A 135,032-nucleotide genomic window follows, 5' to 3' on the forward strand; every position below is an offset into this window, starting at 1 on the left:
ACATTTCCTATCATTTAGAGCAGCATTTCCCTCAAGCACACTGGGAAAGGAAAGCTTAGCAAAATCTGGTGACTCACAGTCATTAGTAAATCTGTTTTGTTTTGACTGTCAAGATTTTGGGGAGGTTCCTGGCTTACCATATCTCCCTGGAGTTTGGCATAATGACACTTATGAAGGGACAGAGTTTCTGATAATAGGAACACTTCCTGTCTTGGTGGACAAACAAACAATGCATTGTCCGGTTTTATTTGGGGAGGAGGAATAAAAAGACTAACAAAACAAAACGAAGTATTTTTCCGTTATTCCAGGGCCTGGTTGGGATGGGTGTAGACTAGTGAGGATTATGAGGGAAAAGGAGGGGGACCAAATAATGGAAAGAATAAGTCAGTTTGTTTGAGAAACAGACTATGGTGAAGTATTTATTTGCAAAATTCCAGTTGCTATAGCAATTGGATGCTGCTCTTTCCTCTTTCCTTTTATCCTTTGCACAAACTTTAACTTTTTAAAATTTGTTTCTTTATGTTTGGTTTTTTGGTCACACCTGACAGTGCTCAGGGGCTACTCCTATCTCAGTGTTCAGGGGACCAGGCAGTGCCAGAGATAGAACCTGAGCCTCCTACATACAAAGCAAAGCACGCATACAACCCATTGTGCTCTCTCTCCAGCCTCCTAGATGGCCTTCATCATCATTATTATTATTTTGGCTTGGGAACCACACCCAGAAGTACTCGGGTCTCATTCCTGGCTCTGTGCTCAGGGATTACTCCTGCTGGGCTTGGGGGACCATCTGCAGTGCCAGGATTTGATCCTAGGCTGGATGCGGGTTAGGCAAGCACCCTACCCACTATATTATTAGTCTGGCTCCTACATGGCCTTTAAAAAAGTAGTACCCTCAGCAGCTGTAGTTTATTCTATTTATCTTTAAAATTTTTTTTTTTTTACAAAAGGCTTTGATACTGCCAACATATATGGCCCCCTGTGCACTGTCATAGTTCTCCCTGTACAGAGATGGGAGTAAGCCCTGAGCACAGCTGGGTGTGGCTTCCAAATCAAAATACAAATAAAAACTCTTTTTGTTTTTGAAACATTTTCTTTACCACTGCTTTTTTGCCTTTTTTTTTTTTTGAGGGGGGTCACACCCGGCAATGCACAGGGGTTACTCCTGGCTCTGTACTCAGGAATTACTCCTGGCAATGCTCAGGGGATCATATGGGATGCTGGGAATCGAATCCAGGTCAGCCTCGTGCAAGGCAAACGCCCTTCCCAATGTGCTATTGCTCCAGCCCCTCCCACTGTTTTTTTGTTTGTTTGTTTGTTTTAGTTCAGATTCAGCCACTGATCTGGGAAGAACAGATGGGTTGGTCCTTTCAGGTACAGGAACTTTGGAGCACAAGTAAGTCAGATCCAGGTGGAAATGTTATCCAGCTGTTATCCTCTGTGATATCTCAGGATATAAATAAGTGGCAACTGTAGAATTAAACAAGATGTAAAGTGAATTTTATTTAAAGAAAAAAAAACTAGCTTATGAGGTACAAGCAAAATTCTCTAAAATATGCAGTGAGGATGACCCCTATTGGAAGAGAGTAACAACGATTATGAGTATACACCATGTAATAATCCTACTGTATCCTCACAACAACCCCACGAGTCAATTATAACAAATGTTTATTGAATGCTTACTTTGTGCCAGATACTTTATTTTTTTTTTCTTTTTGGGTCACACCTGGAGATACATAGGGGTTAGTCCTGGCTCTGCACTTAGAAATTACTTCTGGTGGTACTCAGGGGACCATATGGGATGCTGGGAATCGAACCCCATTCGGCTGCGTGCAAGGCAAACGTCCTACCCACTGTGCTATTGCTCCAGCCCCTGTACCAGACATTTTTTAGAACCTGTGTCCATCCCTCCTTCCTTTCTTTCTCCTTTCCTTCTTCCCTTCTGCCCTTCCTCCCCACTGCTGGGGAGCAACACCTAGCAATGCTCAGGGATTACTCCCACTTCTGTGCTAAGAGGCCACACCTGATAGTGGCACTGGTAGTGGTGATGGAAGACTATGTGGTATTGAGGTATCAAACCAAACCCTTCCACATGCAAAGCACGACCTCAGTCCTTTGAGCTCTCTCTTCAGTCTTCCAGTGTATCTAATCTATGTACTTGTAACACACTTTGCCACAGATAATTATCCTTATTTCAAAAGTGGGTAAAGGACAGTTATCAATTATTGAAGATATAATATGTACTGAGGCACTGTGCTAAGCATTTGACATGCATTTTTCCCATGATAAACTTCTGACATGGACCTGTATTTGACTGAAGATTGAAGACATTTAATAGCTTAATGGAGTCTACATAGTTAAAAGGAGTCGGATAAGTGAGATAGAAAAGCTAGGCTTGGGGCTAGAGCAAGAGTGCAGCAGGCAAGGCGTTTGACTTGCATGTAGCCACCGATCCTGGTTTGATCCCAGGCGCCTGGAGCCTGCCAGGAGTGATCCCTGAGCCCAGAGCCAGGAGTAAGCCCTAAGTTCTACCAGGTGTGACCCAACAAACAAAGAAAAAAGTTAGGCTTTCTTATTCCAAAATTCATGGGCTTAACTACTCCAAAAGTAGGAATAAAACATCAGAGTTAAAGAGACTTGCCCATATTTACAAAACCAGCAAGTTGGATCAGGTTTGTCTGATACCTGAATTGAAATGCTGACATGTTGCAGTAAGAAAAATAATGGAAATCTTTTTATTCTCTCATTTAAGTCTGACTAAAGAAAGAGCGATATAACTGGGTTATGTTTCATTGTACACTTTAAAGATAGTTCCTTCAGAAGTGAGATGATCACTAGCCAGCCATTTTGGTATCTGTCTACTAAACTATAAAACATATGGGGCAAGTGGTTCCTATTCTAAAGTTGTTTACCAGTTACTTAGGGAAACTAAACATTTAAAAAGGAGAGAAGGAGTGGGGTGAATTATAATAGGGTACATACAGCCCTCCTGAGTTCAAGTCCCAATACCATGTACAGTCCCCTGAGCCCTACCAGGAATGATCCCTCAATGCAGAGCCAGGAGTAAGTCCTGAGCATCATGAGGTGTAACCTGCCTCTACCCACACACACACAAAAAAAAGCAAATAAGAAAGTTAGACAATAATAAATAGTAGTGTATAAAGAGATTTAAGAATATATATGGGAGCTGGAGTTAGCACAGCAGGTAGGGCATTTGCCTTGCATGCACTCAACTGGGGTTCAATTCCCAGCATCCCATATGGTCCCCCAAGCACCGCCAGGAATAATTCCTGAGTATAAAGCCAGGAGTAACCCCTGTGCATCGCTGGGTGTGACCCAAATGGGTGTGACCCAAAAAGCAAAACAAAAAAAAACACAAAAAAACCCACAAAAAAATATATGTATATATGTTAATAATTAATAATATTAATACACCATGGGGACCTTGCGAGGCTCTCCCATGTGGGCAGGAAACTCCCAGTAGTTTGCCAGAGCCTCCAGTATGTCATCGTTGGAAGGACGAGTGGAGAGAGGCTTCTAAAATCTCAGGGCTTGGACGAATGGAGATGTTACTGAGACCACTCGAGAAATTCAACGATCAATGGGATGATGATGATGATGATGATGATGTATATATTCTTGGACTGGAGCTATAGCACAACAGGTAGGGTGTTTGCCTTGCACGTGGTTTACCAGATTTGATTCCTCCATCCCTCTTGGAGAGCCCGGCAAGCTACCGAGAGTATCCTGCCCGCAAGGCAGAGCCTGGCAAGCTATCCATGGCGTATTCAGTATGCCAAAAACGCCTTTCACAATGGAGACATTACTGGTGCCCCCTCGAGCAAATCGATGAACAATGGGATGACAGTGTTACAGTGGTACAGTGCTATATATATTCTTAAATATACATACACACCACTAGGGAAGGGAGTTGGGTGGTATGGGGGCCACTTCCTGGCTATCTGGGCTTCTTGGTTTTGTGACCAGGATATGCAGTACTCAGGGCCATGGAGAACACAACCCAGTTGGCTCTGAAGTCCACCAGGACCACACCTAGTAGTGCTGGGTGGAGGGGGCAATCACACCAGGAAACAAAATTAGGAGTATGTTGCTTTACCACTTGAGACCCCCAGGAATATTCTTTTTTTTCTTGTGTGTTCACTTTTATCTTCAACTTCTGGGGCTAAAAAGGCTGGTCTTCTATTTGTTTTGGGGGTCACATCTGATGGCGCTCAGGGTTCATTTCCTAGTTCTGTGCTCAGGGATCATCTCTGGCAGTTCTGGGGGGTCATATGTGACACTGTACCTGGTGATTGAACCTGGGTTGGTTGGGTGTAAGGCAAGTACCTCACTCTCTGTACTCTTCTCTGGCTCCAAGAGTCTGGTGGAGATGGTAGGGGGTCTTAGGTCACATCCTGTGGGATTTTGCTCCCAGCTTTGTAATTCTGGTGGAAAGCACTTTTAGGAATGAACCTGGGTCTGCCGTTCAAGGAAGTGCCTTAACCCCTCTACTATCTCCCTGGCCCTAAACGAGATGAATTTCTTTTTCTGTTTTTCTTTTTGGATTTTTGGGTCATACCCAGTGATGCTCAGGGCTTACTCCTGGCTCTGCACTCAGGAATCACTCCTGGGAGTGCTTGGGGGACCATATGAGATGCTGGGGATCAAACCTGCATGCAAGGCAGACGTCCTACCTGGTGTACTATTGCACCAGAAGGGGATGAATTTTTAACACCAACAACTTATAGGTAAAACCAGGATAGGGGTGGGGCTAGAGCAATAGCACAGCGGGTAGGGCGTTTGCCTTGCATGTGACTGACCAGGCTTCGATTCCCAGCATCCCATATGGTTCCCTGAGCACCACCAGGGGTAATTCCTGAGTGCAGAGCTAGGAGCAACCCCTGTGCATCGCCAGGTGTGACCCAAAAAGCAAACATGCAAACAAACAAACCAAAAAAACAGGATAGGGGCTAGAACAATGGCTCAGCAGATTGGACAGCATGTTTGAGCACAGTGCCAGAGCATTACTGGATTGACCTGGACACAGAGCCAGGAATAGCCACCAACACCACTAGGTGAGGCCTCAAGGGCTTTTACCGGTGAAAGTTCAAATTTGGTGTTTTTAAAACTTCAACGTCCTTCCCCAACCCCATCACCACCAAAAGAAAGAAAAAGAAAAAACCCTTCAATGTGCAGATGAATCACCTGGGGGATCCTGTTAAAATGCAAGTTCTGATTCAGTACTTCTAAGGTAGGAACAGAAATGCTTTCCTTCTAACAGAATCCCAGATATTGGTTCTGCTGGTTGTGCAACACACTTTTAATATCAGTGCTCTTGGTTTGAGTAGTGTGATTTATTTTATGCTACTTAATAAATTTTTTTGTTTGTTTTTGGATCACACCCTATAATGCTTTGGAGTTACTCCTGCTCTGCTCTCAGGAGTTACTCCTGGCTGTCTCCGGGGACAATATGGGATGCAAGGGATTGAACCTGGGTTGGCCATATGCAAAGCAAATGCCCTACACGCTGTACTGTACTATCACACTAGCCCCTGTGGTTTAATATTAAGTTATCAATTTTAATATTTAGAAGAAAAATATAATTCACATAAACTAAGTATATTTAACTTACTATTATTTTAAGATTGTCATAAGGATCTACATGCTACAAAATATAACCTCTAGGAACTGGAGAGATGGTGTAGGAGTTAAGGTGCTTGCCTTGCATCTGGCTGGCCCTGGTTTGATCCCCGGCATGATATGGCCCACAGAGCACAGAGATGGGTACTGCAAGTGTGACCCAACACAAATAGCAAAATAACCTTCAAATAAAAAAAAAAACACTCATAGTGTATCTCCACTGATCTGTCACAGCACTCAACATTTTCTCTTCTTTTGATTTTTGGGACACACCTGGTGCTGCTCAGGGCTTACTTCAGGCTCTGTGTTCAGGGATCACTCCTGATAAGACTTAGGGAACCATTTGGGATGGGGTGGGGGAATTGAATCCAGGCTGGCTGCTTGCAAGGCCAATGCCCTATTCACTGTACTATCTTTCCAGCCCAACATTTCACTTCTTAAATTCTCCTTTAGGTTCAAATATTCTCTCCTAAAAAGTTTCATTCCAAGGGCCTGAGAGATAGCTCTACAAACAAGGGGCCCAGATTTGTGCCCTTGGAAACAACACCAAGCCAGGAGTAGCTCTGAGCACTACTGGGCTTGGCCCCAAAACAACAATAACTGCAGGAGTTTTATTCCAAGGGCCTTCCTTCCTGCCTTCTTGACTGCCTTCTTGATTGCCTTCTTGCCCTCCTGACCTTTCTCTTCTGGAATAGTACAGTGCAAAAGTCATTAGGTGGAGCCAAAGAAGGTACATAACCACAGAGGAGGCACATGAGGAGCAGGTTAACTAGGTGCAGGTTGGGGGGGAGAATATTTATTTTGAGAAGGAACATCATGGATAATGGGGAGTTCATCGCTTTGGGGAATATGAAAGGAATTGATTAATTAAAAAATTGCAAGGCTATGCCATTAGGGGGTTACAGATATGGACAGGGGAAAAAACTAGAATAGCCCTCTGATATTTTATTACAATTAGAATGATCACAGTGAATTCATTTAAAATATACAGATATCTCCTGAACAGAACTGGGTATGGCACTGAGGTTCTAAGAAAAGCTAGCCCAAACTCTGCTGGGTCACTTCCTATAAAATAAGTTAATAGGGCTTGAGAGATAGTACAGTGGGCAGGGGACTTGCCTTGCACATGGCCTACCTGATCCTCAGCATCCCGTATGGTCCATCTAGCATAGTCAGGAATAATTCTTAAGTACAGAGCCAGGGTAACCTGACCATTGCTAGGTGTGCCCCTAAAAATAATTGAATAAATATTAAATGAAATATGTAGGATAGAGGCCCGAGACATAGTATAACAGGTAAAACACTTGCCTTGCACACAGCCAACCTGGGCTCAATCTCTAGCACCACATAAGGTTCCTCCAAGTCATCTCAAGAGTCATTAAGTGCAGAACCAGGAATAAGCCATGAGCACATCTGGATTTGGCTCCAAAACAAGATAAATAAAGATAGGAATAGGTAGACATAAAAACATATACAGATGCGTATTTACATATGTATGTGTGTACATGTTATATATATGTTAGTTTATGTATATACACAAATATACACATACATATATGAATACAAAATCATATTTTGTATGCACACGCATTTATGTAGGGCTCCTAAAGGATCTGGGATTAGCAATGAATACAACAAGTGCACATATCTTGATTTTGAAACTGTAATCTCTGTTAAGAGATTTCAGGGATGTTTGGGAGAAAAAATTTTGTCTATGTTGTGGAATAGGGAAGTAGAAAACAATCTTTTTATTTTTTTTCTTTTTGGGTCACACCTCGCGATGCACAGGAGTTACTCCTGGCTCTGCACTCAGGAATTACTCCTGGTGGTGCTCAGGAGACCATATGGGATGCTGGGAATTGAACCCAGGTCGGTCTTGTGCAAGGCAAATGCCTTATCTGCTGTGCTATCACTCCAGCCCCAAAAATAATCTTTTTAAATGATTTATTTTTGTCTTAAGAATAGGACCAGAATTATTGTTTTATACATGCAATGCTGCCTTATCATCAGAATGCTTGGGTTTCTCCACTTTCATTGCAAAACTCCCTGCCCTCACCTCACAGTTCTATTAACTATATCTCGGGGTTTTTTTCCACTAGGAATTTTTAGTCCCTTACTTTGTTTCCTTACAGTCTACAAATGACATCACATGGTGTTTATCTTCTTTTTAACTCACTTCACTTATCATGACTCCTAATTCCATTCAAATTATAGCAAACTGCATGATTTCATCTTTGCTGATAGTTGAGTAGTATTCCATGGTATATATATATATATATATATATGCATATATACATATACATATATATTACTCTTTCATTAACCATTCATCTATTGTTGGGTATTTGAATTAATTCCGGATCTTGGCTATTGAAAATAATGCTGCAATGAACACAGGAGTGCAACCTTAATTTTAGGTGAATGCTTTTGTGTTTGAGAGGTAGATGCCCAAGAGAGGAATTGGAGTCAAAAAAACTCTATCCTTTTTTTTTTTTTTTTTGTATTTGTATTGTATATCTTACACTGGAGCCTGGCAAGCTACCCGTGGCGTATTCGATATGCCAAAAACAGTAACAAGTCTCACAATGGAGACATTACTGGTGCTTGCTCAAGCAAATCGATGAGCAACAGGATGACAGTGATACAGTGATACAGTGATCTTACACCAGGGTGCTCAGGACTTACTCCTAGTTCTGCACTCAGGGGTTGCTCCTGGTAGGCTAGGGGGACTATAAGAGAGAGACTGACGATGGAATGCTGTGTGCAAGGCAAACATCCTACCCGCTGGACTATCACTCTGGTCCCCAAAATATTCTATTCTTAAGTTTTTGTTTTTGAGCCACACCCAGCAGTACTCAGGACTTAACTCCTTACTTTTTGCTCAGAGATCACTCTTGGCAGACTAGGGGTACCTTGTGGGATGCCAATGCTTGAACCCCAGGTGGTTGCATCCTACCCATTGTACTAACACTCTGGTCCTTATCCTTAATCTTTGAGGAGTCTTCAAACCATTTTCCAAAGAATGAACTAAGCAAAAGTCACAGCAACAGGGCTGGAACAATAGTATAGCGGGTAAGGGGTTTGCCTCGTCTATGACCTACCCGGGTTCAATGGCCAATTAGAGTTCAACCTTCAGCATCCCATGTGCTTCACCAAGCATCTCCAGGAATTACCCTTGAGCATGGCTGGGTGTGGCCCAAAAACCAAAACAAAGCCCCAAGAGCAGTAAGAATTCCTTTTGTGTTACATCCCGCCAGTATTTATTTTTTCTGGACTTTCAGTTACTGCTAGGTCTACACTCAGGAATTACATCTGGCGTTGCTCAGGGGAATGAAATGTGGGTCGGCCATCTAAACTGAACAGCCGCATGCAAGACAAGTTCCCTGCTTGCTATTCTATCACTCCAGCCCTATTTACAAACATTTAAAACAGGACATTTTTGGGTTTTTTTTTTGAAGGTTAAAATAACCTATTTGGAGCTAGAGAAATAATACAGCAGGTAAGGCCCTTGCCTTGCACATGGTCTGCCGCGGTTCAACTTCTGAAGCTCCATATGATCTTCCCAGCCGGTCTGGAGTAAACTTTGAGTGCAGACTAGGATTAATCCCTGAGCACTGTCAGGTGTGGCCACCAAAACAAAACAAAATTTTAAAAAATGATAAAAGTGAAAAGAGGGGCTGGAACGATAGCACAGCGGGTAGGGCGTTTGCCTTGTGCGCGGTTGACCCGGGTTCGATTCCCAGCATCCCATATGGTCCCCTGAGCACCTCCAGGAGTAATTCCTGAGTGCATTAGCCTGGAGTAAACCCTGTGCATCTTGGAGTGTGACCCAAAAAGCAAAAAAAAAAAAAAAAAAAAAAAAAGTAAAAAAGAAACAGGCCATTCACACTGTTTGAGTTAACTCACTCATTATTGTTTTGATTTACAGTTTCCTAATAATCAGTGATGAGCATTTTTTTCATTTGCTTGTTAATAATTTTTAAGTCATATTTGAGAAATTGTCTTTTCATATCCTCTGCTCATTTAAAATAAAATTTTTCGGGTTGAGCAATAGTATGGTGGGTAGAGTGCTTACCTTGCACATGGCCAACCCAGGTACAATCCCAGACACCACACATGTTCCTCAAACCCTGCCAAAAGTGATCCTTGAGCAGAGCCAGTCCTGAGCACAGCTGGATGTAACCCAACTAAAAAAAAAAAAATTCACACATCTTGGCTACTAAGCCATTGATGTATAATGTGAGGATGTATTCTCCCACTCCTAGGGTGTCTATTTAGATTACAGTACAGAGCATTTCAATTTGCTGCAGTTCCATTTTTTTGGGGGGAAAGGGGGCACATTTGGCAATGCTCAGGGGTTACTCCTGACTTTGCACAGAGGAATCAGTCCTGCCAGTTCTCGGGGAACCAGATGGGATGCTGGGGATTGAACCTGGGTCAGCCTCTTGCAAGACAAATGCCCTATCCCCTGTACTATGGCTCCAGCCCCCATTTGTTTATTTCTAGTTTTGTTTTCTTTACCAGTGGGGTCATACCATTGAAATCTCCAGAAGTTAAGATCCTATAGTCTTGCCTATATTTTCCTCAACATAATTGATATTCAAGTATTTATATTCAATACTTTTGATATTCAATACTATTGATATTCAAGTATTTAATTAATTTAGAATTAACCTTTATGAGAGGTGTGAGGTAAGCATCTAATTGTTTGGTCATGTGTCTGTCTAGTTCCCCAACAGATTTGTTAAGTTCTCCTTACTCCACTTCATGCTCCTGGCCTCTGTTGAATATTAACTCCCCATACATCTGAAAACTTGTCTTTGGAATCTGAATCCTGTTCTATTGATCTGATGGTCTGTCTTTATTCCAATACCATCAAGTTTTGGTTTGGTTTTGTTTTTTGCTTCTTGAGTCACACCTGATGATGCACAGGGGTCACTCCTGGCTCTGCATTCAGAAATTATCCCTGGCGGTGCTCAGGGGACCATATGGGATGCTGGGAATCGAACCCAGGTCGGCCATGTGCAAGGCAAATGCCCTACCCGCTATGCTACCTTTCCAGCCCCCTTCAAGTTTTAATTACTATACATTTGTTGTAAAGCCTAATGTCTGGGATTGAACGCCTTTCATCATATGTTTTCTGACACCTGCTTTGGTTTGACACTCAGTAAGCTTTGAGCACTGCTGGGTGTTCAGTGCCCTGCCCTCCTCCTCACTCCTCCCCACAAAATGTGCATTGCCAGAATGTAATCATTAGGAAATAATTCACAACCCCAAACTGAAGGATAGTGTATCGGTACCCTGATCTGAAAGGATATAAAGATTCTCATTCAAAAGGTTATTTGCAGGGGCTGGAGCGATAGCACAGTGGGTAGGGCGTTTGCCTTGCATGGGGCCAACCCGGATTCGATTCCCAGTAACCCATATGGTCCCCCAGCACTGCCAGGAGTAATTCCTGAGTGCAGAGCCAGGAGTAACCCCTGTGCATCGCCGGGTGTGACCCAAAAAGCAAAAAAAAAAAAAAAATGGCTATTTACACCACTATGCTCATAGCAGCATTATTCACATTAACCAATATACTGTCACTGTCATCCCATTGCTCATCGATTTGCTCGAGCGGGCACCAGTAATGTCTTCATTGAAAGACTTGTTACTGTTTTTGGCATATTGAATACACCATGGGTAGCTTGCCAGGCTCTGCCATGCAGGCAAGATACTCTCGGTAGCTCTCCGAGAGGGGTGGAGGAACCTGGGTTGGCTGCGTGCAAGGCAAATGCCCTACCCACTAAGCTATCACTCTAACCCATAGCCAATATATGAAATTAATAATCTAAGTGCCTATTGACAGAAAATTCAATACTATATGCCTGCCACTTAAGAGGATGCAAATTTGCCTTTCACAGACAGATGAGATTTTGTTTGTTTGTTTGTTTGTATTTATGGGAGCCACACCTGGACTCAGGGGAGGAGGAAGATATAGTGCTTCACACCTCACCCACTAGTGCTCAGATAATTACCTGGCTTGGACCAGGACTGGGAATGTCAGTTAAAAGCACCTACAGGGCATGGAGGCTCATATCCGGCCCTAGGAGTAAGCATTAAGATGTGAAGTCCACTTGTTCTGAAAACAGACAGGGTCCCTGCCATCCAAAATATAGGGAGGCCTGGACTTGGGCTGGAATGAGACACTGCTCATTGCAGGAAAGGAGCCAGAGGATAGTGCAGTGGGTAGGATATTTGTTCTACACGGACCTGACCTGGGTTCTATTCCCGGCATACTATGTTGTTCCTGGAGCACCGCCAGGAGTAATTCCTGCGAAAGAGGCAGGAGTAACCACAGAGCATCACTGGATATAAACCAAAAAATTAAAAAGTCAAAAAATAAAAAACTTTAAAAAGTGAGCCCTCCCTCAGCACAATGTCTGGGTCTGAGCTTTGCCTCCCAGAAAAGAATTATTTCAGGAGGTGAAATAGTGAAGCAAGATAGCTTTTATTGAGCAAAACTTACAGTTGCCAGTATAGGAATCAGATGATTAGAAGGCACAAGTTTTTGCTCTGTTTTTGTGTTTATTGGAGTGTGTGTATGTCTTTTAACAAATACAAACTAAACATGAAAAACTACTTAACAGGAACCTAACAGTTTAAGGAAAGCACATCACTTGCTTTCTAAACAACCAGGTGACAATTCAAATTTCAATGATAGAGACAAGGCTGTAGATATCACATATCAAAATAAACTCCAGGGCCACAGCAGGTAGGGTAGGGCATAGGTTTAATCCCTGGTAGCCCACATGGTCCTCCCCACCCCCAACTCCAAACTGGCCAGGAATGCAGAGCCAGGAGTAAGCCTTGAGGACTGCCCGGTGTGGCCCCCAAACAAAAAATGAACAAACGAAAAAGAAACTCCAAGGACTCTTTTATTCAGCTAATGGCCACTCTGGCAAGAAAACAGGATCTTTTTTTTTTTCCTTAAGGATCCCTGTTTACAAAGACACAATATGGGCTATTCTTACCTTCAAACTGTTGATCAAATCCTGCCTTTCTCACAGGCTTTGAAAACACAGAAAATAAGGAATATTCCAGTGAATGAAGTACTCCAGGATTAACAAGCTCTTTGGGAAAAGAACGGAAGAAATGAAATTAAGTCTGTAAACGCAAAATCAACAAGATTCCACCTTGATTTTGTCTAAAAATCCGTTTTGCGGCCGCGCAATAGTACAAAAGGTAGGGCCTTTGCCTTGCACAAGGCCACACTTGTTCAATCCCTGACATCCCATATGGTCCCCAGAGCAACCCTAGAAGAAACCCTGAGCAACGCAGGGTGTGACCCGAAAGGAAAGAAATCAGTTTTCCCCAAAACATGTCCTGTAATATCAGAAGTGAGGGGTCCAAGGCTGTGGCGAGGGTGGTGGGCAAATGCTAGCGCCAGGCCTGCTGCCATCTGCAAGGCAGATTTCCCCATTCACTGCCCAGGGGATAGGTCCCCGTCCACCTCCGAGCCCGGCTGCTGCGCCAGGACCTCTCGAGGCGGCCCTCGCTGGCCGAACCCTTGACCCTCAAGAGGAAAGTCAGGGCCCCTGAGGCGATTGTCACGCCGCTTCCCTTCCCGGGCAGCTCGGGGCTTCTTCTCCTGGACGTTCAGGCGCAGGGCCCCGCGCAACATGATGGGCCTTTTGCTAAGCACCTTCTGAACGGGCTCAGGGCTGTCGAAAGCAACAAACCCAAAATTGGGCAACTCCCCGCCGCTGTGGATGCGCAGCTCCACCACGCTCCCGAAAGTCTGGAACAAAGCCCGGAGCTCGGGCTTGTCCACGTCGTGCGGCAGGTTGCCGAGGAAGAGCTGGTGGCTGTCGGGGTGCCTGGCGGCGCTTCGGGGCTCCCTGGGGCCTTGCCTGTTGGCCCCGCGGGGACTTGGCTTGACCTGCTTCTCCCTCCTGTCCTGCTGCCGCCTCTGAGGTGGAATCGGCGACTCAGGCTTGGTCTTGGGCCGTGGCTCGGCGGCCGGCTCTCTCACCACGTGGGGCGGGATCCCGGTCACCGGCCCAAGTTTCTTGCAGATCACAGACGCCCATGACACAGGCCGCACGTCCTCCTGTGCCTCGGAGGCCAGGTCCGTGGGGGCTGGATCCACGGGGTCCGGGTCCGCTGGGGCCGGCGAGGGGCTCTCCTGTGTGGCCTCGGGGGCAGCTTCTTCTACGGTGGCCTCAGGCTTCTCTTCCCGGGGTTCCGGCAAGGGCTCCTCCTGCTTTGCTTCACAATCCTCCTCTACTTCTTTCTTAGATAGTTCCTGAGTGTCGAAGCCATCGAAGACCTCATCCAGGTACCTTAAGATGTCGTTGTGCACGTAGAACTGCCCTTCAGCGGAGCCTTGGGGCGCCAGCACGAAGGTCTGCAGGAAGCGCCTCCCCTCCTGGTTGTTGTTGGACAACAGGCCCAGCACCTGCACCATGACTCCTTCGCTCAGGGTGGCCTGGGCGTCCACGTGGAGGATCTTCACGTGACAGTCCATGAAGTTGTGAGACATCACCTTTCTGTGGATTTCCGCTTGGCCGTAGACCGCAGCTGCAGGTTTCCCGTGGGAATCCACTCCGCCATGGACGTATGAGGAATTCTCACCGTAAAACTTTTGCAGTGTTTCCGGGGCGTGCTTCAGTACCGTGTAATACTGGCTCACAAACTCCTGCCCGAACTGCAGGGCACTCAGCTTCTCCGAAACCATCCTTTTGATCAGGTCAACCTGCGCTGCTGAACTGGGTAGCAACGAGCAGGGTTCCTGGGCGAAGTGAAGGGAGAAGGAGACTCTCGCAAATTGGGAAGCCACCACTCCCAAGGGAGGAGCTTTTATACAATTCTTTCAAATGGATTTTTTTCCCCCTGGGGTTTTGCATACAGTAACCTGGGCGTTGTCACTGAAAAGCCTTGCACAGCCGGCAAAGGTTTCTCCTAATCGAGTCCCTTGCAATTTGTAATCTGATTCTTTTGAAGCTTCTCCTTTTCTAGGGGGTTCCACCATATTCTGGGTGGGGGCCTTAGATTTCTGCATCTGGGTGTGTCTCAGTCTCTGCTCTTCAGAGAGCTCAGAATTTATAAATCCAAGGGACGTGGTTTTGAGAGCTGGAGTGGTAGTACAGTGGGTAGGGCCAACCTGAGTTCAATCACTGGCATCCCAAATGGTCCCCCAAACACCACCAGGAGTAATTCCGGAGTGCAGAGCCAGGAGTAATCCCTGAGCATTACTGGTGTGACCTGCCTCCCCCCCAAAAAAAAAACACCAAAGGGACATGGTCTTCATGCCTTTGGGCTATGTCAAGGCTAAGAAATCTAAACTTTTATTTTTATTTGCCAAAAGCATAGGTTCTGTAGGAACTACCCCACCTGTACCTGCAACATTGGGATCAAATCCGGCCCCAGAATGCAAAGCATGTGCTTGAGCCCATTGAGCCATCTCTCCATCCCTGAAAGATGAAAACTGATGTGATTGTTCTAGGTGTACTAAGAAGTGAAAAAACTAAAAAACAATTGCTAAATGGTTTCCATTGTCATTATAAATTAAGTAAAGAAACAATGACTAGGGCTGGAAGGATGGTTCAGAGAGCTTGACTTGCTTGTGACTGACTGTGGTTCTATTCCCAGAACTACATATGATGTAGCACAAAAATACCCCAAGATGAAAGAAAGAAAATAGTCAGCAAACCCAGGAAACTAGTTCAGTGAAAAATATGAGGGCTACCAGAATGTAAGGGGAGGTAAAAAGGAGAGATTTGTAGAGGAAGTTTTTGTGGCAGAAAGGCATTAAAACTTTGGTGATGGATGTGTTGATATCTATGAAGGTGGAAGTAAGAAGATGGCTCCAAAGACTGGAGTACATGCTTTGCATGCATGTGGTAGGCTTTAGTTCAGTGCCTGGCTCCTCACTGGCTATTGAGCACTACCAAGAGTTATACAGATCACTGAGTTGGGGGTAGCCCCTGAGCACTACCAGGTGTGATCTCCCTACACCACCAAAATAGTGTAAGGTGTTGACAGGAAAAAGTTGAGGGGATGGAGTACATGAGGTAGGTCAAAAGTCTTGCTTGTTACGAATCTGGGTTTGAGCCCTGCTGTCACATATGGTCCCCTACTGGCCAGGAGGAATTCCTGATTGTAGAACCAGAGGTGACTCTTGAGTATTGCTGGCGTAACCCAAAATTTAAAACAAAACCCTAGAAGTCCAAAATTTACAAAAAGAAAAGAAAGAAAGAAAAAATTGAGGAGATACTCATTATTCCATATTGAAGGATATAGTAAGTGTAATACATGACCTTATATTGAATCCTATAACTATGAAGAACACTATTTAGAATATTGAATGAAATATAAGTAGATTGAGGAGTAGATGGCAATTAGAAATATATATTAATTTACTTATTTTGATGCTTCTATTGTGGTTCTGTAGGAAAATTACCACATTTGTAGGAATCACACTCCAAAGTATTTGTAGATAATAGGACATCATGTTTGAAATTTTCTTCCAAAAGGTCAGAGTGGGAGAAGAATTACTCATTTTTTTTGTTTGTTTTTTAAGCCACACCTATCTTTTCTCAGAGTTTACTCTTGGCTCTGTGCTCAGGGATCACTCCTTCAGGGTTGGGAACCATGTGGAGTGCTGTGGATCAAACCTGGGTCAGCTACATGCAAGGCATGCACCCTACCTGCTGTGCTATCAATCTGGCCCTCTGAAATTACTCTTCTTCTTCCCCTAAAAGCTAAGCCTCTGCAGTTCAAGAGATTACTCACTGATGAGCATCATTATCAATCAGCAGTTTTTAATATATGTACAGGTGATTTTATTCACGCAGTACATTTTCTGGCTTCAGCCTATTGGCATTGAGGACATCAAAGAATCACTATTTGCTTTGATGTCCTCTATTTGCATTGATGCTGTGTTGCAAGCACAGGAAGTGCATGCACTTTCTTGTATCAGTTGGACTGCTGGCTGGGTTCCCACAGCTGGTTGTGGTGCTCACACACAGGGTCACAATGCTTGCCAGTAGTTGCCTCATTTAGCTGTGGTGCTTGCACACATTCTGGGTATATTATGTGCAAAACTTTTTTTTTTTTTTTAATCTGCAGGTTCTTGCCAGGAGTCACCTCTCTGTTCTCCTGTTTGCATTTAACTAGCTGCAGTAGGCCTGAAATAGCTTGTGGGGCTGGGACCAGAGACAGCAGAGCTGCTTGGAGGGTGTTCAGCACCTCAAAATTGTGTCTTACACTTGCCAGGGAAGTACTGTAACCCACGTGTCATCTCCTGGCACCCCAAACTATCATGATTCAACAGTGTGGTGAGACCCCACTTGTTGTCCACTCAATTTTTGTCTTCTCTATTATTCTTTCTTGCTAACCAAAAAAAGCAGAGTTTATACAGAATTTATCTAGAACTTCCCAATCTCCAAAAGGAAAATTTTTACTGATCTAAGTCAAAGGTCACCAAACTCTTTCAGCTACTACCTTTTTTTTTTCATGAGAAAAACATCACTAAACATTCATCTCATTTCAAACTATGCTTGGTAACTGCCCACCTGTATCATTCCAGTGCCTTCTACAGGTCAGTATCACCCATTTTGGTAAACACTGGTCCCTAGGCCTGTCATGATGTAGGCATGGGCATGTAGTATAATTCTAGCTGATGATTTATGAAAGCAGGTTTGTTGGACTAAACTTTTTTTGGAAAGGCATTTCCTTGCTAATAATAAAATGCCCACAGTATCAAATGTTATCATGTCTACAGATGAGATCTACATCTGCATCAGCTTCCTTGCAACCATGAGAGATAAATCTGAGGATGAATGCCAAGACACTGGGCTAGAGAGAGAGTTCAATGTGCTGCATGTATGCTTTGCATGTGGGAGGCCTGGGTTTGATTCCCAGCACCATGTAGTTCCCTGAGCAATATAATATGTGACCCCATAGTACAGAGCTGGCAGTAGTCCCCAAGCACAACTAGTATGACCCCAAAACAGAACAAAAAAACCCACAAGAGACAGAAAGTAGGGAAAAAAATTCCAAATCCCAGAAGAAGAGAGAGAGAGGAGAGAGAGAGAGAGAGAGAGAGAGAGAGAGAGAGAGAGAGAGAGAGAGAGAGAGAGAGAGAGAGAGAGAGAGAGAGAGAGAGAGAGAGAGAGAGAGGTGTCTACCACGGTAGGGGGGTAGAGGGTAGGGGGCATTGGCAGGAGAGAAACTGGGGACATTGGTGACAAAAATGTATACTGGTGAAGGAACCAGTGTTGGGACATTTTATGTTATAAACCTAATCATGAACCACTTTATAACTGTGTCTTGTGGTGATTCAATTAAACAATTTGTTAAAAAAATTATATATATATTTTCTTTTTTGGGTCATATGCGGCAATGCTCAGGGATACTCCTGGCACTGCACTCTAGAATTACTCCTGGCAGTGCTTGGGGGACCATATAGGATGCTGGGGATTGAACACAGGTTGAACACAAGTCGGATGCATGCAAGCAAATGCCCTACTTGCTATACTATCAGTCCAGCCCCTAAGCAATTTTTTTTTTCTTTTTGGGTCACACCCAGTGATGCACAGGGTCACTCCTGGTTCTGCACTCAGGAATTACCCCTGGCGGTGCTCAGGGGACCATATGGGAGGCTGGGAATCGAACCCAAGTCGGCCGTGTGCAAGGCAAATGCCCTACCTGCTGTGCTATCACTCCAGCCCCGCAATTTTTTAAAAAAAGTTAAAAAACATTCTAAATCCGGGGCTGGAGCGATACCACAGCGGGTAGGGCATTTGCTTTGCACACAGTTGACCCGGGTTTGATTCCCAGCCTCCCATATGGTCCCCTGAGCACCGCCAGGGGTAATTCCTGAGTGCAGAGCCAGGAGTGACCCTGTGCATCACTGGGTGTGACCCAAAAAAGAAAAAAAAATTCTAAATCATTAGGTTTTGGGAAATATCTTAAGTGGTAGAACAGATGCCTAGCATGTGTCAGGCCCTGAGTTTGATCCCTGGCATTGAATACTTTCCTCTCCCCAACAGTGTAATAGAGTATATAACCCTGGTGGTCCCCTAGCACCACAGCATGTGGGTCATATATTTATTTTTATTATTAATTTTATAGTTTTTGAGTCACACTTGGCTCTGCACTCAAAATCACTCCTGGTGATCCACAGGGCACCATATGGCACATTGGGGAATGAACCTGGGTCAGCCATGTTCAGGGGAAGCACCTTACCTGCTACAATCACTCCAGCCTATGGCTCGTATTTTCAAAAAGTGAAAAATCCCATTAGGGTCAGAGAGATAGCACAGAGATAAGGCGTGTGTCTTGATGCAACCAACCATATTTTGATCGCTGATATCATATGGTCACCTAAACATTGCTAGAGGCAGCCCTAGAGGTAATTGAGCATTTCCAGGTGTGGCCCTAGGGACCCTGAGCATTGCTGGTCTGGCCCAGGTCATCCCTGGCACCATAGGCCTGAGCAGCACCACCTCCCCAGGAACTAGTATTGAACTGCCAGCCGGATTGGCTGAGAAACATCAAGAGGGGCCTGAGGGCCACCTACTTAGAAATCCCCCCTGGCCAATTTCCTCGATAACATCCTTTCTTGCTAAATGAACTTCCTCATCATTAATTGCCCTATATCTTGCCTGCAATATGATACAAGACATTTTATTTAACTAAATTTGATTTGGAGTTTTCATAACTTGCAACCTAAAGCGTGTAACATTGAGAGAAAGAAATTTTTGGTCCACATATTTACTTTTAGTTTTGAGGTATACCAGGCAATGACCAGGGCTAAGTCCTGGCTTTGCACTCAGGGATCACTTCTGTCAGTGCTCGAGTGGACCATATCGGATGGCAGGGATTGAACCTACGTTGGCTGCATGCAAAGTAAGCACCCTTTCCACTCTTTTTTTTTTTCTTTTTGGGTCACACCCAGCAATGCTCAGGGGTTACTCCTGGCTCTGCACTCAGGAATTACTCCTGATTGTGCGTGGGGGACCATATGGGGATGCCAGGGATTGAACTCGGGTAGGCTGCATGCAAGGCAAAAGCCCTACCCACTGTACTATCACTCCAGCCCCATTCCACAGATTCATTATGCTAGTTGAATTTCTCCTGAAAGAGCTAGTATTTTGTCCAGGTGAAATAGCAAGCTGGGCTGGAAAGAAAATACAACAGCTTGGGTGTTTGCCTTCTGATTCCTAGTGCTCATGAGCTCTTCCAGGATTGGTCCCTGAGCCCAGAGTCAGAATTTATATACAGTAATAGTAATAATAATAATCAATACTATTACAATCACAATATCCCGTTAATCTCGATTTCTTGGGCGGGCTCAATAACATCTCATTTCATCCTTTCCCTGAGATCTTAGGAGTCTATTTTGACTTGGCCCTCCTAAAGATATTGCACTGGGGGCTCTGCAGGGTCAGGGGAATGAGATCCAGCTTGTTACTGGATTTTGCATATGAATACACCATAGGGAGCTTGCAAGGCTGTCCCATGGGGGCAGGAAACTCTCAGAAGATTGCCAGTTTTTCCTAGAGGGAGAAGTAGGGCAAAGATATCGCAAGTAGCCTCGCACTTCTGAGAGCTTGCTTTTAAGTCTCTGGATGTTGTTGACCGTTGATGGGATTACACTCACCTGGGTTCCTCTGCTGGTACCTTCATGCATGAGGCCTGTCCGAACGTGTAGAGAGGAGCCTCCATCATGGCTGTAGTTCCGGTGGTCTTCGGCCGCCAGGAGCTCTGCTTGGGGTGGGGAGGGAAGCTGGAGTCCATCCCCTCCTAGGGGCCCCGGGGAAGACAGCCAGGCATGCGGGCAAGAGACTCTCTGCTAATCAATACTAAATAAATTAAAATTAGCTCTTTGACCTCATTTTTAGTAATCTTCACTTGTTTTAATCAGATTTTCCTATATTTTGTATCTTTGGTCACATGTCCATTCTTTATTCTAGAATAAAATTATTCCAGTTTTTTTCTCTAAAAGCTTAGTGCTGGAGAGATAGTACAGCTGGTAGGGTATTTGCTTTGCATGCAGTCAACTAGAGTTCTATCCATGCCCCCACATATGTTCTCTGGAGCCCTGCCAGGAGTAAGCCCTGAGCACCACCATGTGTGACCCCAAAATAAAAGGGAAAAAGTTAAAGACTGAAATGGACTTAATTTTTTTCTTATTTTGGAATTTTGGGGCTACACCTGAAGGTGCTCAGGAACTAATCCTGGCTCTGTGCTCAGGAGTGAACTTTGGCAGTGCTCAATGGACCATATGTGGTACAGGGCAGTCAAACCAGGGTTGTGGCTGTTGCAAGCACAATGCCTTAGTCTATGTCTCTGGTCTGAAACTGGACATACTTCTTTCCTCTCCATTCCTTCTCTTGTCTATAATTCTCTGCTCCCTCCCTCCCCCCTCCCCCCCTCCCTCCCTCCCTCCTTTCTTTCCTTTCTTTCTTTCTTTCTTTCTTTCCTTCTTTCTTTCTTTCTTTCTTTCTTTCTTTCTTTCTTTCTTTCTTTCTTTCTTTCTTTCTTTCTTTCTTTCTTTCTTTCTTTCTTTCTTCTCTCTCTCTTTCTTTCTTTCTTTCTTTCTTTCTTTCTTTCTTTCTTTCTTTCTTTCTTTCTTTCTTTCTTTCTTTCTTTCTTTCTTTCTTTCTCTTTCTCTCTTTCTTTCCTTCCTTCCTTTTATTTTGTTTTTGGGCACACCCTGCAGTTCTCAGGGCAAACTCCTGGCTATGCACTCAGGGATCATTACTAGTAGTGGTTAGGAGATCATATCTATTGACAGAGATTGAACCTAAGTTGACCATGTGCAATAGCACCTTGCCTGCTGTACTATCTCTTCAGCCTTTCATCTAGTTTCTTGAGATGTGATATTAAGTTCTGTATTTGTCCCTGTTCTTTCCTGATGAAAGCCTGAGGTGCTATGAACTTCCCTCTTAGTCTTATTTTGCTGTGTTTCATAAGTTCTGGTAGCTCTTGTCTTCATCCATATTTTGTATCATGGAACCCTTTTATTTCTTTTACAGTATCCTCTTTAACCCAGTGGTTGTTCAATAGTGTGTTCAGCTTTCTAATATCTGAGCTTTCCCCCTGCTTTCTGTGTGTGGTTTATTTCCAACTTCAGAGCATTATGATCAAAGAGGGTACTTGATATGATTTCTATTCTCTTTGATTTTTTGGAGACTTTGATTGATTTCTTAGGAGACATTTTTTGTGTTCCAGCTTGTGTTCTATTCCTGATCCATGAGGACTAGGAAAGAATATGGACTCAACTTTTGAAGGGTAGAACTCCCTAAATAGTCTGTTTAATCTATTTTTTCTCTTCCTTCCTTTAAGGCTATTGTTTCCTTATTCATTTTGTCTGGCTGATCTATCTAGTGGTGACAGTGTGGCATTAAAATGTCCTACTACTGTTGTGTTATTGTCTTTATTTTCCCTCAGACCATCAGTTATTGTTTTAATGCATTTTGATGATTCTTTTGTGCATATGCTAATTAATGTTAGGTTTCTTTGATACATATAGATCCTTTAATCATTATATAATGTCCACCTCTATCCTTTTTTTACCTTTTCATTTATTTATTTATTTATTTATTTATTTATTTATTATTTGGAGGAGGCACACCTGGCTTTGCTCATAGCTAAGTCCCAGCTTTATGCTCAGGGACCACTCCTGGTGGTGCTCTGGGAGATTATATGGTGCTAGGATCAAACTGGCTTAGTTGCATGCAAGGCAATTGCCTTTCTTGACATACTATCCATACTATCTCTCTGATCCCTACTATCTTTTTCTTCTTTCTTTCTTTCTTTCTTTCTTTCTTTCTTTCTTTCTTTCTTTCTTTCTTTCTTTCTTTCTTTCTTTCTTTCTTCCTTTCTTTCTTTTCTCTCTCTCTTTCTTTCTTTCTTTCTTTCCTTCTTTTTTTTCTTTTTGTAAAGCAAGGTAGTTTTTATCAATGAAATTTACTTAGAAAGATTGAGAAGTGATAAAGAGGAAAACATGTGTTCAAGAGAGACCACTGGCTTCTCCAGAATGAACAAGCAAAGATACATATAGACAAGCAAGCAATAAATATATAAATAAATAAATGCTTAAGGAATAACATGGACTTGACAACAAGTCTATTGTCCTTATTTTTTCCACATTAAAGTTTATTTTGGGGCTGGAATGATAGCACAGTGGGTAGGGCATTTGCCTTGCACGCGGCCGAACTGGGTTCAATTCCCAGCATCTCATATGGTCCCATGAGCACCGCCAGAGGTAATTCCTGAGTGCAGAGCCAGGAGTGACCCCTGTGCATCGCCGGGTGTGACCCAAAAAGCAAAAAAAAAAAAAAAAAAATATTTCGTGGCCACATTTGCAGCCACACAACATCTCATTCTCTACTCCATTGTTTCATCAGGTGTAGCATACCACATTTGATGGGGTGTATAGTAGAAAGCAAATGATTTCTGTTAAAAAAAATTAACACACAAGGTTTACCTATAACAACATGTTAGTAATCTCTTTCACAAGGGCTTAATGGATCCAGGGTGAGACACAACAATCTTCACACATTTTCCTCTAAAGAAACTTTTAAAAATTATTTTTAGTGAACTATTCATAACAAGTAATACAAAATAAATTATTTATGACCTGTTTTGGGACAGGCTTGTGTGGTGGTGTTAAAATTTAAAATAATGGTGGTGGGAAGGTATAATGATGGTGGGATTGGTGTTGGAATATTGAGTGTAATAAATTATTGTGAACAATTTTATAACAACTTTATAAAATTTTTTTAAAACAAAGCTTTTTATGTTTGATTTAAGTATGGCTATTGTTCTTTGCCTACTGTTGGCCTATATAATTGTTTTCCAGCCTTTTACTTTGAGTCTGTGTTTATCATGACAGTACAACAGAAGATTGGGTTTAGATTTCTGGCACATTCAACCACGTACCTTTTGATTGGTAGGTTCAGATCATTGATGTTTTAAAAAATTATTGAAATGGAGGAATTTCATGCTCTTGGTGTCTGGTCCACACATGGAAGTGTTCAGGGATTACTCCAGATAGGGACCAGGGAACTGTAGGGATGCTGGGGGTGGAACTAGCTCAGTCTCCTGAAAGCTAATGTCCTACCTGCTGTACCATATATTCAATCTGAAATGAAGGAATTTAATCCCATCTTTTGATATTGGTTCTGAATTTTTTTCTGGGGCGGGGTTTAGTTATCCTTTGTTCTCTATCCTTTTGTATGAGGCATATTTAATATATCTTGTAGTGCTGGTTAATGGCCAAGATCTTTATTAGCTGTTGTATATTAGAATGTTTTATTGTGCCAAAAATTAAGGTGTAAGTTAAGTAATAATGGGTATATCACAAGATGACACAGATATCAGGTCTAAGAAATTAAATAGGGCAATTAAGCATCAAAATAAGTAATAATTTCATGGAATATAAAAAATGTTAGTTCATAAGTTCATATTGGCTTAAATTTTTTTTTTGTTTTGTTTTGTTTTGGGGCCATACCCAGTGATGCTCAGGGATTACTCCTGACTCTGCACTCAGGAGTTACTCCTGGCAGTGCTTGGAGGACCATATGGGATGCCAGAGATCAAACCCAGATCAGCTGCGTGCAAGGCAAGTGTACTGTACTATTGCTCCAACCCGGGTTTAAAAATTAATAATCAAATAGAATGACATGATTTTTCTTATACATGAATGCAAGTAAATGTGAAAAGAACACTGAAATTAAAGGGTCCAGAGTGATAGTATGATGTGTAGGGGATTTACTTGCACACAGCTAACCTGAATTTGACCCAGGAGTGATTCCTAGTGCAGAACTAGGAATAACTTCAAATATTACCAGGTGTGGCCAAAAACCAAGAAAACAAAATTAATTTTTAGACTGAGTGAAAATATGGTTGTTAATGAAGGGAAAGGAGAGATATGGCAGGAACAGTTAAAGAGGTCTTTTTCTTTTTTCTTCCTTTTTTTTTCTTTTAGCCATACCCAGCAGTGTTTGGGGCTTACTCAAAGCTTTTTGCTCAGGGGTCATTCTTAGTTGTGCTAGTAAGACAATATGGTGCCAGTAATCAAACCTAGGCCTCCTGTTTGCAAAGCATATGCTTTGTCCTTTGAGCTATCTCTCTGGCCCAATAGGGGTCTTTTTGGTGATGGATTGACTTTGAAACTTGCCATGTGGGTATTATTAATCCTAAACACATACAGAGTTGCTAATTAAACCCCTGAAATTCACTTAAAATAATCTGGGGCCACAGCTGACGGTGCTGAGTTGGGGATATGTGGTACTGGGGGATCAAATTAAGGGTCATGGGGACAGAGTAATAATATAGCAGGTAAAGTGCTTGCTTTATACATGGCTGACCCAGTTTCAATACCTTGCAGCCCATAGGGCCCCAGCCTGACAAAACCCTAAGCACAGAGCTAGAAGTAAACCCTAAGGACTATTGGGTGTGGCCTCAAAACAAACCCAGGGTCTTGCACATGTGAATAATGTACTTTATGACTTCATATATAGGTACTACTCTAAAAATTCTATATCGTTGCAACTAATAAGTTAATTTTTAAAATGAGTTGGGAAGATAGCTGCTTTAAGAACTTGAGTTCTTCATCTTCCAACATGTTGGCTTCTTGTCAATAAAGTTTTTTCTTAAACCCTTCCCCCCAAATAAATATATAATGAGTTGTGGGGTCAGAAAGTAGTATGGTGGATAGGGCTCTTGTCTTACATGTGGTTGACTTAGGTTTAATCCCTGTTACCCAATATGATCTCCCAAGCACTGCCAGGAGTGATACTTGGGTGCAGAGCCAGAAATAACTCATAAACATTGCTGGGTGTGGCCCCAAAACTTTTTTTTTAAAGTTTGTTGGTAAAGGGGCCGGAGCGATAGCACAGCGGGTAGGGCGTTTGCCTTGCACGCAGCCGACCCGGGTTCGATCCCCGGCATCCCATATGGTCCCCCAAGCACCGCCAGGAGTAATTCCTGAGTGCAAAGCCAGGAGTAACCCAGGAGCATCGCTGGGTGTGACCCAAAAAGCAAAAAAAAAAAAGTTTGTTGGTAAAATTTGGTGAGGAATAATATATATTCATAGTCTTAAATTACCTTACCACAAAACACTTATTTACAAAGTTTATAGTTAGCCTTAAAGTGAATAAACCTAGAAAATACCATACCAATCAAATGGGCAAAGTTAACATCCCCAGTAAAGGGACAAGCTAAAATTGTGCTTCACCTGATAAAATGCAAAGAGTGAAACATAGCATCACTTCTGTAATAAGCCTGTACATAGAAGCAGGCTGGGTCAAAGAGATGGTAAGTGGTTAAGGCTCCTTCCTTCATGCAGCTTATCCAGGTTGAATTTCTGGCACCCCTGAGTATGCCCGGGAGCAATCCATGAGTACAGAGCCAGGAAGAAGCCCTGAACATCTCTGTGTTTTCCCCAACCCCAAAACAAAGTGCCTTGCCAGAATGTAATAATTAGCAAATATCTCATAAACCCAAACTGAGGGATAGTGTAAAGTACTGGTATTCTGATCTGAAAGAGAATATGAAAATGCTCATTCAAAGGATTACTAGCACCCCCATATTCATAGCAGCCTTATTCACAGTAGCCAAAACATAAAATTGATAATATAATTGCCCATTGATAGACAATTTGAATTTGTTAGTTTTGTGGGTGAGACCAGCTGTTCTCAGGCCTTACTCCTGACTCTGTGCTCAGGGATCACTCCTAGAGGAGATTGGATATGAGGTGCCATAGATCAATACCTGGATTGGTTGTGTTCAAGTCAAGAGGCTTTCCTGCTATACTATTAATCCAGACCCAAATAATTTGATAAAGAAATTGTGGTATTTATACTATATGAAATATTAGCCTGCCATTTAAAAAGATGGAAATTTGCCTTTCATAATGGTGGAATTTCATAGTCTTCTTTTTTTTTTTCATTTTCGGTCACACCCGGCGATGTTCAGGAATTACTCCTGGCTTATGCACTCAGGAATTACTCTTGGCGGTGCTTGGGGGACCATATGGGATGCTGGGAATCGAACTCAGGTCAGCCGCATGCAAGGCAAACGCTGTACCCACTGTGCTATCGCTCCAGCCCCAGTTTTGTTTTTCTTGAGGGGGGTGGATGTCAGTGCCACACCTTACCAGTGCTCAGGGGAGCAAGAGAGTAGACATAGGGAAAAAAAGCTTCCACCTCTCTGCTGGACCCACCTCATCCACCAGTGCTCAGAGAAAAGCCTGGCTTGGATCAGGACTGGGAAAAAGCAGGTACAAGCACCTACAGGGCACAGATGCTCACGTCCTTCCGGTCCCACAGGTACAGTGTCAAGAAGTGACTGAAGCCCACTTGTTCTGGAGTCATGGGAGATGATCCCTGACACCTCAATTCTCGAAGATCTGTGAACTCAGGTTGGAATGAGGAATTGCTCTTGCAGGAAAGAAATGTCAGTTTTAACCTCAGCACATTCTGGATCTGTGCTTTCCCTCACAGGTAAGAATTTCAGGAACATGGTATGACTGAACTCCAATCATGAACAACTCTGGCACTGTGTATCTCACCATGATTCAATACAAAAACAAAAATTAAAATAAAATATTTTATTTAGGGGCTGGAGCCATAGCACAGCGGGTAGGGTGTTTGCCTTGCACACGTCTGACCCACGTTCGAATCTCAGCATCCCATATGGTCCCCTGAGCACCGCCAGGGATAATTCCTGAGTAAAGATCCAGGAGTAACCCCTGTGCATCGCTGGGTGTGACCCAAAAAGCAAAAAAAAAAAAAAAAAAAAAAATTATTAAAAAAAAATTCAGGAGAAGGCAAATAATAGTGAAGCAAGACTATTTGAATTGAACAAAATTTATAATTGCCAAGACTGGAATAAGATAAATAGAAGGCACACAACAGTTGATACTCAGGCTTTGTCTTCCGGATCTTAAGTAATACAAACTAAACATGAAAAACTACTTAACAGGAACCTAACAGATGAAGGAGAGCATATCACTTGCATTCTAGACATTTCAACCATGTGACAAACAATTGAAGTTTCAATGGTAGAAACAAGGCTGTAGAATCATTCTGTGATCCCATATCAAAAGAAACTCCATGGACTCTTTAATTCACTCTTGGCCACCCCAGGAAGAGAACTGGGCGCTTTTTCCCCCAAGGTTAATTCTCTACTCTCGAAGATGGCCTTGACTTGCAAAGAAACAATTTGGGTTATTCCTGCCTTGAAAACTGTTAATCAAATCCAGTCTTTGTCACTATTTTTGAAAACGTAGAAAACAAGAAATATTTCAATGAATGAAGCACACCAGGAGTCAGAACCCAGAGATATACACACTCCTTTGGGGGAAAGACGGTTAAAAAGAAATCTGGTCTGTACACGCAAACTGAGCAAGGAGAGTCTGTCTTGTTTCCTTTAAATTTTACAAATTTTACAAATTTTCCTTGTAAAAATCCTTGCCTCCTCCCTCCCCCCAACCAAAATGTGTCCCAGAGATCAGAAGTCAGGAGTCCAGGGCGGTGGCTGGGGTGACACGGAGTCATGGGGGCCACAAGCCACAGTCCCTCCCCTCCCCCGACACCTGCAAAAAGGGACCCTCTGCTCACTGCCCTGGAGACAGGCCCTTATCCACCTCCAGGCACTCTCTGGCCGAACCCTTGACCCTCAAGAGGAAAGTCAGGGCCCCTGAGGCGATTGTCACGCCGCTTCCCTTCCCGGGCAGCTCGGGGCTTCTTCTCCTGGACGTTCAGGCGCAGGGCCCCGCGCAACATGATGGGCCTTTTGCTAAGCACCTTCTGAACGGGCTCAGGGCTGTCGAAAGCAACAAACCCAAAATTGGGCAACTCCCCGCCGCTGTGGATGCGCAGCTCCACCACGCTCCCGAAAGTCTGGAACAAAGCCCGGAGCTCGGGCTTGTCCACGTCGTGCGGCAGGTTGCCGAGGAAGAGCTGGTGGCTGTCGGGGTGCCTGGCGGCGCTTCGGGGCTCCCTGGGGCCTTGCCTGTTGGCCCCGCGGGGACTTGGCTTGACCTGCTTCTCCCTCCTGTCCTGCTGCCGCCGCTGAGGTAGAATCGGCGACTCAGGGCTGGACACTGGACGAGATGGGATCCCGGTCACCGGCCCAAGATTCTTGCAGACAACAGATGCCCATGAGACTGGCAACCCGTCCTCCTCCGACTCGGGGGACGGATCCGCGGGGGCCAGCCAGGGGCTCTTCTGTGTTGCGGGGTCTGCGGGGGCTGGCAAGGAGCCTTATGTGGGGCAGCTTCCTCGACGACTGCCTCAAGCTTCTCTTCACGTGGCTCCCGCACAAGCTCCTGCTTCGCTTCTGGCTCACCCTCTCTACTTCTCCCTTCAGATTTCTCTTGAGGGTAAGTAGGGAAGCCTTCATAGACCTCATCCTGGTACCTAAAGATGTCCTTATGCACATAGAACTTCCTTTCAGCGGAGCCCTGGGGCACCAGCACGAAGGTCTGCAGTAAGCGTCTCAGTTCCAGGTTGTTGTTGGACCGCAGGCCCAGCACCTGCACCACGATGCCTTCACTTCAGGATGGCCTGGGCGTCCACGCGGAGGCTCTCCGTGTGGCAGTCGGTGAAGTGAGACATCACCTTTCTGTGGATTTCCGCTTGGCTGTAGCCACGGGTTTGCCATGGGAATCCAGTTCCCCATGGATGTATGAGGAATTCTTGCCATAAAGTATGTGCAGTATTTCTGGGGCGCGCTTCAGTACCGTGTAATACTGTCTGGCAAACTCCCGGCCAATCTGCAGGGGGCTGGGCTTCTCCACAGTCATGGCTTTGATCAAGGCAACCTGTGAGGCTGAACCCGGTAGCAAAGAGCAGGGCTACCTGCTACGAAAGAGCCTCTCAAAACTGCATCTGCACTGCTTCAAAGGGAAGAAGTGCTTTTATACAATTCTTCCAAACGAATTTTTTTCCCTTGGGTTTTGCATACATAAACAGTAATCTGGGTGTTGTCACAGGAAAGGCTGGCACACCCTTGATGGGCTTCTTCTAATCTCTCTTACACTGTGGATGATAACTTCATAATCTCACAGATTTTTCTTTAGTTGTTTTTCCTTTTCAAAGAAATCCACCCAATTCTGGGTGGGGCCTTGGAGTTCTGCATCTGCATAATGCCTCAGTTTCTGCTCTTCAGAGAGCTGCAGATTTGTATGTCAAAGAGATATGGTCTTCATGTCTTGGGGCTACTTCAGGGGTAGAAAATCTCCTTTTAAGTTTTATGATTATTTCCCGAAAGTCTATCACTGCGACTCCCCTACCTTTACTTGCAAACTGGGGATCCAACCCTGGTCTCCCACATGCAAGGCCCAAGCCATGTGCTTAAGCCCATAGAGCTATCTCCCCATTCCTGATAGATGAAATGTGAGGTGATCATAATAGGAGAACTAAGTACAGAAGGAAAAGACAAATTGCTGGATGGTTTCCATTGTGAATAAAATTTAGTAGAGAAAACAATGAGGGGCTGGAGCAATAGCACAGTGGGTAGAGTGTTTGCCTTGCACGGGGCCAACCCGGGTTCAATTCCCAGTATCCCATATGGTCCCCTGAGCACTACTAGGAGTAATTCCTGAGTGCAGGAATTACTCAGTTATTCCTGAGCCAGGAATAACCCCTGTGCATCACCGGGTGTGACCCAAAAAGCAAAAAAAAAAAGAAAAGAAAAGAAAGGAAAGAAAACAATGAACAGGGCTGGAGAGATGGTACCAGGGTTTGCCTTGTAGGCAGCTGATCCTTGTTCTACTCCCACCCCATCTCAGCCCCCAGTAATGCCTGGAGTGACCCCTGAGCAAAGCCAAACAAGCCCCCAAAGGAAAGAAAAGAAACAATGGCAAAACCAACAAAATATTTCAGTTAAAAGTATGGTGGTGAGCAGAGCATAAGGGGATGTGGGTAGGAGAAATGTATAAAGGAGTATTTGGTGGTGGAAAGGCACTAGAACTTTGGTGATGGATGTACTGAGCCTTATTATCTATAGAGGTGGTAAGCTATGGAGATGGTTCCAAAGACTGGAGTGTATAGTATTCAAATATGTGGAAGGCCTAGTTCAGTCCCCAGATCTGCATGGTCCATTGAGCCCTACCAAGGGTGACTCCAGAGTACTGATTTGGGAGTAGTCCATGTGCACTGCCAGGTATAATATTTACTGTCACTGTCACTGTCAATCTGTTGCTCATCGATTTGCTCCAGCGGGCACCAGTAATGTCTCCATTGTGAGACTTGTTACTGTTTTTGGCATATCAAATATGCCACAGGGAGCTTGCCAGGCTCTGCCGTGTGGGTGAGATACTCTCGGTAGCTTTCCGGGCTCTCTGAGGGGACGGAGGAATCGAACCCTGGTTGGCCGCGTGCAAGGCAAACGCTCTACCCACTGTGCTATTGCTCCAGCCCCATAATATCCACATCCCACCCAAATAGTGTAACATAGTGAAAGTTAAGAAATAATTGAGGGCCCCCCTCCATCCCTCCATCCCTCCATCCCTCCATCCATGAATAAGTAAACAAATCAATCAATCAATTAATCAATAAAACAAAAATCAAATAAAAACAAAAAAAAGAAAAAAATAAAGAAATAATTGAGGGACTGGGTTTAATTGTCAGTATAATACATGGTTAGTGCACTAACATATGCCTCAGAGACCTGGACCCTATGAAGACAGGATGAAAACAGTATTCGGGTATCCCAAAGAGGAATCGAAAGAGCTATGCTTGGAATATCACATTTCACTCAAGTGAGAGAATGAATCCAGAGTTCTGACTTCCGTCGACAATCATGAATCAGGGACGCTGTCTTGTTTGCCAAGGCATCGAAAATCAGATGGGCTGGACACATAATGCGATTTAGAGATGACCACTGGACTAGAGCTGTTATTCCCACTGGATTCCATGGGAAGTCAAAAGAACGTGTGGCTGCCTACCTACGAGATGGTCGGACTTCTTTATCAAGACCCTAAATGAATGGTTTGAGGCTCTTCGTGTTCCTGGAGTGAGCAGACACCATTGGGATACACTAGCACACGAAAGGGACAAATGGAGACGTTTTACTGGCACCCGTTAGAGCAAATCGATGAACAATGGGATGACAAGTGATACAAGTGATCCTAGATGATCCCACATGCATTACCAGAAATGATTCCTGAGCATAAAACCAGGAGTTACCCTTGAGCATGACCAGGTGTGCTGTCCCTGCCCAAAAAACAAACAACAAGAAATATTTGAGAGGTTAAAGAGTGCAATGGGTAAGACACTAGCAGGGAACCCAGGTTCAAAACCTGCCATCCCATATGATGAGCATCATAGGGAGTCATTTCTGACTGCAGAGCCTTGGGTGACCCCTGAGCATTTTGGATGTGCCTCAAAATCCAAAAGAAAAAGAAAGGAAGAAACAATTGAGGAACCACTTGCGTTCCCATATTTTATGGGAACAATTGAGGAACCACTTCCTTTCCCATGATTTATTAAAAATAATATGTGAGAGGGTAGAGGGATAGTACAGTTGATCAGGCACTTGCTTTGCAACAGCTGACCTTGGTTTGATCCCCAGCATGTTATATGTTTTCTGACCACTGCCAGGAGTGATTCCTGAGCAGAGAGCCAAGAGTAACCCTTGAGCACTGCCAGGTGGCCCCAAAAAACAAAAGAAAAAAATGTGATCTTATACTGAATCCTCTAAATCTGAAGAACATGATTAAGACAGGGAATAAAGTATAAATAAATTGATGAGTAGATAGTTATAAATTCCTGTTAAGGGACCAGAGAGATAGTACAGTGGGTAGGGCATTTTCCTTGTAGCCAGCTAACTTGTATTCGATCCCTGGCACCTATATAATTCCCCTAGCACTGCACCAGGAGTAATTCCTGAGTGCAAAGCCATGAGTAACCCCTGAGCATCGCCGAGTGTGACCCAAAAAGACCAATAAATAAAAAATAAATCCCTGTTAACTTCCTTATTTTGATGGTTCTATTGTGGTTCTATAGGAAAATCCCCACTTACATAGGAATTGTACTCCAAATAATTAGTAGATAATAGGGTGCCATGTGACAATTTTTATCCAAATGGATCAGAATGGGGAGGAATTACTCATTTTTGGTTCATTCTAGCTAATGATTTATAGAAGCAGTTCCATTGGACTGGGCTTTTTGGGGAAAGGCATTTCCTTGCTAATAATATGACGTGCACAATATAAAATGTGATCAAGTCTATTCATGATACCTAGATCCACAGCAGATTCTTTGCAGCCATGAGAGATAAATCTGATGACAAATGTTAACACAAATGAGCTGGAGAAGTAGTTCAATATGCTGAGTTCAATTTGCATGCGGGAGGCTGAATTTGACTCCCAGCACTGAATGGTCCCCTGTAACACAAGACTAGGGGTAGCTCACTTGCATCATTAGCTATGGCCAAAGCAAAAAACAAAACAAAAAAAGCAACATATTGAAGATGATAGAACAGAAAGAGGGAAAATTCCTCTATATCATTGAATTTGGGGAAGTAACTCATGTGGCAGAACACATGCCTAGTCCCTGAGTCAGTCCCTGAGTTTGACCTCTGGCATTGAAAGCTTTTCCCTTCTCCAGAACCACAGGAAATATAGCCCTGGTGGTCCCCTAGCACTTTTGATGAAAAATCCTTTGATAAAGCCAGAGAGATAGCACAGGGGTAAAACACATAGCTTACATGCAATGGTCCAAACACAATTTGATCCCTGACACCACATGGTTCCCTAAACAATGCTGAGCAAAGCCTTAGAGGTCATTGAAAACCACCAGGTGTGGCTTACCCAGGTCATTCCTGGCACCACAGGGCCTGAGCAGCACCACCTCCTAAGGAACTTGCATTGAATTGCCAGCCTGATTGGCAGAGAATCACCAGGTGGGGCCCCAGAGCCACCTGCCTAGAAGTCCCCTCATTAAATCTCTCAAGGGGCTGGAGAAATAGCACAGTGGGTAGGGCGTTTACCTTGCACTTGGCCAACCCGGGTTCAAATCCCAGCATCCCATATGGTCCCCCGAGCACAGCCAGGAGTGATTCCTGAGTGCATGAGCCGGGAATAGCCCCTGTGCATCGCTGGGTGTGACCCAAAAACCAAAAAAGTAAAAAAATAAATAAATCTCTCAATAATGTCAATTCTTGCTAAATCAACTCTCTCGTAACTGCCTATTGTCCCACCTTTTAGTAAAACAATATATTTTCCAGGGCTGGAGCAATAGCACAGGGGGTAGGGTGTTTGCCTTGCACGCGGCCGACCTGGGTTCAATTCCCAGCATTTCATATGGTCCCCTGAGCACTGCCAGGGGTAATTCCTGAGTGCAGAGCCAGGAATAACCCCTGTGCATTGGGTGTGACCCAAAAAGAAAAAAATATATATTTTTTCCTTATTTCACTAAATTTGGACTACAGTTTTTGTTACTTGCACTCAAAAGCAAGTAATCACTGTCCTCCCGTTGCTCATTGATTTGCTCGAGCGGGCACAAGTAACGCCTCCATTGTGAGACTTGTTATTACTGTTTTTGGCATATCAAATATGCCACAGGTAGCTTGCCAGGCTCTGCTGCGCGGGCGGGATACTCTCAGTAACTTGCGAGACTCTCTGAGAGGGGCGGAGAAATCAAACTCCGGTGGGTTGCGTGCAAGGCAAACGCCCTGCCGCTGTGCTATTGCTCCAGCCCTGAGAACAAAATCCAGATAAATTTTTGGTCCACAGACTTTCCATGCTAGATAAAGTTTCCATAATAGAGATAGTCTTTTGCCTAGTTAAAATGGCTTGTTGAATTGGAATAATATTGCAACAGGTCAGGCATTTGCCTTGTGTGCGGTCAAACTGGGTTCAATTCCAGTTCTGAATATGGTCCCCTGAGCTCCACCAGGAATGATCCCTGAGCCTGAAGCCAGGAGTAAGCCCTGAGTGCCCAAAAATAATAATTAAAAGATGAATCGGGCTGGAGCGATAGCACAGTGGGTAGGGCTACCCGGGTTCGATTCCCAGCATCCCATATGGTCCCCTGAGCACCGCCAGGGCTGATTCCTGAATGCAGAGCCAGGAGTAACCCTTGTGCATCGCCAGGTATGACCCAAAAAGCAAAAAAAAAGAAAGATGAATCAAAATTACCATTTGCCTTATTTTTAATAATCTTCACTTGTTTTAATCAGATTTTCCCTCAGTATTCAGTATCTTTTTTCTTCTTTTGATAACATGCCAATTCTTGAATCTAGAATAACATTCTCATTAGATTGATAAAAATTTTGGGATGGAGAGATTGTACAGCAGGTAGAGCCTTTGCTTGCACACAACTACCTGGGTTCTATCCCCACTCAGTAGTATATGATCTCTGAGTCTTTCTAGGAGTAAGCCCCAAGCAGCACCAGCTGTGTCCCCAAAACACAAGAAAAAAAAAAGTTAAAAGCTTGAAATTAAATTTTATTTCTTTCTTATTTTGGAATATGGGAACACACCTGAAGGTTCCCAGGGACTATTCCTGGTTCTGTGCTCAGGAGTGACCATTGGTGGTGCTCAGGGGACCATATGTGGAGCTGGGCACCTCAAACCAGGGTTGTGTCCATTGCAGTCACAATGCCTTAGCTCCTATGTCTCTGCCCTGAAACTGGGCTTCTTTTTTATTATCCTCCCCTCCATTTCCCCTCCCCTTTGCTCCCCTCCCCTTCTCTGCCTTCTCCTTTTCTATCATCTCCTGTCCTCTCCTGTCTAGTCCTGTCCTGTCTTATTCTCTCATCTCCTCTCTGTCCCCCTCGCTCTGTTCCATATCTGGAAATGCTCAAAGCTTACTACTTGCTTGGCACTCATGGATCACTAATATTGGTGGTAGTCAGGAATCCATATGTAGTGTCAGGGATTGAATGCAAGTTGGTCACGTGCAAGGCAAGCACCCTGCCCTTTGTGCCATCTCTCTGCCACTTCATCCAGTTTCTTGAGGTGTGAGGTTCTGTTGTGTATTTGTGCCTATTCTTTCCTGATGAAAGCCTGTGATGTTTTGAACTTTCTTCTTAGTAGGGCTTTACTGTGTCTCAGAAGTTCTGATAACTCCCGTCTTCATCCATGTTTATATCATGCAATCCTTTTATTTTATTTTTTCTGTTTCTTCTAAGTCAGTGGTTTTTCAGTGATGTGTTCAGCTTCCTAGTGTTTCAGCAGTTCCCTGATGTGTTTGATGAGTCTTTGATGCATATGCTAATAGTTGTAAGTCTTTTATTTTGGCTTATTTGGGAGCCACCCATCATTGCTCACTGATTACTCCCGGCTCTACCTACACTCAGAGTCACTCCCAGTGGTGCTCTGTGAACCTTATTGGATGCGGATCCAGCCCAGGTTGGCCGCAGGCGAGGGAAGTATGCTGCCAGTTGTACTATCTCTTTGGCCTCAAGTCTTCTGGACTTATAAATCCTTTAATCATTATATAATGTTCTTCTTTAGCCTTTATACTCCTGGATTTGTGGTTAGGGATCACTCCTGGTGGTATCTGGAGAGTATATGGGGCACTTGAAATCGACCTGTGTGACTCTCAATTGCAAGGCCAATGTGCTACCCATTGTACTCTCACTCTGGCCGAATTATGACATTTTTTATTTGTTTATTTTATTTTTATTTAGAGGGGGCACATCTGGCTATGCTCAGAGTTTACTACCAGCTTTGTGTGTTTGTGTGTATGTTGTATGTTTGGGCCACACTTGGAGATGCTCAGAGGTTACTCCTGGGCCGGGACTCAGGAATCACTCCTGTCAGTACTCAGGGGACCATAAGGGATGCTGTAAATTGAACCCTGATTTGCCATTGCAAGGTTTTCTTTCTGGCCTCCTTTACTCCTACTCTATGCTCAGGGATTACCCCTGGTGGTCTCAGGGAGATCACATGTAGTGCCAAGACCAAATTGGGTCAGTCACATGCAAGGCATCACACCCACTGTACCATCTCTCTGGTCCATCTTCTAAATTAAAGTCTATTTTGTCTGGGCCAGAGCAATAGTATAGTGGGTAGGGTGCTTGCCTTGCACATGACTGATCCAGGTTCCATCCCCAACATCCCACATGGTCACCTGAGCACTTTCAGGAATGATCCCTGAGCATAAAACCAGGAGTAAACCCTGAGCACCATCAGGTGTGTTTCCAGAACAGAAACTAAACTAAAAAACTCAAGTTATTGCACATGCTAAGAATGTGCTTTATCTCTTCATCTATATAGGCTCTACACTCAAAATTCCATATTGCTGCAACTGATAAGTTAATTTTAAAATGAGTTGGTGAAAACTTGTTAGCAATAGTGTGTAAATTCCCCTCTCACTCAGGTTGTGTAAGCCCTTCACATGTGGGAATTACACATTAACAGATGTTTGTGGGCTTTCCGGGTGGCTCTCTCTTGCCACCCATGTTCAGTGTTCTCGAGCCGCTTCTCCACTCAGGATGGCTGTTGCCTTGGACGGATGAAGGAAGAAAAATGGCCAAGCTGGTTGCTGATTAGTTGCCGTTTATTCAATCTCTCATCTCTCCCAGCTATTTTCAACCCTCTCTCTCTCTCTCTCTCTCTCTCTCTCTCTCTCTCTCTATCTATCTATCTATCTATCTATCTCCCCCCCATCTCTCTAACTGTGCAATTCTTTCTTCCCGCTCTGTCTCCTCTCTCTCTCTCTCTCTCTCTCTGCAGTCTCTCTGCTGTCTCCATAACCATCTCTCCTTCAGTGCCCTCTCTCCTTCAATCCCCCCTTTCTCATGGAAGCCGCTTTTTTATCCTCTCACCACACCTCCCCAACCATGCCTCCCCGTGGGAAGCATGATCAAAAATGTTTTTCCAGACTTCCCGACCACCTGCAGCCCACAAGAGCAAAAGAGCCCTTAAGGTGTGTTTCTCCTCTCCTTAGACCAGCAACTTAATTAGCATCTTTAATTTTACTTCCTAATATTTACCATTCTGTATGGGCACAGTAATACACACTAAAAGTGTGTAGGCTTGTAGGGTGACTGTCCTGGGGACATCTCACTACTGACTCAGACTATAGTGCTCTGTATCACTGTATCACTGTCATCCCGTTGTTCATTGATTTGTTCGAGCAGGCACCAGTAATGTCTCCATTGTGAGACTTGTTGTTACTGTATTTGGCATATCGAATATGCCATGGGTAGCTTGCCAGGCTCCACTGTGCAGGTGAGATACTCTTGGTAGCTTGTCGGGCTCTTCGAGAGGAAAGGGAAGTAGTGCATACTACAATCTTCAGGGGACTCAACTTCTCTATAGTCATGTGTTTGATCAAGTCAAGCTGCAAGAGTGAGCAAGGTAGCAAAAAGCAGGGCTGCTGGGTGAGGAGAAAGCCACAAGAGTCTCTCACAACTGCATCTGCAGTGCTCCAGATGGAAACACTTTTATACAATTCTTCCAAATGGATTTTTCTGGGGTTTTGCATACATAAACAGTAATATGGGTTGTCATGGGAAAGCCTCACACACCCTTGATGGATTTCTCTTAATTTCATCCTCTGCAGTTGGGAGGGTCTCTTCATGATCTCATAGATTCTTTGCTGTTTCTCCTTTTCAAAGAGATCCACCCTATTGGGGAGGGAAGAAGGGGGCAAAGCACTGGACTTCTGCATCTTTGTGGTGCCTCAGTTTCTCCTCTTGAGACAGTTTAGGATTTGTATGTTCAAGGGATATAGTCTTGAGTTTTATGATTATTTCCCCAAAATCTATCACTGGGACTCCCCTACTTGTACTTGCAAACTGGGGGCCTAACCCACCATGGAGAGATCCCTGATGAAACTTGAGGTGATTATGCTAGCAGAACTAAGTAAAGAAGCAAATGACAATAATGGGGTTATTTCTATTGCAATTTTAACAAATTCAGTAAATTAAACAATGAACGGGGCTGGAGACGTTATACTGGGCACTGGCCTTACATGCAGCTGACCCTTTTCTATTTTCAGTACTGCAAATAGTTCCCCAACCCAGTGCTGCCAGGAGTGACCATGAGAGGTAAGTCTGAGGATGAATACAAATACACATTGGGCTGGAGAAACCCATTGTGTATTGCTTTGCATGCAGAGGCCCAGGCTTAACCCCCAGCACTGCATGATCCCCTGAGCACTGTAAGGTATTACCCCAGAGCACAGAGCTGACAGCAGGCTCCAAGCACCCCTGGTATGTCCCAAAACAAAACAAACTATCAAAACAAAACAAAAAAGCAGTACACAGACATGACAAAACAAAAAAGGGGGAGGGAAAGCTCTGAATCCTTGGGACTTCAGAAAAAAACTGAAGTTGTAAAACACATGCACAGCATTTATCATTCCCTGGCTCTGATCTCTGGCATTGAAAGCTTTCCCCTCCCTCTAGAATCACAGAAAATATAGTTCTGGTGGTCCTCTAGCATCAGAGTCTGGTTCACTTTAAAAAGATGAAAATTACCTTAGTGGAGCCAGAAAGATAGCTCAAGGTAAGGCCTACGCCTTGCATACAACAGATAATTGTTCAGTCCCTGATATCACACTGTCCCCTAAGTATTGCCGGGGTGTAGCCCTCGATGTCACTGAGCACCATCAAGTGTGGCCCCGGAGGCCGTAAGCACTGCTGGGCTAGGACCTGGGCAGCACTTCCTTGAGAATTGCACTGAAGTGACAGCAGTTTGGCATCTGATCAACAGAAAAAAATCAGGATGTGCCTGAGGACCACCTGCCTAGAAGTCCCCCCACCAAATCCCTAGATAACATCACTTCTTGCTAAATTAACTCCCTTGCAATTTCCCTATGTTCTGCTTGTAAAATAAAATTATACATTTATTTTCCTTATTTAAATAAATTTGGACTAGAGTTTTTGTTACTTGCAGTCAAAAGCAAGTAACATTGAGAATGAAGGCCAGAGGAATTTTTCACCCACAGATTCTCTATGCTAGATAAAATTCCCCTAAAAGGAGGTAGTCCTTTGCAGGGAAAATAACCTGTTGGGCTGGAGAGATAGCACAACAGATTTGTGTGCCATCAACCTGAGTCTGATTTCCGGTACTGAATATGGTCCCCTGAGCTCCACCAGGAATGAACTCTGAGCCCTGAGTGATCAAAATCACTAAATACATATATAGCATAATAATATGTAGCATTTGGGGCCTTATTTTTAATAATCTTCACTTGTTCCAATCAGATTTTTCCCTCAGTGTTCAGTATCTTTTATTTCTCTTTAGTCACATGTCTACTTTTGAATCTAGAAAAATTATTGTAGTTAATTTATTAAAAGTTTTGGGCCAGAGATATAGTACATCAGGTAAGGCATTTGCCTTGCACACAGCTGACCCAGGTTCTATCCTTGCCACCACATATGGTCTCCATGTGTAAACCCTGATCACTGCTATGTGTGTTCCAAAAACAAACAAGCAAACAAAAAAGCTAAAAGCTTAAAGCTTAACTTTATTTATCTATTTGGATTTTGGGGGCCAGGAACTGTTCCTGGCTTTGTACTCAGGAGTGACCCTTGGTGGTGCTCAGGGGATCATATGTGGTGCTGAGGACTCAAACCATAGTTGTAGCTGTTGCAGCCACAATGTCTTAGCTCCTATGCTATGGCCTGAAACTGGTTTTCTTTTTCTTCTTCTCCTTCTCTTTATTCTTCTTCTTCTCCTTCTTCCTCTTCCTCCTCTTTGCCTCTTCCTTCTCCTCCCCCGCTTCCTTCTTCTTCCTCCTCTCCTCCTCCTCCTCCTCCTCTTTCTTCTTCTTCCTCTTCCTCTTCCTCCATCTTCCTCCTCCTCCTCCTCCCTCTCTTCCTCCTCATTCTCTTGTTTTGTTTTTGGGCAGAATGTCTGGGACTCCAGTCACCCACATACAAGGCAAGCTCTTCTAGCTCTCTTCTCTCTCTCCCCTCCCCTTCCCCTCCCCTCCCCTCTCCTACCTCCCCTCCCCTATCTTCTTTTCCTTTCCTTCCCTTCCCTTCCCTTCCCTTCCCTTTCCTTCCCTTTCCTTTTTTTCCTACTCAGCAGTTCTCAGGACTTACTTCTGATTCTGTGTTCAGGGATCACTCCTGGTAGAATTTGTGTGGAGGGGGAGGGAAGGGAGGAATATATGTGATGCCAGAATTGAACATAGGTCAGCTGTATGCAAAGCAAATGCCCTACTTGCTATATTATCTCCCTGGCCCTGAGACTTTTATTCTCCAGCCCGCCCCCACCCCATCTCATCCCTTTCAGCATAGCCACTGGGACAGCACTGGGTGCATCTCTGAGGCACCAGAGATTTCACTTGTGGCCTTGCACTTGTAGCACCCTGAATCATGCCCTAGGTCTTTGCTGTGTGATTTTAATCAAGTTACATAACATCTCTGGACCTCAATTCTTTGGGACCAGCCTCCCCAGAGATGCTTGGGGAGCCAGCTACTCTCTAAAATATTTGGCTTAAGTGCAGTCTGTTGGTTCTTGGCTCTGCCCCAGTGACTAGGTGCTACTCAGGCAACTGAGCTGGACAGCCACCAGGACCACATTAGTGGGGCTTGGTGCCCAGGTGATGCTGATGATTGAACTCGGGCTTCCAAAATGCAAGATGTACATGCCAGTCCTCTGAATTATCTCTCTAGTCCCAGGCTTTATTTTCTAAATCCATGAAATGGAGATTTGAGCAACAATTACCTCATAGAGTAATTGTGAAAATCAAGTAAGAGAAATGAATAGAAATATCCTTGTGAAGTGCCTAAGACCTCATTTGGTGGCTCTTATTAAGTAAGAGATTTATTTAATAAACCTGAGTATTATACATGCAACACTGTGCTAGGTGCCAGATTTATACGGTAGCACTGTCATCCCATTGTTCATCGATTTGCTCGAGCGGGCACCAGTAATGTCTCCATTGTAAGACTTGTTACTGTTTTTGGCATATCAAATACGCCATGCATAGCTTGCCAGGCTCTGCCATGCGGGCAAGATACTCTCGGGCAGCTTGCCGGGCTCTCTGAGAGAGACGGAGGAATCAAACCCGGGTCGGCCACATGCAAGTCAAATGCCCTACCGTTTATAGGGGGGAATAAAGCAGAGTTATGACTCCTTTTCCTCAGAATATGTATTTTTAATAATAAAAATGCCACATTCTGGGGCCGAGGTGATAACTCAAAGGGCAGAAGTGCATGCTTTGCATGCTAGAGCCTTGGGTTTGATCTTTGGCACTGCATGAGCCTCTCAGCATTACCAGTGTGGCCCTAAATCACAAACAAAACAAAAGCCATATCCTGCCAATTATGACATTACACATATGTTTATGTAACATCATTAAAAGGACCAAGTATTTTGAAATTAAACATAATCAATTTTCATAAGAAATTCAAAAAGGGAAGTCATAATCCTCATTTCAAAGATGCCAGAACCAGGCCTAGCCATAAAGTTCAACAGCATGTAAGGCACTTGCCTTGCACAGAGTCAACCTGATTTGTTCTCTGGGACTCCATATGGTCCCCCAAGCCTGCCAGGAGTGATCTCTGAGTGCAGAGCCTGGAATAAGCCCTGAGCACCTGGTACACACACACACACACACACACACACACACACACACACACACACACACACAAACACACACACAGACACACACACAGACACACACACACACAAACAAAAAACATGAACACACATCAAAAAAAAAAAAACAACCCACCTCAAAATGTTAAACAGCTAAGGCACAGGCTTGAGTAAGACCTATGCTACTGCCAGCTTTGCACTATGTCCATTGCATTCTGCCCCTAGGGGTCTCAGGAGCAGTGGGCCTTGATATGCCTTTCCATAATGGCATAGGTTTCCTTTCAATCACTCCAGAGCTCTAAGTGTTTTTCTACCTAAAGGCTTTTGCATATGCCATTGACTCTTCCTGGAATAGTTTTCTCCATCCTTCCCCTAACTCTTACTCATCTTTTGGGTCCTGGCTGATATATTACTTATTCAGGGAGGTCATGTCTGATCACTCTCTTCTCGTACCCTCACACTTCCCGTCCCCCAATTTTCTTTCCTAATACTCTATATATCCTTTATTCTATCACCATTTTCACAGTACTCATCACAGTTTGCAATTATGTTCCTATCTCTATATGCATTTGTCTGTTTTCTCAATAAGGCTCACAGCCTCTAGGCAAGCAAGAACTATGTTTTATTCCCCCCCGCCCTATAAATCTAGCACCTAGCACAGTGTTGCATGTATAATACTCTTGAATAAATATTAATTGAAAAAATTAATGAATAAAGTAAATGCTTATCACACTGTTCTGATAAAAGGTAGCCTGGAGTTGAAATGGATGTTACTAATAATATTTTAATGACTGGTGTTGGATTTCATCACCCTCTGCACTCCATAGCTTCATCCTCACCATCAAGTAGCTTTGTCGAGTTTAATCACCGAATGCCAGACTTACTCTGCAAATTTAGAGACTAGTTTTTTGCAACAGATGCATGTACTAGAGACTAATTTAATTTGTAGAATTTTAGGCTTAAAAGTTCTTACTGAAATAAAGTTTGATTTCATATTATTTTGGAGTGACTCCAGGCATTCACCATTCAATGTGAATAATTCAATATTATTCTGGAGTAACTCCAAGGCATTCACCATTCAGAGGAAAAGACATTTGTTTTGTTTTGCTAAAACTGAGCCCAGGCTATATGAACAACACTGATGCATTTATAAATAATTTTCTACATTTTTGGTATCTAAGATGGATATTGCATTTGGATGGTTATAATAATACATTCTTTATACTTATGTTGATAACCTAAACACTTTTTACTATGTATTTTAACTAACAACTTTTTCAAACTGTAAAAATACGTATATTTGCTGTAGAAATTTTAAAAACTGCAGAAAATATAAAAGAGAAAAAAAAGAATAAAGAAATAGAAAAATCACTGAAAACACTCTACTCCACGGAGATAAGCATTGTTAACACTTCAGTAGTTCCTCTCATCCTTATTTCTTTTGGGCATTGCCGGGGAAGAGGTGAGTGCTTGACCCACATCTGCCACATCTGGTGATGGGTAAGATAGAGTCTACTCCCAAATCCAAGCTTGGGCGTTGCTCCTACAGCTCTGCTTGAGGGATCATATGTTGGGGTATATTGAAACTGAGGCTCCTCCCATATGCAAAACATGTTCTCCAAGCTCTTTTTTTTTTTTTGGTTATTTTCCTATTGGGGCCACACTCAGCTGTACTCAGGGTGTATCCCTGGCTCTACTCTCAGGGATCATTCCTCAGGGTGTTAGGGAAACACTTCACATGCTGTACTATGTCTCTGATCCCTCTCCAGCCTTCTGAACCATCTTCCTGTCCCTCTCATCCTTATTTCTATTTGCTTAAATACACACATTTATTTATCATATATACACATACATTATATGTAGTAAACATAGATATATAAACAATATTTATATATGTGCCTAATTTATACCACAAGATACACATGGTATATGACATATGTGTATATATGACATATACTAGATATAAATTAAAAGCAAACATGTATGTGCATAATAACAACGTATGCATAATTACCATGTATGCAAATACCTTTCAATGCATACTGTGTCATGAGAACCTCTCCAAAATTCTATGACAAGATAATATTCTCATTTTACAGATGAGTATACTGAAACTCTATTACTTTGCTTAATGTCATTAGTTAGTAAATGGTGTACCTAACATAAAAATCTCACTCCAATTCTTTTTTTTTTTTCTTTTTGGGTCACAACTGGCAATGCACAGGGGTTACTCCTGGTTCTACACTCAGGAATTACTCCTGGCGGTGCTCAGGGGACCATATGGGATGCTGGGATTCGAACCCGGGTCGGCCGAGTGCAAGGCAAACGCCCTACCCGCTGTGATATCACTCCAGCCCAATCTCACTCCAATTCTAAAATTTATAACATGAACTATTAGACTATATGACAGTACATTTCTTGCTTTCATTTTTAAAAAAATTGGAAATGTATTGAGCCTACTTTAGAAAGAAGAGTGAAACTGAAGAGTAGTCAAGCGTATTGAAAAGTAGCTGAAGGAAAAAAAAAAATAGCTGAGATTCAATTCCACACCCCGGGAGGTTCAAGAGCTTCTGATTCGCCAATTCAGAATCCCATTGTTGAAGGCCCGCAGACCATGTTCCCAGGAAACACCACCTCTCAACAGTCACCAACTTCCCAGAAAACATTTTTATTTCTAAAATAAAGTGGAGTTGCCAATTAAATGATCTGATCATACCCCCTCCCTTTTTTTAACTTTGGTGGTACAGAGGATCAAACCCAGGGTTTCATACATGCAAGGCAAGCGCTCTACCCTTGACCACATCCCCAGCTCTATTTTGGTTTTGTTTGGCTTTGAGTCTTTTTGCACTGACAGGAATCAAATTCAGGATTTCACACATATGAAGCAAGTGCTCTACTGATGAGCACTGCCTATAGTACTTTTAGACTTATTACATTTTCTGTAATATTTCACATAACATGTGTCATATAGCATCCTTTACTAACTAACCTTGTGTTAGTTATTTAGATTATTGAAATAAAAATGGATTAATGGAAATTATTTATTTCACACTACTCTGGCAATGTATATATATTCTGCTATCTGATTTTGTTAATTTTTTATCATATCTTACTTTTTTTTTTTTTTTGCTTTTTGGGTAACACCTGGCAATGCACAGGGATCACTCCTGGCTCTGCACTCAGGATCTACCCTTGCCGGTGCTCAGGGGACCTTATGGGATGCTGGGAATCAAACCTGGGTCGGCCGCATGCAACGCAAATGCTCTACACACTGTGCTATTGTTCCAGCCCCATATCTTACTTTTTTTTGTTTGTTTTTGGGTTATATCTGGCAGAGTTCAGGGCCTATTCCTGGCTCTGTGCATAGGGTTCACTCCTAGAGATGCTCAGTATATCATATTATCATATGCAGTTCTGGGTATCAAACTGTGGTGAGCTATATGCAAGGCAAGCACCTTAACCCCTATGCTGTCTCTCCAGTTCCTTATTTTGTTGTTTCATTTTTTGTTTGTTTTTTAATTGTTTTATTTTTATTCTTTATCTCCCCCTCCCCAATCATCCAATCATCCTACCTTGCTTTTTGTTCATGTGTGATGCTGGGTTTCAAACTCAGGTTGAGTGTTTGCAACTCCCTAGCCCACTCTAATATTTCTCTGGTCCTTATTTCTTTATATTAAGGGTTTTTTTTTTAATTTTTGGGTCACACCTGGCAATGCACAGAGGTTATTCTTGTCTCTGCACTCAGGAATTACTCCTGGGAGTGCTCAGGGGACCATATGGGATGCTGGGAATCGAACCTGGGTCGGCCACATGCAAGGCAAACGCCCTACCTGCTGTGCTCGCCCCCAGTATTTTTTCTTATAAGAATTATTCTCAACTATTTTTGTTTTGGTTTTGATGTATGTGTTACCAAAGTAAGCACTTTTGGCTTTGTGTTTCAATCAACCTGTCTCTGCTTTGGAGTTATTCCTAGTTCTCACGGGTCTGCATGCAGTGCCAGGGATTTGAACCAGAGTCATAGTTTCAGTAACTGCTTGCAAAGCAAATGCCTTACTTCCTGCACTATCTCTGCTGCCCTCAGTTGTGCATTTAGATAAAGACATTTCATGCATAAATCTTCTTAATTGGCTTTGTTCTGTTTTGGTGTTTGGGCTACAACCAGCTGTGATCAGGGCTTACCGAACAGTGTCCTCAGAGATCACTCCTGGCGGGGCTCAGGGTGCTGTAGATGGAATCCAGGTCTGCTGCAAGTAATGCAAGTGCCTGACTCATTGTACTACCTCTCTGCCCTTCATGCACTAGTCCTTTTTTCCCCCATGACTTTCTTCTTTTTCATCAAGTTCTCACTTAATAATATAGCTTTGAAAATTTTTTTCTTTCAGAACAGATAACCTAAGTGTTACCATTTTTGAGTTCTTTATATCAAAATTCTTAATGTTGAGGCCTTCATAACTTTGATAAAACAGAATTATTTTGTTGTTGACGGTGACTGGGGGAGCCATACTAGAAGTTTGAGTGCTACACCCAGTTCTATGCTCAGGTCACTCTTGGTGATGTTGGGAGCCCATGAATTATCAGGGATCAAACCTAGGCTTCTTGCATGCAAAGCATGTTTTCAGCATGTTGAACAAAATTATAGATGTTTATTCTCAGAGTTAATTTCATGGGATATGCGTAAGAGTTACACAGTTCTTTATTCATCCATCTATCTATCTATCTATCTATCTATCTATCTATCTATCTATCTATCTATCTATCTATTGCTTTTTGGGTCATACCTGGCTCAGGGGTTACTCCTGCTCTGCACTCAGGAATTACTCCTGGCAGTGCTTAGCGACCATATGAATGCCGGAATCAAACTTGGGTCGGCTGCATACAAGGCAAATACTCTACCCACTGTACAATCGCTCCAGCCCCCAAGAGTTACACAATTATTTTTATTTATTGTTTTGGGTTTGGGGCCACACCCAGCAGTGCTCAGGGCTTACTCCTGCTTTTGTACTGAGCAATCACTCTTCACAGGCTCTGGGGACCATATAGGTGCTGGGGATAGAACCCTAATCAGTATACAAAGCTATTTTTTTTTTACTATTTCTCTGACCCCAGAGTTACACAATTCTGAGACCAGTTAGAGTTTAGCTCCTTTGAAGATAATCTGCTTTGTTTTTGTTTGTTTTCCCTTGCTTGAATTTCTGAATACTTTTTTTTTTTGCTTTCTTTTTTTTCTTTTTTGCTTTTTTGGGTCACACCCAGAGATGCACAGGGGTTACTCCTGGCTCATGCATTCAGGAATTCCTCCTGACAGTGCTCATATGGGATGCTGGGAATCAAACCAGGGTCAGCTGTGTGAAAGGCAAATGCCCTACCTACTGTGCTATTGTTCCAGCCCCCTTTTTTCTTTATTCTTGAACTATTTGAAAATGCCACCTGATTAGTCTAAATGCTGGTTTCCTGTGATTCATTTTGCCAGCAGTCTTACATCTTAGATAAATTATGTAATTCTTATTATTTCTATTCTGTTTCCTCATTCTAAGAACTTTTCTGTTGTTGTTGTTGTTTGTGCTACACCAGCTATTCTTGGGAGTTACTCCTGGCTCTGCACTCAGGAATCAGCACTCCTGGCAGTACTTGGTGCTTGGAGGAATCAAACCCAGGTTAGCTGCATGCAAAGCAAACACACTGCCTGCTGTACTCTCTTTTGGGCTCTACTCCTTCTAAAACTTTTAAGATACTCAGCCAACTTATTCAACAAATATTTCTAGAGTATCTGCTTATTGTTTTAGGTATTATTTTAGGTATTGGAGATGCTGGAGCAATAGCACAGCGGGTAGGGTATTTGCCTTGCACACGGCCGACCTGGGTTCGATTCCTCTGTTCCTAAGAGCCCAGCAAGTTACCAAGAGTATCCCGCCCACACAGCAGAGCCTGGCAAACTCCCTGTGGCGTATTCGATATGCCAAAAACAGCAACAACAAGTCTCACAATGGAGGCATTACTGATGCCCACTCCAGCAAATTGGTGAACAACTGGACAACAGTGCTACAGTGGAGATGCATTGTTAGGTAATATGTATGTTCACATTTTTATTTATAGCATCTTTTGATCTGCTCTTTATATCATCCACTCTGATTTTTCAAGGGAACTCAACCTTTGAGTTTTAGTATCTTTTCTTAGTTCTATGGGTTTTCTCCACTTGCTCATCTTAGCATGTAGAGATCTATATTTGTCCAGCTTTGGTTAATATTTAAGTAGGAATTGCAGCAGTTTAGATCAGAGATTGAAATGGGTATGAGTGTATGTCTTACCTTTACTCTTGCTCTCATCTAGTCTTCAACTCTGAGTAAAGGAACACTTGTGAAGTTCTATCGAGGTGGTAATATATATTAGAGAAGCAGAATCTTAAACAACCTTTGCTTCTAATTGAGCCTTTCTATGTTCTAACCAGCAGAAAGTTTCTAGCATATGGAAGGTTTTCCTTCTATTTTTATTCCTTTGATCTTTTCTATGTGAATTTAGAATGAGAGAAGTCTGTCGTCACAAACTCATTTTATTTAAAAACTGCAATATAATATTTTTATATGTTGAACACTTAGAAAAATGTTCAAGACTCGTAATTATATGTAATCTTGAAAAAAAAATGGGGGGGTGGGCAAAGCAAAGAATTTTATTGAGGGACTAGGGGAGAATAGAAACTTGATATCCTCAGCTGGGTAGGGAACTTCCCAAGTTTAAGTTATTTGTTTGGAGGTGGGAGGCCCTACCCTGCCAAGCTCCTGGCTTGCTCCTAGCTCTGTGCTCAGGGAACACTCCTGACAGTGTTAGGTGACCATACGCACTGCTAGGGGTTGAATCTGGGTTGGCGAAGTGCAAGGCAAGTGCCCTAACTAGACTTCTACTAGCAATCCGGTCCAACTATTGCTTTTAATTCACCATTCTACGCATTTTAACTCAAGTGTTTCATCCATTTATCAATATATCATATTTTTTTCGTTCCATCTGTTTTTGCTGTGGTTGTTCAAGATAAACACCATAATGCCTGAACTATGCCTCCAGCCCCATCATCATAGATTTTAAAAAGTATTTGGAATTGATGTTATTCACTTCACATAGAATTTACAAATCTTTGTTATCACAAGAAAAAAGAATTATAGGACCAGAGCGATAGTACAGTGGGTAAGGCTCTTGCCTTGTATGTGGCCAACATCAATTCTATACCCAGCATCTTATATGGTTTCCCAAACCCAGGATCGATTTCTGAGAGCAGAATCAGGAGGAAGCCCTGAGCACTACTGAGTGTGGCCACAAAACAAGACAAAACAAGAATTAGAATTATAACTACATACTGTTATGGACATAAACTAGATTTATTGTCATGATCATTTCACACTATATACAAGTTGTATTCCCAAAACTAATATGTTTTATATCAGTTTTATCTCAACTAAAGGTATAAATCCATAAAACAGTAAAATTCCTTTTACCAGGCTGGGGAGAGAGCTTAAATGGCTAGAGCATTTGCCTGGCATGCACAGTTTAATCACTGGCACTGGACGGCCTCTGAGCACCATGGTCCTGGTGACCCCCACAAGGGAAACCCTCAAATAAAAGAAAAGACCAAAACTGCCCCCCCAAATTTTTATTCCTCTATTTTTTGTCTTCCGTTTCTCTTCGATTTTACAGTTACATATGTTACATCTCACTATACAATGCTGAAAGGACTTGCTGTATATACATATATACATGATTTTTTTCTCCTTTTTTTGCTGGCCCACCCTTCACAACTCCAAAATAAATTTTTCTTAAAGGGTCTTGAACCCTTTGGAGAGCTGCATAGTCTAGTGAAAATTGGGAAATTGGAATCTGACCACAGTCAGATTTATGCATATGCAGCTTTACCATGGCTTTGACTGACCTATTTGGACTTCAGGTTCTCTGATCTCAGAGTCTCTCTCTCTCTTTCTTCTCTCTCTCCCTCCCTCTCCCTCCCTTTCTCTCCCTCTCTCTTTCTCTCTCCCCCCTCTCTCTTTCTCTCTCTCCCTCCCTCCCTCTCTCTCTCACTCTCTCTCTCTCTCTCTCTCTCTCTCTCTCTCTCTCTCTCTCTCTCTCTCAACTATACCCAGGGATCCTCAGGGATTACTCCTGGCTCTGCACTCAGGAATTATTCCTGGCGGTGCTCAGGGCACCTATGGGATGCCAGGGATTGAACCCAGGTCTGCCATTTGAAAAGCAAGTGCCCTACCCCTGTACTATCTCTCTGGACCCTTACCTTGATTTTGTTCTGATCTTTTTCTGTTATAACACTATGACATAAGAAAAGAGAAGGAAAGAAAAGAAAAGAAAAGAAAAGAAAAGAAAAGAAAAGAAAAGATCTTCTCTTTTTTTTTTTTTTTTTTTGCTTTTTGGGTCACACCCGGCGATGCACAGGGGTCACTCCTGGCTCTGTACTCAGGAATTACCCCTGGCAGTGCTCAGGGGACCATATGGGATGCTGGGAACCGAACCCAGGTTGGCTGCGTGCAAGGCAAACACCCTACCCGCTGTGCTATCACTCCAGCCCTCTTCTCTTTTCTTTAGGTGCTAACTGTAAGATGTACTGTAAGATGTACTATAAGATCCAAAGATGTGGTAAATATGGGCCCACTTTACTGTTAGGTCAAATTTGTAGGCCAGGTTTATATAAAATTAGTTTGCTTCTTCTATTCATGGAAATAGAGGCTTCTGGACAGATGAATCACTCCTTAATAAATAAGTTTCATGTTTTGGGCCAGCATGGGGAACATATGTTGTCCATCTTTGTGAGATGATTTGAAAGTGCCCACACACAAAAATCTGTATTATTATTTCAGAAATTTAAGGAAAATATCTGTTGCCTCAGGCATAACTTTCCACTTTGTAGCCCATCTTAATATGATTTTATTTATTTATAAAATTGCTGTGAGGTTTGATAGGAAATTCCCTAATCGTGGGAACAAATATTGTCCATACTAAGACCCATGACACTGCAGCTGTTTCTGTATTAAGGAGATAAATGACATTCATAGGTCTCAGTCAAGGGACATTTTTTTAAAACCAATGAACATTAAATGGTGGGATAAAGATCTTTCACTTTAGCACAATATTTTGTCATACATCACACTTGTAACATGAAGGCTAAAACAAATTAAAGCATCTCCATTTGTTTAGTAGCATCTATCACCTACTCTGTGCCAGATACTTCTCTAAGAGCTAGACATATCTCCATAAACAAGAAAAGTTCCTGCCCTCTTGAAAGCTCAGATCTAGTGGGGAAGACTAAGCAAATATATTAATTGGTAAAAGGCATAATTAAGGGACTAACTATATGATACATACATGCAAACAAAAGTAGGAGGATGGGTCCGGAGTGACAGTACAGAGAATAGGGCATTTGCTTTGGGCGGCCAACAGGGTTCGAACCCTGGCATCCCATATGATCCCCCGAGCACTACCAGGAGTAATTCCAGAGTACAGGGATCTCTGAGCATCACTGGTGTGACCCAAAAAGGAAAAATAAAAGTAGAAGAGTCTTTGAAGTGATATTGCAATAAGTTTTAGGATGAAAACGAACTTGCTATGGGAAGAGTTAGGTGAACAATATTGCAAAGTTGGGGTTGGAGAGATAGTACAGTGGGGCAAGGCACTTGCTTTGCATGCGGCTGTCCCAGGTTTGATCCCTGGCTCGCCATATGTTCCCCTAAGCACTGCCAGGAAAGATCCCTGAGCACAGAGCCAGGAATAAGCACTGAGAACTGACAGGTATGACACCCTCCCCCCAAGGGAAAAAAAAATCCAAGAAGAATATTACAAAGTAAAAGAGAGTATGTTAAGTTTCTTGGTTTCTGTGAAGAATTGAAAGTCAAAAAGTCAGAGTCAGAGGGGCAGGAGCGATAGCACAGCGGGTAGGGTGTTTGTCTTGCAAGTGGCTGACCCGGGTTCGATTCCCAGCATCCCATATGGTCCCCTGAGCACTGCCAGGAATAATTCCTGAATGCAGAGCTAGGAGTAACCCCTATGCATCGCCGGGTGTGACCCAAAAAGAAAAAAAAAGTCAGAGTCAGAGAAACAATACAGCAGGTAAAGCATTTATTTTGCAAGCACTGATACAGGTTCTATATCTGACTGCTAGGAGAGAGCCCTGAACACTGAGCCAGGAGTAATTACTGAGCGTAGTTGGATGCAGTTAAAAAAGGAAAAGAAAAAGAAAAAGAAAGAAAGGTAGAAATGAAGGAAGGAAGGAAGAAAGAAAGAAAGAAAGAAAGAAAGAAAGAAAGAAAGAAAGAAAGAAAGAAAGAAAGAAAGAAAGAAAGAAAGAAAGAAAGAAAGAAAGAAAGAAAGAAAGAAAGAAAGAAAGAAAGAAAGAAAGAAAGAAAGAAAGAAAGAAAGAAAGGAAGGAAGAAAGGAAGAAAGGAAGAAAGGAAGAAAGCAAGCTGAGAATCCAGGAGCTGGGAGGGCTTGCCTTGCACACAGCTGACCTTGGTTTGATCCCCACCATCCCATATGGTTTCCTGAGCACCACAAGGAGTAATTTCTGAGCATAGAGTCAGGAACTCCTTGCTGGTGTGGCCCTCTCCCCCCTCAAAACAAACAAACAAAATTTTAATTTAAAAAAATGCTGTGAGAAGACAGTTTCTAATCACGTTAATTATATTTAACCTAATAGAAAAGCTTATCTACAATAACAAAGCCAGGAAAAAAATTCTTTGCATACAAGGTTTTATTTAAATCTTAATACATAGGTGAGAGGAGTAAGGACTGAGAACTACCAGGTGTGCCCCCCCCTAAAAAAAAAGAAAGAATGAAAGAGAAAGTGATAAAGAGAAAGGAAAGGATGGAGAGATGGAAGGAAGGAAGGAAGGAAGGAAGGAAGGAAGGAAGGAAGGAAGGAAGGAAGGAAGGAAGGAAGGAAGGAAGGAAGGAAGGAAAGAAGGAAAGGAGGGAGGGAGGGGCCAGAGCAATAGTACAAAGGCCAAGGTGTCTGCCTTGCATGTGGCCAACCTGACTTTGATCCCCAGAATCCCATATGGTCCCCTGAACACCTCCAGGAGTAATTCCAGAGTGCAGAGCCAGGAATAAGACCCGAACATCGCTGGGTATGGCCCCAAAACAAAACAAAACAAAACAAAAAAAGGGTAGAAAAAGGGGAAAGGAAAGGGGGCAGGAGACAGTACAGTGATTAGGGCCTAAGTCTTCCGGGCTCATCCCAATACCCTGTGGGTCCCCAACCACTGCCAGAAGCAACCTACCAGCACAGAGCCTGGAGCAGCCCCCATGCATCACCAGGTGTGGCCTAAAATCAAAGGAGAGGAGATTAGTTTTCCTTTGTTCTTTTATTTGGGAGCCACACCCAGCAGTGTTCAGGGGCTACTCCCAGCTCTGTGCTCAGGGGTCACTCCTACAGTGATGGGGACCATGTGGTGCCAGGGATTTGGACCTGGCCCTCCTGTGTGCTAAAGCATGCTCTCAGCCCCTTAAGCTATTTCTCTGGCCTCATGTTTGGGAGCAGATAAGTTTGAAGGTATTGACTGGATTATTTTTATTTTTATTATTTTTTTTAATATATGGGTCACATGCGGTGGAGCTGAGGGTCATGTGGCCACCCTGGGAGGTGCTCAGGTCTAGTGGTGCCACACAGCTGCAGGGATAGAACATAGGGCCTGAGATTTCCTTGATTTTTGTCATTTGTATTTACTTATTTATTTTGATTTGAAGACCATACCCGGAGGCGCTCAGGGTGAGTTTTGTTATTTTTCTTGTGGTTTCTGGGCAAATGTATAGATGTCCCTTCTTGCTGTTAATGCCATATTTATATTTATTTTTTATTCCATTTTTTTTGAGGTCTCTGTGAATTTTCAGAATGAAACATTCCTAACCATGCCTGAAGTAGAGTTTGGAAAAGGAGAAAACCATTCTACCAAGATTCATGACACTGCAGCTGTTTCTAAATTATAGAGAATTATTGAGATAGATGTTACCACTGTTACCAATCTTAGACAAGTGGCTGTTTCTTTTTAGCTATGGACATGAGTTAAAGAAAGAAGAATCTGTCCAATATTGAGCAAGTGCACTTCACTGATGACATAAATTGAGAATACAGAGACAGAACACCTATACTGAGCATCTAGAAAGCACTGTGCTAGGTACCGGCTATAATTCAGAGAACAAGACAAGTAAGACTTGGAATTTGTAATGCTGCAAATAGCATAACAGACTGGAGCACATGCTTTGCATGCAGGAACCTCAGTTTGATCCCCAGCACCATGGGCCACCTGAGCACCATTGGAACAACTTCCTACCATGGAGTCCAGAATAGCTGCCCAGTTCTGCTAGATGTGGGGGGGAAAAAAACCACTGTATCACTGTCAGCACTGTCATCCCATTGTTCGTCGATTGACTCGAGTGGGCACCAGTAACATCTCTTTTCCTCTCAGCCCTGAGATTTTGGGGAAAAAAAAAAAGCCAAGACTTTAAATTTACAGACCGGAAAGGGATAAGGGAAAAAAATTAACCCACAAGTAAATTGTGGCAGAAATAAATTACAGGAGGTGGGAAAATGGTCTGAGGTGGTTCTTTGAGGAAATCTTCCTTAAGACGCTTACTGAAGTTGATTCTTGAAGGATAAGGAGTCAACTGTGCCAGCATTAGGGATTATAACTGGCCATTGATGAATCAACTTTTTTTTTTTTGCAGTATTTAACTCTGAGAAGTTAAAGCAGGCTGAAAGCTCATTTTAGAATATTCACTAGGGGCTGGAGCGATAGCACTGTGGATAGGGCATTTGCCTTGCATGTGGCTGACCCTGGTTCAATTCCCAGCATCCCACATGGTCCCCTGAGCACCGCCAGGCGTTATTCCTGAGTATAGAGCCAGGAGTTAATCCCTGTACATTGCCTGGTGTGACCCATAAAGCAAAAAAAGAAAAGAAAAGAAAAGAAAAGAAAAGAAAAGAAAAGAAAAGAAAAGAAAAGAAAAGAAAAGAAAAGAAAAGAAAAGAAAAGAAAGGAAAAGAAAAGAAAAAGAATATTCGTTAGTGGTACACCAAGAATGAGGAAAGTATTGGGAGTCATCTATCTTCCAGGGGAGTTTTGGGGTTTAGAGGACGGTGCGGAAGAAAGGGGGGAACAACACCCAGCAGTGCTCAGACCTTACTCCTGGCTTTGTGTCAGGGATTACTCCTGGCAGGGTTCGAGAGACCATATGGGGCGCTGGGGATCAAACCCAGGATGGCCATGTGCAATTTAAGGGCCTCATCCACTGTATTATCATTTTCCTCACATTCAAAGGGAGGTTTTCTTTTTTTTTTCAAATTATATTCTTTAAAATCACCTACAAATGCACAAATGATGACAATTATTTAAAAAGTTCTGGGAACTGAGAAATACTTGCATGTGATTCACTCAGTTCCATCTCCTGGACCTCATAGGGACCCCTGAGCACCACCAGGAGTGACCTCTCAGCACTAAGCCAGGAGTAATCTCTGAGCACTGTCAGGTGTGGCTCCAACCTATGCTCTAAAGAGACTCACATCTAGTCAGCTGTACTACTATTTTTTAAGTATTGAAGCCAATGGGAAAATGAAGACAATGATGAAAGGAAGGTGACAGTTGTGGTGGGATTGGTGTTGCAATATTAAATGCCTGTAACAAATCCTTGTAAACCACAGTGTTTAAATAAAGTATGTGTGTGGGGCAGGGGGACAGATTGAAGAAGAAACATAAAGGAAGTATTGGAACTTGGAGGGAGGAGCACAGAGAGAGAGTACAGCGAATAAGAGATTTACCTTGCATGTAGCTGACAATCCTTTCCTTTTTTAAAGATTTTTTTTTACTAATCACTGTGAGATAGACTCTTAAAAAGCAGCTAATGACTAGGTTTCAGTCATATAGTGTTCCAACACTCTTACCTACACCAGTGTACACATCCCAGCACCAGCGTCCCCAGTTTGCCTTCCATCACCCCACCCCAACCCCCCAGCCTGCTCTATGGTGGGCACTTTCCTTCTCTCTCTCTCTCTCTCTCTCTCTCTCTCTCTCCCCCTCTCTCTTACTGTTTCTCTCCCTTCCTCTCTCTTTCTCTCTCTCACTTTCCCACACTCTTTCTCTCTTTCTCCCTCCCTCCCTCCCTCTCTCTCTCTCTCTCTCTCTCTCTCTCTCTCTCTCCCCCCCCTCTCTCTCTTCCTGTTTCTCTCCCTTCCTCTCTCTCTCTCACTTTCCCACACTCTTTCTCTCTTTCTCCCTCTCTCTCTCTCTCTCTCTCTCTTTCTCTCTCTCTCTCTCTCTCTCTCCTTTTGGGCATTGTAGTTTGAAATACAGATACTGAAAGGTTATCATGTACAACCCTTTACCTACCTTCAACACTCAGTTCTTGTCCAGTGTGATCATTTCCAACTATTATTGTCATACTGGTCCCTTCTCTATCTGATCTACCCTCTGCCCCACACACACTTGTGGTAGATTCCAACCACTGGCCAGTTCTCCTAGCCCCTCTTTTTCCCTGTCCTTGGATATTAGTCTTCTACTATATATATTTTTTATATCCCAAGGGCCAAATGAATGCAGTCATTCTATATCTGTCCCTCTCCTTCTGACTCATTTTACTCAGTATGATACTCCCCATAGTCATCCATTTATATGCAAATTTCATGACTTCATTTTTTTCCCTCACAGCTGCATAGTATGACTCAAAACCAAGAGATTAAAAGCAGAAAGTTGTAGCTGCGGCTATGGCTCAGTGGGGCACACATGTCTGAGTCCCTGGGTTCAGTCCCCAGGACTCCAAAAAATAATAATAAATAAGGGGTGTTAGAGAGATAGTAAAGGGGCTAAGGTGCTTCATTTGCATGTGGCTGACCCTGGTTCAATTCCTAGCACAGCATATTGTCCCCCAGCACTTAGGAGAGTTAACTCCCAAGTGCAGAGCTAGGGGTAGCCCTGAGTACTGCCAGGTATAACCCAACCTCCCCCCACTAAAAAATTTTAAAATATATAAGTAAAATTAAAATCTTACATAAAATGCCCCTTTTGGCCCATCAAAGGGGCATTAGATGTAAAATAGACATAAGTCCAGGGCAAGGGAGATGATCCAAAGGACTGGTGTGCAAGCAAACATGCAGAAGACCCTATCCAATTCCCAGCCCCTCATGACCCCATGACACTGGCCGGTTTAGCTCCCAGCACTACTGGACCTGACCCCAAAACAAAACAAACAAAAAATATGTTAAAAAAAAAAGTTTAGGGGGCTGGAGCAATAGCACAGCGGGTAGAGCGTTTGCCTTGCACGCGGCCGACCGGAGTTCGATTCCCAGCATCCCATATGGTCCCCTGAGCACCGCCAGGAGTAATTCCTGAGTGTAGAGCCAGGAGTAACCCCTGTGCATAGCCAGGTGTGACCCAAAAAGCAAATAATAATAATAATAATAATAATAATAATAAATTAAAAAAATAAAAAAAATAGTTTAGTCCAAAGCCAAGAGAAAAAAAGTCAAACTTCAGTTTCAAAAGTGCCTTTCCTGCAAGTGTGAAGCCTCGACCCACATGCCCCTGGCACAGTCACGGCAGTGCTGCAGTTTGGAAGCCAGAGCACTGCATGAGCCTGCGGTTCCCAGCACAGAGCAGCCAGCTGTGTGCTGTAACAAAAGTCTGTGCACAAGTATTAAACTATGAAAAAAAGCGTGTGACCCAGCCTGTGCTGCAGGGGTTAGTGCTGTGTTTTTGTTTTTGTAGGGCCCCATATGGAGACACGCTCAGGGATTGCCTCAGGCTCTATTGTCAGGGATCAGTCCTGGTGGTGCTAGGAGACCTTGTGCAGAACAGGGTAGCAAATCGGAATTGGCTGAGTTCCTGGCAAGATAGAGCAAGCACATCTAGCCCAAGGGCCAATGTTTAAGCACTGCAGCTGAATCTACAAGACCCCCACTCCAGTGTGTGCAACGCTTGGTCACTGCAACAATAAGGGGAAGGGAAGCCAAGATGGGGGTGAGGGAAGATATTCCCAAGGGGTAGGGATTTAGTTCACTGACACAGTACATCTTTTTTTTTTTTTAATTTTTATTTATTTATTTATTTTTAAATTTTTTTATTGCATTTTGGGTCACACCCAGCAATGCACAGGGGTTACTCCTTTCTTTGCACTTAGGAATTACTCCTGGCAGTGTTCAGGGGACCCTATGGGATGCTGGGAATTGAACCCAGGTCAGCCGCATGCAAGGCAAATAAATGCCCTACCTGCTGTGCCATAGCTCCAGCCCCGACATAGTACATCTTTTATGTATTTGAGGCTCTGGGCTAGATCCCTGGCACCGGTGGGGTTAAGAGTTATGTCCAAGTACAAATCCCTGGAAATCATGTATATTATATTACATGGTAAAAGAGTAAATTTTACTTTAAGTGAAAAGATATTATTAAGAATCTTAAGCTTGGGGAGAATCTTGGCATTGGGGGCAAAATGGCTATCCTGAGTATTATGCTGAGTGAAATGAGGGAGGGGGACAAACAGAATGATTACACTCATTTGTGGGATATTAAAAAACATAGCAAGAGAATAATACACAAGGACAGTAGAAACAAGAGCCGAAGGACTAGTCCATGGAAGGACACTTGCCACAAAGGGGAAATGAGACTGCAGTTAGGACAAATAAGGGGCCACTATGGCAATGTTAGTCAGAAATGATCACTCTGAACAAAAACTGAGGATAAAGGGAGGTAAAGGGATGGACATACATGATAAGTTTTCAGTAGCATTATTGCAAACCACAATACCTAAAAGGAAAATGAGAAGGTAGGGGTAGAGTGTTGGATGGGAGTATCTGCCATAGAGAGAACGGGGCAGGTGGTGGGGGCCAGCGGGAAACTGGGGACACTGGTGGCAGGAAATGTACACTAGTGAAGGGATAGGAGTTGGGACATTGTATAATTGAAACTCAAGCATGAACAACATTGTAACTGTGTATCTCAAGATGATTCAATTAAAAAAATTTTTTTTATTAAAAAAGATGTTTTAAGTTTGGATCTATAGTGGTTAGGGTGCTTGCCTTGCATGCGCCCTAGATACACACAAAGACACACACACATATGCATATATATTTGGTTTTGGAGTCACACCTGGCAGTGCTTAGAATTTACTCCTGCCTCTGGCTCTGGACTCAGGGATCACTCCTAGTGTGCTAGAGGACCATGTGTGATGCCAGGGATTGAACTAGGTATGTGCCTTTTCCCCTGTACTATCTCTCCAGTCTTACATATTAATTTTTTTTTTGTTTGTTTTGGAACCATCCCCAGTGGTGCTCAGGGCTTACTCCTGACTCTGCTCAGAGATCACTCCTAGTGGGGTTCAGGGACAATATGGTATGCCAGGGATTGAATCCAGGTCGGCTGTATTCAAAGCAATCCAGCCCACTCTTCCCCCACCCCACTTACTAATTTTTTTTTTCTTTTTGGGTCACACCTGGCGATGCACAGGGGTCACTCCTGGCTCCGAACTCAGAAATCACTCCTGGCGGTGCTCAAGGGACCATATGGGATGCTGGGAATGAACCCGGGTCGGCCGCGTGCAAGGCAAACGCCCTACCCGCTGTGCTACCACTCCAGCCCCCCCACTTATTAATTTTTTTATGGAATTTTTTCCCCTTCTGGGGCTGGAGTGGTAGCACAGTGGGTAGGATGTTTGTCTTGCACATGGGTTTGAACCTGGGTTCGATCTTCAGCATCCCATATGATCCCCAAGCACTGCCAGAAGTGATTCCTGAGTTCAGTGCTGGGTGTGGCCTCCTTCCTAGCAAAAATTTTTTTTCCTTCCTTTTGCTGTGTTTCAAGAACCAGTGTTACATACCAGCTTGACTGTGGTGCTCACAGAGGTCGTACTTGCATTGCTTGCATATTTACCTGCAGTTTGCTTTGTTTGTTTGAACCACACCCAGTGATGCTCAGAGGTTACTCCTGCTCTGCACTCAGGGGACCATATGGAGTGCTGGGGATAGTGACCGAACATTACATCTGCTGTTTGAGGAGGGAAGGAGGAGTCACTGCTGGGAAGCCAAGGGAGCTCTGTCACAGGAGGGGCCGCCAACCACTAGTCCACTAGTCTGCTTGCATCAAATCTCAGAACCTCACCCTGAACCCCAGCTATTCCCCCAGTTGTCCCCTGCATGACCTATCAATTATCACAACATAAACAACAAAGAAGCAAAGGGGGAGGGAAAAGTGAAAAAATTTTAAAAGAATATAGATAAATGATGAATCAGAGTAAGCAGAAGTTTGCTACTTTTTTGGGATCATACCCTGAGGTGCTCAGATGGTGCCAGGAATAAAATGGGGGCTAGCCCCATGCAAGGCTAGACTCCTGGCCCATGATATTTTTGTTTTAGGGCTACACCTGACAGTGCTCAGGGACTACTCCCAGCTTGTTCCCAGTTATGCTCCAGGAATTGTATAGTGTCTGGGATTGAACCCAGGCCTCTGGCAGAAAAAGCATGCACTCCAGCCAGCCAGTTGGGCTATCTCTATGTCCCAAGTCTAATAAATTGGTAAGTTTTAACTAATTTTGGAGGTGTTTGCTTTTGTTTTATTTTGCAATGTCAAGGGCAAATCCAGGGATTCAGCCATGCAAATTGTGAATGCTGTAGGCAGCCCTTTATACTTGCTGTAGGCAGCCTTTAAGATGACTATCAGGGGCTGGAGATAAAGTTCAGAGGGTAAGGCTCTTGTTCTTTATGTAGCTGACACAGTTCAATCCCAGAACTACGGCTCCAAAATATAATTCACTTCTGTTTTAGTTTGTTTTTGAGTCACACCTGATGGTGCTCAGGGGCTAATCCTGGCTTGGAGTTGGGGACACTCCTGGTGGTCCTCTGGAGACCATGTGATAGTAGGGATGGAACTGGGGTTTTCTGCATGCAACACATGTGCTCAATCCATTCAACAGTTTTTCTGGTCCTTACACTCTAACCAATAGATGTAGCAGAAGTAATGGTTGTCACTTATGAGATTAGGTTACGAAAAAACTTCATCTTGAGTTCTTCTCATTCTGTTGCTCACTTTAAAGACTACTGTAAGTTGTGGGCGGCCTACAGGGAGGCCTCTGTCCAATGACCAGTGAGAAACTGAGAACCTCAGTCTGATACCTCCTAAATAAACAATCAACAACTACATGAGTGAGTTGGAAGCATATCCTCAAATCCTCTTGAATCAAAGCAACCCACTTAAGCAGCATCTGGATTTCTGACCCTCAGAAACGGGGAGGTCATAAATGTTTATTATTTTAAAGCACTAAGTCCGAAGGTAAATTATTACAACCCAATAAATAACATAATACTAATCGTATAACTTTTGAAAATCAATTTTATTTATTTATTGTCTTTTGGGGGTGCTAAGGAGCTATGATCAGGAGTCATTCCTGATGGTCCTTGGAGGAACCATATTTGGTGCCATGGTTCAAATGGGGCTCAGCTACATGCAAGGTAAGTGGCTTAACCCCTGTTCTGTTTCTCTGGCTCGGAACTTCAGTTTTTTTTTTTTGCCTTTTGGGTCACACCCAGCAATACACAGGGGTTACTGCTGGTTTTGCACTCAGGAATTACTCCTGGAGGTGCTCGGGAGACCATATAGGATGCTGGGAATCGAACCCGGGTCGGCCATGTGCAAGGCAAACGCCCTACCTGCTGTACTATCACTCCAGCCCCTGAACTTCAATTTTTAAGACACTAAAAGAAAATAGGGAGAAAAATAAAAGTAATAGTTGTAGTGTGTAGCGTTATGCTGTTTATAGTTTTATGAACATTCTAATCACATTAGTCAACATAATTCCCTCAGCAGCTAATTTTATCCAGTTCATGTAATCCAGTAATTCTTACACATTTTATTCTTAGGATCTGAACTTTGGTCTTAGGATACATCTAACTATGAATTCCAACAAATGAGTAAGCAAACTGAAAACTACTGATTTAGTCATACATAAAATCATTTTGTCTACTGGAGACTCAAAAAGAAATCCAAAATAGTATAAAAATTCCCTTCCCCTTCAGTGTGGATTAATATTCACAGGATAATTATGTTGAATTATTTTGTAAAATTATGTTTCTTTTTACAAAAAGAATGTTCAGTGTGCAATATTTAAAGAAAATAGTGACGTGAAAAAGCAGAAAGTGAAAGTCAACTTTGAACCTGTTGCTCAGAGAAGACAGCTACTGAAACTGAACATACTATTGATTTCATTTGATAGCATTTGCCTATCCTTAACATTAAAAGAATTCCTGAAGGCAGAGTGATTGTAGAGTGAGTAAAGCACTTGTTCACCTCTGGTTCAAAACCCTAGCATCACTAGGTCTGACGTTTGAGCACAGAACCAGGGATTATTCCTGAGCACCGCCAGGTATGTCCTAGCTTCCCCCATCTCACCCACCCCCAAAACAAAAAACCTCACTATAGGGCCTAGAAAAATAGCATAGCAGGTAAGGCATTTGCCCTGAACATGACTGACCTGGATTCGATTCCCAGCATCCCATATGGCTTCCCCTCCCTCTCCAGGAGTGATTTCTGAGCGCAGAACCAGGAATAAACCCTGAGAACCATCAGGCATGGCCTTCCCCTGGGGGAAAAAAACAACCACCAAAACTCACTAAGGTTGGAGAATCGTACAGAGGTTAAGGAACTTGCCCTGCATCCCACAGACCCTGGTTCAAAATCTCTGACATTACATATGGTTCCTGGAGTACAGTCAGGGGTCACTTCTGGGCACAGAGTCAGGAATAGCTCCTAAGCACTGCTGGATATGACCCAAAAACCCCCACCTCCCCTCAAAAAAAAAAAAAACCCACTCCAAAACACTAGACCTTATGAGTTAGGTATTACCATTATTTCTGTTTTCCAGATGAGTAAATAAAGGCTTATAGAGATTTATTTGTTTTAACAAGGTTACAAAGCTAAACAGTTTCAGAATAACAATCTTCCACCCAGTTTGCCCAACCACACAATTCACATATTCATATTTTTATCACTCTCTATGATTTCTTTTCTGTGTGTGTATTCTTTTTAGTCACCTTGGATTACAAAGCTATTCATGATTGGGCTTCAGACATACAATGTTCCAACATCAATCTCTTCCCCAGTGTGCACTTCCCTCCACCGATGTCCCCAGTTTCCCTCCCACTGACCAGCCTGCCTCTCTGACAGGCACTTTTTATTTATTTCTGTGGGGGTGGGGAGTCACATCCAGCAGTGCTCAGGGATTACTCCTGACTCTGTATTCAGGAATCACTTCTAGCAGTGCTTAGGGAACCATATAGGATGCCAGGGATCAAACCCAGGTCAGCCATATGCAAGACTGCACCTCTGGCCCTGACAGGCACTTTTTAATAATTTTTTTTGTCACTATATCTTACAGTACTGTTACTGGTAGGGTTTCATGACAGAACTTCAATTTCTTTTTAAAAAAATGTTTGAGGGGAGGAGGGTTTGGGCCACACCCCGTGGTGCTCAGGCCTTACTCTTGATTCTAAGCTCAGGAATCACTCCTGGTGGTTCTTGGGTCCCAGGGAATAAGCCCAGGTTGATCCTGTGCAAGACCTTATTATGACTCATTTTTTTTGCTTTTCCCTCTTTCCTTCCCTACTCCCTCTTTCTTTTCTCCTTCCTTCTTTCTTTCTCTTTCTTTCTTTCTTTCTTCTTTTTTTTTTTTTTTTTTTTTTTTTGCTTTTTGGGTCACACCCGGTGATGCTCAGGGGTTATTCCTGGCTCTGTACTCAGGAATCACTCCTGGCAATGCTCAGGGGACCACATGGGATGCTGGGAATTGAACCTGAGTCGGCCGCGTGCAAGGCAAATGCCTTACCCACTGTGCTATTGCTTCGGCTCCCCTTCCTTTCTTCCTTCCTTCCTTCCTTCCTTCCTTCCTTCCTTCCTTCCTTCCTTCCTTCCTTCCTTCCTTCCTTCCTTCCTTCCTTCCTCCCTCCCTCCCTCCCTCCCTCCCTCCCTCTCTCTCTTCTTTCTTTCTTTCTTTCTTTCTTTCTTTCTTTCTTTCTTTCTTTCTTTCTTTCTTTCTTTCTTTCTTTCTTTCTTTCTTTCTTTCCTTTTGTTTTGAGGCTATACAATGCTATCTTACTGGATTTTTTTTTTGAGGGGGAGTCACACCCAGCGATGCACAGGGGTTACTCCTGGCTCATGCACTCAGGAATCAATCCTGGCGGTGCTCGGGGGACCATATGGGATGCTGGGAATCAAACCTGGGTCAGCCGAGTGCAAGGCAAACGCCCTACCCGCTATCACTCCAGTCCCTCTTTCTGGATATCTTCTCTTGAGTACATGAGACCCTGAATTCAATAATTGAATCCTGAGTAACACACACACACACACACACACACACACACACACACACACACACACTCAGAGCCCCCTCTTTTCTTTTTCTTTTTTGCTTAAAGTTAGGGTTAAAGTTAGGGTTATCATTAAGTTTAGGATTAGTATTGTTACTACAGTTAGGTTAGAAGAGTGATAAGATTAGAATGAGCAGTAGCTTTAGATTTAGAATGATCTAAACAAAGGGGAAAACACAATTTCATCAGATTTATTAACTTTCTTATATTTTTGTTGCTTTTTGGGCCATACAGTTAGGCTACTCCTGACTGTCCATGGGTCAGGAACATGGGTGCTAATGAGTCGTTTCTGACAATGCCTGGAGTACCAGGTTATGCCAGCTCTCTCTCTCTCTCCGCCCCCCCCCCCCCATTTTCTTTATTTGTGCGTGTGTATGGTACTAGGGATGCATTCAAAACAAGACCCACTCAGTGGGTCTCTACCATTGAGTCATGTCCCTGCCCTTGTGCATTTTTGCTTTTGATTTTCAATGTAAATTTGGGACTAGAGAGATGGTACAGGAGTTAAGGTGATTCACTTGTATGCAGCTGACTGCAGTTTGATCTCCAGCACCACTTAATCCCCTGAGCACTGCCAGAGACTGACCCCTGAGACAAAACTGGGAGTAGCCCACAAACACAAAACCAGGTATGCTAACCTAATTCCCTGACAAGAATTTTTTGAAAAAAAAAAAAGGAGGAAAAGAAAGAAATTAGGTGGGGACCAGAGTACAGCAGGTAGGGCCTTGCACACTGCTGATCTGGGTTTGATCACTGGCAGCTCAACCCACCAGGAGTGACCCCTGAGTACAGAGCCAGAAATAAGCCCTGAGCATTTCTAGGTATGGCCCCCAAACAAAAAACAAACCAAACAAAAGAAATTAAGTGGAAGAAAGTATAGGCACTTTACTATTGTATTTCCATTATTGAAAATATTCATGTTTTTATAGTCATGACTAAGAATACAGAGAATTTAGTATCTGCATTTTTCTTATGTCACAAAGTTCTTTCCCAAAATACTACAAATAACTAAAGCAACATTTATAGTAACTAGGACTGAGGACAGACTTAGTTTCCTAAACTTCATGTAAGTGAAGAAATTAAGGCAGGTAAAAGTATGGTAAGTCAGAAATTCAAAAGTGAATGCTCTAGTTTACCTGTAGCTAGCTTCTTAGGAATTCTTGCCTTCCAACACAGAAAAAAAAAAGTTAGTTAAAAGCCCTGCTCTGGAAAGATAGCTCAAAGGAATGGGAGCCTGCTTTGCATATAGGAGCCCAGGTTTGATGCCTGACACCATCTATGATTACAAATAAGCAAAAGTTACAACCCTATCAATGTAATCCTATGCATTCTAAATATATTTTTATTGCTTCATTAATAAAAAGAAAGTAGTAGTGTACTAGTCAATAACAGACTTCCTTGTCATGGTATGGTATGTTTTTTTTTGCTCTGTGGTTTGGTTTTGAACACATCTTATGGTGCTTAAGGACCACTCCCAGCTTGGTGCTCCGGGGTTACTTCCAGGGTGCTGGGGGACCATGTGGTACTGGGGCTCAATCCCACGGCTCCTACATACAAAGCATGCACTATACTCCTCTCACCCAAAGTTTTTTGTTTGTTTGTGTTTTTTTTTCCTTTGTTTTTTAGGAGCCACACCCAGTGATGCTCAAGATTATTCCTGGTTTTGAACTCAGGAATTATTTCTGGGAGTGCTCTGGGGACCATATGGGGTTCTGGGGATCAAACCATGGTAGGCCAGGTGCAAGGCAAGTGCCCTACCTGCTCTACTATCTCTCGGCCCTCCCTTTAAAGTTTTAAAAATTTAAATAAAAATTTACCAAGACATGGGTTAGAGAGATAGCATGAGAGAGGTTCTTAGTTGGATCCCCAGTATTGCTTTCCCCCCACTGTTGGTATGGCCCTATAAAATATAAAATAAGGTGTAGTAGGCTAGAGAGATAGCTCAATAGGCTGAGTGCATGCTTTGCATGCAGGAGGCCTGGATTTAAGCCTGTCACCACATGATCCCTTTGAGCATTGCCAGTAGAAACCCTTGAGCCCAGAGCTGGGTGTAGTTCAATCCCCTCCTCCCCCCAAATAAATAAAATTTAGCAAGGCAAGGATAATACTCATTATATAGAACAAGTTAAGGTCTGAAAATAGATCTTTACCTTTGTATGTATGTATGTGTGTATGTGCATGAAATAAAATAGTTTTATTTAGAAAAATATAAGGAAAGAGAAAGAAGATCACAGCTTGTGATGTGGGTAGCATAGAATGTACTTTACTTTTTAATTATGCTTTTGTGTTGACATTCATTCATTTCCAAGCATAAACTCTTCCTTTTAGGCTTCTTGTTCCTTTTTCATCTTTCTGCTACAGGAATTCAAATCACATTTTAAAACTGTAGCAGGAGGGCTAGAGTGTTAGTACAACAGGTAGGGCATTTGTCTTGCACACGGCCAACCTGGGTTCAATCCCAGATTCCCATATGGTCCCCCGATCACCACCAGGTGTAATTCCTGAGTGCAGAGCCAGGAGTAAGCCCTGAGCATTGCCAGGAGTGACCTCAAAAAACAAAAACAAAAACAAATTTGTAATAGGATGGGAGCCACAGTATAGTGGGTAGGGCATTTACCTTGTATGAGGCTGACCCAGGTTCAATCCCTGGCATTCCATGTGGTCCCCCAAGCACCCACCAGGAGTAATTCCAGAGTGCAGAGCCAGGAATAACCCCTGAGCAATGCTGGGTGTGACCCAAAAAGCCAAAACCAGAAAATAAATAAATAAATCATTGCAACATAGAGAGAACATTTTACATGTCCATTGCAAAACATATAAGTAAACAAAATGTGTGTATATGTGCACATACACACAAGGAAATATTATCCAATCTTAAAAAAGGAAATTTTAGGTGTCAGAGAGATAGCACAGGGATTAAGGTGCTTGTCTTGCACTCCAGCCAACCTGGGTTCAACATAATAGCCTTGCACTCAGTCTAAGCCCTGCTAGAAATGATCCAAAAGCAAAGAGCCAAGACACAGTTGAGTATGGCCCAAATATTAAAATAAAAGAGGAAATCTTGGTATACATCACTGTCATCCCGTTGCTCATCGATTTGTTCGAGCGGGCACCAGTAACATCTCTCATTGAGAGACTTACTGTTACTGTTTTTGGCATATCCAATACGCACGGGTAGCTTGCCAGGCTCTGCCGCGCGGGTTCGATAGTCTCGGTAGCTTGCTGGGCTCTCCGAGGGGGATATACATCATAGCATGAATAAACTTTGAACATTATGGGAAGTGCTCAGGTCTTACTCTTGGCTCTGTGCTCAGGAATTACCCCTGGCAGTGCTTGGGGAACCGTATAGGATGCATGTGCAAGGCAATTAAATACCCTACCCACTGTACTATGGCTCCAGACCCCTCCTTCAAGTATTTTCAGTACCAAAATTTAATTTCTTTTGTTCATTTTGTTCATTGGGTAACTTTTTTACAACTTATTATTCCTCGATCTGTTTTTTAATCTTGTGGGGGGGAGGGGGATGGTATTGGGACTGTGCTCAGAACTCACTCCTGGCTCTGCATGTGCCCAGGGATCACTCCTGGTGACCAGGGTGCCAGGGATCAAATCTGGGTGGGCCACATGCAATCCAAGTACCCTATCCGCTATACTATGACTCAGGGCTCATGGACCTGAAAAAAAAGAAATTGCTCCTCTTGGCCGTCTTAGCATTGCTGCTGGATGTGTGTAGCACCACTGAGGGGGTCCCTCCAACAAATTAAAAAATGAAAATTCTGTTCAATACAATAGACATTGAGAAAAATGTATAATACATATTCAGTTTAGAGATAATTATAAAGCAAATACATGTATCATCACCATGTAGATCAAGAAGTAAGTATCAGAAGGTAGTTCTTATAAACGTTCACATCGTAACTTTCTGGGTAACCACTATCTTTCACCTTTATATTTGCTTAAACAATATCAGGTTGTGGGATAATATGCAAGCTTAATAAAATCAACACGCAAAAAACCAATATTTTCTTAACTCCTAATATTTCCATAGATTAAAACAAAAATTAAAAACATAGTAACTTTTAAGCTGTTCTTTCGAAACCCTTTCTTTTGCTCTCGAAAAACTCTTCACGTTCTAAACCTATCATGGTTCTACAGCTGCCCTCACCTGCAAAGTTCTAAAAAAAAAAATGCACCCCAAATCCCTTCAGTGTAAAAATTAGATTTTTTCCCCTCCTGCTCTCCCTTGCCTCCAACTACAAAGAAACAATGATTTAAACCCTTTGTGCCCTTTTAGAAAATTACACAGATACCCCATTGTGGAACCCTATAATCCCTTCGTGGAAAGGAAGAGATTAGCATATGAATACAAAGCAAAATGAATCCAGAATACAAAACGATCTACTGGATTGTGAAGCTCTTGTATTCTTAAAAATGTATTTATTTCCTCTTTTTGTATTGCCCATTTAGTGGTCTCAGGGTTAAGAGAATCGAGCTTCCCCTCTGGTTACCCGGAAAAGCATTAAAAAAAAAAAAGCCAACAGATTCTAGGAGATTCTAGGAGGTGCAACACCAACAGATGGCTCCCAGAGCCAGTGGAATCTGCTCCTCTCGAAAGGATCTTCTTGCCGGCGAGGAGTGTAGAAAGTGCGGTTCGCAGACTGCGCGGTGAAGGAGAGAAAGCGATAGAAGAGAGAGCCATAGTGCTGACGTTGGAGGCCCGGCCCTGTGAGGTTGCACAGGGTAAGTGGCGTTGGCCAGGAGGCAGCGGCGCAGGGAGGGGAAAGGAAAGAGGATTTGGGCTAGGGGCGGGGCCTGCGGCGCAGCGTGGCTCCTGATTGCTGGAGCGCGGCTGCCAATCTCGCGGTATCGCTCGCTTAACCAGTGCGCTGGCGAGACGCGCTCAGATATACTGAGCGAGCCCGGAGAAGCAGCCTCAGATCCTGACGGTGCAGCAGCCCGCAGCCTCAGCCCGGGAGTCCCAGCCGCTTTCAATGGAGGAGAAGTCCGGCCAGCCACAGCCTCAGCACCATCACAGCCACCACCATCCGCACCATCACCCCCAGCAGCAGCCGCCGCAGCCGCAGCCGCACCACCACCACCCTTATTATTTCTACAACCACAGCCACAACCACCACCATCACCACCATCACCAGCAGCCTCACCAGTACCTGCAGCATGGAGCCGAGGGCAGCCCCAAGGCCCAGCCAAAGCCGCTGAAACATGAGCAGAAACACGCCCTCCAGCAGCACCAGGAAACGCCGAAGAAGAAAACAGGTCTGGGAGGGAGGACGAGTGGGGGAAGGGGAACGGGAGTGGGGGGCAGGGGCGACCGGGGGTGGGGCTGGGGCTGGGGCTGGAAAGCGCCGGCGGGGTCGGGGTGTGTGTGTGGGGGGGGTTGTGGGGGACGAGGCCTGCCCCGCGCCTCTGAGGAGCCCCCCCCCCCCATTTTCGTTCCCTCACGGCCGGGGCCAGGACGCGGCTTGCAGCGCCCCAACCTTCCCCTCAGCATGGGAGAGGCCCGAGCAGGCCAGTGTGACCTTCCCGGCCCCCGCCCGGGCTGGGGGCGCCCCGGGCCGGGCGGCCTTGAAAGTCTCGGCCGGCTCGGGCCGTCCTCGCGGTCGCCTCGCGGCCGCCCTGAAGGGACCTTCTCGGGGGGGGGGGGTGCTGAGGAGGGGTGAGGCGAGCCCCTCAGCCCTGCGGGCCGAACTCGGGGCGGCCTAGCGAGTCTCCACAGGGTGGTGTCGCGAGACCCTTCTGCAGGCGGCGAGGCCAGGGGAGGTGGGGAGAGTTGAGGAAGTGTCTTCCCTCACCCGCCGCCCGAAGCCCACCTGTGGCCTTGGGGTTCCCCGGACTAGGGGGGCCGGGGGACCCCGCGCCGCCGGGGTCAGTTTCGTTCCCCCCACTCCACCCATCTCCGCGCTCCAGGTGGGCGCCGGCCGCCGCCGCCCCCCGCCCCCACCCCGCGGCTCCGCTCGGGGCCGGCGCCCCGGGCCCGCTCCCCCCAGAGCCGGCGCGGCTGGAATGTTCTCTCCTCCTCGCGGGGCCGCTTCCTGTCCGCCATGTTGGAAGCCGATTCCTGTCACCGACTCCGGCCCACGGCGGCGCGGAGGGGGGAAGGGTGTTGAGGGGCGCTCGGCGCGGCGAGGCCGCTGCAGGGGGGGGGCGGGGGACTCGGGCTCCCCCACCGGCGCTTCCCCGCCACCGGCCTGCCCGACGGGGGGTTCCGTGTGGCCCGCGGCCGCCCCTCCCCCCCCGTCGCCCGCCGGGTTGTGTAACCCGGTGGCGGCCGCGCGGCCCCGGGCGGGTCCCTGGGGTGAGGGGCGGGGGCGGTTGGGGTGGGGGAGGGCCGCGGCCACGAGGGGAGCGGCCTGCGCCCGGCCCCGCGCGCCTTGCGGCCCGCTTTCCCGCTCCCGGGGGCGGCGGGCGGCGGGCGGCCGGGCGGGGAGCCGGCCTCGGAGCCGGCCTCGAAGCGGAGCGGGAAGGAGGCCGCGGGCGGCGGCGGCCGAGCTCTCAGGCCAGGAGGGCTGGGGGTGGGGGATACATTTTCCGTAGAGGCGGTGCCTGAAGGCCGGGTGGGGTACCCAGCGGGAACCGGGCTCCCCGGTCACGAGTTTCTCTGCCACAGGAACCTCGTCTTCTGCCAGGTTCGCTCACGATTCCGCCTCTCAGGCCCTCGATTTGGGCCCTTCCCTTCTAGTTCATAGTCACCACCCCCCTCCCCTAACCCCCAAACTTGTTCTAGCTCCTCTCCCCACCTCCAGACCTTCTAATCTAGACTCGGGTCAGGGTTTTGAGGAGAGGGATTTTTTATTTATTTTTTAAATGTTCGATTGGATGACGGAGAGTGTGAAGATTGGGGGCGCGGGGGGGGGTTGGGGGAACGTACTACTTTTTTTTTTTCTTGCCCTTTAGGGTGATCTGAGGTGGCTCACCCATGAGGTAGTTCTCAACCTTATTTCCTCAGCTGAGACTGCTCTGTTAGAAGGACGGTATCCCTGTTTTTAAAGCTGAGATTGCTCCCAAACCCTTTTTAACCGGTGTTAAATTGCGGGTAAAAGTAGTTTTTGAAAACATTTTTAAAAGAAGTGGCCGAAAATGCTTATGGCCGCACAGATTTTTGAAAAGAAGTGTTCTTAAACTGAAACTTAAGGAGATGGGGAGAAAGTGAACGTTGAAATGAAGCGATTCGCTTTTGATGGAGTCATTGAGCGCGGTAGAAAAACTGCTTTTCTGTTGTAGACTTAATGTAATTTGAAGACTGAAATTGGAATGTCAGCTTTTCCATTTTGGGGATAGTGGAGACTGATGGTGTGCAGTAGAGTAGGAACGAACACAAATGTATTGTGTTTAATTAAACTTAGGAATTTTGTATAGACACTTCTAACAGCTAGACCTTTTTTCACATAAGGACGTTTTCAACTTTGAATTAAGAAAATTTTAACTATCTAGAATATAAAGCAATAAAAAGGAAAATTTGTATATTTTGTTATTCAGGTGTTAAGACTCCAGCTGGGTTCCCTTACATACAACATCCCCCAAACCACCTACAGTGGCTTTCTTTCATCCTCAGTGGAAAACAGATTTAGCTATTTCGAAAACATGTAAATAGGCAAATTAAACTTTTTATGTATAGTCCTCTTAATAGTATTTTTGTTTCAACAGACACCGCTAATTAAGAAAACTAGAGGATTTATGAAATGGAACTGGAATATTGTAGTGGGCTATAATTGCCCACAAACCTAAATAACTTTTTATTATCCAGAAGAGGGCGTGAGAGAGGACCCAATTTGCTTGGTATTTTCAGTTTTTAATTCAAAAGTAGATTATTCAGGACTCAAGTTTTGCTAACACCTTTTGGAGTTAGATGCTTATACTAAATAAGACTGAGAGTCCTTTGAGTTCTCCCTAAGTTTTTGTTGCTCGTTTTTCTTAAATACTAACTTGGAAGAGAGATAACTAGAGGTTTTGTGAGCCAAGGTTACCATGAGGGAAATTCATATAGCGTTAAATATCTAAGCAGTTTTGGTAAGTCTTGGGATAGAAATATAGTGGACTGTAAACTGTGTACATTGGTGATTTCTGATAATGAAGCCACAAAATATTAGTAGTACTAGGAAAAATTCTAGTTCACTTAAAAGTCCTGATTTTTGGTCCAGTTTAGGTTGGACATTGGATTTTTTGATCAATACAGATTACCTTAAATCTAAAATCCTAGGACTAATTAGTCCCAATGGTACAAACTTTATTTTAGCCTGTCAGCATATTAAATAGTTCTCTTTGGTTTAGAATTGTACAGGAGCAGACATACCTGTTTTAAGATGTTGAGTGTAGGTATCCTCTCATTTTCAAAAGAAAAAAACTTTTAAAGAAATAAGCAAAACAATGATCTTGCCCTGCTTATAGAACTTGACTCAGCTTCAGAAGTTAAAACCTTTTATTAATACTCAGTCATAAATTTTTGTGCCAAGATCTGCCCTGTGTAACGCAAGTTCTACCAACACTATACTATCTCTCCAGCCCCATGTTCATTTTTCAGTAGTTCTCCTGCTTTTCTGATGATGATAGTAAACCTTGTGAATCTTTCCAGGTTAGGTTCTGTTCCATATTAAAATATTTCAAAAATAGTTCTCAAACCTTTAAAATATTAAATCTTTTTTCAACCTTAAAGTATTGAAGTTTTGATGTCAAGTATATATATAGATATTTACCATATTAAAAATTAAAACAACTTAAAGAATTACAGAATTACAGACCCAATTGAATCACCTATGGCATGAGCTTTTTGTGGCGATAAAAAGGAATGAAATTAAATTGGAATTTTTAAATTAGGTGTTTTATTTGGTAAATTTGATTGTGAATATTTCCTTACTGCATTATTTGGATAGGCACTGATAGGAAATCAGGTGTTTGAAACAGTATAGTTCAGATTTCTAGTTTTTTCCACTTGGGAAATTACTTGGGAAAGTTACTGAATTTTTCCCAGTCTGTTAACACAAATGTAAAATGAAGACACACTTAAGGGTTAGAGATAGTGGCAGATAAGTATTTTGGTTTCATACATCGATTGTATGATCTAATGACTTGAGAAATGTCAAAATAAATTATTTTTTTAATTAAGCGTTAGAATTTGGTTTTACAGAATGCAGTAGAAATGCTTGTGATGTCCACTGTCATTAATGATTCTATAGAAATGGAATATTTGCTTTCTTTATGATACTTTCCCTGTGATAATTACTGTGTCAATATAACTTTTTGCCCAGAGGGTAGCTCTTCTCCTAATTGTAAATAAAATTTTATAACTCCCTTATGAAAATGATGGGTAGGTTGGTTTTGAGAAGTGGTATGGGTGTTGCTTATGAATAAGGTCATGTTCTTTCTGGCCACAGACTTAAATTTTATTATTATTTTTTTTAATTTTGGGGTCACACCTGGCGATGCACAGGAGTTACTCCTGGCTCTGCACTCAGAAACCGCTCCTGGAGGTGCTCAGGGGACCATATGGGATGCTGGGAATCGAACCCGGGTTGGCCTAGTGCAAGGCAAACGCCCTACCAGTTGTGCTATGCTCCAGCCCCGCACAGACTTAAATTTTAATCCCAGCTCAGTTCATTCTCTTTGCTTTGTAGTGTCATAATCTGTAAAATGGGGCTAACAAATGTCTTTATGTAGTTGGTTTTTTTTTTTTTTTTGTGGAGGGTTTAGTCCATACCCTGTGGTTCTCAGGGCTTACTCCTGGCAGGGCAAGGGGGACTCCTGGCTCCAGGGATTGAACTCTGGTTGGCTATGTGCAAGGCATGTTTTCTACCTTCTATACTCTGTCCAGCCTCTCCCTCTTCATAGTTTATTTTAAAAAATAAAATGTGCTCATAACTGTCTGGCAGTACATAAACTTACCTTAAATGGTCTAAAATACTGCAATATAAGGTAATTAAAAATTTTTTTTTCTTCTCCAGGCTATAGCGAACTGAATGGTAATGCTGGAGACAAAGAAATAACTTTAAAGAGCCTGAGTTCTGAAGAATCTACCAACCCTATTTCTAGGGTCCTCAATGGCAACCAACAGGTTGTAGACACTAACCTGAAGCAGACTGTAAAGACCAGCACTTTTGGGAAAGCAGGAATTAAAACCCGGAATTTTATTCAGAAAACCAGTATGGACAAAAAGAATGGAAAATCTTACGAAAATAAATCTGGAGAGAGCCAGTCTGTAGACAAGACTGATACTGTAGCTATTCCAAATGGTGTTGTAACAAATAATTCTGGCTATATTACTAATGGTTTTATGGGCAAAGGAGCAGATAATGATGGTAGTGGATCTGAGAGTGGATATACTACTCCTAAAAAAAGGAAAGCTAGGCGCAATAGTGCCAAGGGTTGTGAAAACCTTAATTTAGTGCAGGACAAAATAATGCAAGAGGCCAGCATCCCAACCTTAAAACAGGGACTTGAAACTTTCAAGCCTGATTGCAGTGAGCAAAAGGGAAATCGAGTAGATGGTTCAAAGCCCATTTGGAAGTATGAAACTGGGCCTGGTGGGACAAGTAGAGGAAAACCTGCTATGGGTGATATGCTACGGAAAAGCTCTGATATTAAACCTGGTGTGAGCAGCAAAAAGTTTGATGATCGGCCCAAAGGAAAGCATGCTTCTGTTACCTCCAAAGAGGACTCATGGACCCTGTTTAAACCACCTCCAGTTTTTCCAGTGGACAATAGCAGTGCTAAAATAGTTCCTAAAATAAGTTATGCAAGCAAAGTTAAAGAAAACCTCAACAAAACAGTACAAAACTCTTCTGTGTCACCTTCATCTTCATCCTCTTCATCATCTACTGGGGAAACTCAGACCCAATCTTCAAGTCGGTTGTCCCAGGTTCCTATGTCAGCGCTGAAATCTGTTACTTCGGCCAGTTTTTCTAATGGGCCTGTTTTAGCAGGGACTGATGCAAGTGTGTATTCTCCAGAGGGTCAGCCACTGCTAACTACTGCTGCTAATACTCTAACACCCATCTCTTCTGGAACTGATTCAGTTCTCCAGGACATGAGTTTGACATCAGCAGCTGTTGAACAAATTAAGTCTAGCCTTTTTATCTACCCTTCAAATATGCAAACTGTGCTGTTAAGCAGCGCACAAGTGGATCTGCCCTCACAAACAGATCAGCAAAACCTGGGAGATATCTTCCAGAATCAGTGGGGTTTATCATTTATAAATGAACCCAGTGCTGGCCCTGAGACTGTTATTGGGAAGTCATCTGATCATAAAGTAATGGAGGTGACATTTCAAGGGGAATATCCTGCCACTTTGGTTTCACAGGGTGCTGCTGAAATAATTCCCTCAGGAACTGAGCATCCTGTGTTTCCCAAGGCATATGAGTTGGAAAAACGGACTAGTTCTCAAGTTCTGGGTAGCATTCTAAAATCTGGGACTACTAGTGAGAGTGGAGCCTTATCCTTGGAACCCAGTCATATAGGTGACCTGCAGAAAGCAGACACCGGTAGTCAAGGTGCTTTAGTGTTTCTCTCAAAGGACTACGAGATAGAAAATCAAAATCCTCTGGCCTCTCCTACGAACATTTTGTTAGGCTCCTCCAAAGAACAAAGATACCAGAGAGGCCTAGAAAGAAGTGATAGCTGGGGTTCTTTTGACCTGAGGGCTGCTATTGTATATCACACTAAAGGTAACTTACTTGTTTCCTATATGAATTTTTAATACACATTTGTTAGCTGTTTGAATTTTGAGGCATTATTATAAAAGGTCTTGGTTGAGAGTAATGTTGTGGATATTACTTCATTCAGGGTCTTGAAAATATAGAGTGGTTAGATTTTAAAGAAATATTTATTTTTCTCACTTAACATTTCTTTTTATATTATAGACAAGAATAATCTGGTTCAGAGAATAAAGTGGGGCTTGGAGATGTAGCTGTTGGGTTGGCATTTATGAGGTTCTGCAAAAGGGTAGGGGGTCTGTGCTTAGAGTGATGACATACTTTCCTAAATATGGAGCATATGTAGGAGAATATTTTGTTAGGAACACATGTTTTATTTACATGCTTTGAAATTGTAGGTTTTATTTTCATAGTTTAGGTAAAGTGGTTGCAATGTCATTAACTTTTAATATTGATGTAGATACTAATAGCACCTTCATTGCCACCAAAGTGCCTAAGACCCTCCACCAGTTTCATCACTTTTGATTGGCTTTTTCTTGTGCCTTACTCCCTCCTCTGCTTGGTAATCTACAGTCAAAGGTCAAAGGTTTGTCATTTGGTACTGTCTATTCCCTTGATGAATATGATTATCTGGTACTCTGATTTATTTCATGATTATGATAACCTTCAGTTGTATTCAAGTCACAGTAAACTGCAAAATTTCATCTTTTAGTTACATATTAGTATCCATTATGTATATGCCACAACTACTCTTTTATGAGGAATGGGGGGAAATGTAGTGCTTGGGATCAAACCCCAGGCCTGTCCAGTTTGCAAAGCACATGCTTATCCTGTTAAGCTAGTTCTCTAGCCTCATATCCCACAGCTTTTTGGGGGAGTGAGGTGGGGAACCTTTGGGACCACCTGACAGTGCTCTTGAGCAACTCTGAAGCTAGCCTTCTTGCATGCAAAAACGTGCTCAGGCCCACTGAATTATCCAGTATTGTATACCATAGTTACTCTATACATTTGGGTTGTTCTCTTGTGCTTTTTTGTGCTTGTGTGTGCTTTAAATAGCAACCTACCAGCTGTGCTTGGCACCAACAGGACTATTACTGTTGATAACTAGGGGTGAGGTGGGGACCAGGGGAAAGTGGTGCTAAATATTAAATTCAGGGCCTAAAAAATGCAAAGCATGTTATAGCTCTTGGAGCTCTCACTGTGACCCAGACACATTTTAAAAGCATGCAATCTCCTGAGTTAAAAATCATTTGAACATGTTACCTCTTTGCTTTTATTTGATTTGATTTTTGGGCCACACCCAGCTGTACTCAGGACTTACTCTTAATTTGCACCTGGTATCTTTCATGAAAGAGATTGGGGGACTAGATGTTGTGCTGGGGATTGAACCTGGCTTGGCTTCATGCAATTACCCACTCTGCTATCTCTCCAGCCCCCGTTGCTTTTTGTGTCAGCATTAGCAACTCAATCGATAATTCCAATTTGTTTAAAATGAGTCTTATTTTTTATTGAATAGTTCCTTAAGATGAAGTGTCAAAAGTATTTTATTCTCTTAAGGAATAATGGATGCCAAATGATAGCTAGAAAATAATACAAACTGTAATGGCAAGTACAGTTACTGTTGTAGAGACCAGAGTCTGTACCTTAATTACCTTAAAACCCAGATAACTTTTTTTTTCCTTTTTGGGTCATATCCAGCGATGCTCAGGGGTTACTCCTGCATTCAGGAAGGAATTACTCCTGACGGTGCTGGGGGACCATATGGGACGCCGGGGATCAAACCTGGGTTAGCTGTGTGCTAGACAACCAGTTCGGCCAGATAGCTTTCAAGTTTCATTAGAAATCTCTCTCCTGCCTCCCTCACTCCTTCCTCCCACCTCTTTCTTGTTGGGGCTGGAGGGGGGGGTGGGGGACACAGACTTTTGGGCTCTACCCTATAGATGCTTAGGGGTTTGTCCTGGTGGTGCCAGGGACCATATAGGATTCCAGGGATTTAACCTGGATTGGCCACATGCAAGGCGAATGCTTCACCCACTGTACTATCACTCAGGCCCAGAAACTTTGAATTTTCTTAGAATGTGGTTTGCATCATGTAGAAAATTTTGCTCGATAGCATTGCTAATTTAAATCCTTAATGCATATAATGAAGTTCAATGATATTTATACACTTGGAGAACAGTAGTTTACAGTTTTTCTACACTTTCCTGCCATTCTCCTAACAATCCATTCCCTCATGCAATTAATATACTATTCATACACATGTCTTACAGTAGTGTATCTTAGGCAGTCATGCAATTGTTGAAGAGATAGTATATGAGATTTGGGGGAAGCATACAAAACAAATTTATATTAAGTATGCTCTTTCTTCTTGTAAAAAGTGGAAGTACTGGAGGGAGAACACAAAACTGGAGTGCATACAGAAGCCCCAGGTTCAGTATATGATCCCCATACCACTGCCAGCTGTGACTGATTTGCCTTAGAAGAGTTTAGGATTTGAAGTAATAGAAACCTGGCAGATTAGCTATTAATTCTTCTTTCCCAGGCTGTTAAATAAGTAAGAATTATTCAAAAGCTGGATGTGTTTATAGAAGTAACAGGTCTCACAACTTAAATTCTGCCAGCAGAGTTTAGTGCTTTTGGATGTTTCTTTTCTTCCCTTCTTGGCCTTTCAGAAAGGGTTATTTGGAAAATGTTAAGTTATTTCCTACAAGTAGTTTTGTGTGAACCTGAGAGGATCTCCCTGGTTGCCAAGTATTCTTTTTAACAGTTATCCACAAAATATTCTGGAACAAATTTTTCCATTAGGAGAATTTTTGAGTTTTATACAGAGAATTGGAGATCTTTTTGATTTAATGAAGTAGTTTTACTTAGGAAATATGAGCGGGTAGATTCCCATATGCTGGCCTTCTAAAATCGACACTGTTGTGTATGCATTTTGTCTGTAGATGAACTGAATATGGAATCAGTGATATTAGTTACCCTCACATAGCTGCTACTTTTTTGTTATTTGTTCTGGGGTCACTCCAGCAATGCGCAGAGGTTATTCCTGGCAGTGCTTGGGTGCTAGAGATCAAACCCTGGTCAGCTACATGTGAGGCAAAAGCTATACTATCACTCTGGCCCTGATGATGTTACTGAAGAATTTTAATAAGTTGCATTAACTTGTAATTGAATATTGTTGAGAATAAATTGGTATCAGTTTGGGGCCAGACTTATTACCCCAAGTCTACCAGGAGTTAGCCCTGAGCACAGCCATGTATGGCCCTCAAACAGAAAACCTTTATCAGTTCTTTTCTCTTCATAGATTAATAGTAGATAATAATCATTTAAGTTTGAACCAAATTCTTTGAATATCTGCCAAATGTAGATGGGCTACTAAATCATGAAATAGGCCTGAGCACCACTGGCTGCTGGCTCCAACTCCACCCCATCCCAAATCTTTTTTATTTTGAATTACAAAGATAACAAGAACACCTTTTAAAGATCTGAAGTTTTTTTAACGGAAATACTGCTTTTTTGTTCTTGTCATCTGAAAGAATGTGATCAGTTAAGTTTATTAAGCTATCCTTTAAGAGCCAGCTGTATTATTTGCTTAGTCCTTTAGTGAAGTCTTTATTTTATTTTACTTTAGTTTCTTTGGGCCTTGTCCAACTTTGCTCAGGGCGCCTCTCTCCTGGTGGTGCTGCTCTGGAAACCAAATACTGCTCAGGATCAAACCCAGGTCTCATGCAGTCAGCATGCACTCAGTCCATTGAGTAATCTTTAAATGTTCAGTAGTCATCTCTTTTTTTTTTTTTTTTTTTTTGCTTTTTGGGTCACACCCAGCGATGCTCAGGGGTTACTCCTGACTTTGCACTCAGGAATTGCTCCTGGCAGTGCTTGGGGGACCATATGGGATGCCGGAGATCGAACCCAGGTCGTCCGTGTGCAAGGCAAATGCCCTACCCGCTTTGCTATCGCTCCGGCCCGGTCAATAGTCATCTCTTAATAAGTAAATTGAACTTAGGCTTAGAGCTAAAAGTTCCATGTACACCTTCTAGCTTTAAAAATGAACCCTTTAACAACTTGATTTGGAAATAGGTAGGAGTGTACATTTTATCAGGACAATAGGAATGTGCATATTTTAGATTAAACATTAATTGCTAGTAGTTTTAGAAGTAATGTAGATACTTTTAATAGTCTAAGTGTTCAGTACAAGCGTCGATTTGAAGTGAGGATGAAATGAGGCATAGAATGGAAATGATGAGATTTAGTTTGGGGGATTTTTCTCTTGCTTTTGATGTATTTTGCTGCTAACATTTTTAGAAACCTGGGGATGTTGCTACAATAGTAAAGCACTTGCCTTGTATCTAAGAAGCTTTGGATTTGATCCCTGGCATTAAACGTAAAGGGAAAACAAGAGAACTAAGACTGGGCCAGGGATGTAACTTGGTGTTATAGCATCTGGTATAGTTCCTAGCCCAAAATAAAGACTTCAAGTAATATTAAAGTAGTGGTACCATTACTTAAGGTGAGGTAGATCCTCTAGGTCATTTTTCTCTCAAAATGGCAAAAATTCAAGAGATCTTGGGGGGGGGGCACACCCAGCGGTGCTCAGGGTTTACTTCTGACTACTCAAGGCTCGCTTCTGGCTAGGATCATGGTGACAACATGAGGTGGTGGGGATCTAATCTTTATCAGCTGCAAGGCAAGCATCCTACCCACTGTACTATTCGCTCTTGCCCAGAAATAGTATCTTTTAAGTTTATGAAAACATTTTAAGAGTACACAGAAATAAGTTTGAGCTAGCTCAAATGGAGAACATTTGGAAGATCACAAGCCCCATCCCCCCCAAAAGACACCAAAACGGAATCTAACGTAGCAAACCCAGTATACCCATCATTCAGCATGTTCATGCTTTTCCCTTAGTTTTTATGGCATTTTATGGCACCACCAGGGCCATAGAATGCTGGGCACTAAACCCAGGGCAACAAATATGCTTAACCACTTTAAATTCGTCCTAGTTCTGTCTTTAATCTTAACGGTAGGAAACTTGAAAAGTAATACCAGGTCTTCTAACATTTTGATAGTTGATGCTTAAGTACATCGTGTCTTTTAATGCATACGTGGAAGACACATTTTGTGTTCTCTCTTTCTCTTTTTGGCCACACCCAGCTCTGCTTAGGGCATATTCCTGGTTCCTGGCCTGCTCTTAGAGATCAGTCACTTCTGGCAGGCCCACAGAACCATATGGGATGCCACGGCTTGAACCCTGGGTACTCCGTGTGCAGGGCAAGTACCTTACCTGCTGTACTTTTATCGCCCTTGCTTTTCCTGATAGTTGCAGGGGAGGGGGTAGGGTGGAAATACCTGTGCTGGATATCCATCCCCCATTTTATAAATGTACTCCAACATGATAAGCTAGTTCTGGCCTTGTGTCTGCTTTATGAGTACAAATAATCATTTATCTGAAGTCCGGAGAGCAAAGAAATTGTTGCTCATAGTAGGAAGCTTCATTCAGTAAACTTGAATTTGGTATTTGCTTTGGGGAGAAGTTGGGATTCAGGGTCTACTATGCTCTAGTAGTTCTCAGGGGTCTTTGGAGTTGGGGGAACTATGTCATGCTGTGGATTGAACTGGAGTAGTTAGCTGCTACCCTAATCCTTGTACTCTCTCCAGTCCTGTTTTTTTTTTTTTTTCCTTTTTGGGTCACACCCAGCGATGCTCAGGGTTGCTCCTGGCTTTGAACTCAGGAATTACTCCTGGCGGTGCTTGGGGGACCATATGGGATGCCGGGGATTGAACCCGGGTTGGCCGCGTGCAAGGCAAACGCCCTACCCGCTGTGCTATCGCTCTGGCCCCCAGTCCTGGTATTTTTTTAAAGTAAAATGGATTTGGGGGCCATTTATGTAGTACAACAGATACACCGCTTGCCTTGTATACAGCCGACCCAAGTTCAATCTCTGGCACAACATATGGTCCCTGAGCCCTGCCAGGAGTAATCCCTGAGTGCAAATCAGGACTAAGTCCTGAGTGCTGCCCAATGTAAACTGAATTGAAATAGATATATCAGTAGGAGAGTACAAAAGAGCCTTCATTTACCATCCAAACAATTATTTAGTCTGATTTGGAAATGAAATTAACACACTGAAGTATTTATTCATGAGCATTTATTTAAAAGGTGCTGACTTCTACCTCATGAAGAATTAATTTGAAAACATGCTGTATTTCTCTGATATAGTAAAATTGAAGGAAGAGTGAAGACAAATTGGTGGCAGTATTTGCAAGAGAAAGGCAGGTATAATGGACTGGCTCTTGGGAAAATAGCAAAACATGATTTAGGGATAGCTAGCAAGCAAAAGACTGAATCTAGAAGAGGGAAGGCAGAATTTAAATTTATTGTATTAATACTGCAGAATGTAACCTAAAGTGGCTTAATAAAGAAAAGCATGGTGAATAATAAAATAATCTGGGAGTTTTCAAGAGCAAAGAATCAGCTTATTTGGCATTTTATCAATTAATTTTCTTATTTTCTATCTCTGTGGGAGAAAATAGATATTTTTTTATCTCTAATGCATAAATGTTTCAAAACATTAATTGAATGTTACTAGTGGCCAGTTCTAAAGACAAGCTTTTTAACCCTCTTCTCTTTCTTTGAAGGATTTTAGAATTAAATGCTGAGTTATTTGGTTGAGCCATATGAGAAATTGACTGTGTAGGCAAAAAAAATATTGATGGAGGATCTGAAGAAGGTAATACTGCAGGTAGAGCACATGGCCAAGCCAGGTTTGATCCCTACAAATGGTCCCCTGAGCCAGGAGTGATCCCTGATGGGAGAAACAGAAATAAATACTGAGCTTAACCAGGTGTGTGCAATTCTCTCCATTCCTCACCCCCCCAAAAAAAAAAGTTGATTGAATGATCACATGGATCTAACACTACTTTTGTATTACTTTATTGATGTGTGAGTAGTAGACCAAATCAGTGAATCAAGTACTGTGTGTCTCTTTCCCCGATTTATTTTGTTTCGGGGCTAAACCCAGCTATGCTCAGAGATCACTCCTGGCATTGGCCACTGGGGACCATATATAGTACTGACCATATACATTGAAGAGGGGTTGTTGTCATGCAAGGCCAACACTTCACCTGCTGTACTCTCTTTTGCCCAATACCAAGTTATGTTTGAAAAGTGCTATTAAGGAGAAGAAAAGAGGGGGTTCATGTCATTAAAGTAGAGAAATACATAAAGTGTTTGCTCTGTAGAAAAATGAAAATGCAATAGGGGACTGGGGGGTGTAACTGGTAGGATGATACATGATGGTGGTTCCTTGGGTTTGATACCTGACACTGCAAAAGGGTGAAATGAAAGTAAGTGTATGTGTAATTGAAGCATAGAAATTCCCATAATCAGGTAAGAGGAAGGATAAGTAGGAGTCAGCAGAGAAGTAGAAATTGACTTAATTTATTGTACAAGGGGAATAAGACTATTTTAGGGTGTGGAAAATGAAAGTGTTTGAAGATTCACTATGTCTCAAGGAAGGATGATGATAAAAAAATTTTAAAAATCTAACCTAGGGACCAGAGCAAAATAGAGAGTAGGGTGTTTGCCTTGCATGCGCCAGATACAGATTCAATCTGTGGTACCCCCATTTAAGAGTTTTTTGTTTTGTTTTGTTTTGTTGCTTTTTGTGTCATACCTGGCAGTGCACAGGGGGTACTTCTGGCTTTTGCACTCAGGAATTACTCCTGGCAGTAATATTGGGGGACCATATGGGATGCCGGGTTGGCCGAGTGCAAGGCAAACACCCTACCTGCTGTACTCTTGGTCCAGCCCACCCCACTACTTTTTTCCCCCCTTTTTTTCTTGTGCGTGTGCGTGCTTTTATTCTTCCCACTATTGTTTTTTATTTGCTTTGGGACCACACCCAGTGATGCTTAGGGGTTGTTCCTGGCTCTACACTGAATCACTCATAGTAGTGCTTGGGGTACTATGTGGGTTGCCAAAAGTTTAACCTGAGTTGGCCGCCTGTGAGGCAAATACATACTGTTTATTGCTCTGGCTCCCTTGCCCCACAACTCCACAACTTTCCTTAACTCACTTCAAATACAAGACAGAGAAAGCATAGGGTTTAAGGCGCTTGCCTTGCTGGTGGCTGACCCCAGTTTAATCCTAGTCACCTCATATGCTTCCCCTGAACCACAAATGACCCTGAGCACTGCCATGTTAACAAAAGCAGAAAATGTTAAACTCATTTGGAATTTAACGGAACTGCCAACATGGTGGGGAAATGTGTAGAAAGTAGTCTGCTTTAGAAAATTGTACTTTTGGTGAATGGCTTAAGTAAATATTTGAACATTTTCATATAAATTCAAGTGTGGGTGATAGTAGTCTGTCACTGTCATCCCGTTGCTCATTGATTAGTTGCTCATCGATTTGCTCGAGCAGGCACAGTAACGTCTCCATTGTGAGACTTGTTAAATACGCCGCAAGTAGCTTAGTAGTCTAAATTACAGAATTTTAACAAAATGCAACTCTGGTGTGTGGGGCATTGGGCTACACCCGGTGCTATCAGGACTTGCTCCTCGAGGTGCTCAGGGGAATCCCTTGTTGCTGACATCAGGGTTCACCTTATTCTGAGTAAATAATCACAGTACCATGTCTTTAGCCCTGCTTTGCATCTTTTTGGGGTGGGGGAGGGTAGCACACCTGGCACAGTGCTTAGGCCTTATACCTGGCTCTGCACTTTTGCTTTGTGGTGTCTGGGTTTGAATCTGGGTCTGCCACATGTCAGGCAAGCTCCCTATTATAGTATCAGTTTGGCTCCTGCTTTGGTGTATCTTAAGAGAAGAAACCTTGCTGCCTTGTGGATCAATGACGTGCATGTGTATGGCCTGTATTTGATCCTTGGCACTGCAAAAGTGAGCGAAAGAAGAGCAGTAACAACAATAAAAGTCCCAGAAACCTTATATTCACAAGTTTCCTATCCGTTTTTTATGTAACAGCATAATTGAATGCTGTTAGCTCTCTGTAAAGAACTAGGAAGTTGTGTGTAAGAGTAAAATGGTTGGGACCATGGATAGTATAAGGTGCTTGCATGGTGCAACAGAATGGTTCCCTGAGCACCACTGTGTGTGGCCCAGCCCCACAAAAAGTAAAATAATTACTGTTAAGATTTTATAGAGTGACAATGCCTTTGTAGCTTTCTTTATAAGAATTTGTTTAGTTTCTTGTATGGTCAAGTTGTGCATTCTTTGGTTGCTTACATGATCCATAGTTTGCCGTTTTAGGGACAGTTTGAGGACCACACCTGGTGGTGCTCAGGGCTTCCTCCTGGTTTTGCACTTAGGGATGACTCCTGGTAGGCTTAAGGGTACTATATGAGTGCCAGGGATTAAACCCATGTGTCCATATGCAAGGCAAGGGCCCCACCTGTGGTGCTATCACTCCAGCCCCAGCCCCTTGTTTGGACTTTTTTTTTTGTCTTGTTTTTTGGCCACAACTCGAAGTAGTGTTCAGGGTTTACTGAAGAGTGTTCATGGTTCTATGCTTAGGGATCACTCCTGGTGGGTCATTAGAGACCATATATGGTCCCAAGCTTCGAAGCCAGGTTGGCCTCATGCATGGTAAGCGTCTCCTCCACTGTCCTATCATCCTGGCCCTCATAATTTGACTCTAAGGGCATAGTCAAGCAAACAATTTTTCTTTCTTTGCATTACATGAGAAACTTTTAAATTCTAATCAAAAAATGAAGTTACCATTAAATAATAGGAGAAAGAATTACATTAATTTCTCAGCTCAGCATTTTAGATAATGCTGATTTATTTTTTGGCTAGAAGCTAGTATGTCCATGGATAACTTCCTTGGTCTGGCTTTTAAAGATAAGTACGGTTGTTGGAGCCAGAGAGATAGTGTAGCAGGTAGGGTGCTTGCCTTGCATGCAGCCATCCCAGGTTTAATCCCTAGTATCCCATGTGATCCTCAAGCATACCTGAGTGCCCCTCTTCCACCTAGAAAAAAAAACTATAGTTGCTATTGTGACTTTTCTGGGGGTTTCCCAAGAATTGCCCAGGGCACCTAGAAACCAGTGACTGATACAGCTTGTGCCCAGAAAGAAGTGCTGAGTGTCCTGGGCTGCACCTGGTTTTGCTGCAGTTGTTACATAGTCCTGTAACAGTTGTTATATTGACCTCTGGACCTTGCATATAAGTAAGATGCCTCCGCTGAGCTTCTTTTGGCTCTTCTATTATTTTTGGTTATGGCCCCACCCACCTAGAAACGAAGGCAGTTTGATGTTTGTAATAGGGAACAGTAACAGCAGTTAGGTGCTTGCCTTACACACAGCTGACCCAGGTTCAATCCCCAGATCCCTTATAGTTCCCCAGAACTTCCAGGGGTGATCCCAAAACCAATAATAATAACAATGATAATTTTTTAAATAGGCCATCTGAGATCTAGAAAATCATAAGATAGCAACTCTTGTAACTTTCAACTATTCTTGCCTAGAATTAATAGAAATTTGAATTAGATTGGAATGCTAAGATGCCAGGGATGTGGTTGATATGGTAAAATTCATGCTTTGCATACATCACACACAAAAAAATCTGAAGTGATAGATTGAAGCTCCATAATCTAGCAAAAGAGAATTCTGTTTAATCTGAATGGCCATTTATCCCAGTAATGTGAAGACTGTTGATCAGGTGACCACCACCAGTGTATTATTCCCAGCTTTGATCAAGAAAAAAATCACCATAATAGCTTGAGTGGGATGTTATCTAGTTATTTTTATTGTTTGGTTTTTATTAATAGCCTGTGGCTTCAAATGCCTAGTCTTGACAAAATAATTTTAATTACTTTTGAAGTAGCAAGTGTTTTGCTTTGGGACCAGACCAAGCAAGGAGAAAGACCAAGCAAGGAGAAAGACTTTCTCCTTGCTCTGTGCACAGGGATAATTCATCACTCCTTGTGGGGCTCAGGGAAATAACCATATGTGGAGTCCCACATGTGCAAGGCAAGCGTCTTAAGGAATCCTACAGTTTGGGGGACTAGGGAGATAGGTCTGATTGGAGCACAGATTTTGCATGCCAGTGGTCCTGAGTCTGATCATCAGTCCTAATTGCAGGTCCTACACTAAGCAAAGAGTAGTATCCATGTACCTCTGGGTACATACACCACCAAAAAAAAATTTTAGCATTCTCTTAGATGTGATGGGGAGAGGGAAAAGAAGCCAGATAGAGTGACTACTATTCCCATACAAAGGGAAAACAAACAGTAATTTTAGATTAGGTCTATACACTAATTTTCTGTTCTCTCTGGGAGAGATTGTTATACCTTAACTGTAACCTATATCTATACTGTTGTATCTTAATATGCTTGTTTTTCTTTAATTACAATTGGTGGCTGTTGATAAAATTTAAGAATTGTTATACAGAGTAGTGCCTTTCGGTTATTTTGAAAGTAGTTTTGCTCTGAGAAGAATGCTTATCAGTGGTTTTTGTTTACATTAATAACCTAGTAGAGATTTCCTCTTAGGGTTTAGCTCTTAGGTTCTTGTATTCTCACATCATCTACTGCTGTCTCAAGACTTTATATAGACCCTCTTTGAAGTTTCTTCATATGCTTCCAAGTAGAGATTTTCTTGTCTTGTCTCTGTATGTCATCGTTTGGTCCTGCACTTCCCTTCTTGTAAAATGTCAAAGTAATAAACTTTAATTTAATAACTGAGGATTATTACATTACAGTAGAATTGGAGCAGATAAGGATTGTGTAATATTAAGGTTGACATTTTGACTTCATGTAGGTGTGGCTTGGTGGTCAAAACCAGTTATAATAGTTTTAAAGTTTTATAAACCTTTTTTAGCATCAAAATTAGTCAAATCTGCGTATTTTGAGGGATGAAGTTGCTTAGAAATACTTGGTGTTTAATAACAATGAGACCATTCCCTTGACCCTGTAAAAAGCCTCTAATCACTGGGAAAGACGAGTAAGGAGAGGCTGCTAAAATCTAGTCTTACACACTGGGATGGCTGGGGTGAATGGAAACGTTACTGGCGCCCGCCAGAGAAAATCAGTGAACAACGGGATTACAGTGATACAGTGAATAACAATGAATAGTTGTAAGAATCATTTCCTAGTTTTCTCCCCCGGTTTTGTTTGTTTGAGGATTACACCCAGCAGTCCTCAGGTAACTCCTGGCTCTGCACTCAAGAATTACTCCCAATGGTGCTCAGGGGACCATATGGGATTTGGCAGCTATACTCTCTCTCCATCCTGAGTATCATTTTTTTTTTAATTTTTATTATATCACCATGTGGAAAGTTACAAAGTTTTCAGGTTTATGTCTCAGTTATACAATATTCAAACACCATCCCGTCACCAGTGCCCATATTCCACCACCAAAATCCCCATTATACCCCCCGCCCCCCACCCCCAACTGTATAACTGATGAATTTCACTTCATTTTCTCTTTACCTTGATTACGTTCCATGTTGCAAAACAAAACTCACTATTGTTGGAGTTTTCCCCAAAGAAAGACAGCCTTACTAAGGAAGCATTTGATAATTGGTTTTCCATTAAAAGATTGTATGTTTTCAGTTTTTAGAAAAGGTCGCGCAGCCAGATGTGTTCCAGTCCCGCAACCCGGAGCCGTGTTAGTTGCTGCTCAGTGTCGCCAGGGCTCCATCTGGAGAAGGTGTACCAGCTGTACCTCCTCCGTCTGGATCCCTGGTGTTGTTGGCCCGGATTCGGGTCCAGAGCATTTCTCCGGCCGTGTTGCTTACCAGACTGTCTGGCCTCTTCTCTGTTGAATGTGGCGAGATGGCGCCGAGGGTGGGTCGAGGGCATGACTTCCGGCGGCCGGGGCCATTTGGAGTTTGGGCTGGCGCTGCCCCACTGAGTATCATTTTTATCTGTTAATTAATTCTGCGTATGTTTGCTGTTTGGGAAGGCAGAATTACTCTTGGTAATCTTATTGCAAATAATAATTGACTTTTTTAGTCTATGATGTTGTTTTAGAATTAAAGGAAGATCTGTATTAGAATTGTGCAATTTTAGCCCTTACTATCAATAATTTAAAATTTTGCTGTACCAAAGTTAGTGCATAGAAAAATAATCCTTGATTTTTTTCCCCCCCACAGAAATGGAATCTGTTTGGAATTTGCAGAAGCAAGGTAAGAATTGTTACACTACCTGAAATGTTAGTATGTTATTTTGGGATGAAAATAACAAGAGTAGTAGCCTAAAAATTAAGTAGACTTCATTTTGAGTAATTTGATAAACTAATCAAAGGAACTAGATTCCATTCCAAAAATTCTAAGGATGGGATAACGCTAAATGAAAAATAATAATAATATAATTGAAAGAGCTCTATTAGTTAATTTTATGGAAGGAAACCATGGTTTTGGGGCCACAACAGCAATGTTCAGGGGCTGTTTTTCTGTACTGTCTTCCCTGCCCCAAAACCAACCTTTTGTTCATATTTTTGTTTGGGGCCACATACCTGCAGTGCTCGGGTTATTCCTGGCTCTGCACTCAGGGATTGAGCCTGGGTCACCCACATGCAAGGTAAATGAACCTTGCCACTAGCCCACTAGAATTAATGGAAATATGAATTAGATTGGAATGCTAAGATGCCAGGGATGTGGTTGATTGGTAAAACTCATGCTTTGCATACATCACACAAAAAAATCTGAAGTGATAGGTTGAAGCTCCATAATGCCATCCTGCCCACTAGCTCTCTGGCCCTGGGAAACTTTTAATCTGTATTTGTGGTAAGCAAGTTTCAGAGTTGAAATTCTTAGTTCGTAAAACAAATACCATAAGCTTTTTTATATTATAATGTTACAATTTTGGTAGATGTGTTAGACCTGAAATAAAAATGAAGTGTTTTGGTCTGATCTGTAAACCATTATTAGTCAGGAAAACTTACTATCACTTAACTGTTAATATCTGGATCATGTAGCTATACTGTTAACATTGGCGTGTAAATATTCTTATTTTAAATAATGTTTTTAATTTCTGCCTTATTTCACTGAATTACCTTTCACTTTCTAACCTTTCTAACATCTGGTCTGCAGATGTTAGAAAAGGTTGAAATCATTAGTGTAAGTGAATGGTCACCTTATTCTGATTTCTTATCTACTGTGCTAGTTGACATACATGAATTTTAGATGGGTGTTAGAAATTATTTTTGGGGGCCAGAGAGATAAATGCAATAGGTAAGATGTTTACCTTCCCATGACGCACCCAAGTTTTATCCCTGGCATCCCATATGGTTCCTGGAGCACTGCCAGGAGTGATTTCTGAGTACGGAGTCAAGGAAACCCCTGACCATTGCCAGGTGTGTCCCAACATTAAAAAAAAAAAAATTTCTGATTTACAAATTAAGAAACTGAGGTGAAGGGCCAGAGTGATAGTACATCAGGTTGGGCATTTGCCTTGCACATTACCACCCGCGTTCAATCCCTAGTACTCAGATGGTTCCCCAGCAGAGCCAGGCTTAAGCCCTGAGCACCCCACTGGGTTTGACCCAAAAACAAGAAAAGAAATTGAGTTGTAAAGATTAATAAGCTAGAAAGTACCAAAACTAGAATGTAGATTTCCTTAGTCATTCCCAGCATTACTCCTTAGAATGTAGACATTTCCTACATTCCCCAACATTACTCCTTAGTCATTCCCGATACCTCTTTATTTTGTGGCCAGTTGTACTTTGTTTAGGATAGTTGTGGTCTGAAGCTAGTGTCGCTTACTTTGAACGAAGCCAAGGTAGGCTCGTTCCCATAAGCCCACCAGGAGTGATCTCTGAGCTAAGGCCAGGAATAAGCCCTGAGCTCCTCCAGGTGTGACCCAAAAGCAAAACAATTCTAAAATTGTGTATAAATTCTTATTTAAACACAAATGAGAAAAGGACAAGAAAATAACACTGAAAAAGACCTACCTGTTGTACCACAAAATGACTGAATTCATAATGAAAGTAAATATTTTCATTCTGTTTAAGTGCATGTCCTTTGAAGTTTTGAAAAGGGTATTAAATTATCTTTAGACTTAGAGTGGTCATAGGTTGAGGTAAATTAGTTTTTCATATTTTCAGAACTTCATATATTTAACAGCAAAGTTTTATTGATTAGTTTGCTACCTTTTTTCTTTTTTTAATGGGTTATACATCCTCCCTCTGTGTTGTTGGTATACTCTAGGCTCTGCTTAGTGATCACTCTTGGCAGGGCTCAGGGAATTGAACCCAGGTCAGCTATATGTAAGGCAAGTGCTCTGCCACTTTTATTGTTCCAGCCTCATTTTTAGGTAGTTATTTACAGTGCTTTTAGGAATTATTTTTTTGTGGGATCAGAGTGATAGTACAGTGGGTAGGGCACTTTAAGTGGCTGACCTGGGTTCAATGCCTGGCACCTCATACAGTCCCCTGGTGTGGCCCAAAAACTTTAAATATATATATATATATATTTTGGTTTGGTGCCAGAGATTAAACCCAGGACTTCACATATGTAAAACAAGTGCTCCACTGCTGAGCCACCACATCCCTTGCCTAGTGGACTTTTCGAGTTGGGTTTTTTTTTTTTTTTTTTTTAATTTGCCTGGCAGGTTTTTGATCCTTTGGTGTAACCTGATGTTCAGTGCTAAGACTTAATTCAGTACAATTAGGCAACTAGGGTCAGTACCTAGTATTACTGGGAAGTGAGGCAGGCACGTATTGTCTAACTCGGTCTTGCATGTGTTTTTACACTTGAGCTAGCTCCTCCAATTTCCTTTTTATTTTTTATTTTTTTGCCTTTTGGGTCACACCAGACAATGCACAGGGGTTACTTCTGGCTCTGCACTCAGGAATCACTCCTGCCGGTGCTCAGGGGACCATATGGGATGCTGGGAATCGAACCCGGGTCAACCATGTGCAAGGCAAATGCCCTACTCGCTGTGCTATCGCTCCAGCCCTCCTCATCAGTTTCTTGTTGTTTAGGGAGTTGTACACCTCTATGATCTGGCACTATTCCTCATTAATGTTCATGGAGCCCTATGCAGTGTTATGGATTAAATCTGGACAATCTGGATGCAAAATGTGTGTCCAGCCCGCTGAGCTATTGCCTTGCCCACCACCACCATCCCTTTTTATTTTTTTATCTTGGGCCAACACCGGTCAGTGTTCAGGATTTGCCCCTAGCTCAGTGGTTATATATGGTGTCAGGAAATGAACTAGAGTTAGCCACATGTACTTTACATGCTGTACTCTTTCTGCCCAGTTTCTATTTTATTTAGAACATGTATACTTATGAACTTCTTATGATGGGTAGAAATAGTGTATAATAAAATGATCTGGTAAGAAGCAGAGCAGGCAGCTAAATAATAAGAATTTCAAAAAACACTGAGTCTTTTCCCAGGCACAATCTGCTTTAAATTTTCAACCCATACACTATTTGCTACTGATGAGAATAAAGTTTGGTTTTTTGGAAGAAGTTAGGGAAAAAAAATCCATTATGATGGAGATTAAACTGATAAATTCTTAGAGCTAGATACTATTGAGACATTTTCTTCAAGTATCAAGTTCATACTGATTTAAAAGGGAAAAATTGGGGTGGGCTTTTTGGGGGGACCACACCAGCAGTGTTCAGGGGTTCTGTGCAGTGCTTGGGAGTCAGAAGCAATTTGGTGTTCCATTCAGTGTCAGCCGCATGCAAGGCACAGGTCTTAACCCCTATCTAATGCCTGGTTTGAAGAGTCAAAAAAAAAAAAATTACAGGGACCACACTTTGCAGTGCTTGCAGGTGCTGTCCAGATAGTAAAGGACCTGACAGTTTGATTTCCTGCAGTCAACAGACCAGCTACCCAGATGGTGCTTGGGGACATGTACTGAGGAACAGGCTCTGGGCAACGTGCATGATAAGCATGCTCTCTAACCACTTGAGCTCTCTCTTCCTGGCCTTAAACTTTTTTTTTTTTTGGTCACACCTGGCTCTGCACTCAGGAATCACCCCTGGTGGTGCTCAGGGGACCATATGGGACGCTGGGAATTGGACCCGGGTCGGCTGTGTTCAAGGCAAACTCCCTACCCGCTGTGCTATCACTCCAGCCCCATGGCCTTAAACTTTTTGTTAGTTGTTTTTTATTTTTTGTTTGTTTTTAGCCACATCTGGTGGTGCTCAGGGGCTGTTTCTGACTGCTCAGGACTGAGCCCAGGCGGTACTCAGGGACATAATGTGTATCTGGGGGTTTGAACCAGAGCACAGAGCTAAGAGTAAACACTGTGCACTGCAGGATGTAACCAAAAAAACAAAAATCAATATAATCATCTATACTTAGTATTGAAATTTTAACTGGGAGTGAGAGCAGTAAAGGGTAGTGTGTTTGCCTTACATACAGCCTACCCACATTACATCCCCAGCATGTATCCTGGGTTACTTGGGTCAGGTGTGATCCAAAAATCCCAAATAAAATAGTAACAATTGAAACATCTTTTCCTTTGTTATTTCACAAGTATTTTAATTCTATAATCAGAGTAAAGCACATGAAGGAAACCCCTATTACTTGGACCCAATCTAATCTGTAAGAGTTAAAGCCTTTAAAGCCTTCACTAGCTAGAGGACTATGTTGCTTACAATGTATTTGGAATATTGATTGGGTTGAATAAGTGGAAACCACATGTGCTAAAACAAAGAAGGAAATGGTTTTTAAACTTTTTTTTCTTTTTCATTAAAAAGGGAACCTGTTTAAATGATAGAGATTTGGTTGTTGGGAGATGGGAATTTTGAGATTGTACACTTTATTTATATATTTATTTTTTAACCTTCCCTCCAGATCCCGAAAGGATAATCACATACAATGAAGCCATGGATAGTCCAGATCAATGAAGGACCAGACTGCCTATTTTTAACCTTTCTGCAGCATTAGAGCCACCACCGTTCATGGGGGACACAAGGCTTTTATGCTCCTAGATCTTCAACGCAGCAGAGGAACCATAAGTAGAATCACAGGATAATATATACAAATATATATATATACATATACATATATATATATATAGTTATTTAAAAAAAAGGCAACTGAAAGTAATTAGACTTCTTAAGGAATCAAATTTATTTCAAGAGACTACACATGGTTATTTAATCTCCGGTACTGAATAGTTTTTTTTTTCTTTTTTGTTAGTTTTTACTTTTTAAGTGTGAATGCAAGTGATTAATGAATACAGACTAAAGCGTGGTTCTAAAGTTCCTGCTGTCATCATCTTGGGCAACAATGACCCACTGGAAAGGCAAATCCACTTAAAAGATTTCTGTATCTTGTTCTGTGACTAAAGTGATACACTAATCACTGAGAACCCAAAACGATTCTACATTTCCCCTTTCTCCCACTCTTCCTTTGATCTTTTGGTTTTACTTTGAGCCCTGCAAGAATGCTGGATAAATGCGTTGAAGTTTGCAGGGGGGTAGGGGTTGGTTTTTGTTTGTTTGGTTGGTTGTTTTTTGTTTTTTGTTTTTTGTTTTTTTTTAGTGGGTATGATTTGCATGTCTTGCCAGAAGTTAAGCAGCCTCTTTGGATGTTGGGGAAGTTATTTTCTTTATTTTTTGGTTGGGATTTTTTTTTTTTTTTTTTTTTTTTTTTTGGTCTTTAGTTTTTGTTTTTGGTGGGATGGGGATAATGGAGGGAAATGAAGTTCTACAGTTCTGGGATGGTTGGTGATACATAGTTCACTTGGCTTCGATTTTAGATTGGACTTATAATTGAAGAGTCCATGGGTGTCATTTAAAGAGAAATTACAGAACAAGCAATTGGCTCTAGGCATTTAATACAGAAAAATAACTCTGTGCCCATATTTTAATGTAATTGTGTAAGTGGGAGCAAAAACATTCTGCTTTTCAACTGTAGGTGCTCCAGAGTTGCTCTGTCACTAACACTAACTGTGCTGTTTTCCCTTGTTTTCATCAAAATTCTAAAGAGAAACTTCTGTACCTTTTTGTAGATTCTCTTTAATTTTTCAGATATATAAAGAAAAGTCCATGAAAACTATAAAACTTCATGTTTTTAGCCAGTGAGATCATAAACCCTGCCTATAGAAGGTGTGTTTTCATGCAAGCTATACTTCTGAGCTTATTAGCTTCTAATTATATCTTAATAAATATATTTTATTACTAGAGCAAAATGGGTTTTTAAAGGAAAATAATGTGAAATTCTGGAAATTTTCTTTTGGGCAGAGAAGAGCATTAGCCCTGTCTTATCATCACATTGCCATCCTGTTGCACTGCAGCTTGTATATAGCATGCTAAAATAAATTTTTTTGTGTGTGTGCAGAACTAAGGGTCCAATTTAAGATTAGGTGATGTTAGTGGCATAAAAACAAGTTCTCTGGCCTGACATAGCATCACATCACACACAGAAATTAGTATATCCATGTATGTCAAATACAGGTTAAAGTAGCAGGGCATTTATAGAGAGAGGTGTAGTCTTCTAATAAAAGTAGACTCACTCCCCTAGGCATTTGGGGAGAAGGTAGCTACTTTTGCTCTACCCCTTTGCTTAAGAAATGTCCAGTTTTGAGTGACTGTAGTATGGATGAGTTTTTCTTGTTTTGTTATTTGAGGCTTTTAACAAATGGTTTGTGAAAGGAAGCTATTGGATTCAATTTAGAGTAGAGAAATATCTTTATAGTCTGGATTTCTGCCCTGCTTAGATTTTAAAAGTATAAGCATGGATTGCCAATTCCACTTGATGTAAACAAAACTTTTTATACATAATATATATATATAAATATATATATAAAATAACTTATTGTATCAGTCCAGGTTCAGAAACTTGTGGTAGGCCAGTTCCAGATAGTTTCATTTCACCTGTAAACTGTATCACTTTTACTGATATTGTAATTTTCAAATGTATAATATGTTTACAGATGTGCCCTGCATTTAGTCTGCCTTGTTCCTATTTTGATTTTTGTTGAGTCTCCTGCCTGCTTGCCAAAAGCTAGGATGCTTCAGGCCCATGTACAATTGAAAGCAGAGGCATCCTTGAGCTTTAAAGCATTGAACAAACTGGAAAATGCAGCATACCACATACTGAAGTGAAAAGAAGTCTGTGTTTTGTGTTTTTTTTTTTTTTAATAAAAATTTTTAAAAAGTGAAAAAAAAAGATAAGGTTGATTAAAGGGGAAAAAAAGGCTCCAGTTTGTTTTATAGGTTTTAAAGTTCTGCTGTGTGTTCAATTGCCTTGTGTAACCACTTGTCGCCTTAGGGCCAGATAATCCCCCACTCCCCCTCCTTTTTCAAAATACTCATTTTGCTTGCCTGGGATTTTAAAGCTCTTCTGTCTCACAACTCACAAGAAACTTTCTGGGTTTGTGATATACAGAGGTTGAACGAATATATTTGAAGAGAGGAAAAAATGTTAGACTGCTCCCTGCCACCCCACCCCTCCAATTGGGCTTTTTAATTTAAATATATATCTTTAGAAAGCTATCATTGCTTTCATACTTCCTTTCCATATTCCTCAGGCCTCCATGTTTAGAGAAGCCAAAAAGAGAATGTATTCCTTCTCTGTTTGTCCAAAGGTTTTTAAGAGTCTCACTTCTAAATGAAACAATACAACATTTCACTTTGATTTCTCCACTGAAATTTCCTTAATTACATGGTTAGAGGTATGTTATAGTTAGGAATGTCTCAACCTTCTGGGAACCCCATCAGATTAACTGTCAGTATTTTTTGGGCATTGGGTTAATAGACTTAATTGCCTACAAACAAGCAGGACTTTGGGAAAAGTCTCCTTTGTGCTGTTTGGTAACACTTAATTCTCTACTTGTCGCAATCTTTCTCCTTAGGTCCTCACACAATTCCTTACAGAGCACTTATTAAAAATGAATCTTAAGAGTTGATCTGTTTTCTGATTATTTTTGTGTAAGCTTCTAAACATACTTCAGCTGTGATTAATTTAGCACATTTAAATAACAATGTGTTTGGTATAAATAATTTTTCTTCAGCTCAGAGTATTAGTACTGTAGCATAAACCAAATACAGTCTAGAGGGTTTTTTTAACATCCCTCCATTATAAAGACTGAAAAAGGTGTGTCCGTGTGTTTTGTTGAGTGCTTATGTGTGTGTGAGGGGAAGAGGGAGGGAGATATTAAAAATTAATAAGTGAATGTGTGTAAGACATTAGTATTCAGAATGAACTTATATTTATTTTGTGCCATTTGTTTTCATTACACAACAAAGTCAGGTGGTTTTAATCCTTAAAATGGTAGTATTTGAAAAATGGCTCTAAGAATGAAATTATGACCTATTTTTTTAATATCTATGGAGATACTAATTATGGGTGAAAATTTCTTTTTAAATGTCTTGATTGTAGGTTTTTGTATCACATGTCACTTGTAGATGTCTTGAATAATTCTCTCTCCCCACAAAAGACAGGGTGTATTTATCTTTCTCTTTATTCATCCCCTACTTTGCTGAACTGAAGTTAATTGCATAACCTTTCCTCTGATGACCTTAGTAATGAACTTTCACATAAAGTGTTTTTACAGCATCTGTAGTAGCTCTTCCTCTCTACTTTTTAGGAGAGAATAGAAAATAAGTAGAAATTTGTTGATACATGTTTTATTATTTCTTGAAATAAATGGCTAGAGAGGTTCTCTCCCATTTTATTAGATTGTGCTTGGTCTCCTTACTCATCTGCTTCTTCATTACAGAATCAGTACTTTATAAAGAAAAAAGTGCTGTTTTTATTAAGTAACATTCTAGGGGAAATATGATAAACCTTAATAGTGTTTTCCACAATAGAAAATGTCTTTCACCAAAACATTACATAGTAGTGATAGTGTCATACTTGGTTGTTAGGCTTGTTGCTTAATAATCACAAGCATCTAATGGTTTATTTTGCTATAAACTTGTAAACAAAAAGTCATTTAGTATGAAATCATATGTCAGATACCAAAAGACTATAGGAAAGAAAAGATGGAAGAGAACTTTACTTTCACAAAATAACAAGAAAAAATCTTTGTAGACTTTTCAGAAAAATGAATTAGAATTCCAATTTCCAAGGATTATGAGAATAAGTGCCGTATCGGCATACAATACAATCCTCTCACCTATGCTAACTGCAAAACATTAAAGTATGACATAAGTATCTTGTACAGTGGTTTTTATGATCAGGTTTGTTGCTATGTCAGGTTTCAGACAGGGCAGTGTCTTCATAGTCTAACTCATAACATTTTTTAAAGGGCAGTCTCCATTGGTATGTGTTAAAAGTGAAGGGGCAGAACAAGAAGTAATATAGCCACTCGTAAGTTTGCAGAACACTGAAGTTATCATTAGTTTTAATATTTTTATTACTAATGAATTAAACAGAGCACCAGGATTTTTTTGTGGTGAAAAAGATCTTAAAATGTTTCTTTTAAATCTGTCACTCTGTTTAAATTGTGGGAGAATCAGGACCACCCTGAGTTGGTTTGAAGGATGATGGATCAGAGGCAATGCTTTACTGAGTTTAAAATTTCATACTTACTGTCTTGCCACTCAAAAAGATTTTATGACTTAATCTGCATAATAAAAACCCATTGAAGTACTAAGGAAATATATTGCTTTTGCGTTATTGGGAATGTCACATAGCATTTATTGGACTAAAACTATACTCACAGATGATGGGGTTTCTAAATTAGACTTGTCTGTATTTTATGTCCAGCATTCTAAAGCCATTTTTTTTGGTTACTGCAGTATCCCTTTTCTCCAGCCTTCTTAAAATAACAAGCATTTACCGATTCAGTTTTACTTTCAATGTGTATGAGTTTTACCGTGCAGACACTGAACCAACTTGAGGTAAATTAGATAAAAGTTTTCTATAGACTTTCCCTCAGGTGCTAAAAAAGGCTCTGAAGATGGATACTGTGTTGATGTTTGCTTTATTCTTAAAATATTTATTTTGCTAGATGTAAAGGTTCAGTGTTAACAAATGGTTTTAATATGTAAATATGAATGAATGCCTTTAGTTTGCCCCTCTGTGTATTACAGGTCTGTTTCATAAATCCTCCATGGAAGAGGATCCTTTCATGATCTTGAATTTATTTCATTAGCTGTTGCTTTTTTAAATGAAAATACAACTTTTCTGTCTTGGATTAATCCTGCTGCTATGAGAAACTGAAAAATCAAGAATGTGATGCACTTTTTACATTACTATATACCATGCATTTATAGGTTGCTTTGTTCTTTCCTGTAGCACAGCCACTAACAAAAGAGAATGAACTTTTAAAATTCTCTGTGGGGTCAAATTAGTATACAAATAACTATCGGCCTATAAATGACAATAATCTTGGAAAATAAAAATTTTGTTAATATCACTTTTTGGCCTTAAAATGTCTTCTACTGCTGAAAATTTTGTTAAGTCTTATTTTGTTTCTACTATTTCCTCTGCTTCAAAAAGAGGAATTTGGAAGACCTGCTTGGAAGAAGTAATACCATTGATTGTTAATGGTCTTTTAGAAAGCAGTTGTCAACTATGGAAACTGGGGGCTTAGTTTTTGTTTGTATTCAGAGGAGAAATAATGCTACCCCCAGCCAATCAAATTTAATTTAGGCAAATCAACCCTTCCTTGACTATTCTGCTTCTCTAGTATATTTTTTCAAAGATAAGTGTAGTGGGAATACTGGTTGATGAGGAAGAAGTTATTTCTCAAGCACATCCAGACTTGAAGGAAATTGAACACAATATGGGGGGGAAAGAATATGGGTGAAAGAATATGAGAAAGTTGTGGTCCAAAGCTATTTGGTTATTTTTTGATGTTGCCAATATTGCAAAGCCAAATTTTGATTTGCTTATATAATATATTGGCCAGAGATCTATTTTTATATCAATGTGCCTTGCATGTATATTAAAAATTTTTGAAAAGGCCATGTAGTAATGCCTGAGATAGTTGATGGTTCTTACCACCTCACTAATTTTTATGCAGTATAAATGCTCATTCTATCACCAACTGGTGCTCTCTGTTACAGATCTTGTCACAAACTGGAACTTTTATAAACTGGGGAAGTGATTTATTTTTTGGATGTTTCCTTTTTCTTAGTCTGTTAGTGGCTGTTCTGTAGTGGGAAATAGTAAAGGGATTCATCATTCCTTTTCCTCCTCCTTCAGCCCCATCTTCAAGTATGTGACAAAACCATTCTTTGTGTGCTTTGAAAAGTTTTAGCTTGTTGTCTTTAGTGTTATTTTTTATAAAGTGTTATAAAAAGCATTGTTTGCAAAATCTAGGGAGGTAACAGTCTAATTTGGAATGAATTCTGTGAGCTATGATCCAAGTTATTGGCTCTTTCCAACTTAATTTTTTTCATTGTTAAAGCACCTTGCTCAGAAAATTTTTAATATGTCTGCAACAATTGTCTCAAAATAATGGACTGTGCAATTCTTGTCATTAAAAAAAAAAAAAATCTGAACTCTCCCTAATGTGACTTGTTAGTTTCTCTGTATTTCCTGCCAGCGTAAATGTGAAAAGCTTTGCTTGCATTACACTTTAGCATTTTGCACACTCAATTTTTGCTGAAAGCTTCATGAAGTTAGATTTAAGTAGATGAATAAAGCTATGCACATTTTCTGAAAGTTTTGTATATCATTACCAAGTGACCTATTCTTTATTTGCTGTTCTTTACTATCATTAGAAACATGAAGTTTTGGAGGCTAGCTCATTGATGAAACTAGAAGCAAGGAAAACTGCATCCATATTTTAATTCCAGTTTAAATGAGCTCTTGTATCTATTAAAGGGCTTTTCTTGGAATAGGGCATATTTATCAGCTTTATAAACTGTTGATGTTCTTTCTCAGTAAAATTTGATTTGGTTAGTTTGAGATGGGGAGTAATTATATGAAGAAAGGACCTTTGCCACATGGAGTTCTGAGATAATTTTTCTTAAAACTGCTTTAAGGGTAAGGTTATTTCTTTAGCATAAATTTGGTTTACTGAATGACGTTAAATTAGAATCATTCAGTTGTGTGAAGATCAAAGCACAGGTCATAAAGATAACTTGTATCTTTAAATGACCCGGACTGGTTAGAACAAGTTTGTAAAATTGGGAAAATTTGGCTAAATTGCTGCATTCTACTTGTACTAAATAGCTTTACTTCTTTTGTATGTGTACTTAAGAAATTGTGTAGATGTTTTGGCCACACTTTGTCAAATCATCTTTTAAAAGATTGTCTTTGTCAAATCTTTTAAAAGATTGTTTTGTAATTTCTTCAGGATCTTTGTATAAGAGGCTAATGAGCTTAAGTAGAATTCTAATGGTATTTTCCCCCTTGCCTAAATATAAAAGAAATACTTCTTTTTTATAGCTGTTTCTGTTGTGTAGAAGGAGGTTACTTCTCTATCATCAAGTTTGCTCTTGATATGTTCACTTTGAAAACACTGCAGAAGCCCATCTGTATCTTCACTGGAAGTGACAGTAAAAAAAATCAAGTCTACTAGTTTAGACCCAAAAAGTGGCTCATAATAATACCATGACCTTAAATGGCTTAAGTGCAGGGGAGTAGCATCATCTTAATCACTCTTGCCACCTTTCAGCATCTGTCAGTATCCATTCCGTTGGAACGTAGTGGAGAAGTAATGTCTGTGTATTGTGTGCATTGGCTTTTAGGAATTATATTACCTCTAAATCTAAGGGAGGGTTAGTGGACTACAGTTGGAGAATGTTTTACCTTCTTTTTTCCAGTCAATGAAATTTCAGTATTTTGCCCAGTTGAAACACAGGCCTTTTGTAGATCTAAGAACGATGGCCAGAAATTGATCCTTTTACTAAATGTGTTGGTATTTGCCGTAGGAGTTTCTAATGTCATGGATTCTGAGGAAGTGTCAGTTACCAGTTATTCTTCCTTTATTGATGAATTCATGTTGTTTTTAAAATACCAATTATAAATAATACATCGATACCCAGATTTACTTATTTTACCAGAAAAAAATCTTCAGAAATTTGTAGGCAAAATTAAGAAACAATAAGTGTACAATGTTGAATAAAAAAAAATTAAAGTTTGAGGTGTATGTGTTTTGTGTGCTTTAAAATTACTGAAAAGTTAAAATTGTTATATGTTCAAATAATTTTTTGTTTTTGGGTCATAACCGCCCAGCTGTGTTCAGGACTTACTCCTGGCCCTTCATTCAGCTATCATTCCTGGTGGGCTTGGGGAACCATATGGGATGCTGGGGATCAAACCCCAGTTTGCTGCGTGCATAACAAGCACTATAGTATCTCTCTAGCCCCTAATTTTTATCTTACGTGAACTGTGATCAGATCGCATGATTTTTAAACCATGGGCTATTTAGGTGCTTAGAATTGGTTTGTTGAAAAATCATTTTATGAAAGCAGTTACTGTTTTACATGATATTGAGCCTTATGTTTTTCTACTTAAAATAAACCAACATTGAACTAAGCAACTAGAATGAGCTGCCAGAATTGTGTATTTATTCATACAGAAAATGAAGTGATGGATATTTGAGACATTTTTAGGTTTGGTTAGCATTGATTTATCACAAGGTGAGAAAAATTGATGCTGTCAGCATTATTAGAGTAGGAAATGAGGAGCAGTGATGGCAAAAACATTTACCAGGCATGTTTATGACTATGCATATAAACCAGAACACTTGGCTTCTATACTTTCTTTAAGATGGGATATGTCTCCTGGCTAGTGACAAGGATATTAAAAGGAATTAGCTTTGTGGTGTTAGGAAACATAGTTTCAGTCCTTTTTTATTATTATTTTAGATGACATTGTGGGTTTTCTGCTAGACATTTGGAATTTTGCATGAGAATTTCTTGAAACTTCATCCACTATTGTTGGATGCGACGAATAGATTGAATCTGGCAAGTCTGGGCATGAGAACCCCACTCTTTCCAGTGTTTATAGTCTCCTCCATGATGGTCACATTCCAAGATATACTGATACCCGCGGTATCCAGGATACTGGTAGCAAACCCAACTAGAAAATCCAAAGCATATTTGAGTTATTAAAATTAGTGACCTGGTCCGTGGCTTAAAATTTAAGCTACTTTCCTCAGCAGTGTTATAGCATGTTTTTAGCTTATGTGCTGGGCATCATTTAGAAGCATAACAACTGATGGTAAATTAACCTTGATCATATAAAAAGGTAAGAGTAATCAATAAATGCTTCCATAGAAGGAGACTTGGAGATGGGGAAGCCGCAACCCATGGGAAGTACTAACTGATTTTTGGGGGGCTTTTTGGACACATTGTTCAAGGAACTCTTGAGGTGCCAGGTTTCAAACCTGGAATGGTCATACGCATGGCAAGCATTCTATCCACTGTACTCTCACTGGTCCGTTAATTGGAATACAATATCATTAATTCAAATATAACAATTGTACTAGTGTGTCAGTGTATGAATTTTTTTGTTTGGGGGCCACACTTGGCAATGTTTGAGTTATTCCTGACTTTGCACTCAGGAATCACTCCTGTTGGTACTCGGGAGACCATATGGGATTCCAGGGATTGAACCCAGGTTGACCATATGCAAGGCTAGCACCCTATCCACTACTATTACTCCAACCCCTACAGTGTCAGTACAACCTTTGATGTATTAACTAACATTCACAAGGTTTATCTTTGTAAGACTAACTGAAATGGGCTCCAACTGGATTTTTACTTACGCCCCACACTGTATCTTTATGGAACCAACTTCTTTGTTAAACCAACCCATGGCTTGCAGTGAGGGATAATCATCACAGATCTCCCACTGGCGTCCAATGAAGTTTTCCTTCTCAAAGATGATAATCTTAGATTCCTTATGATTCTTTAATACAGAAAATAAAATAGTACATGTTACGACTGTGATCTTTATCTAAAAACCACTTCCAGTTTGAGAAAGAAGCATATGTTCACTGATTATTGAAATTTGGCCAGAATGCCAGAGCCATGGTAAAATGCATAGCTGACCCAGGTTTGATTCTTGGCACTACAGGATGTCTCTCACACACACACAATGGCCAGGAATGTGGCTTCAGTGGTATAGCACACGCCTTGAATGAGAGGTCTTTGATTTAATCCCAGATGTGAGGAGGTGGGCAAATTTCAGGTAGTGCTTATTTAACCCTGTTTTCATGCCATAACATGTAATAATTAAAAAAAGATGTATTTTGGAACAAGAAAGGAAAAAGTATGACAACATTACTATGTGGAAAGAAGATAAGTCAACAGGAAAGGTGAGTGTGGGTTTTACTGGGAATGGCTTTTCCAATAGGGGATTTGCATGCATATTACATGAACATCATAAAGTAGAAGTAACGTGTCAATCTAACCCTCTGTTGCCCCATGTCCCACAAGCCCAAGAGTTAAAATTTTAAACTTACTGCTGAGCAGATGGGGCGGAAGGACATGAGGCACTCGGTGTGGTAGGCATTACTCCCGCTCCAAGCATCCCAGTGAGGGTATTCACCTCTCTCCAGAGTAAACTGTTGACCACAGAAGCTGGTATGCTCATAACCAATCCATCTACCAAAGACAAGTGGTAGCATTTATTTATGGTGTTATGAATTTACATGGCCCCAAGGAGATGGAATCTTATTTGAAATATTAATATTGGGGTAAGATACCAAGCCACTTCTAGTAGAGCCATACAAAGCAATGCATTTATCACAAGAGATAAGGAATGGAACTACCAAGTACATTAAGTTTATAAATATGATTTATTTTGGAATTGCCCATTGAAAGAGTGTACTTAGCTTGAATAATAGTATTATTTTGAATAATATGTATTAGTAAGGACAGTCAAACATTTACTTTACAACTTTTTCATCCTCTACTTGGAGCTCCAGGTTCAGAATCGAGTGATTATTGCTTTATTTCTAGCCAAAACTATTCGCTTCTTTCTAAAGGAGGCAAAGGGCAATTTCTGGAATACTGTCTAGAACTCCGCTCTTGACTGGGATAGAGTTCCTTTTTACAGAGGAAAATGAACTAGCAGTGTCTGATCTGGGACATAAAGAAGACAAGAGCCTGAGGATGAGGTACTTTAAGCAATGTTTATAGCCAATTGCGGTGTGAGAGGAGGGAGTCTTGGATCCCATTACCTGTTTAGGATGTGGGCACTCTCTTAATTTGGGGCAACTCTCTCAAATTAATCTCTTAATTTTGGTTTCTCCTGGGTTGTAATCTGCTCTGGGAGTTAAAAAGAGACTGCATCTGAATTGTTGCTATCTGCAAGAAAAACGGTCCCGTGACTGTTCTGAGGGAATTTTAGGGAATAGCCTGTGGGCTACAGAAGCACAAATCTACTCTCACTGTTCCACCCTCAAAGTACTTTGTTTTGTTTTGGGGCCACACCCACTGATGCTCAGGTTACTCCTGACTTTGCTCTCCTGGCAGTGCTCCGGAAACCACATGGGATGTGGAGGATCAAACTCGGGTCACCTGTTTGATTGCCTTACTGTACTACAAAATATATCCTTCAATTCCTCCTTGACAAATCTAGTACCCCATATTCTTTGTAGCTTTGAGTTGCTAAATGATATCTAGTCATTTCTTCAGGTAGTACTTTAGGATGGAGGCTTCTCTTCCATAAATGTGAGGGAATCTCTCCCACAGCCCCACCTTTATGGTCCAAAGTCTGAAGGGAAATGGAGGTCTGAAGGTTCTGACAAGTCAGTACTCACGCGCCATATTCCACTTTGAGAGACCGGACCTGATCGAAACTGTGCTCAGAAACATTTGAGCAGGAGCTGGTGAACTCAGTTCTCTTGCCCTGAAAGTTTTCCTGGTCATAGATAGTTATCTGAAAGATTGAATGGAAGACAAGTTACAACAGTGACTCGGGGACTGGAGCAACAGCACAGCAGGTAGGGCATTTGCCTTGCCCTCGGTCAACCCGTGTTCAATTCCCAGCATTTCATTCCCAGCTCAGGTACCCTGAGCACTGTCAGGAATAATTGCTGAGTGCATGAGCCAGGAGTAACCCCTGTGCATCACCGGGTCTGATCCAAAAAAAAGAAGTGACTCGGGGAACCAGGCCCAGGTCACCAGTATACCTTGTGTCTGACCCTATGTTCTCTGTTAATGTAGTCCAGAAAGCTTGAGGAACTTCCTTCGAGAATAGACAAAGTACAAAGGAATTGGAATTAATTTTGTGGTTGACTGTTTCACTTTCCCAAACCAAGTGTAAATGAGGGAGGATTGATTTCTGAGAGGAACAGTTTGTGAAGGATGGGCTGGAGCGATAGCACAACAGTAGGTCGTTCGCCTTTCACTTAGCCAAACCGTGTTCGATTCCTCCGCTCCTCTCGGAGAGCCCAGCAAGCTACCAAGAGTATTGCGCCCACATGGCAGAGGGTGTTGGGGCTACTTCTGGCTCTGCTCAGGAGATACTCCAGGCAGTGTTCAGGAGACTATATATGGTACAGGGGATTGAACTCAGCCTGTCAAACTATCTCTGATTCTGCAAACTTGTTTAATTGGGTAGTTATATCCCATTCGTGCTGTGGCATCATCTCACGCCCTACCCTATGGGTTCCTCCATTTTTGCTGTGATATGGGCAGACTTACCTTCCATAGCCCTAGAGACCCTGCCATGGGATTGGTCTGTGCCATCTTGGTGGTTGGATGGGTTTCTGGAAGACAGAACACACACCAGTAAGCCTTTGGAGCCTCTGGGGTGGGGAGGAAGGAGACAGTACAGGAAGGCTTGATACACAGACTTTGTTTGGGATCCTGACTCTGCCTTTCACTAGCTGAAGTTCATAAGGCTTAGAAGCAATAATTCAGGTAAAGTATTTTTTTTTTTTTGGAGGGGGTACAGGAGGAGATGCTCAGGGCTTCTGGTTGTGAACTCAAGAATCATGTCTGGTGGTGCTCGAGGAACCAGATGGAAGGGGGATGGGGAGGGATCAAACCCCAGCCAGCCACATGAAAGGCAAGCACCCTACCTGCTCTTCTCTCTCACCAGGCCCTGCAATTGGATTCTTGACCATTCACAGCTTTCCCTCAGGCTGGTGCCCAGCCTAAGAACTGGTCATTGTAAACCCTGTGGTGATCTTTCCATTCTGAACCTCTTAATCAGACTAGCCCAGTACCTTCACCCACAACTCTTTCTGTAGGGTCACCCCCACAGTCCCAGCCATGAACATGCAGACCTCCCTCAGTTATTCCTTCTAAGTAGGTCCTCAGACTCGCAGAGAAGCCTGCCTTCAACAGAGGTCCTCACAATCCTCTAGTCATCCTAAGAAACTCAGACCACAGGATGGGAACATGACACTCAGGGCACCCCGAAGGGCCTTACTCACCCAGCTCCTGTCTCACAGTCTGTGCCTCCATCTGGTGCCACTTCCTCTGGGTCACTGCTCTTTATAGCCGGACTTCAATGGTCTCTGGCCCTGTCAGCACTTTGCTTGCCCTCTGTTTTTGTTTCCCCTTGATCCCCAGAGCTGGACAGACATCCATGAGCCTTTGTTTAAATGAGTGACGCAGAAATCCAGAAAGTCCCCACTGCAGTGATCCTCAGCACAGTTTCTGTGTGAGAGATGGTTCCCTGCCCTCCTCCAGGAAACTTAAGTCACACCAGGACCTTCCTGAGATTTTGTGTCATGTCATCAAAGAATACTTCATTCCCATACAGAAGATACGGTGATTTTATTACTTTTTTAATTTTTCAGTGTAGGGGTCAGAGAGAGAAAACAGTAGGTAAGATGCTTCTCTTGCATGTGGTCAACCCAGGTTTGATCCCCAGTATCCCATTTGATCTCCCAAGCCCCACCAAGAGTGATTCCTGAGCACAGAACCAGAAGTAACCTCTGAGCCTCCCCAAAACCAAAACAAATGCAAAAAAAAAAAAGTGGAAAAAGTCATGGATTTGGCTCAAATGACAAACCACCTGGCAGGTGGAGGGCCTGGTTTGATCCCCAGCACATCATGACCTTCCAGGCACCAATGTGTACATGTGATGACCTCTTGCATAGCCAAGCCTAAGTACCACGAAGTCAGACCTGCACTTCTGAGCTAAGCATCTCTGGAAGTGCTCTCTCTTCCTCCCCGCTTCCTCCCCTTCCCCAAGCATTGCTGGATGTGGCTCCTATTTTTTTTAAAAAATGTAAAATATGAAATTAGGGAGATGACTTAAAGGTCTTGCTTTGCATTCAGGAACCCTAGGGCCTGAAGGATCACAGGACCCCTAAGAACTGTATCACTGGGTAAGGTGTGTCTCCTCAAAATATTATCTCTGGGGTGCCACCAACAGGTCAACCTGTACCTGCAGGACGAGTGCATCAGCAGCCTGATGGTGCCTTCAGGTTTTCTGATACCCTCAAATTGCTGCTGTGCCTTTGACTGGACTCCAACAACTTGGGACCAAATTTACCAAGAAATTAAACAGCCAAAAGTTAGGTATGTGGTGGGAGCCATGCCCACAAACCACCTCCAGCTCAGCTATACATGCTCATTTATTGGCCTTATTTTAGAGACCTATAGATAAATCTCAAAAAAGATCAAAAGCTGCTGTTAAGCTCTGACCAGCGCATGGCTGAACAGACCTGGGCAAATCAGAGGGGGAGGGGTTGGCCTGTGCCGCCCAAGCAGAGCCCCTGGTAGCCACTTGCTTCCACAATCCAAAATCACCGCCATATACCTCCAGCGTGACTCCACCATCTCAGGAGAGTCCTCACCAAGATATAAGATATAATCTGTTGAAAATTCTGATATGTGGGTTTTGTGACTGAAATCTCCAGGCATTCTCCAGGTCAGGATTGGCTACCTCCCCCACCTCCCTGTATTTCCAGAAACCTCAGCAGTCACATCCACATCCCACCCAATTGAAGTGGCCACCCAATTGAAAAGCTACTCTTGGGGCCGGAGCAATAGCACAGTGGGTAGGGCATTTGCCTTGCACGAGGCTGACCCAAGTTCAATTCCCCGGCATCCCATATGGTCCCCCAAGCACTGCCAGGAGTAATTCCTGAGTGAAGAGCCAGGAGTAACCCCTGAGCATCGCTGGGTGTGACCCAAAGAGCAAAAAAAAAAAAAAAAAAAAACTGCTCCAGCCTTACTGTCCTGAATGCCCTGGACAAACTCCATGACCTCTTAGCACCTATATTGCAAACCATAATGCACAAAAGGAAAAGAGAGAGCAAGAAGGAATGTGCTTCCCATAGAGGGAAGCTGGGGTGGTGGGGTGTTAGGGGATGGTGGTAGGGAAATTGGTGGTGAGAAATGTACACCAGTGAAGGGATGGGTGCTGGATCATTGTATGACTGAAACCCAATTATGAACAGCTTTGTAATGGTCTATCACGGATATTCAATTAAAAAAATTTTTAAGTAATGTGAAGTTAATGCCCAATTCAATGAGCTTAATCAATGGCTGAATAAATAGCAGTAGTCCTACATTAAAAAAAAAAAAGAAACACTATCTCCACCCCCTAACAATATTTGTAAAAACAAGCACTGTATCACTGTCGTCCTGTTATTCATTGATTTGCTCGCATGGGCACCAGTAACCTCTCCATTGTGAGACTTGTTACTGTTTTTGGCATATCAAACACGCCACGGGTAGCTTGCCAGGCTCTGCTGTGCAGGTGGGATACTCTCGGTAGCTTGCCAGGCTCTCCAAGAGGGATGGAAGAATCGAACCCTGGTTGGCCGTGTGCAAGGCAAACGCCCTACCCGCTGTGCTATCGCTCCAGTCCAAACAAAGGAACATTAATTATCTGCTCCTTTCACTAGACTTCATCCTTCACAAAGGCAGGGGCTTCCTAATTGAGTTCATTGTTTTAGCCGTACCTCTGGGCATAACTCCTCTCTCAGATGACTTTTTTTCATTACTTCTCTTCCCTTTTTTGTTGATAGTGTCATGGCTGGGGCAGGGGAAGGGGTCACACACTTGCTTCATTGTGCTGCTTGCGCATTTAGCTATGGTGCCCATCAGGGTTCACACATCAGACTATGGCACTCTGTACTCAGCTGTGGTGGTTCACTGGAGCACACACTCTTCTGACATGTAGTGCCTGCTTGCGTGCTCACTGGGGCGCACTGGTTAGTGGTGATGCTCACGCACTTTCTGGTGCTTGCACATACCTGGCTGCAGTATGGTTGCAAATAACTTGCAGTGTCTGGAATAGCAGGTGACAGAGCTGCCAGGATCATGTTTGGTGTATGTTGGGGCCCCAGGGATTGAACTCAAGACCTGACACTGGCATGTATAGTGGGATTTTTTGTTTTGTTTTCTGGGCAACATACCCAGTGATGCTTAGAGGTTATTCTTGGATCTGCAATCAGGAATCACTTTTGGTGGGGCTTGAGGGGAACCATACAGGATGCCAGGGATCAAACCCTGATCAACCACGTGCAAAGCAAGTGCTCTACCCACTGTACTATTTCTCTGGCCCCTGGGAAGTTTGGCATTTTAAGTCACTGTTTCTCCAGTTCCTTCTGTACATGTTTTTGGGTTTGTTTTCTTAAGGAGCCAGGTTATTGGTGGTGATTTTTATTTTGGGGTCACACCTGATGGTGCTCAAGGCTTACCCCTGGCTCTCCAGTAAGCAGTCATTTCTGTCAGAGCTCAGGGAACCATATGGGTGCCAGGGATTGAACTTGGGTCAACTATGTGCAAGGCCAGCACCTTATCCTCTGTACCATTTCTTCGGCCCTTTGTTCAGTTTGAGCCACACATTCTGTCTGTCTGTGTTCTGAAGGCATTGCTGTTTTGGGACATGTCTTTTGACCCATGTCCTCTGTCCACATGCTACATAAATATCTCGGGGAACTGCCTGTCCAGGAGGCGCATTTGGAAGCAATGACTGTCATTATGGGAATGTGACAAGGCCCTAAATGTAACAAGGTCAGTTTAAGCCTTGGTTTCTTGACCCTGAGCCACAGATCATGCATGGTAAGTGTTCAGTAGTATATTGCGGCTGACTTTCCCTTATCCTTGCCTTCAGGCCAAGAGAGCCTCCTAGGATGGTGCCCAGCGCAGGGGAAATAAGGTTGGGATCCCAAGTGGTCGCTGAACTCAGCACTCTTTGGATCCAAATGGCTGAGCGGGCGCTGACCAAGCAGCACTTTTGTTGTTTGGGGATAAACCGGATGGACCCAAAGCAAAGGGCTCCGTCAGCAGCCAGCAGCACCTCTTTCCCTTCCCCATGGGGTTGGCTTCTGGGGGACCTTTGTTCCCTGGTGCTTTCCTATCTTGTCAACAAGCAAGAGAGCCAAGGCTTAGCGAGGGGTCCTGAAAAGGCACCAGCACTATCACAGAGGATTTAAGAGCATCTCCAGCCTCTATCTCTGCCCAGTAATTCCTTTCTCTGCTCCTGGCTAGAATTGAGGCTCCATCACTGTCCCCAGGCCACAGCCTCTCAGCCCGCTTCCTTCGTGTGTCCCCAATTCCGAGCCACTTTCCTCAGTCAGGCCTAATAGAATCTCTCAGTACTGCAACTTTAGTCACATCCTCACAACTCACTGGAGCCCTGTGACACTTTCAGGAAAATGGGGCCAGTGACACTCAACCTGCTCCACAGTAGCCAGGCTGATCAACTCTGCCGCAGGTAGAGTGGTTAGACTTAACCATGTAAAAGTACAGGACATCCAGTTAAGTTTGAATTCTAGAAAAAGAACTGGGCTGGGGGGGCAGGTTCACTCCTTAGTGATGCTCAGGGGCCCCAGGGCCACTCTGAGCCCTACAGTGAGGATACTCAGTCATAGGGTGAGGGCCTGACAGTTTGGGCTAATGCTGAGGTGCTGTTCAGACCCAGGACTGTGGTGAGCTGAAGGTTGACATCAGAACCACCCTGGAAGTACTAGGGGGAACCATAGGTTTTAGAGATCAAACTTGGAGCCACTTCCCCAGCCAAACGATGACTTAAAACTAACTTTTTGGGGAGCTAGAGAGATAGTACAGCAGGTAGGGTTCTTGCCTTGCATGTAGCAGATCAATCCTTGCAGTTTGATCCCCAGCATCCCATATGGTCCCCGAAGTATGGCCAGGAGTGATTCCTGAGTGCAGAGCCAGGAGTAAACTCTGAACATTGCAGGGTGTGGCCCCAAAACAAAACAAAAACCATTTTGGTAGGTGGTCACTCAGGGGTACTGGTAGGTAGTAGGGTACTGCAACCACACCTTTTTCTTCTGGTTTTTGGGGTCACACCTTCGATGCTCAGGGCTTACTTCTGTCTCTACACTCAGAAATTACTCCTGGAGATGCTTGGGGGACCATATGGGATGCTAGGAATTGAACTCAGGGCTGGTTGCATGCAAGGCAAACACTCTACCCACTGTACTATCACTTCTGCCCTTGGAACCACTCCTGGTAATGATCAGTCTAGCAATGTTGGTCTCCCTTGCCCAAAATTTATATACTTAGTTATGTTGCCTTTGGGGGGTGGTGGATGGGGAAGCAGGTTAGGTTTCTCCTGGCTCAGTGCTCACTTGGTGGAACTCAGAGGACCATATGCAGCACTGGGGATCTAACCTAAGGTTGACCACATGCAAAGCAAGTGCCTTATTCATCGTATTATCTCTCCTTCCCTATCATGGTGCTTATAGAGATCCTTCATCTTTCCCTTATGTGAACAAGTGTGACTCAGAAGGAGTAGACATAAAAGCAACTTGATTTTTATCTTCTATTTTTCTACTTTAGGTTTTCTCAGTGGTGTGAGGAATAATTACTTGAATCGCAACAATCTCAAGGTTAAATCAGAGTACCCAGTCCACTTTTGTAACCAGGTTTCGATCTCTATTTGTAGGTGGGTCTTTAGGTAGAGCAGGACCTAAACAGGACTTGCTCTAGGCAGTAAGTCTTCATTTTCACCCATGCTCTTTACTGATTTCTGATTCTTCCAGACTTGGGGAGAATGGGAGAGGAGGGAAAGTGGAACGTTTCTTTATTTTGGTTTGGGGGCCACACCCATTGGTGCTTCGTGGCTCCTCCTGGCTCAGTGCTCAGAGATCACTGCTGGTTATGCTATAGCACCATGCAGTGTGGAGGATCAATCCCGGGGCTCCAGCATGCAAAGCCTGTACTCCAGCCCCTTGAGCATCTCTCTGGCCCACCTCATTTCTTACTTGACGGTCCAGAGGCAAGATGACCTTTGTGCAGGGTTGGAGCAATAGAACAATGGGAGGGGCACTTACCTTGCGTGCAATCAACCCAGGCTTGACCCCAACATCCCATATAGTCCCCCGAGCACCACCAGGAGTGATTCCTGAGCACAGAATCAGGAGTAATCCCTGCGCACTGTTGGATGTGGTCCAAAAACAAAAAAAAAAGTCTGTCTTGTGGGCACTTACTGGTTTCTGGGAAAGCTGAGACCTCTGTCTCTGCCCTATGATGACCTACTCCTTTCATAGCTGCTCGGCACCTGGTGGTTTGCCTCTTTTTTCACTCTGCCCATGACCCGTCAATCCTACAGAAGTTCTTAGATTAAGTCTGCTCCAGCTCCATTCCAGATCCTTCTTTGGCTCCTGGCACACTTTGCCAAGGCAGATTCTGGTTCTTACTCAGCTTTTGTGCCTCATCTCTGGCAATTGTCTGACCCAAATTCTAACTTTTAGATTTCTAACTGCAGAAGACAAAACTAACTTCCCAAGTGAGTTTCTTGGTATACCCTTTGCCTTAGGTGAGGTTCTTCCCCTTCAGAGGGCTGGAATTGATGGTAAAACTTTCTCCAAAAAAGTTTCTTGTGGTTCATCAAAGTTTCTTCATCTCTCCAAATTTTTGTGGCCTAAGCACAAGAAGGGAGGTTACGAGCCATCAAATCATTCGTCAATACCTCCTTTGAAATGTATTCATGGTGATCTGTTACATCAGTTTCTCATACCTACCACTTTCATACCCCATATTAATATGGGTCTTTGCACTGTTACTCCACGGATCATTCCCTGCGGCTCACTGCCTATGTTCCCTTTACACCCAGCAGGACACCTCATATCCTGTGTCGCCAGGCATGCATTTCCTCAACTTCCTGCCCCTGGAACCTGCAGTACCTGCAGCAGTCTCTGTGTCCACACCTCTTCCCCATCAGGCCCAGATGTTCACCATTTCCTGTCCAGGATCATATGCCCTCCCATCTTCTTAGGAATTTCACTTAACTGACTGGCTTTCTCTGTATAGTATTTTTTTTTCTATTTTTTGTTTTTGGGTCACACACGACAATGTGACCTGGATCTGCATTCAGGATTTACTCCTGGTCATGCTTGGAGGATCATATGGGATGCTGGGGATTGAACCCAGGTTGGCCCTGTGAAAGGCAAATGCAGTCCCTGCTGTACTAGTGCTTTGGCCCCTCTGTATAGTATTTTTAAAAGTAATGTCTATATCTTATTACAAAATTATATGTTGCTTAAGAAGTATATATATGTATTTTTTTTCAGACCCAGCAGCTCCATTCCCCAGAGGTTGCCATTTTCTTTCTTTTTTTTTATTAGTGAATCACCGTGAGGTAGTTACAAACTTATGAACTTTCCTGTTTGCATTTCAGTCATACAATGATTGTTTACCCATCCCCCCACCAGTGCCCATTCTCCTCCAACAATGTTCCCAGTAGAAGTTACCATTTTCAATTTTCTACCTTTTCTTCTGGTCCTTGCTGACTTTTAGACATTATAAACAGATATTTTTTTCTTGGAAGATAAGATTTTGGTGGGTCAGAGCAATAATACATGGGTAAGGCACTTGCCTTGCGCATGGCTGACCTGGGTTTGATTCTGACACCCCTTGTGGTCTCCTGAGCCCCTCCAGGAGTGATTCCTGAACAGGGTCAGGAATAAACACTGCTGAGCATGGCCCTAAAACAAACAAACAAAAAGAGATTCTTGCCTCTTTTCCGCCCATCCTTCTAAAGATCTGTTATAAATTTGCTCAAATCCATATTCAGCGACCCTGTTTCTGTGTCTTTGTAAGTTCTGTATACTTCAGAACCAACAACTCTTTCCCTCTCTCCTTCCTTCCTTCCTTCCTTCCTTCCTTCCTTCCTTCCTTCCTTCCTTCCATTTTAAGACCACACCCAGTGAAGTTCAGAGGCCATTCTTGGCTGTGACCCTTCCTGGCAGTTCTTGGGGTGCCAGGCCATATATGGTACTTGGGATTCAAACCTTTGATAGTTTGATAGTCAGAGACTATCTCTTTTCTCCTCCTCTCTCCTCTCCCCTCCCTTCCCCTCTCCCCTCCCTTCCGCTCCCGTCCTTTGGTTTTTGGCCCACACCCAGTAGTACAGTGCTCAGGACTTACTCCTGGCTCTGCATTCAGGGTTTACTCCTGGCAGTACTTGGGGGAACAACCATCTGTCGTGCCAAAGATCAAACCTGAGTTAGCTCCATGCAAGGCAAACACCCTACCCTCTGTTCTATACTATCGCTCTGGCCCCACTATATTCTCCTCTTTCTCTTTCCCTCCCCTCCCTCTTCTTCCCCCCTCCTCCCCTCCCCTCCTTTCTTTCCAACAATGCTAAGGGTAGCTCCCTTAGCACAGGAAGTTCAGAAAGAGAAATACTTTATGATCTCATTAATTTGTGAAAGATAAAGAAACCAAGTGAGGGAAAAAGCAAAACAAATCATTAGACTTTGACCCCAGAATGGAGTTGGAGCTGGTGAGTTGGAACTGTAGAGAGGATTATTGGTTGGGTCCTGGGAGTGAAAGCTAGAGACACACTCACATACTCACAAAATTTTCCTGTTGTGAACTTTTTTTTTTTTGCTTCTTGGGTCACACCTGGCATTACCCTTGGTGGTGCTCAGGGAACCATATGGGATGCTGGGAATCGAATCCGGGTCGGCCACGTGCAAGGTAAACGCCCTACCCGCTGTGCTATCACTCTAGCCCCATGTTGTGAACTTCTTTGTGTGACCCAGCCTCCAATGGGTAGTTGGAGACTTCAATTCCTGATTCTTCCTGAAGTTCCAACCACATTCCTCACTGTCCTCTCAGGTTTGACTGTCCTTTTTGGTTGGGATATTTATCATTCCCAATCACTTTTTCTTTTTCTCTTTTGTTTTGATTTTGTTTTAGGGTCACACCTTGCAATGCTCAGGGGTTACTCCTAGCTCTGCATTCAGGAATCACTCCTGGCAGTGCTCAGGGGACCATATGGGATGCTGGGGATTGAACCTGGGTTGACTGCATGCAAAGCAAATGCCTTATCTGCTGTGCTGTCTCTCTGGCCCTTCTTTTACTGTTCTTTTTATTTATTTTTTGTCGTTATTTTTGGGCCACACCCGGCTATGCTCAGGCTTTATTACTGGCTCTGCCCTCATTGATCACTCCCAATCACTCTTTCACATAGTTAAGTTTCTACATTTCAAAAGTTTTATTTTTTTTAATATTTTTTCAAATTATTTTATTTAGACATTTTAATTTACAAAGTTCTTATTAACAATCTCAGGAACTGGACTGTATATCCCAACTCCAATTCCACCACCAGTCAGTTTTAGATGTACAGAAGTATTGTAAAGTTCCCCCAGAGTTCTCACAGAGCCAGAAACCTGACTTTCCCCATTACAAATCATAACAGTTTACATTTATGTTTCAGGTTTTTTTGTTTTTTAATGTAGTTGTACTGCTATTTTTTCAGTCATAGATTAAGCTGATTGAGGTGAAGGCATGAACTTCACTGTTGCAGTTTGTGGTTGTTATTGTTGTTCTTTGGGGCCCACACCCGGTGATGCTCAGGACTTACTCCTGGCTCAGCTCTCAGGAATCACGCCTGACAGTGCTCAGGGAACCCTATGGAATGCCTGGGATTGAACCCAGGTTGGCAGCATGCAAGGCAAATGCTCTACCCGCTGTGCTATTGCCCCAGTCCCTCTGTTTCAGTTCTGTTACCCAAAAGTCTCAAGTCAAGGTGTTCACAGGGTTAATCTCTGCTGGTAGCTTCTGGCAGTTCTGGACAGTCCTTAGCCTGCTTTCGCTTACAGCTACCACCCTTTCACACACGCTGCCTGTGCTGCTCTCTAAAGGTCTCTGCGCACTCGTATCCTTCTGAGTCGCTCACCAGTAAGGGCACGAGGGGCTATCTCAAACTCAGTCCATCGCATCTTTGTCTGGTTGGTTTGGGGGCCACACTTTGCAGTGTTCAGGGTTTATTCCTAGCTTTGTGCACAGGGTTCACTCCTGGTGGAGTTCAGGAGACCATTTAAGGTTCCAGAATCAAACCCAGATGGGTCGCCTGCAAGGCAAGTGCCATACCCACTGTACTATCTTTCTGGCCCCAGTCTATGACATCTTAATTTACCTAATTGATTCTACAGTGACCCTTTTTCCAAAGAAGGCCCTGTTCTGGGATTCCAAGTAGATATGAATTGGGGGGACACTATAACTCAGCTCCAGTTTTGAGAATTCAGCTGCCTCCTGGACATGTCCCGTTAGATGCTTTCTTTCTTTCTTTTTTTAAGCAGTATCCAAAAATTTATTTTATTTAATTTTTTTAAAGTTGTTCACAATAATTTGTTACATTTAATATTCAACACCAATCCCACAATCATTAAGCATTCCCACCACCTTATTTCGAATGTTTCCACCCCAAGCCCTAAACCCTGCCCCCAAAGCAGAAAAATTATTTATTTTTGTATTGCTAGCTATGAATAATCCACTAAAAATTATCCAAAAGAGTTTCCAAATATAGGGGGATATGGTGCTGCCAGCAGGTCAACCTGTACCTGCGGGGCAAGTGCACCAGCAGTTAGATGGTGCCTTCAGACTTCCAGATACCCCAAAATTGTTGCTGTGCTTTTGGCCAGACCCCAACAATTAGAGGACAAGTTTATCAAGAAATTAAACAACCAAAATTTAAGTATGTGGGAGACACACCAACAAACCACCTCCAGCTCAGCTCTGTAAGCTCATTTATTGGCCTTATATCAGAGACCCATAAATCTCGAAAGATCAAAAGACACAGTTAGGGCCTGTAGCACAGAGTTAGGCAGGAACCTGTGACTTAGAGCCTCAGGCTCGCTGGGATCAGGACTGGGCCTCCTCCCCCCAGGTCCCCAGTTTCCCAGTAGTTTGGCAGTCACACCCACAAACTGCCCCGGCACAATGTAATCTCATCAATGGCCAAGACCCAGGGACTATAAACTAAAGCTCCCAAAGAGAGCAACACAGAATGTCCTGACACCGCACCAGGCTGTCTTCACTGGGGCACCCCAGAGGGGGTCAGGTGAGAGCCCTCCCTGCCCCAAGGACCCAGCTCGGGCAGCCATAAACCTCCACACCCTAACTGCCACCATGCTCAAGGCTGCCCCCGAACTGCTCAGGCCAAGCCTCAGGCATTAGTGAAGTCCTACGGAACCCAGGTAATGCGGAACTTTGTGACCTTGGACTCTGGGCTCAACAGGGACCAGGAGCGGGAGATTCTCCACCCACTTTCCTCAGTCTCCAGTGACCCAGGGGTCACACCTATAAGCCACCTCCTGCTGGCACCAGATAATCTCGTCATCGGCCACCGTCCAGATCACACGGCTGCTTTTCCCAAAAGGAAGCATAACATGAGGCCTCCATAACCATGCCACCGGACTCTGCGCCAGTCTGTCTCACACGGGGAGCCCCAGAGGGGGGCGGGTGAGAGCCCTCCCCACCCCAAGGGACTCAGCTCTGGCAGCCAAAAACCTCCACAACCCAACCGCCTCCACACTCAAGGCCACTCCCCATACTCTCGGCCAAGCTTCACATATGAGTAAGAGTAAACATATTCCTGGACCGCGTGGCCACAACATAAAACACCCCCTACCCATTCTCCATAATTACCACACCACATTTGATGGGGTTCAGATAGTAGGCCACAAATCATAGAGGGAAATATATATATATAATATATATGTATATATATGTGTGTGTGTGCGCGCGTGTGCGTGTGCGTGTGTGTGTGTGTGTGTGTGTGTGTGTGTGTGTGTAGCACTGTCATCCCATTCATCAATTTGTTCGAGCAGGCATCAGTAACATCTCCATTGTGAGACTTGTTGTTACTGTTTTTGGCGTATCGAATACGGCATGTGTAGCTTGCCAGGCTCTGCCATGCAGGCAGGATACTCTCAGTAGCTTGCCAGGTTCTCTGAGAGGGATGGAGAAGTCGAACTCAGATTGGCTGCATGCAAGACAAATGCCCTACCCGCTGTACTATCGTTCCAGATATATATATATATATATATATATATATATATATATATATAATGGCAGAGCCTGGCAAACTACTCGCGGCATATTTGATATGCCAAAAACAGTAACAACAAGTCTCATAATGGAGATGTTACTGGTGCCCGCTAGAGCAAATCGATGACCAACAGGATGACAGCGCTACAGTGCAGTGCTATATTTGCATATATACATATACCAAAGCTCACATCACCCAAACTTTAACAAGTTAGTGATACCCTATAGAATGTCTTAATGGCTCCTGCCAAAATAGAACAATCTTCACACTGTTTCCTATATGAACACTTTTTTGTAAGCATGTTCAGCAGTTCTTCATAACAGACAATATGAAATAATATTATTTCGGTTGTGTTTTGGGACAGGGGTTGGGGTTGGGATGGAAACATCCCGAAATTGGTGGTGGGAAGGTGTAAAGGTGGTGGGATTGATGTTTAAATATTGAATGTAATCAAACATTGTGAACTAACTTATAAAATTTAAAAAAAAATTTAAAAAAGTAATGTGGAGTTCATACCCAATTCAATCAGCTTAATCAATGGCTGAATAAATATCAGTGCCCCTACATCATAAAGAAATGTTTCCAAATACCATTTACATATATCACTGTATCACTGTCACTGTCATACCGTTGCTCATTGATTTGCTGAAATGGGCACCAGTAACATCTCCATTGTGAGGCTTGTTGTTATTGTTTTGGCATATCAAATACACCACGGGTAGCTTGCCGGGCTCTCTGAGAGGGGAGGAGGAATCAAACCCAGGTCGGCCATGTGCAAGGCAAACGCCCTACCCGCTGTGCTATCACTCCAGCCCTGTATACATATATATATGTGTGTGTATATGTATACATATTTATTTATTTATTTATTTATTTATATTCCCCCCCTTGAGATTGATTGCCTTCTACTTTAAACCCCATCAAACATGGTGTGCTACTTTTGGTACATCAGTTGTGTAAAGTATGTGCTGCTGCGTGCTCCAGAAATTTTAAAATTTAAAATACAGGTTATACAGCAGATTCATTCATGGGTGAGGCTCATCCAAATCTGTGAAGATTGGTCATAAACAAGGCGGCAATTGAGTCCTGGAGGTTTTCTGTTTCCTGGGCTCTGTTGGGAGTGGGGGGCTGGGAAGGGAACTTACCCAATCCCTCTACGGGTTGCCCTGGATGAGATAGCCTGGCACAGGTTCTGGAGGCTTCTCTACAGCATGTCGTTCTCTAGATGCTTTCTTAAGATTCCTCCAGGGGCCAGAGCGATAGCACAGTGGGTAGGGCGTTTGCCTTGCACGCGGCCGACCCGGGTTCGATCCCCGGCATTCCATATGGTCCCCCCAAGCACCGCCAGGAGTAATTCCTGAGTGCAAAGCCAGGAGTAACTCCTGAGCATCGCTGGGTGTGACCCAAAAAGCAAAAAAAAAAAAAAATTAAAATAATAAAATAAGAAGATTCCTCCAACGCTATATAGCTGAGCTGTTAAGCTGGTGTCACAGTCACCCCTGGCCTTTTCCTGATCTTCCTGCTGGCTCCAGGAGATGGCTCAGTGACTAATAGAACCTGTCTCACCAGTGTGAGGTACAGTTCTGTCCTTGGTGCTGCCTGTGCTCACCAAATACAGTCCCTGCAGCTCTGCAATCTGTGACCTGGGACCCTGGATTGAAGTGTTAATTGGGTGGACAGCCAAGTGTGTGTGAGCACTGGAGCTAAGTGTGACCTTATGAGCACTACAACCAAACATGTCAACAGCCACAGAGGGAAGGAGGTAGGAAAACAAAATTAAAATGTTCTTATTTTATTTATTTTTAGTGTTTAGTTTTGGGGCCACATCCAGCAGTACTCAAGGCTTACTACTGGCTCTACACTAAGGAATCACTCCTCGTGGGACTTGAGAGACTATTACTACAGAAAAAAAAAATTTAAGGGGGCAGGGAGCAGGGCAGGAGAGGTAGTACAATGGGTAGGCATTTGTCTTGCATGTAATTGACCCAGGTTTGATCCCCAGCATTCCATATGGCCACCTGAGCACCACCAGGAGTAATTCCTGAGCACAGAGCCAGGAGTAATCCCTGAGCATCACCGATGTGGCCCAAAAAGCAAAAAATAAAATTAAATAAATTAAAAAATAGAAACGGGTGTCAGGGGCCAAGAGCCACAGCAATGGTACAGAGGGTAGGGCATTTGCCTTGCATGTGGCCAACCTCAGTTTGATCCCCAGTATTGCATATAATTCTTCAAGACTGCCAGGAGAAATTTCTGAGTGCAGAACCAGGAGTAACCCTAAGCTCGGCCAGTATGGCTCCCCATCCCAAAATCTAATCCTAATTTTCAGAATCAATTTGGTTCTTGTACTCTTTCCTCTGTTATATACAATCATTGCTTGAATCTAGCAAATATTCTGTCTCCAAATAATTCTCTCTTTTTTTTTTTTGACCACACTCAGTAATGCTTGAAATGGAGCGATAGCACAGTGGGTAGGATATTTGCCTTGCATGTGCCGACCCGGGTTCAATTACTCCGTCCCTCTTGCAGAACCCGGCAAGCTACCAAGAGTATCCCACCCGCACGGCAGAGCCTGGTAAGCTACCCGTGGCATATTCGATACACCAAAAACAGTAACAAGTCTCACAATGGAGACGTTACTGGTGCCCGTTCAAACAAATTGACGAACAATGGGATGACAGTGCTACATACAGTGCTACTCAATAATGCTCAGGGCTTACTCCTGGAAACACTTGGGAACCATAAGTGGTACCTGGGATCAAACTCGAGTAGGCTGTGTGTAAGGCAAGTACCTTGTCCAGTACACTATTGCTCCAGTCCTCCAAATAGTTCTATATGGCCTCACTGCTTCATTCGCTTTGTACTGGCTATTAGTTTGAGTACAAATAATAGAAAAATTCATGCAACCTGGCTCGAACAAGAGGAAAATGATTTAGTTCAGCAGAGAATGTGCAACAAGGCAGAGTCCGGCATGGTGGAGCCAGTGACGCTTCAGTGACCTGGTTTTTTTCCATCTCTGTTCCACTAGCTTCGTTGCTGGCATCATTCTGAACCTGGTTGCTTTCATGATTGCTGGAAGTTTCCCAGGAGCAATTGAGTGGTGTGTTTTATTGTTACATTCATCAGGAGACAGAGAAAGGGGGAGTTTCCTGTGGCTCTCCAAAGAGCGTGGACAAACTTTCTAGCAGCTGCCTGCATGCCAACCTTGTGTCTTACTGGTCAGAATGAACAAATCAGCATTTTTTAATATTTGCTTCAGATCTTTTGAAAAACAAAAACCTTGCAGATTAAATTGAAGATGACTTTGTACTTGACCTCATCCTACTCCCCAATCCCCTTCCTCTGAGGCAGCTGTTGTTCTCACACTGGCACGTCTGCTTTCCATCTATGTTTGATTACTTTTACTCCATACTTATAGAACTTTACGTATAGTTTTTGTATATCTTTCCAAAAATTCACGGAAATAATGTGTATAAATTACATATGATGTACATGAGATGTATGAACTGTGCAAATCACTTTATTCTTTCAATATTAAATATATAATTTTTTCTTGCCTTTTTTTTGGCTTTTGGCTTTGAGCTACACATAGAGGTGCTCAGGATTTACTGCTGGCTGTGCTCAAGGATCACTCCTGGTGGTGATTGGGGCCCTTTAGGGGTACCAGGGGTTGAACTGGGTCAGCTGGTGCAAGGCAAGCTCCCTACCTGCTGTACTATCCCTCCCCTCCAGCCTTGTTGATATATGAAATCTGCTTGTTGATACATGTAACTCACGTTCATTCATTTTTTTTTCTGGACTTGGGTGGCAGGAGGGGGAACACCTGGTAGTGTTTAGGGCTTCCTTTTGACTCTGTGCTCAGGGATCACTCCAGCTGGTACTTGGGGGAATGGGATGCAGGGAATCAAACCAGGAGTCAACTGCTTGCAAAGCAAGTGTCCTAACTCCTGTACTATCTCTCCAATCCAGAATTTTCCTGTCTAGGGAGCTGGAACAATAGTACAGCGGGTAAGGCGCTTGCCTTGTACGCAGCCGACCTGGGTTCGATTCCCAGCATCCCATATGATCCCCTGAGCACCGCCAGGGGTAATTCCTGAGTGCAGAGCCAAGAGTGACCCCTGTGCATCGCCGGGTGTGACCCAAAAAGCAAAAAAAAACAAAACAAAACAAAACAACAGAATTTTCCTGTCTATAATATACTTGACCATTTTTACTTAATTTACCTTTCCCTAAGGAAAAATATTCTTTCTGGGAAGGGATAGTTGGGGTTATCTCATGGTGCCTGGGGTCTAGTCCCAGTTTATGAACTTAGTGGTTACTCATAGTGGTTTTCAGGGAACCACAAGGTGCTGGGGATTGAACCTGGGCCTTTTGTATATGAAGCATGTGCTCAGCTCTTTGAGATGTTTCTCTGGCCTAGGAATAATATTCTTATTTATTTACTTTGGGTGATGAGGATTGAAGCCAAGGCCTTGTACATGTGAAACCTACAATCTACCACAAAGCTACATCCTTGGTCTCTAGAAATGTTGTTATTATTATTGTTGTTGTCATTGTTATTTGCATGCTCTCATGATGACCAGAGGTCACATATATGGCACTTGAGAATGCTTGCATTTCTTGCACATGTATTCACCAGGGGTCACACATTTTAGTTGTGGGGCTCGCATACACCTGGTTGCAGTGCACCTCAAAACAAACTAACAAGACAAGGGTCTGGAGAGGTAGTTCAGCTGGTAAGGCAACTGTCTTGCATGCAGTTGATCTGGGTTCAATCCCTAGCGTCACAAATGGCTCCCAGAGCCCCACCAGGAGTGATCCCTGAGCACAGAGCCAGGAGTAAGTCAAGAGCACCCCTACTTACAGGGTGTAATCCAAAACCAACATTTTTTTTATTTTAAAAATTATAATAAATAAAGGAGTGCTTGCATGTGTTGCTGGGGCTCAGGTTCTTCATTGGGACACATGAATTGTAATGGTAGTGCTCGCCAAGGACCACTGTGATGTTCACGCACATGCTTCTTTTCCTTGCTGTGTGTTTGCACATTGTTTTAGTTGTGGTGCTCTTTAGAAGCTGAACCCCCAGGGTTTTTCTTTTCTTTTTTTTTCTTTTATGAACTCTACATTACTTATTTAAAAAAATTTTTTAATTGAATATCCCTGAGATAGACCATTACAAAGCTGTTCATAGTTGGATTTCAGTCATATAATGATCCAGCTCCCATCCCTCCACCAGTGTACATTTCCCACCACCAGTGATCCCCGTTTCCCCACCACCATCCTCCAATCTCATACCCCCTACTCCCGGCCTCCCTCTATGGGAGGCACTTTCCTTCTTTCTTGCTCTCTATCTCCTTTTCCTTTTTTGGGGGCGGGGGTGGGGGTCACAACCAACAATGCTCAAGGTTACTCCTGGCTCTGCAGTCAGGAATTACTCCTGGTGGTGCTTGGGGGACCATATGAGATGCCAGGGATCGAACCCAAGTTGGCCACATGCAAGGCAAATGCCCTACTTGCTGTACTATCACTCGGCTCCTCCTTTTCCTTTTATGCATTATGGTTTGCAATATAGGTGCTAAGAGGTCATGGTGTTTGTTCAGGGCATTCAGTACTTTTAATGGGACAGTAAGGCTGGAGTAGCTTTTCAATTGGGTGGCAGCTTTGGGGCATGAATATGACTGCAGAGGCTTCTAGAGTACAGAGAGCTGTGGGGAGGTAGCCCATCCTGACCCCAAGAAAGCCTGGAGATTTCAGTCACAAAACCCGCATACCAGAATTTTCAGCAGATTATATATCTTGGTGAGGTCCATCCTGAGACAGTGGAGTTAGGCCAGGGGAATGGCAACGATTTTTGATTGTGGAAACAAGTGGCTGCCAGGGACTCTGCTTGAGGGGGAACACAGGCTAACCCTCCCCCCTCTGATTTACCCTAGTCCGTTCAGTCATGCGCGGGTCCAAGCTTAACTGCAACTTTTGATCTCTTTGAGATTTATTTGTGGGTCTCTGAAGCAAGACCGGTAGTAGAGCTTACAGGGTGGCACTGAAGTTGGTTCATGGGGATGACAGCTAGTGCTTCTGTGAGTATTGGGAAGTGGAGGGAGGTAGCCCACCCCAACTCTGAGAAAGCCTGGAGATTTCAGTCACAAAACCTGCATACCAGAATTTTCAGCACATTGTATCTTGGTGAGGTCCATCCTGAGATGGTGGTGTCAGACCGGGGGTATGGTGGCGATTTTGGATTGTGGAAGCAAGTGGCTACCGGGGGCTCTGCTTGGGCGGGCACAGCCCCTCCCCCTCTGATTTACCCAGGTCTGTTCAGCCATGTGCTCATCCAAGCTTAACAGCAGCTTTTGATCTCTTTTGAGATTTATCTATGAATCTCTGAAATAAGGCCAATAAATGAGCTTGTATAGCTGAGCTGGAGGTGGTTTGTGGGCATGGCTCCCACATACCTAACTTTTGGCTGTTTAACTTCTTGGTAAACTTGGGCTCAAGTTGTTGGAGTCCAGTCAAAGGCACAGCGGCAATTTTGGGTAATCAGGAAGCCTGAAGGCACCATCAGACTGCTGACACACTTGCCCTGCAGGTACAGGTTGACCTGTTGGCAGCACCATACCCCCCCCTCAACCCCTCATGGTTTTTCTGTTTGTTTGTTTTCCCCCATACCCAGCAGTGTCCGAGGGACCAAACATGGTACCATGGATTAAACCTGGTTGGCATCACACAATGCTAGTGTCATATCCACTGTGCTACCTGGCTCTGCACTCCTTTTTTTTCTTGAATAGATGAAAATTTATTTGGATGGTTTTAGAAAGAAACAACTTACAAAGATATGAGCAGGGCTAAGTGCTCATATAAAAGAAGTTGAGACACACAAATATAGCAATGTGAAGTTGTTCAAACTCCAGGGTTGATGGGCCAAGATTTTGCTGGAGTTCTATTTGCAAGGGCCAGGAATGATAGTCACGCTGATAAAGGAAACACCTGTCCTAGGGGAGCAAGCATAAAATTAAGAGAAGTGGGAAATAAATAACCTAATAGTTTTTTCTTTTTTTTTAATTTTATTTTATTGAATCACCATGTGGAAAATTGCAATGCTTTCAGGCTTAAGTCTTAGTCATACAATGCTGAAACAACCATCCCTTCACCAGTGCCCATATCCCACCACTGAAGACAAAAAAAAACCCAAAAAACCCACAGTACACCTCCCGTCCGGCCCACCCCCACACCCCCCCCCCCCCGCCTTGTGACTGATAAATTTCACTTTACTTTCTATTTACTTTGGTTACATTCAATATTTCAACACAAACCTCACCATTATTATTAGGAGCACCCCACTAGAGTCAGACCTGTTGTGAAGAGAAATGAGGTCGCGCGGCCACAATAGCGGCCGCTCTGCACTCCTTTTTTTGTGGTGTTTACACACACCTGCTGTAGTGTGGCCATACTGTGGCACTGGGGGTTGCAGATAGGAGAGCTGCCAACCTTGAATGGCAAAGTTGCCTGGAGCAGGGGTTGGAGTCATAGGGTGCTTGCTGTGCACACAGTTGACCCAGGTTCAATCCCAGGCATCCGTTATCTCCTGATCACCACCAGGAGTGATCTCTGAGCACAAAGTCAGGAGGAAGCTCTTGAGTACCACTGAATGTGGCTCAAAAACGAAGAGCTGCCTGGGTCATGCTCAGTGTATGTGGAACACCAGGGATTTGAATTCATGACCCTTATGCCTACACACAGGAACTGTGAGTCCCAACGCTATTTCTCTAGGCAGTAATAATATTCCTCCTTTTTCCCTTTTTAGTGGGAGATTGGTAGGGGGTATCTTAGCAACACTCAGAGCTCAGGGGCTGCTCCAGGCAATACTCGGACAACAGGGCTGGCAGTACAGTACTAGGGCATGAGAATACAGTGCTCTTTGGGCCCTGAGGTGTCAGGGGACACCAAGACCATTCTGACAGTGTTTGAGGTTATTTAGCTTTGTTCAGCTGTGTGCAGGAGCTACTCTAGCTCAGTGCTTGGGGGCGACTCCCGATGGTGCTCAGAGGGTCATATAGTCCTAAGAATCAAACCGAATGCCTCACACATGCAGGGCAAATGCTCTACCACAAAGTCCTAACCCTGGACCAGGAATCATATTCTTTTTTTTTTCTTTGATGTTTGGCCACATCTGGCTTTGCTTGGGGGCTACTTCTAGCTTAGTGGTCATGGGTGACTCCTGGTAGAGATCAGAGAGTCATGTGGTACCAGGGTTCAAACCAGGTCATTGTACATGAAGAGCCACATATATAAAGGAGGACACAGGCACAGCTTTGCAGCTCAATATGAAGAAGGCAGACAGGGTTCCAATAGTTTCCAGGGCCCAGGGGAAGTTCAATTAGCCATTGAGCTATATCCTGGTTTGACTGACAGCTATTTCCTAAGCATTTTAATAATATATCATTATCTTCTGAAAACTTCAGCAATGACTCAGGATGTGGCTCAGTCAGTAGTAGCATACATGTCTCAAATGTGTGAGGCCCTGGCATCACAAAGCAAAAAAAATTCAAGTCATTTACGGGGCCAGTGAGATAGCTCTTTCTGGTCCCATAAAACTGACCTAGCAAGGGGTCAGAGAGATAGTACAGTGAGTATTTACTTTGTACATGGCCAACCTGGGTTCAGTCCTCAGCATCCCATATGGTTCCTCAAGCCCACTAGGAATAATCCCTGAGGACAGAACCAGGAATAAACCCTGAGCATCATTGGATGTGACACCAAGACAAAAACAAACAAACAAAAGAAACCAAGAAAAAAATTGATCTAACAAAAAACAGGCTGGGTGCATGCTTTGTATGCAGGAGGCCCAGCACTATTCCCAGCACTGTTGGTCTCCCAAGAGCACGGCCAAGGAGCAATCCCAAAGCACAGTCAAAGGGGTCCCTGAGTACCACCAAGAAGGGCCAAAAAACATAAATCCAAACAACAAACTTTAGCAATAATAGGAAATCCTCTGTAGGACTACATCAAACGAAGAGGCTTCTACACTTCAAAAAAAATAGTGACCAAAATACAGAAAGAGCCCACAGAATGGGAAAGAATATTTACCCAATACCCATCTGATAAAGGATTAATATCCAGGATATACAAGACACTAGTAGAATTATATAAGAAAAAAATCTCCAGGGGCTGGAGCGATAGGACAGCGGGTAGGGCGTTTGCCTTGCATGCGGTCGACCTGGGTTCAATCCACAGCATCCCATATGGTCCCCTGAGCACCGCCAGGAGTAATTCCTGAGCGCAGAGCCAGGAGTAACCCCTGTGCATCGCTGGGTGTGACCCAAAAAAGAAAAAAAAACAAAAAACCTCCAACCCCATCAAAAAATGGGGAGAAGAAATGAATGAACAGAAGTTTCCTCAAAAACAAAATAAAGCCTCCACTGACATGTAACCTCGGCGGCCGCACATCCGCGGCCTCTGCTGCTGCACGACCATGGCCCCGGAGGCCAGCTAAACTACTTTGGGCACCAGCAGCTTCTTGCAGAAATGTCTCTAGACTGTGAACTGAGCCACGGCCGCCATGTTATGATGACCACAAAAGGGAGGTACGAGCTTGCAGTAATGCAATTTCTGGCAGAAATTTCCCTGGACTTAGTTACTAAAATACAGAAATCCAAAACCACGCGACCTCATATCTCTTCATTGTCAGCAATGGAAAACAAATTATCAAATGCTTCCTTTTCAACAGGTCTAACTTTGGGGGGAAACTCCAAACAATAATAGTGAGTTTTTTGTTTAAATATTGAATGTAATCAAAGTAAAGAGAAAAGTAAAGTGAAATTTATCAGCTACACAGTCAGGGGGTGGGAGGCGGCATGGGGGGGAGGTATACTGGGGTTCCTGGTGGTGGAGTATGTGCACTGGTGAATGGATGAGTGTTTGGGCATTGTATAACTGAGACTTAAGCCCAAAAGGTTTGTAACTTTCCACATGGTGATTCAATAAAAAAAGAAAAAAGAAACAAAATAAAAGTTGCACTGTCCAATAACAAAAATAAAAAAGAATAAAATGCAAATGGCCAAAAGGCACATGAAAAAATGCTCCACATCACTAGTCATCAGGGAGATGAAAATTAAAACAACAATGAAATATTATCTCACACCACAGAGACTGGCACACATTCAAAAGAACAAAAGTAACCAGTGCTGGCGTGAATGTGGGGAAAAGGGAAGCTCTTTCACTGTTGGTGGGAATGTCGACTGGTCTAGCCTTTCTGGAAAACAATATGGACAGTCCTTCAAAAACTAGAAATTGGGGCCGGAGCGATAGCACAGCGGATAGGGCGTTTGCCTTGCACGCAGCCGACCCGGGTTCAATCCCCGGCATCCCATATGGTCCCCCAAGCACTGCCAGGAGTAATTCCTGAGTGCAAAGCCAGGAGTAACCCCTGAGCATCGCTGGGTGTGACCCAAAAAGCAAAAAAAAATAATAAATAAATAAATAAAATAAAAACACTAGAAATTGAGCTTCCATATGACCCCGCAATACCACTTCTGGGAATATATCCCAAGGATGCAAAAAAGCACTGTAGAAATGACATCTTTACCTATATGTTCATTGCAGCACTGTTCACAATAGCTAAAATCTGGAAACAATCCAACTGCCCTAGAACAGATGACTGGTTAAAGAAACTTTGGTACATCTACACAAAGGAATACTATGCAGCTGTTAGGAGAGATGAAGTCATGAAATTTGCTTATAAATTGATAGACATGGAGAGTATCATGCTAAGTCAGAAAGAGAGGCACAGACATAGAAGGACTGCACTCATTTGTGGAGTAAAGAATAACATAATATGAGGCTGACACACAAGGACAGTAGATACAAGGGCCAGGAGGATTGCCCCATAGCTGGAAGCCTGCTTCATGAGTGGAGGGGAGAAGGCAGAGGGAATAGAGAAGGGATCACTAAGAAAATGATGGCTAGAGGAACCAGTTGGGATGGGAGATGTGTGCCAAAAGTAGATAATGGACCAAACATGATGACCTCTCAGTGTCTGTGTTGCAAGCCACAATGCCCAAAAGCAGAGAGAGTATGGGGAATATTGTCTGCCAGGGAGGCAGCGGAAGGGTGGGAAAGGGGGGTAAACCGGGGATATTGGTGGTGGGGAATGTGCACTGGTGGAGGGATAGGTGTTTGATCACTGTGTGATTGTAACCCAAACATGAAAGCTTGTAACTATCTCACAATGATTCAATAAAATTTTTTAAAAATCCTCTGTCCATATGATTGTTGAATTTATGTATGTGGTCTGTTTAGCCTAGTAGCCTTCATGATGTTCTGTTGATCTGTCTTGTTTTGTTTTGTTTTGTGGTCACACCTGGTGATACTCAGGGGTTACTCTTAGCTCTACACTCAGGAATCACTCCTGCTGGTGCTAGAAGAACCATATGGAGTGCTTGGCTGCATGCAAGGCAAACGTCCTACCAGCTGTACTATTGCTTTGCCCCTCATTGATCTTGCTCTACAATTCTATCAGATATTTTTAAGTAATGGACCTTTTAGAAACAGAACTTTTTGAGTGGTGCAGGGGGTGGGGGTAACTTTGGTTACTATACGTGTTTTGGGTGCTCAGGGGCCACTCCTGGCTCTAAAGTAGAGGGCCCCATGCAGTGTCCGGAATCTAACTGAGGCCAGCCACATGCAAAACAAACCTCTTAACTCATGTTTTAATTTTATACAAGATGTCTTTTTATTTTTTTTATTTTTTTTTTTGCTTTTGGGGTCACACCCAGCGATGCTCAGGGGTTACTCCTGGCTTTGCACTCAGGAATTACTCCTGGCGGTGCTTGGGGGACCATATGGGATGCCGGGGATCGAACCCGGGTCGGCCGCGTGCAAGGCAAACGCCCTACCCGCTGTGCTATCGCTCCGGCCCCGTCTTTTTATTTTTTAAGGTGAGTCACACCTGGAAATGTTCAGGGGATATTGCTGTCTCTGTGCTTGGGGGTCTCACCTGGCAGTGCTCGGGGGACCATGCGCTGCTGGGAATTGAACTTGGGGATCCTGAATGCAAAGCATGTGCTCCAACCCATGAGCTATCTTCCCATCCGCCACACCTATGCCTTTTATTCTCCCATTTGATTTTTCAGTGTCTCCTTTATATAACCCGAATGAACTCCTCATGTTGGTCTTCCAATTCTTTAATTCACTCTATAGCAGGACCTGATAAACTGTTTAATTTCTATTCTGTTCAAGAAACCTCAGTGTTCCACGTTTCTAACATAGAAGTTTGATTCTTTTTTAAATTCCTCTCTCTCCACATCTCATGCATCATAGAGATTCTATTTCAACATTTGTGTGTTTGAACAACTTAAACATATTTAAGTTACCTTTATCATTTTCTGGATAGCAGTTTGGGGGACCCCCAAGCAATGCACAGGGAACCTGAGATTTGTCCTAGTGATTCTCAGTCAACCCAACCTCATGGTTTAATTCGCGTGCTGGGGCTATGTGAATCCAGGATTAAATTCACATCCCTGACTTCGGAACCCTCTCCCAGCCCCATGAATTTTAATTTTTAAAAATTATCCTTTTATCTGTAATCCTGAATATGATCCTCTATTTTTTGGGGGGGATCACACAGGGGTTACTCCTGGCTCTGCACTCAGGAATTACTCCTGGCGGGGCTCAAGGGACCATATGGGAGCTGGGATTCGAATCTGGGTCAGCCGCGTGCAAGGCAAATGCCCTACCCGCTGTGCTATCGCTCCAGCCCCACATGATCCTCTATTGCACCTGCTATCTCTCATGGCATTTGCTTCTTTGTGTGGGGAAGAATTTGGGGAATTCCATACCTGGCAGTGCTCAGGGCTTCCTCCTGGCTCTGTGCTCAGGGATCACTCCTGGAAGATTCAGGTGACCATATGGGATGCCAAGGATCAAATCTAGGTAGGCTACATGCAAGACAAGTGCTGTACTCACTGTTCTATCTCTCTGGCCCCCAGCATATGCTTTTTTATTTGCTTCGTTGATGGTCAGGATCTTGCTTATTCTTTCATTTTGGGAGGAATTCTTATGAGAGTAATTTGTGTGTCTATATGTATTTTATTACTCCTGACTAATTTCTCCTGCTTTCTCTGATGGAATATCAAACAGCAAAGCTAATGTTTAGCACAGTGTGAGAGTCAAACTTCCCCTGCCCACAGACACCAGGCTCTCTCTCATGTATTCCCCAATGGCGCAGTTTTTATAGAACCTGTTTGATCTACAAGAACCCTTTTGTTCTTGGCTTTGAGCATGAAACCTGGTTCCGCTCAAGGGCTTAAGGCCAGATCTCCCTTCCCCTGAGTGGCATTAAATTCCTGATGCTGAGACCCTCCAGGCCTCTGCTTCAGCTGGTGACAAGAACACTTGAGTTTACCTATCACTGGTCCTGAGTTCTTGTTTTTTTTCTTTTTGTTTTTTTAACACCCAGCGAAGCTCAGGTGTTACTCCTGGCTCTGCACTCAGGAATTACTGATGGTGCTCAGGGACAATATGGGCTTCCAGAAATGGAACTTGGATTGGCTGTGTGCAAGAAAAATGTCCTACCTGCTGTTCTATCTCTCCAGGCTGCTGGTCCTGAGTTCTTTAGGTAAATTTTTTTTTAGGGGAAAGGGCACAAGGGTGGTGCTGAGAGCTTACTACTCGCTCTGTGCTCAGGGATCACTCCTAGCAGGGCTCAGGGAACCATATGTGGTGCCAGGGGCAGAAAGCAGGTCAGCCACATGCAAAGCAGGTGCCTTACCCTCTGCAGTCTCTCTCAGCCCTGAAGCTAGTCCTACTGTTTCATGTTCTGGGCAAGTTATCTGCATCTGGAAAGAAGTAACTGTCCCTGGGCCTTGGAGCCTACTAGAGTCTTATCTGCCTTCTTCACACTGAGCTGCAAAGCTGGGCCTGTGTCTTCCCTCGTGGATGTGGCTCTGTCTTTGAAAATCTTTTAATTTTTGTTTTGGGCCATACCCAGAGGTGCCCAGGGCTTACTCCTGTCTCTGTGCTCAAGGATCATTCCTAGTAGTGCTCAGGGGACCATATGGGGTGCTGGGAATTGAACCCAGGTTGGCTGCATGCAAGGCAAGAGCCCTACCCACAGTACTACCTCTGTGGCCCTTCAATACAACTTTTTTTTTTTTGCTTTTTGGGTCACACCCAGCGATGATCAGGGGTTACTCCTGGCTTTGCACTCAGGAATTACTCCTGGCAGTGCTTGGGGGACCATATGGGATGCCGGGGATCCGTCGGCCGCGTGCAAGGCGAACGCCCTATCCTCTGTGCTATCACTCCGGCCCCTCAATACAACTTTTTAGAGGTCCCAGAGATATAGTACAGGGTTAAAGGTACATGCCTTTCCTACATCCAACCCATTGAGATCCCTGGCACCACATGGACCCCTGAGCACTACAGGGTGAGGGCCTGGAGATCCCTGAGCATCATCAGAGTATCCTGGCCTGAGCATCATCAGAGTATCCTGGCCTGAGCATCATCAGAGTATCCTGGATCCATTGTATGAAAATTCCAGGCTCCCTGAGCATTGTTTGACAGTGCCCCTCCTCCCCCAAAAGTAACAACAACAACGAACTCTTTTGCAACCTTCTTAAGGACTTAAAATACCATCTACCTGAACTAGATGAATTTTACCCAACTACAGCTTGAAATTAATCTTTCTATATCATTGGATGAAAAGAAGTGAAGCTGGGGATGAAGAGACAGTACAGGGGGTTATGGCACTTGCCTTGCATATGACTGACCTGGGTTTGACTCCTGGAACTCCATATGGTCCATTGAGTTTGATCCCTAAGCACAGCCAGGTGTGGCCCAAAAACTGTAAGAAAAAGAAAAGAAGTGAAGTTTCTTTGAGAAAATCTGCCCCAAAGTCTTGTGAGCCACAAGTTATGCTGGCTCAGTGCTGGCACATCATGGCTCCTCCTCAGAACTGGCTGAATTAGATTCTAGAAACACTGTCCTTTGTGTGGTTGACCAAAGACCCACTTGGCAGCAGTTCTGGCTTCTAATCTCTGACCACGAGGGGGCACATGTCTGCCCCTAGAGCAATCCTCGTTCCCCTTAGTCTTATATATAGAGACAGTTCCCAGTGATTCAGCTGAAGGAATTTCTCTGCCAGAAGGCTCGGAATTTAGGTAAATTGTATTTGACTTTTTATTTTGTTTTTTGTTTTGGGCCCACACCAAGCGATATTTAGGGCTTATACTCTTGGTGGTGTATACAAGGGATCATTTTGTTGTTGGGGATCAAACTAAGGTTATATGCAAGGCAAATGCCTTAGCCCTTGTTCTATCTCTCTGGCCCCAGATAGAATATTTTTTTTAAGTAAGAGAAGTAGGGTTTTTTTTTTTTTTTTTTTTTTTTGCTTTTGGGTCACACCCGGCTATGCTCAGGGGTTACTCCTGGCTTTTGCACTCAGGAATTACTCCTGGCGGTGCTTGGGGGACCATATGGGATGCTGGGAATCGAACCCGGGTCGGCCGCTTGCAAGGCAAACGCCCTACCCGCTGTGCTACCACTCTAGCCCCAAGAGAAGTAGGTTTTTTTTGTGGTGGTTCTGAGTCCTTCTTACCAAATCATAATCATTTATTGTGTGTGATTCCAATCAGGCTCCAATTAGTTCACCTCAGACCTGTAATCTCAGACTTTCTTTGGGCAGGGCCTGGAAATTATTAGTTACACAGGGTTGCTCAGAGATTATTTCTTATGCACATGGATTTGTATCTCAATGACGTGTGTTCAAATATTGAT

The 135,032-nt window shown here is 43.0% G+C and overlaps 3 protein-coding genes and 1 pseudogene across 3 annotated transcripts; 1 reads left to right on the forward strand and 3 right to left on the reverse strand.

Moving 5' to 3' along the window:
* Positions 1–13,099: 13,099 nt before the first annotated feature.
* On the reverse strand, positions 13,100–14,356 carry LOC101544070 (ras GTPase-activating protein-binding protein 1-like). Its single transcript, XM_055132218.1, has one exon. The coding sequence runs from the start codon at positions 14,354–14,356 to the stop codon at positions 13,100–13,102; it is 1,257 nt and encodes a 418-aa protein (XP_054988193.1).
* Positions 14,357–28,277: 13,921 nt separating this feature from the next.
* Positions 28,278–29,446, reverse strand: LOC101544331 (ras GTPase-activating protein-binding protein 1-like; annotated as a pseudogene).
* Positions 29,447–69,254: 39,808 nt separating this feature from the next.
* Positions 69,255–100,589, forward strand: NUFIP2 (nuclear FMR1 interacting protein 2). The gene is made up of 4 exons (XM_004605011.2): positions 69,255–69,809; positions 74,489–76,207; positions 89,309–89,341; positions 93,972–100,589. Exons 1-4 carry the CDS (start codon positions 69,527–69,529, stop codon positions 94,022–94,024), a joined length of 2,088 nt encoding a protein of 695 aa, XP_004605068.1. The 5' UTR covers positions 69,255–69,526; the 3' UTR covers positions 94,025–100,589.
* A 2,372-nt stretch (positions 100,590–102,961) lies between these two features.
* Positions 102,962–107,452, reverse strand: CRYBA1 (crystallin beta A1). The gene is made up of 6 exons (XM_004605012.3): positions 107,422–107,452; positions 106,685–106,749; positions 105,799–105,917; positions 104,497–104,638; positions 103,798–103,940; positions 102,962–103,109 (listed from the first exon to the last, which is right to left on the reverse strand). Exons 1-6 carry the CDS (start codon positions 107,450–107,452, stop codon positions 102,962–102,964), a joined length of 648 nt encoding a protein of 215 aa, XP_004605069.1.
* Between the last annotated feature and the right edge of the window lie 27,580 nt (positions 107,453–135,032).

Source organism: Sorex araneus, chromosome 3 (genome assembly GCF_027595985.1).
Source record: "Sorex araneus isolate mSorAra2 chromosome 3, mSorAra2.pri, whole genome shotgun sequence".
Taxonomy (NCBI): Eukaryota; Metazoa; Chordata; class Mammalia; order Eulipotyphla; family Soricidae; genus Sorex; species Sorex araneus.

Coding starts and splice junctions, on each gene's coding strand:
- LOC101544070 (XM_055132218.1), bottom strand. CDS start 14,356: ATGGTTTCGGAGAAGCTGAGTGCCCTGCAGTTCGGGCAGGAGTTTGTG.
- NUFIP2 (XM_004605011.2), top strand. CDS start 69,527: ATGGAGGAGAAGTCCGGCCAGCCACAGCCTCAGCACCATCACAGCCAC. Junction 69,810..74,488: donor AACGCCGAAGAAGAAAACAG/GTCTGGGAGGGA, acceptor TTTCTTCTCCAG/GCTATAGCGAACTGAATGGT. Junction 76,208..89,308: donor TATTGTATATCACACTAAAG/GTAACTTACTTG, acceptor TCCCCCCCACAG/AAATGGAATCTGTTTGGAAT.
- CRYBA1 (XM_004605012.3), bottom strand. CDS start 107,452: ATGGAGGCACAGACTGTGAGACAGGAGCTGG. Junction 106,750..107,421: donor GACTGTGAGACAGGAGCTGG/GTGAGTAAGGCC, acceptor TCTGTCTTCCAG/AAACCCATCCAACCACCAAG. Junction 105,918..106,684: donor GGTCTCTAGGGCTATGGAAG/GTAAGTCTGCCC, acceptor TCAATCTTTCAG/ATAACTATCTATGACCAGGA.